This window comes from Salmo salar, chromosome ssa04 (assembly GCF_905237065.1).
Source record: "Salmo salar chromosome ssa04, Ssal_v3.1, whole genome shotgun sequence".
Classification (NCBI taxonomy): Eukaryota; Metazoa; Chordata; class Actinopteri; order Salmoniformes; family Salmonidae; genus Salmo; species Salmo salar.
The window spans coordinates 80,725,525-80,869,703 of NC_059445.1; the positions used below are offsets into that span (position 1 = coordinate 80,725,525).

The window sequence follows — 144,179 nt, forward strand, 5'->3', positions numbered from 1 at the left end:
AGAAGAATCCCTCAGGATATTTCCTGTGTTTGGTATTTATTGTGATCAATGGGGAAGAAGAATCCCTCAGGATATTTCCTGTGTTTGGTATTTATTGTGATCAATGGGGAAGAAGAATCCCTCAGGATATTTCCTGTGTTTGGTATTTATTGTGATCAATGGGGAAGAATGTTGTAAGTTCAGCATCCACAAGAATGTGGTAAGTCAAGGGAAATCTAGTATTCTTTCTAACAAAGATAATTAAATACATTTCAGGGTGTTGTGTATCCCGGGAAATATCAGAATTCATGTAAACATAGGATTTTTGAAAACATAGCTTGTCTAAAGAAAAAGTAGTCTCTTGGAAGCCTCCTTAGAGGGATGCAACTCAATATTAGGAAGGTGTCCTTAATGTTTTGTACACTCAGTGTAGATTTCTCTGTTAAATATCACTTACCCTTCCATTTCTTTACCAGTTTTCTGGGACAGGGTTGTTGTTTCGATGCACCAATTCCTAGGCAAGTTCTCTGCATTAAAGGCTACTAATCCCATGAAACTGATCATTTTTTAATTTGTATTTATTTCACCTTTATTTAACCAGGTAGGCTAGTTGAGAACAAGTTCTCATTTACAACTGCGACCTGGCCAAGATAAAGCAAAGCAGTGTGACACAGACAACAACACAGAGTTACACATGGAATAAACAATAAACAAGCCAATAACACATTAAACAAGTCAATGACACAGTAGAAAAAAGAAAGTCTATATACAGTGTGTGCAAAAGGCATGAGGAGGTAGGCAATAAATAGGCCATAGTAGCGAAGTAATTACAATTTAGCAGATTAACACTGGAGTGATAAATGAGCAGATGATGTGCAAGTAGAGATACTGGTTGTGCAAAAGAGCAGAAAAGTAGATAAAAACAATATGGGGATGAGGTAGGTAGATTGGGTGGGCTATTTACAGATGGACTATGTACAGCTGCAGCGATCGGTTAGCTGCTCAGATAGATGATGTTTAAAGTTGGTGAGGGAAATAAGAGTCTCCAACTTCAGCGATTTTTGCAATTCGTTCCAGTCACTGGCAGCAGAGAACTGGAAGGAAAGGCAGCCAAATGAGGTGTTGGCTTTGGGGATGATCAGTGAGATATACCTGCTGGAACGTGTGCTACGAGTGGGTGTTGTTATCATGACCAGTGAACTGAGATAAGGCGGAGCTTTACCTAGCATAGACTTATAGATGACCTGGAGCCAGTGGGTCTGGCGATGAATATGTAGCGAGGGCCAGCCGACTGGAGCATACAGGTCGCAGTGGTGGGTGGTATAAGGTGATTTGGTAACAAAACGGATGGCACTGTGACAGACTGCATCCAGTTTGCTGAGTAGAGTATTGGAAGCTGTTTTGTAGATGACATCGCCGAAGTCGAGGATCGGCAGGATAGTCAGTTTTACTAGGGTAAATTTGGCGGCGTGAGTGAAGGAGGCTTTGTTGCGAAATAGAAAGCCGATTGTAGATTTGATTTTGGATTGGAGATGTTTAATATGAATCTGGAAGGAGAGTTTACAGTCTAGCCGGACACCTAGGTATTTGTAGTTGTCCACATATTATATGTCAGAACCGTCCAGGGTGGTGATGCTAGTCGGGCGGGCAGGTGCGGACAGCGAACGGTTGAAAAGCATGCATTTGGTTTTACTAGCGTTTAAGAGCAGTTGGAGGCCACGGAAGGAGTGTTGTATGGCATTGAAGCTCGTTTGGAGGTTAGTTAGCACAGTGTACAAGGAAGGGCCAGAAGTATACAGAATGGTGTCGTCTGCATAGAGGTGGATCAGGGAATCGCCCGCAGCAAGAGCGACATCATTGATATATACAGAGAAAAGAGACGGCCCGAGAATTGAACCCTGTGGTACCCCCCATAGAGACTGCCAGAGGTCCGGACAACATGCCCTCCGATTTGACACACTGAACTCTGTCTGCAAAGTAGTTGGTGAACCAGGCAAGGCAGTCATTAGAGAAACCAAGGCTATTGAGTCTGCCGATAAGAATACGGTGATTGACAGAGTCGAAAGCCTTGGCCAGGTCGATGAAGACGGCTGCACAGTACTGTCTTTTATCGATGGCGGTTATGATATCGTTTAGGACCTTGAGCGTGGCTGAGGTGCACCCGTGACCGGCTCGGAAACCGGATTGCACAGCGGAGAAGGTACGGTGGGATTCGAAATGGTCAGTGATCTGTTTATTAACTTTTGAAGACTTTAGAGAGGCAGGGCAGGATAGATATAGGTCTATAGCAGTTTGGGTCTAGACCGCAGCAGCGTTCCAATCTTTAGGGATCTTGGACGATACAAAAGAGAGGTTGAATAGGCTGGTAATAGGGGTTGCAGCAATGGCGGCGGATAGTTTTAGAAAGAGAGGGTCCAGATTGTCTAGCCCAGCTGATTTGTATGGGTCCAGGTTTTGCAGCTCTTTCAGAACATCTGCAATCTGGATTTGGGTGAAGGAGAAGCTGGGGAGGCTCGGGCGAGTAGCTGCGGGGGGAGCTGTTGGCCGGGGTTGGAGTAGCCAGGAGGAAGGCATGGCCAGCCGTAGAGAAATGCTTATTGAAATTTTCGATTATCATGGATTTATCGGTGGTGACTGTGTTACCTAGCCTCAGTGCAGTGGGCAGCTGCAGTGTCCCAAAACTTTTTGGAATTATAGCTACAGGATGCAAATTTCTGCTTAAGAAAGCTAGCCTTTGCTTTCCTGACTGACTGCGTGTATTGGTTCCTGACTTCCCTGAACAGTTGCATATCGCGGGGACTATTTGATGCTATTGCAGTCTGCCCACAGGATGTTTTTGTGCTGGTCAAGGGCAGTCAGGTCTGGAGTGAACCAAGGGCTATATCTGTTCTTAGTTCTGCATTTGTTTTGAAAGGGGCATGCTTATCTAAGATGGTGAGGAAATGACTTTTAAAGAACGACCAGGCATCCTCGACTGACGGGATGAGGTCAATATCTTTCCAGGATTAGAAAGGCCTGCTCACAGAAGTGTTTTATGGAGCGTTTGACAGTGATGAGGGGTGGTCGTTTGACCACGGACCCATAACGGATAAAGGCAATGAGGCAGTGATCGCTGAGATCCTGATTGAAGACAGCAGAGGTGTATTTGGAGGGCAAGTTGGTCAGGATAATGTCTATGAGGGTGCCCATGTTTACGGATTTAGGGTTGTACCTGGTGGGTTCCTTGATGATTTGTGTGAGATTGAGGGCATCTAGCTTAGACTGTAGGACTGCCGGGGTGTTAAGCATATCCCAGTTTAGGTCACCTAACAGAACGAACTCTGAAGCTAGATGGGGAGCGATCAATTCCCATATGGTGTCCAGGGCACAGCTGGGAGCGGAGGGGGGTCGGTAACAGGCGGCAACAGTGAGAGACATTATTTCTGGAGAGATTCATTTTTAAAATTAGAAGTTCGAACTGATTGGGTATAGACCTGAAAAGTATGACAGAACTTTGCAGGCTATCTCTGCAGTAGATTGCAACTCCTCCCCCTTTGGCAGTTCTACTTTGATGGAAAATGTAGTAGTTGGGTATGGAAATCTCAGAATTTTTGGTGGCCTTCCTAAGCCAGGATTCTGCAAAATTCTTGATATGTTTAACAAGTTCAGACTCCATGTCATCAGATAATAGCTGGTGTGCCACTGCTACTCTATCATAGCCTCTCTTTCACATGTCCGTTTTCTTTTTTGTCAATGTACCTCTTAAAATAAATAAAAACATTTGGTGGGTGCTTATATTCAGTCTATTTTTTCATCTCTTGCTGCTGGACTTCTTCCCTTCTCTCACTTCCTTGGCTGCTCTCAAGAACCTCAAGGGGGCTATACCCCTGCTTGTTTTATGTTTGTAAACACAGGGTGATGTCTGCTCGGTAACAATAAAAATGCACTATATTGATTTCATATGTATAACACATTGAAAATATACTATGCATACTATATATAAAACAGAAGAAATGTAATCATCATTTGTATGGGGTATGGTGGCAATTGACTCAACTTACCTCATGGTCATTGGCTCAACTTACCCCAAGGCTAGGTTTAGGACCTGCTAGATTTAGGACCTCATATTGCAGCTTATAAAGACCCCAACTGATGTATAAAACAATCTTAACATGATCTACTTTGGTTTAGATACAAGCATCATGTAACCTCTAACACAATTCATTTGACCTGGTGAAAATCCGTTTTTTGGACCTAACTTGCTTACCACTTTTTCCATGTGGTTTCTTCCTTCACAGACTCCATAAAATTATGACCTCTTGCTAAATATTTGGTCTAATGATTATTTTTGTTTATGGTTTCCTAGAAATGAGGGGTGGTTCAACTAACCCTTTGGCCCCTACCCCACTCTGGTTCAACAGGACGACTCGCAGCACAGCATGTGAAAAGAAGACCAGGAGATACAGTATCTATTGTACCGAAAGAGGGGGCGGGGCAGGGATGAATACCTAGGCAAACACCCTACGCATCACGCCAAAAGGGTTAACCCACCTGGTGGGAATTGTAAAGTGGCTCATTCATGGGGAAATCAAAGGAGGGAAATGAGGAGAAAGAGTCAAGACAAAGTTTTACTCTACGAAGTAATAGATCCACTTGATAACTCCAATTCAAGAGACTCCATCAGGACATGTTTTGTGAACATTCTAAAAGGCAATCTTCAAACAATTACCCTTCTTCAGTTCACGGATTTAATGACACTGTAGAAATAAACACAAGGGGAGCCTCTCTTTCTCTCTGTCTCTCCATCTCCCCAGGACTATTTTCACTCCTTAGCCTCACCATCCTATTCTCTCCAGACCAAGCAGAGTGCTGAATAAAGAAAAAGAGAACCAAGGCATGTGGTTACAAAAGTTTTGAATTTATTGAGAGCACTATTACTCAACAAAGTTCTCTCCCCACCTATTGAAATCCAAATTTTGCATTAGTCTTTTTCTAAAAGCTATCTCTTGAGACAGAGGTGAACACAAAGACATAAGGTAGATTTTCTCTTGCATTTCGAGAAGTAAATTAAACAAAGTAGTGCCAGATCAAAATATTATTTAAAAGGACAATATAAATGTAGTCTCACTATAAATGCACAAAATCTATTGGACTGAGAAAAGCTTTGAACAAAACTGGCTGTACCTGGTCAACAGAATGGAACATCATCTCAACATCACCAGGGTGTCTTACATTACATTTCTTACCATACAAATGTGGATATTAGTTGTATTTATCTTTTTAAACAAATTGATTAAGGTACAGTACAAAACAAAGTTTGAGTTGTGTGACACTTTTAATGTGCTATGCCAAAGAGGATGACAAATGAATAGAAGACGATGACCCTCCGAGTCCTACAGTAACATATTGGGTGATGGGATGGTGACATACAATGGATGGCTGCTCAACGGACCATGAGATGCTGTCCCTCACAGGACAATAGCATGTTACAGTACAAATACGACCGTGCAGTGTCCATTTTAAGAGTGTTCTTGTGCTTGTACTGTCTTTGTACTGTAGATCCAAAAAGTTGTGAAATTGTACAATTGTCTTAAATCATATGCCTTTTTTTGTTTTCAAAAACATGTCCACATGAAGGTAGGTAGCTTAAGTTAGGTGATGTAGGTTAGATGGTTTGGTAGGTTGACAAGCCTGAAACATCAGTGGATTAGTAGAGTAAAATGAAAATGGCACGTCCTAATTTGTGGGCTAATTGTGTCATCCTCTCGTACCATCTCATTTCCAACGCTAAAGCCACTCGATTAGTCATGTCATTCATGTCCTAGATTTTTGTATTATTTTTGTATTATGTATTTTTCAATCCCAGCCCCCGTCCCCCGCAGGAGGCCTTTTGCCTTTTGGTAGGCTGTCATTGTAAATAAGAATTTGTTCTTAACTTGCCTAGTTAAATAAAGGTTAAATAAAAAATACAAAAATAAAAAATGTCATAGATTTTATAACACTAGATATTCTACTGCCATCTACTTACCAGTGCATTAGAACATTTTCATATCTTTATCAATGGCTCATACTTCAACTCTGAACTATTAATGGAAACATGCGGAATGAAACAGCAGGTAGAAATTATATTGTCTGTTCTACCTGTACTCTGGTAAATCATTTAAATCCTCAGTTGGTAGAGCATGGCGCTTGCAACGCCAGGGTTGTGGGTTCGATTCCCACTGCGGACCAGTATGAAAAAAAGTACAAAAATGCACTCACTACTGCAAGGATAAGAGTGTCTGCTAAATTACTCACTACTGTAGTATCTCTGGATAAGAGCGTCTGCTAAATGACTCACTGCTGTAGTATCTCTGGATAAGAGAGTCTGCTAAATGATTCACTACTGTAGTGGCTCTGGATAAGAGAGTCTGTTAAATGACTCACTACTGTAGTGGCTCTGGATAAGAGAGTCTGCTAAATGATTCACTGCTGTAAGTGGCTCTGGATCAGAGAGTCTGCTAAAAGACTTACTACTGTAGTGGCTCTGGATAAGAGAGTCTGATAAATGACTCACTACTGTAGTGGCTCTGGATCAGAGAGTCTGATAAATGACTCACTACTGTAAGTGGCTCTGGATCAGAGAGTCTGCTAAATGACTCACTACTGTAAGTGGCTCTGGATAAGAGCGTCTGATAAACGACTCACTCCTCTAAATGGTAATGACCTACAAACTGGTGGTTTAACATATTTATATGACAAGGGAACACAATAGGGAAAATGGTTGGGAAATATGTCATAGCTGCACAAAAATGTATAGTTTTGTAGTAATTTCAAAATGTAAATATATTCTCCATGTCAGGTGTTGGGCATATAAGAGAGGAAATCTGTAAGTCGGAATTAAATTTCAATGCAGTGACATTGACAAAGTGGCTGATATGAGAAACAATAGAGACATCATCAATTCCTATGTGATGTGTGAAAACATTCAGCAGTAGTTTTATTCGACATACTGTATGCACCTATAGATAGGTTGAAAGTCAAATGTTTGGAATTGGAAATGCTTGAATTTATGTGTCACAAGGAACAAAATCACTGTTCAGTATAAGGCACAATGATTGACACCCTTGATACAGCTAAGCATTAATGACTGTATAATAGAAATAATTAAAATGCTGAGCTATATTGTGTACTCAAAAGGTCATACCCCCCAAAACATGCTATCTTCATGGCTTTGGGGAATGATCTTTGACCCTCTGTAACTTTCTCACTCATCATTATTCACGATTAATTCAGGATTATCCGTAATCATGGTAGCAACCACATTTAATGTTCAGAAAATACTCTACTCCCATTTATAATAAAAAATGACTCCAAAATGACACAACACATTATTTACCATTCATTTCTATTGGGCCCAAAATAATCTGAAACACAACCAAAACAAACTGCGAATGCACCCAACAAGTTTGTAGAGTCACAAGCTTGATGTAGTCATTGCGTGCTAGGAATATGGGGACTAAATACTAAACTTTTGACTACTTTATTTATAAGAATCTTCAGGGGTGTCAATCGGTTTGACCCTTGCCTTTTTGAGAAAAAAAATCAGTAAACTTGTTAAAAAAAATCTCTTTCTCCAAGCTATTGTATTAGTATAAAATAATATAATTTCCACATTTTTTTAAAATGTTGCATACAATATAGCTTAGTATTTGAATTATTTATTTTATACATTATTGCTCATCTTTATCAAGGGGTTCAATTATTTCAGACTCCACTGTAGCTGTTCTTGACTGTTAATGATAGTAGTAGACAGTAAAAACTGAATTGACATAGTGCAAAAAGTGTCACTATTATTGGATTGGGGAAGAGCTTCTCTTTTTTTTTTTTTTTGATACACAAAAGTATGCCATCAATTAAAGTCCAAGACAGCCATCTTTATTGCAGCAGAAAATATCCAAATAAACCGTCTCTTTACAAAAGTGATTTTGTTTGTTGTTTCTATCTTCAGAGTGATCAGTCAGTGAATCCTTTTGGCAGTAGTCAAGCCGCAGTGCAACACTTTCCCCCCTCTTTTCCTTTCCTCTTTTTGGTGTGGTCTGTGCAGAGGAAGGACTGCCCCATCACATGCCCGCGGCCTGGCTCATGCAGGGGAGAGTCTGTGACGCTTTGGGGAAGTCATGGGCGACCACTCGTCCATTCTCGCCCCCGCTCCCTGTCCTGGTCATCCGGCTCAGGGTGGAACTCAGCATGGCTGCATCGATGATTTGCTGCATTGGATAACACAGGGAGTTACACATCAACAACACATGATAGTTACCCATTAACTCTACTGAACTCTACTGAGTTAATCCACTGAACTCTACTGAGTTAATCTACTGAACTCTACTGAGTTAATCCACTGAACTCTACTGAGTTAATCTACTGAACTCTACTGAGTTAATCCACTGAACTCTACTGAATTAATCTACTGAACTCTATCGAGTTAATCTACTGAACTCTACTGAGTTAATTTACTGAACTCTACTGAGTTAATCCACTGAACTCTACTGAGTTAATCTACTGAACTCTACTGAGTTAATCCATTGAACTCTACTGAGTTAATCTACTGAACTCTACTGAGTTAATCTACTGAACTCTACTGAGTTAATCTACTGAACTCTACTGAGTTAATCTACTGAACTCTACTGAGTTAATCTATTGAACTCTACTGAGTTAATCTACTGAACTCTACTGAGTTAATCTACTGAACTCTACTGAGTTAATCTACTGAACTCTACCGAGTTAATCCACTGAACTCTACCGAGTTAATCCACTGAACTCTACTGAGTTAATCTACTGAACTCTACCGAGTTAATCTACTGAACTCTACTGAGTTAATCTACTATACTCTACCGAGTTAATCTACTGAACTCTACAGAGTTAATCTACTATACTCTACTGAGTTAATCTACTGAATTTTACTGAGTTAATCTACTGAACTCTACCGAGTTAATCTACTATACTCTACCGAGTTAATCTACTATACTCTACCAAATTAATCTACTATACTCTACCGAGTTAATCTACTGAACTCTACCAAGTTAATCTACTATACTCTACCGAGTTAATCTACTATACTCTACCGAGTTAATCTACTATACTCTACCAAGTTAATCTACTGAACTCTACTGAGTTAATCTACCAAGTTAATCTACTGAACTCTACCAAGTTAATCTACTGAACTCTACCAAATTAATCTACTGAACTCTACCAAGTTAATCTACTGAACTCTACCAAGTTAATCTACTGAACTCTACAGAGTTAATCTACTATACTCTACAGAGTTAATCTACTGAACTCAACCGAGTTAATCTACTATACTCTACAGAGTTAATCTACTGAACTCTACCAAGTTAATCTATTGAACTCTACTGAGTTAATCTACTGAATTTTACTGAGTTAATCTACTGAACTCTACTGAGTTAATCTACTGAACTCTACTGAGTTAATCTACTGAACTCTACTGAGTTAATCTACTGAACTCTATCGAGTTAATCTACTGAACTCTACTGAGTTAATTTACTGAACTCTACTGAGTTAATCTACTGAACTCTACTGAGTTAATCTACTGAACTCTACTGAGTTAATCTACTGAACTCTACTGAGTTAATCTACTGAACTCTATCGAGTTAATCTACTGAACTCTACTGAGTTAAACTACTGAACTCTACTGAGTTAATCTACTGAACTCTATCGAGTTAATCTACTGAACTCTACTGAGTTAATCTACTGAATTTTACTGAGTTAATCTACTGAACTCTCCTGAGTTAATAAACAAAAATGTACTTGAAACAGCCATTAAGTCATTATTGGTTCAGTTACTTGGTATAAAACAGGAATTTGCAAACAGACAATCCTGACTTCTGTGCTATGAGTCACGCTCTCTCTGCTCATTTCGCTCTGGTTATCTCACACAGTGGAGAGCCAATAACTGTACCATGCAAAATATGAGACGGAACCCGTAACAATAACGCAAGCAGAACCGTGCGGCGCTAGCTCCCAGCCTACTCTCTTTTGCATTAGTTTAACATAATGAAACACCCGTAGGCTTGAAACTGGAGCTAATGATCTGGATGTTGGCTTGTACATCCTCAGTGTATAAATGATTTAAATCAAGTACACTTCAATAGATCCAGAGGATTATGTTCTTCGGGTTGATGCAGACTAATTGGTCTACTCACAGCAGCGATATGTGGCTGAGATACTTTAAAACACAGGAGTTGCGTGACTCTGTTGTCGACATGACATGTAAACATTTTCAACAGAAAAGGCTGTTTATGATCGAGCTAAACGTGTACTGTACAGCCGGGAAGTATACTATCCACATTAAGATATCACCATGACATTACTTCTCTTCTGTTGCTCATATGCAAAGAAAGTCCCTGGTTTCATGTCTTCTGCTGCAGTAAACAACCCATCTAATTACAATCTACTGATATTTGGACATTCATTTTTGAAAATGTATCATAAATAAATAAATACATTGAAAAATAAAAATTAAGTATTTAAGTTCATGAGGTTAATGAGAAGTTGCAAATGAAAGTCATACACAAGTCTTAACGAATTATCTGATAAGATGAAAAGATACCCACGTCTTTGATCTAAATAGGAACTTACTGTATAGTGTAGTATGATCACATGCATCTGGCAGCTATTGTGTGATTGTTTTCAAATCAAACCTACGTCATCAAAGATATAGATGACAAACAAAAGCCAGGTGTCTCTACACCTCACACGATACAGTACACAACAGAAAAATAAATACTGTTTAACTAAGAAGTAGTGTGACATTCTCCTCACACACATAACTCATCTAGTAGCTGTAGAGTCAATAGCTGACTGCATGGACCCTTCACTGAAACAGCTCTGAGCCTGACAAAGTGCTTTAGTCTTCAGTCCGATGGTTCAGGGGGTTTAACAGTATCTCTGTAGTTCAGGGGTTTTAACATTATCTCTGTAGTTCAGGAGTTTTAACAGTATCTCTGTAGTTCAGGAGGTTTAACAGTATCTCTGTAGTTCAGGAGTTTTAACATTATCTCTGTAGTTCAGGGGTTTTAACAGTATCTCTGTAGTTCAGGGGTTTTAACAGTATCTCTGTAGTTCAGGGGTTGTAACAGTATCTCTGTAGTTCAGGGGTTTTAACAGTATCTCTCTAGTTCAGGAGTTTTAACAGTATCTCTGTAGTTCAGGAGGTTTAACAGTATCTCTGTAGTTCAGGAGGTTTAACAGTATCTCTGTAGTTCAGGAGGTTTAACAGTATCTCTGTAGTTCAGGAGTTTTAACAGTATCTCTGTAGTTCAGGAGGTTTAACAGTATCTCTGTAGTTCAGGGGTTTTAACAGTATCTCTGTAGTTCAGGGGTTTTAACAGTATCTCTGTAGTTCAGGGGTTTTAACAGTATCTCTGTAGTTCAGGGGTTTTAACAGTATCTCTGTAGTTCAGGAGTTTTAACAGTATCTCTGTAGTTCAGGAGGTTTAACAGTATCTCTGTAGTTCAGGAGGTTTAACAGTATCTCTGTAGTTCAGGGGTTTTAACAGTATCTCTGTAGTTCAGGGGTTTTAACAGTATCTCTGTAGTTCAGGAGGTTTAACATTATCTCTGTAGTTCAGGGGTTTTAACAGTATCTCTGTAGTTCAGGGGTTTTAACAGTATCTCTCTAGTTCAGGAGTTTTAACAGTATCTCTGTAGTTCAGGAGGTTTAACAGTATCTCTGTAGTTCAGGGGTTTTAACAGTATCTCTGTAGTTCAGGGGTTTTAACAGTATCTCTGTAGTTCAGGGGTTTTAACAGTATCTCTGTAGTTCAGGGGTTTTAACAGTATCTCTGTAGTACAGGGGTTTTAACAGTATCTCTGTAGTTCAGGGGTTTTAACAGTATCTCTGTAGTTCAGGGGTTTTAACAGTATGTCTGTAGTTCAGGAGTTTTAACAGTATCTCTGTAGTTCAGGGGTTTTAACAGTATCTCTGTAGTTCAGGAGTTTTAACAGTATCTCTGTAGTTCAGGGGTTTTAACAGTATCTCTGTAGTTCAGGGGTTTTAACAGTATCTCTCTAGTTCAGGAGGTTTAACAGTATCTCTGTAGTTCAGGGGTTTTAACAGTATCTCTGTAGTTCAGGGGTTTTAACAGTATGTCTGTAGTTCAGGAGTTTTAACAGTATCTCTGTAGTTCAGGGGTTTTAACAGTATCTCTGTAGTTCAGGAGTTTTAACAGTATCTCTGTAGTTCAGGGGTTTTAACAGTATCTCTGTAGTTCAGGGGTTTTAACAGTATCTCTCTAGTTCAGGAGGTTTAACAGTATCTCTGTAGTTCAGGGGTTTTAACAGTATCTCTGTAGTTCAGGGGTTTTAACAGTATCTCTGTAGTTCAGGGGTTTTAACATTATCTCTGTAGTTCAGGGGTTTTAACAGTATCTCTGTAGTTCAGGGGTTTTAACAGTATCTCTGTAGTTCAGGGGTTTTAACAGTATCTCTGTAGTTCAGGGGTTTTAACAGTATCTCTGTAGTTCAGGAGGTTTAACAGTATCTCTGTAGTTCAGGGGTTTTAACAGTATCTCTGTAGTTCAGGAGTTTTAACAGTATCTCTGTAGTTCAGGAGTTTTAACAGTATCTCTGTAGTTCAGGGGTTTTAACAGTATCTCTGTAGTTCAGGGGTTTTAACATTATCTCTGTAGTTCAGGAGGTTTAACAGCATATTTGTGTGAGTCATATAGGCGGCAGAAATGTATAATAATTATTGCCAAGAGTCATAAATATTGTATGTTATTATATTATAGAGCCTTCGTCATTATTTCAAGGTTAAAATAATATAAAAATAATAATTAAGAGGGTGCTTATTTTTGTTCTAGTTCACACATGTACAGATGTAGGATCTTAATTTGAGACAGTTTGCTACAGCAAGAAAATAATCCTCCAGCAACAGGAAATGTGAATTTTTACGTGGATTATAATCAATGGACTTTTCTTGTAAGGGTTGATACATTTTACGTTAGGACAAATCAAGTCAGATTTTTTAATGTGTAAATTACAAACTTTAGAAGCCTTTTCAAATCTTGATTACACTAGCTTGCATTTCCTGCTGTGCAGGAAAATTCTCATCAACAAAAGAGAGATCAAATTAAGAACCTACATCTGTACAACTGTGTATTAATACGCACGTGTGAATTGAAAATATATTTTTTCCACATCCCAACTCCCCCTGAGGCACATTTGGAGAGTCGGGGTCACGTCCTGCCATCCTCCACTTAGCTTACCTTCATCCTCCTCGACTCGATCCTGGACTTGTAACAGAACTCGACCAAGGCCACGAGCATGGCCAGCCCCAGCCCTCCAATCAGGATGTAGAACACCCCAGCCACATTGCTGAGGCTTAGAGCACTGGTCTTGTCCTACAGGCACAGAGACACAGGGTGAGACGCACCGGACCATGCCCAAGAGACACAACACACTAGGATAAAGATAGTGTAATTAACCATTCTACTACTGGTCTCTATAGGATAAAGATAGTGTAATTAACCATTCAACTACTGGTCTCTATAGGATAAAGATAGTGTAATTAACCATTCAACTACTGGTCTCACTACTGTCCTAGTGAACTTACACGGCACATACCGGTAAGTGTACCTTCATGATAAATCAACAGGTTATTGTTTATCTCCTAGAGAGGTGCTGACATATCTTTCTAATTTAACTGACTACTATCAACAACATACTTGATACAGTACATATCAAAGACTGACAGAAACATGCAGAGTCATGCACATGTAACAGGCTTGGGGTGAACATATCTTTAGAAAGTAGCTGACTAATGTGCATTTACAGGTAACACGTGTCTTTTATACCAGACATAATGTCCAGTCATTCAAAAACAAATATGCATTAAAACACTTACATTAATTCCATTCTATATCGCCTCGCTGGTTTTTGATCATTTACTAAACCAATGAAGTCCCTTGAGATGAGAATCTCTTTTTCAAGGGAGAGCGCGTCACACTATCAGAATAATATGTAGTTGGTGGTGTGTATTATAAAACATTCCAAGACAGAATTTTCATAGAGTGGAACCATGCAAGGGGGAAAGGTCAAAGTTTTTTTTTTTGGTTTACGTCATAGGTAGAGGTATCTTTATAAAATATAATTTGCTTTTTAAGTAAATGCACCAGATAAGGGAGGGCAATTGATTCGACAAGCCGTGGTTGCCGTGACATCACAAGAGGGGTTGCGCACATCTGTGACATGCGTAGTCTGGGTTTGGAGGCAGATTGGCCGTGTCTTGGGTCTCAACCAATTGCATGCACACTGTCTAAAGACAGAGACAAGGAAAACAGCACTAAAGGAGAGGAGATCCCAGTTCTGGAGAAGGTCTTGTATAAAGGGCCTTTCTCTCCACGCTGTCATTTACCTGTGTCTCTTCATTTGACTTTGAAAGTTAAAATCACAACTAAATCTAAATTCTATTCATTCATAAAACTGTGAATACTTTGCCTGTAGATGTCTGTAGAATATCCCAGACACTGGAAAAAAAGGGTATTAGCACTGACAGTAACTGTGTTATTCCTACACTATACAGTTTCAATTGTTACCCTTGTAATTGGTTCATCATCATTAGCTACACACATTTTGGAGAATAGAATACAACCCTGGGTCTACTTTTTGGTTTAGACGAAACAAGCATTTACCAAGATCTAATTACGGGCCACTGACTCATCCATAGCATGTGAGGACACAGCAATTATCACTAATCACTAAAGGTGTCTGAGTTCCAGGGCTGACATAAATCACAGTTATAAGGACACCAGTTTGTGTAAATGGCAGATTGGAGAGAAAGAGAAAGAGTGCTAGGGAGGGGGACGAGGGACCTTACAGAAGTGCTAATACTCAATCTTGGTGTTAAGTATAGGACCAACACGTGGACTGACCTTTCTTCCGGAGTCCTTGCTTCCACACTCTCCCTTATCGTACCACCATTTGTTTTTCAGTTTGTCTAAGATGGCTTGCTCATTGAGTTTCAACACCGCTAGGTTTACGGGGATTCTTCAACCAGGAAATGACATAAATAACATCACCCATGTTATCTTATGTTATTCAGTACATAGTAAACATACACCCATTATTATGTCTAGATATGTTCTACGTACATGTCTAGACAGATAAAAAAAAAAAAAAAACACAATCACAACTTGAAACTGTCACTGCCAAAGTGATATGCATTAATACTCCATCTAGCTTTGTGTCCTTTTTCCCTACTTGCAAGATGTGTATTACTATATCACTTTGGGTAACCGGCAAAATGTAAACACTCGGATATGCAAACCTGTCAATTATTGTTGCTTTAACAAGACAGTACTTGAGAAAACATACACGAATCTGTGCTATTATTTTTTGGGGGGGGGGGATTGCTAATGCAACTAATTTGAAAGTAAACGGCACGTTTTTGAAGAATTCATCATACAATATAGTTGTAAGTTTACACAAACTAACGTCAACAAGGACGAAGGGGGATTTGTGGTATTGCAGCCGCTGTGTTTTTTTGAAGGTACGTTGCCGGTTACCCCCCATCGTCGTGGTTACCCGCTAGGTTTCTCATACTGGGGCTGACCTTGGAATCACCTCCCCCGCTGCCGCACTCGCCCTTGTCGTACCACCATTTGTTTTTCAATTTGTCCAACAGGCCCTGCTCGTTCAGTTTTAACACTGCCAAGTTTACTGGGTTTCTTGAAATGATAATAGAATAATACTGGTCAGCATTTATGGAGATGTGATACGGTGTGGCAGAGGTAGTTCAGAAATAAAGTCAAAATAGTCAAAAGGAGGTACTGTTATCAGAACAATGAAAAATGTATAAAAAATAAGGCTACTAATAATGTGCCTGCCACTGTAAGATTAAAAAAACATTTGTTTCTCGTTCTGTATATAAACATTATACTACATGGCTAAACCATGACAGATTTTACCAAGCAAGACAAGGATTCTAGGTAGGAGAACTATATAAATATCAGAAAATGTCTTGGATTGGTTGCGTGGGTATGTATTTCAGTTAAAAACTAAAAGAAGTAGATAAGGAATAGGCATTAACAGCCAACTTGTCGATTCACTTTGTAATATTCAGTTATCATCAGATATCATCATTCATTGTGTTATTTTTGTGGTCAGGGAGCACTATCCAAGGCATTACTGATATTAGGCATTGTACTCCATTCTCTTCACCCTTTGCTGTTGCTGGTCCATTATGGACAACCCTCTCATAACTAACATGGTAGAAGGTGCTGCTGTACAGTAGACTAATGGAAACATTATGTCAGCATGAACCTCAGCAAGCTAGAGTCTTTCTCAGTAAAACCTCGGAATTCTTTCTCTATTCAGAGGGAAAGAAAGAGTTCCGTCTGGCTAATGGATGAGTCAAATAAATCCACATGCTCTATTAGGATTTTAGTAGCATTTGTCTTTGAGAGCGGCAGTTTTCTTGTGATGCGACTGACAAAATAAAGTGATGTGACGATGATGATGTGGGGAAAACATGTCAGGAATAAAACAGGAAGGAAGAAGATTAGTTTTTCTTTTCAACAGGTAAAAGGCAAGACAAGGGTGGGATGTAATGGTATGCCACATCAGATACATAGCAATGAAGGACTCTTAGTCCATTTCTGTTTCATAAATATTATGGAGAACTGATCACAGTTTACAACTTTATGATAGAGGATAAGGGTGTTGTCCGAATATGACGTAGCAACATATTTAGAGCTGATGGTTAAGAGATTTTTCCAAATCATCAAAACCTTAAGCTCATATAGAATAGTATGTATCTGATGTGGCAAAGTTGTTACAGTTCATACAGCAGTCATTTCAACATCATTTTCTACTTTCAACAGACACAAACTATCATTAAAGCGCAAATACAGGCTTGTACACTGTGGCATGGGGATCACTGTTTTGTTTAAAGACGTTTTATATGGTTATTTTTCAAGAGCTCATTGATTACGACTTTAGAGAATGTTCCGTAGAATAGGAAAATATCAATCGTATACACATAAATCCATAAAAACACCAATTCACAGAATTAGCTCCAGATTTTTGAAATGTACATCATTTGAACCCACAGCCACAGTGTGAAAATACAATTAATCTCAGAGCATCTATGAGTCAGTCAAAGCCCAGTCTGAACCAGCCATCACACTTGATATTGAGTGTAACTTTGAAAGCCTTTGTGAAACACCACTCTTTCTGTCACCTTGATAAAGATATTGGTAGACTATAAACTAGGTAAACAACATGAGTGATCGATCAAAAAGGCTGCTAGGTGTGATTGATAAAGCCTATGTGCTTTGTGAATGGGGCCTGCAGCCCATTAAGATGGGCCTGTTAATATGAGGACAATAAAATCGGATTGAACACAGATGCATTAAAAGTGGTGAAACACATTAGTTCCTAAATATGAACAGCAGAATCTTGCAAAAAAAAGTTTTAACTGGGCGCCGTTACCCTGAAATAACTTGTAAAATACTGGTTCATAATTGGTTTTTGGTACTAAAATAAAATGGTAATTAAATCACAGGAGATGTACAGAAAAGGTAATAACTAAAACCTAGGATTCTAATTCAAGTGTTATTTCTTGGGAAAATACCTTTTTGATATTTATGACCAAAGTGCACATCTCTAGAAGTTCTGAGATAAAAAGATGCAGGTACTAACATCAGGGTTCAATTTAAAGTTAGTTTCATTAAATAGCTTTCATTTACTATCTATCAAGACTAAATTTACATTTTCGTAACAGTTATTATCCCCAGTGTTCTTAGTTATTCCAAGGAGAAAGACATTACAAAATGGGATTATAACCAGTGTCTGTCTGAAGAAAGTAAGGGCCTGAACAGTCATGCTTCCAATATGATGTTGATGATACTTTATGGACTGAGTTGAGACAGTGGGGGGGGGCTGTTCTAGACGTCTGGTGAGAGTTGTTACAAAACAGGAAGTAGAGAATAGTTGAATGAGACTTTATCTCACTATATCATTACATTAACTAGCATTATCACTGAAACTGACTAAAATGTGCATCATTTGCCCAAAGATTGTGAATTGATATATAACATCATGCTACATTTATTAAAGAAATAGTCTCTTCACTAATTCTTATTTACTTTACATAAGTGGGATAATTTGCAAGTGTAACCTCACTCACCTCAAGGGTTCATTTGGCATTTACATGTAAAATATAACATGTGTGGTCGATCGTCATGGTGACGTGACCAGCCTACACACTGTAATACCTTAGTGCTGATCCCTTGGGCGTGGCCACTCCGTAACCCTTGGAGTCCAGGTTCCCCCCGACCTTCATGGTGTCACAGGGTTTCCTCTGCTCGATGTACTCGTTCATGGTGGACTCCAGCAGGTAGGCATACCTCCCTTTGGACTTCCTGACCCGCACCACGCCCTCGTCTGTGGTCTTCACGAACACTGACGGGTCAGCGGACTTCATGTAGGACCACATCTTCTCGAATACGGCGATTTTCGATCTCTAATGTGCAAAAAAAACAATAATTGGTAAAATACTGTATATAGATGCTCTATGAGAAATGTAACCGCCTCGTCAAAAACTACTTGGAGCCACTTCATGACAGTTGCTGCTTTTCCAGAGTGATGACATCTAGAGCTTCAGCTTTACCCTGAAGAACTCTTTGGTGGAGCCTCCGTCTAGAGTACCATAGGCGATCTCTGTCTGCTTGGCCAGGTCCTCAGCACTCTCTATGGGCGACACCATCCTCTCCACGGTGAGGAAGGCAGCCAGGTTGGCCGTGTAGGAGGAGATGATGATGAGGGTGAAGAACCACCACACTCCCCCTACAATGCGACCAGAGAGGGACCTAGAGAGAAGAGAGAGAGAGGAGTCTCTAACAATCCAAACATTGCCATCTCAGATAGAAGCAAAGGAAAGTGGACGTGTTGAGTGAGGGAAGTGATAAATCAATGCTTCAAGAGTAACACTATGATATATTGATTTCTGTTGACACTATACAGATAATCACTCAATCACTTGGATAATCACTCAGTTTCTCACATTGCCACAGGTATAGAGACGTGTATTAATTGCTTTTCCTTGTTTGATTGATTGTGAGCGATTAGTAAATAAGCTCTAACTGTTCACACAAATATACACTATATGTGAAAAAATAAGCCCCAAAAAATATTTGCAATCAAATCATTGCGATAATTGTACCTTCAAAAGACCTGACTCCATTCCTGGCCTAAATCTATGCTACAAATGTATTCTGAACTACAGCAGAGACAGCTGCTCCAAAGATCACAGCAGCGCTACAAAACAGAGATCACATTTATGAAAACAGAAACACACATTGTAGGATTGTCCTTTGTAGGTTGCACCCACCCAATTAGTATGCATTGTATGAAACAATCCTCTCAATTTCAGTCAGAGCAGGCGTAAACAAACATGAAAGTTGTGTGGGCTGAAGGGGAAAGACAGATAGATCTGTAGAAAATGGCGTTCAGCGTTGTAGGATCTCTGAGTGCCAAATGCAGATTTCTCAAAGACGACACTCCTCTTTTGAAAGCAGCAAAGCACTAACTAAAGGACAGAAATTTTGTGAAAAAAAATTGCTGTAAAAATAGCAAATTGTTGTTCTGTGTTGTTTTATGCAAAACAGAGGATAAGCTGGCTCCAGTATTTGGATTTGCAAATTCAGGGAGAAGAACATCCTCACCCACAGACCTGTTTCCAAATTCAGAAACCGTTCCTCTTGGAAGATTCGCTGAACAAAACCTCCTTTTATTGCCCTGAATCCATTGTACACAATGCAGCTCACACACTAAAAGAGAATTTAAAAGCAGCGAGAACAGAGTGAGCCTAAGACTAGGGGTGGAGGGTAGCATGTGAGAATGCCACTGGAAACTCCAGCAAAAGGAAAGCAAAAACAATAAGCCCTTCAAACTTCAATTCATGACAGCTTGCAGGCACAGAGATCTTTTGAAGCCTCAGCACTAGCCAGCCAACAAGCTGATCTCCAGAGAAACAGCCTGCCAATAGTTTAAGCCACCAAGAACTGGACAGGGGATTCTCTAGATCCAGCCCACCACAATGAGATGGGATAAAAACTCCCGATGGTCGTACAGTTACACCTCCAGCATGTTAGCAGCAGGGAACGATTCTAAAATGGGCATTCATTTATTTCAATGCAAACTAACTGGTAAACAGGGTTGACATTAATGTGGATAGCTATAACACTACTTTTAATTACAAATAAGAGGTAATGAGGTAACCATGCACATCACCAATTGCATTAATACATTTTAAAATGACAAATCATTTCCCAAGTGTGTGCTAGAGCAAACACATAAAAACACACACACACACACACACACACACACACACACACACACACACACACACACACACACACACACACACACACACACACACACACACACACACACACACACACACATGCAAACACACACACACAAACACACAATACTCATGGTGGTGAATGGTCATGGTGAACTGTCCTCTCCAAATATTTGAGCTCATCAGAGGGAGGCAGTGTTATGTCCGTAGGTCTGTCAGCCAAGTCTGGGGCGGGTAACGAGTCTCCAGAGACGATGCTGAAGTCCAAAACGTGCATTCTGTCAGTCTGTATTGTTTGAACAGAATACTGCAACTGCAGCAACACAGTTCAGATGTGATCTCTATTTTTGACAGAAGCGTTGTTAAACACTGTTAAGCATGTCATAACACTGAGGGTTTCTGGGTCACCTCTGTACAGGGAAAGGGCTGTGAGGCCCGCAGAGTTGGGTTTGTGTGAGTGTCTGTTTGTGTCCGTGTGTGTGTGTACTGTATGTACTGTTAAAGGAGTAGAATGAGTGACGAGTGTGTAAATGTTTTAGCTATGGGATGGCTGGGCGTTGTGTTTGGGGTGTGTGTGTGTGTGTTTAACAATAGAATTGAAGTGACAGGCTGTGCCTGGGGCAGGAAGAGGAGCGTTCGGGGCGTCTGGTCACACTAAGAGAGAGCTCTGACCCGTACACCACCACGTCTCACTGCAGACACACAGGCAAAGGGGACTGGTCCGGGTTATACACTGACCCTTCCCCACTGTGTGCACACATACGTACTGTACATATGAACACACTTATACCTTTCTCTCCTTAAATTGATACAATATATAAGCAAAAGTATATGGACACTCCTTCAAATTAGTGGATTTGGCTATTTCAGCCCCATCCATTGCTGACAGGTGCATAAAATTGAGCACACAGCCATTCAACCTCCATAAACAAACATTGGCAGTAGAATTACTTTCAACGTGGCACTGTCATAGGATGCCACCTTTCCAACAAGTAATTTCATCAAATATCTGCCCTGCTAGAGGTGCCCCGGTCAACTGTAAGTGCTGTTATTGTGAAGACCAGGAGCAACAAAGGCTCAGCCCCGAAGTGGTAGGCCACACAAGATCACAGAACGGGATTGCCGAGCTTTAAATCGCGTAGCGCGTAAAAAAAAACCTGTCTGTCCTCAGTTGCAACACTCACTAACGAGTTCCAAACTGCCTCTGGAAGCAATTTCAGCACAATAACTATTCGTCGGGAGCTTTATGAAATGTATTTCCATGGCCCGAGCAGCCGCACACAAGCCCAAGATCACCATGTGCAATGCCAAGCGTCGGCTGGAGTGGTGTAAAGCTCGTTGCCATTGGACTCTGGAACAGTGGAAACGCATTCTCTGGAGCGATCAATCATGCTTCACCATCTGGCAGTCCGATGGATGAATCGGGGTTTGGGGGATTGCCAGGAGAACACTACCTTCCCCAATGCATAGTGCCAGCTGTAAAGTTTGGTGGAGGAGGAATAATTGTTTGGGGCTGTTTTTCATGGTTCGGGCTAAGCCCCTTAGTTCCAGTGAAATCTTAACGCTACAGCATACAATGACATTCTAGACGATTCTGTGCTTCCAACTTTGTGGCAACAGTTTGGGGAAGGCCCTTTTCTTTTTCTGCAGGACAATCCCCCCATGCACAAAGTGAGGTTCACACAGAAATGGTTTGTCAAGAACTTGACTGGCCTGCGCAGAGCCCTGACCTCAACCCCAAAAAAAACCTTGGGGATGAATTGGAATGCCGACGGAGAGCCAGGCCTAATCGCCCAACATCAGTGCACGACCTCACTAATGCTCTTGTGGCTGAATGGAAGCAAGTCTCCGCATCAATGTTCCAACATCTAGTGGAAAGCCTTTCCAGAGGAGTGGAGGCTGATATAGCAGAAAAGGGGGGACTAACTCCATATTAATGCCTATGATTTTGGAATGAGATGTTCGACAAGCAGGGGTCCACATTCCTATTGGTCGTGTAGTGTATCTCCCTGGCTAATTATTTCAAACTAATCTTAACCCTTTCATAACTCATCTATCTTCAGAAACCTCTGTATGACATACGTAAGTATGAGATATTGTGTCCAATAAATTACTTTAATGAGCTGTGAAAAGTTACAATAGCATTAGAAGTGCAGCATACATTCCTCCAGCGGTGAAAGTGGAGCGTATGAGGCTGAGAGTGAGATCCCCCTCAGGGCAAAAACACAGTAGCAAACACACATCCAAGCAGACAGGAGCGTCTATCTTCGCTGAGCAGAGTCTAGCAGTACCAGGGAGGCATCAGTCTGCTGTACAGCAGGAATTGTATGGAGGGAGGAATGGAGGGGTGGAGGGAGGGAGGTATGGTAGGAGGTATGGAGGGAGGGATGGAAGTATGGAGGAAGGTATGGAGGGAGGTATAGAGGGAGGTACGGAGGGATTGAGGGATGGATGGAGGGAGGGATGGAGGGAGGCGTGGAGGGAGGTATGGAGGGAGGGAGGGAGGGATGGAGGGAGGGAGGGATGGAGGGAGGCGTGGAGGTATGGAGGGAGGTATGGAGGGAGGCATGGAGGGAGGTATGGAGGGAGGGAGGGAGGGAGGGAGGGAGGGATGGATGGAGGGAGGGATGGAGGGAGGCATGGAGGGAGGGAGGGATGGAGAGAGGCATGGAGGGAGGGAGGCATGGAGGGAGGCGTGGAGGGATGGAGGGAGGGATGGAGGGAGGCATGGAGGGAGGGAGGGAGGGATGGATGGAGGGATGGAGGGAGGGAGGGATGGATGGCGTGATGGAGGGAGGCGTGGAGGGAGGGAGGCGGTATTGACACTTTCTCACTGCCTTGATCACGCCAGACGTTAGTGAAACATTATTTCATATTTGATTGTCCCTGTGAATGGGAGGGAATCCCATCGGCTTTGCAAAGTGGAGAACAAAAAGGTTAAAGAGATACTTTGGTATTTTGGCAACAAGTCTCTTTATCTACTTCCCCAGAGTTAGATGATCTCATGGACACCATTTTTATGTATCTGGGTGCAGTTTGAAGAACGTTGCTAACAGCTGCATGTCTGTGAGGCTAATCATATCTAATAACAATAAGATAATGACATATAATCTGTAATAAGTGTGCACTTAAGATGACACACACAGCCATTTACCTCAGAAGTTAAACTGGGCGTCTAGTGGCTTCTGTGAGTTGCTACATGACGACCCCTTCTCTGAGTGGCAGTGGTGACATTTACAGAGATCAGACACATGCTATCATTAATAAATAGCTGGGGTCTGCCCACAAAGCTGCTCCTTCCATCTCCCATTGCTCTTGTTCTTCAAAGTTCTGTTTCGATCTGGTTGTTTGGAGATTATCATCAACATGGCAGGCCTCCCAGTTACTGAATTCTCTGACAAATAGCATCCTGCCAAATGCAGCTGGCCGGCCAGTTCTTTAAACTGTTCTTTCCTCAGAGCTGCTATCAATATATGACATTTGAGCTGTTTTACTGCAGGTCAGCTCACTGAACACACCAGTGTGAGAAGCAAGTTGACCTTTCTATTCATATTGACCTTCAGGTGACCTTTCATAGTGCCACCTATCTGCTCCAAATTAGACTCCCTCAGAGATGCAGTACCCTCGCTGCACACGCTTTCGCAGTGCTGAAGAAGCTACCTGAATATATTGTAGATTTTCGCAATACTAAAGAAGGCACATGACTAAACACTCGGCGGACAGTTTATAGGTACACCAGGTAGACAGGCGTCGACGCATTCAGTTACTGTTCAATTGAATGTTAGAATGGGCAAAACGAGTAGCCTAATTGACTTTGAGGGTGGTATGATCGTCGGTGTCAGGCGCGCCGGTTCCAGTATCTCAGTGGTACAGATTGGTGGAGGTGGTGTAATGGTGTGGGGAATGTTTTCCTGGCACATGTTAGGTCCCTTGATGCCAATTGAGCAACGTTTCCGTGCCCTGAAGAATTCAGGCTGTTCTGGAGGCAAAGGGGAGGTCCGACCCAGTACTAGATGGGTATACTTAATAAAGTGAATGTAGATTCTCACAAGACTCTTCAAAATAGAGTGGAGAGGTGTTCTTATAAAAGCCATCCTGTGTAGGCTACAAGTATTACCTAGTGTGATGCATGACTGATTAAGAGAGTCACTATGTGTTTGAGACATGAATGTAACTCATCTGTGCTCTGGCCTCATGGGTAAAGAGGTCCTTATCCCACTGAGTTTCTCCATTACTGTATAACCCCATGAGGTAGCTGGGAGGTGAATCACCACTTTTTGTCAGGTCTCCCCTCCTCTATTTGTCAGGTCGCCCCTCCTCTGACAGCCTGAGAGACGAAGTCAAATCACCAGCCCGCCAAGAGGCTTAGACCATGAAACCCAAATGATTCACACAGGAGAGAGAGCGTGAAAGAGCGAGAGAGAGAGAGAGAGAGACCGAGAAAGAGAGAAAGAGAGAGAGAGAGAGAGAGAGAGAGAGAAAGAGCGAGCGAGAGAAAGAGAAAGAGAGAGAGAAAGAGAACGAGAGAGAGAGAGAGAGAGAGAGACCGAGAAAGAGAGAGAGAGAGAAAGAAAGAGCGAGCGAGCGAGAGAAAGAGAAAGAGAGAGAGAACAAGAGAGAGAGAGCGAGAGAGAGAGAGAGAGAGAGAGAGAGAGAGAGAGAGAGAGAGAGAGAGATTGCTCCCAAGTCAACTGAGGAGAGGGGAAACCGATGTGTTAAAACAGAAAACTGCAGAGAAGACAAGCGAAGAGAAGATACAAGATCAAAGTCTTTGTAATGATTTCATTTAGAGGAATCAACCATCTGCAGTTCACGACTGTGCCTCGTTGGTCAGTATAGGGGGACAGAGAAAATCTTTTACAGCACAAACTAAGACAAAGTAAGACTTGGATTGTCCTTGGAACAGCCAGCGCTAAAGAGTTCTTCTCCTGAAGCTTAAAAATTCTGGCTGGGTTAAATTGTGACCGAGAAAACAACATCTGTCACAGGCAGCTTTCTGCAAATGTAATCTAATTTGGGCCCATTAGGAAGCTTTCTGCAAATGTAATGTAATTTGAACTCATTAGTTCCCTCAAAGCAGAAGGATACACATGTCCACCTAAATGTCAGGCAGTGACTGAGGAGCCAGCAATTAGAGCAAGCCAAGCGCCCAGGGGCCTTACTTTATAATGAGGAGGAGGAGGCAGTGGGAATGGAGGAATGTCACCAGATTGACCTGAACTAAAGATCTGGTAATGAATCCCCACATGACTTTATGAAGGAATACATTGATAATATAATAATATACAATAATAATAATAATAATAATAATATACACTGTACAGTATGGTTAGATGGAAACAAAGAGCCAGGCGTGGGTCAGGCTAGGCAGGCAGGCAGGCAGGGAGGGGCGCAGGACACTGTACAGTATGGTTAGATGGAAACAAAGAGCCAGGCGCAGGTCAGGCTAGGCAGGCAGGCAGGCAGGGAGGGGCGCAGGACACAGTACAGTATGGTTAGATGGAAACAAAGAGCCAGGCGCAGGTCAGGCTAGGAAGGCAGGCAGGGAGGGGCACAGGACACAGTACAGTATGGTTAGATGGAAACAAAGAGCCAGGCGTGGGTCAGGCTAGGAAGGCAGGCAGGGAGGGGCGCAGGACACAGTACAGTATGGTTAGATGGAAACAAAGAGCCAGGCGCAGGTCAGGCTAGGAAGGCAGGCAGGGAGGGGCGCAGGACACAGTACAGTATGGTTAGATGGAAACAAAGAGCCAGGCGCAGGTCAGGCTAGGCAGGCAGGCAGGCAGGGAGGGGCGCAGGACACAGTACAGTATGGTTAGCTGGAAACAAAGAGCCAGGCGCAGGTCAGGCTAGGCAGGCAGGCAGGCAGGGAGGGGCACAGGACACAGTACAGTATGGTTAGCTGGAAACAAAGAGCCAGGCGCAGGTCAGGCTAGGCAGGCAGGCAGGCAGGGAGGGGCACAGGACACAGTACAGTATGGTTAGCTGGAAACAAAAGGGTTGTGATAATGATAATGGTACTCCTGCCATGTGGCAAGGGAGCAGTGAATAAGGCCACACATAGATCTGCAGTACATACGACCAAAGCAGCTGCAATCCAATATATGTGAAAATATATTTTCTTTCATCGAGATCCAGGAGGCACAATGTAAAGTTATCCATCCGAAAGGGTTCTTTTCACTTTAACTCACTGGAATCCTGTAAGAACCGTAACTGAATCTGAATCCATCTAATTTCTCCAATTCTTCTTTTGAATTTGACATGTCTATTCACCAAGAATCAACATGAAAAATACACCCTCTTTTGTGTGCCATAAATACCCCTATCTTAGGGAATACCTTTGTCTCTCCTCTCTGAGAAGCTTCTGCTGATGTCCACGTCTCCCCTGATAAGAGCACAACTACACGCACCTCCAACAGCAGCCTGGACTGGACCCTGGGGCTTGGGCCTAGGGAACCCCTGACCAGGGTCTCGCCTGGACCCCATGACTGCTGTCTTGGGTTGTAATAAGAAAACAGGCTCCTGAAGGCCAAGTCCAGTCAGTCTGTCACTCTGCTCTTGTTCTGTTCTGATCTGTTCTGATCTGTTCTAATCTGTTCTGATCTGTTCTGATCTGTTCTGATCTGTTCTAATCTGTTCTGATCTGTTCTGTTCTGATCTTTTTGCTGTTCTGTTCTGAATCTGTTCTGATCTGTTCTGATCTGTTCTGATCTGTTCTGATCTGTTCTAATCTGTTCTGATCTGTTCTGATCTGTTCTAATCTGATCTTTTTGCTGTTCTGTTCTGAATCTGTTCTGATCTGTTCTAATCTGTTCTGATCTGTTCTAATCTGTTCTGATCTGTTCTGATCTTTTCTGCTGTTCTGATCTTTTCTGCTGTTCTGATCTGTTCTGTGCTGTTCTGATCTGTTCTGTTCTTTTCTGATCTGTTATGATCTGTTCTGATGTCTTCTAATCTGATCTGTTCTGTTCTGCAGGATGCCTCTGTATCCTTTCTGCTGATGACTCATCTTCCATGTCTTCACTGTGGGGAGACTATTATAGTGTGAAAGGATATTGTTAGTTGAAACACTACACGTAACAGTGGGGGTCGAAAAAACGTTTGCCTACCTTGGCGAGATGTCACAGCCCTGCTGCATGAAGGCACCCAGCGAGAACCACAAGCTGTTGAATATCCCAAACTCATTGGTGTGCCCCTCATTCTGACTCTGGCCCTGTCCTTGGCCCTGGTTTTGGCCCGGTTGGGACTGGGACTGGCCCTGTCCTTGGCCCTGGTTTTGGCCCGGTTGGGACTGGGACTGTCCTGGCTCTCTCCTGGGACTGGACGACTGCTGTCTCTGCTGCTGCTCTTGGCCCTCCTCTCCCTCTGAGTCGTCCCCCTGCCACTCGTACGGGCTAAAGCGGCTGACCAGGAAGAGAACCACGCTCACACCGATGTAGGCAAACACGATGCACATCCAGATCTCGTAGGCCAGTGGGTCGAGGAAGGAGAAGACTCCAGGTTTTGACTTGGTGGGCTTCTTGATCATGATGGAGATGCCCAGGGACATGAAGGGCTTGGAGAAGTCGATCACCTCCTCTCTCACCAAGGTGATGGTCAACGGGGCTACTGCTACGTCTGCTTTCTAGGAGTCAAGGAGAGAATTACGTGTTCATCTATGTAGCTCTCCCTCAATGTATCATTCACCAACATTATCCCTACACTCAGAAATCCATCTCTGTATTTGTCCTTCAAACAGTATCCCTACACTCAGAAATCCATCTCTGTATTTGTCCTTCCAACAGTATCCCTACACTCAGAAATCCATCTCTGTATTCGTCCTTCCATCCATAAAGACTTCAAGTGGATATGACAAAAGCATTTCCTTAAAGGGGCAATCAGCAATTGCAACAATAACAAAGCATTTTCCCAGCCCCTGCTTTGGTAAAAAGCTGAGGGATGTGGCTAAAGAAACCAGGGCTCCTGAGTGGCGTAGCGGTCTAAGGCACTGCATCTCAGTGCTAGAGGTGTCACTACAGACACCCTGGTTCAGTGGTCCAAGGCACTGCATCTCAGTGCTAGAGGTGTCACTACAGACCCTGGTTCAGTGGTCTAAGGCACTGCATCTCAGTGCTAGAGGCGTCACTACAGACCCTGGTTCAGCGGTCTACGGCACTGCATCTCAGTGCTAGAGGTGTCACTAGAGAAACCCTGGTTCAGTGGTCTAAGGCACTGCATCTCAGTGCTAGAGGTGTCACTACAGAAACCCTGGTTCAGTGGTCTAAGGCACTGCATCTCAGTGCTAGAGGTGTCACTACAGACCCTGGTTCAGTGGTCTAAGGCACTGCATCTCAGTGCTAGAGGTGTCACTACAGACCCTGGTTCAGTGGTCTAAGGCACTGCATCTCAGTGCTAGAGGTGTCACTACAGAAACCCTGGTTCAGCGGTCTAAGGCACTGCATCTCAGTGCTAGAGGTGTCACTACAGACCCTGGTTCAGTGGTCTAAGGCACTGCATCTCAGTGCTAGAGGTGTCACTACAGACCCTGGTTCAGTGGTCTAAGGCACTGCATCTCAGTGCTAGAGGTGTCACTACAGGAACCCTGGTTTGAATTCAGGCTGTATCACAACCAGCTGTGATTGGGAGTCCCATAGGGAGGGGCACAATTGGCCCAGCGTCATCCAGGTTTGGCTGGTGAAGGCAGTCACTGTAAATAAGAATTTGTTCTTAACTGACTTGCCTAGTTAAATAAAGAGAAAATAAATGTAACCATTTTCAATTCATAGACAGAGCCGTCGATTCAAGGACTTACCATCGACGACATCAAAATGATAGTTTTAACCATATCTTGAGGCTATATAGTGTCTGTTTACATTTACTTTGTTTATAATAATGGTGTAAAACAAGCTTATATTTTGGGTTCTGATGGGGTAGAAAAGTTGAACTAAGCTCATGAGGCATCAATAAGCAATTTTATTCATGAATCAATGGGTCCATAAGTTTAAAAAAATGGATGTAACAACTGCAGATTGCCCCTTTAAGGTGATGTGAAGGAAAGTAAATCACAAGGATTAGCATACGGCTCAGTAATAGTAAACTCTGTTCCCATAAGACAACTTTCTAAAATCACTCTCCAGCTTACATAAACACTGAGCCTTTTCAAGCTGAATAATAATGAATCGCTTTCAAGAAATATTAGGCTTACAACACTGAGAGAAAAAAAATAAAACCCTCCAAGCGAGACTTGATTTGGTTGAGTCCACCCAGCGCCTCTGTCATTGTAAGGACAGAACAAACATTCTACTGTACACTAGACCAAACTAGGAGCGTATCTTTCATCTCAACTTCCTGAGGGCAGAGAAATAGTGTTTTGACATGATTCACAGGAACAATGGAAGAAGATATGAGAAGTGACAGTTCTGTTAGGGACGTTTCAATAACAGCCTTCCTGGAATACAAATCCAGATACTGTTACTGTTCTCAATCTGTTGCCTGTTGCCCAATTCTTTGGTTACCAGACAACAGCTTTTTGACTATTTGTTACACTATCACTTCAACATTGGCAGCCTATCAAGGCCCATCTGAATTGTGTGGCTATGTGTTTTGACATTGAGGAAGCTGCTGGATATGTAAAGTGAGAGGTATAGACCTTTGTCCGAATATATTTTAGAACTTGTAGGGACACGCTGCGTCCTTTCTGAAGTAAAGCTGTGAAATACTTCTCCAACACAATGTTATTGTTATCGCAAAGAATGTGTGTCAAACCTACATAATATTGGAATGAAATAAACTGCGCTGCAGTATGTCCTTTGGCTACAGTTGCAAAGGAATGTACAATGTAGATCTGTATATGCTCCAGACTTATAAAATAACACAACGGAAACAGTATTTATACTAAAGGCCACATTGAATTTGTTTTTACGTATTTAGTATGTGACACACATCCACTAACGAAATCATTGCACACGTCTTTTTGCATACATTTGTTATGTTAGGATTAATGCTTAAAGTCATGTCTGTATGAATATTGAATCTTGAATATTGACTGGGGGAAAGGCTAGAGTGAAGGTTGAGATAAAAGATGGTGTGTACTTGGAAAACTACATGTTAGTCTAAAATAAATGTGAAATCATGTCAAGATGCTTTTTATAGTGAAGATTAAGTTTATAAATTGCCTGGCTGGGCTGATGAGACAGTGAATTGCACAGTCAGATGGAACAGAGTAAATAGGCATTTTACCGTCATAGATTTAGCCGGGAGTAACTTGTGGAATAGACACCGGCTGAAATGCGGTTTTAACCAATCAGCATTCAGGATTAGACCCACCCGTTGTATAAACGACAGATACTGTACCACATCTGCAACATTTTGGTTACTGCTACTACAGTATATAAACCGAAAGTGGTTGCATTAAAAATTTGTCCTTGCTATTGGACGAATTCCATGGACAGCTGTGTTGACTGAGACTGTACAATTAACACATTTCTCCTGTCTCAGAGCCTAGTGAGTTTCCCAGTGTGTTCATGAGATGGTTACTAACCCCATAAACGAGCTCGCCCACCATCCCATTCCACATCTTGGACTCAGCGTCTCTGGCTCCATACTTGCCATCCCCTACGATCTCCAGTTTATAAGTATAGCCCACATGCTTGGCGATCTCCGCGGCCAGCTCCACACAATAGCCCTCATACTTATCGTTCCCCACCAGCTGCTCATGATTCTTCTTCAGCATCACATATGGAGATTCCTAGAAAACATGAAGGACAACATGTGGAGATTCCTAGGAAACATGAAGGACAACATGTGGAGATTCCTAGAAAACATGAAGGACAACATTTGGAGATTCCTAGAAAACATGAAGGACAACATGTGGAGATTCCTAGAAAACATGAAGCACAACATGTGGAGATTCCTAGGAAACATGAAGGACAACATGTGGAGATTCCTAGGAAACATGAAGGACAACATGTGGAGATTCCTAGAAAACATGAAGGACAACATTGATGTTTGTTTTTCTTGGTTTTCTTCACTCTGCACACATTCACCATTCATTTTTCACACATTTTTAAAAGGGGCATATATATAAATCTTTCCTGTACAGCTTTCTCTGGGATAAAGCACAGGGACTTTCCTTGATTTTGAGGGGTAAAAAAAGTACATACCGTAGATTATAAAAAAAAAGAAATACAATTCGCAATTGTTTATACTAATCTGAAACGACGCATAAATCTGCGATGCATTGGGCTAGAAACAAGTGGTAAAATACCAGAGGAAGAAGTCCCTCGGATGCATATGGGAATAACTTTGGTTAGTCTTTATGACATTCGGAAGCTGAGCTACGCATTTCTAAATTTGAGGAGTCAAAGAAATCTATCTGACTTTGCTTGGAAAGTAATCTGATACTCTGTCGCTATCAATTGATCTAATCACTTTCTGTAAAAGAGAATAATGTAATTAAATTGAGGGTTCATATAAATTACCATAATAAAACATATTTGGTAGCTGAATAACATTTGGGGAAGGCATTTGTGACGTTTTTCAAATGTTAAAAAGGGGGCCCTGGATAAAAAAGTTGTACATGGTACGGTATAATATATGAACTTGTTTACAACCATGGGGCTTCACACCAATTTCTGTCAATTGCTTTGTGTATACAAAGGGGACTTCAAATTACATTATTCATAGCGAGGAAGTGGCCACCCCCGGGGGTCTGGACACAATCTCACACCTTCTCCTCAGTGTGGGGTGACTCAGATCTGATGGGCAAGCAGCACTCCTGCTATTTCTGGCTGGCCAGGCCAGGATGACTGTAAAGAGGCGCTCTGGGTCTGCCCTCCAGGTAAAGCAGAACAGAGCTGCTGTGAAAACAGCCCTCATGGCCAGGCCACAGGTGAACACAACATAGAGTACAATCTGGAAATCATGGGGCTGAGATAGTTTCACAAGGACAGTATTTCAGAGTTCAGATTTAGCCAGAAGCATTTTGAGACACGCAAGGACTCTCGCTCCCCATCCCTTACTCTCTCCCTTCCTCTCTCTCTCTCGCTCTCTCTCTCTCTCTCCCTCCCCATCCCTTACTCTCTCCCTCTCGCTCTCTCTCTCGCTCTCTACCTCTCTCTCTCTCTCTCTCTCTCTCTCTCTGTTTTTCGCTCTCTCCCCTTCCCTCCCTCATGTAGATGACTTGACCCACTGGTAATGATAGCCCATTTTAGGGATTGCTTAGATGGATGAATGTGCTGTACAAAATAGAAACCCTGCCATTTGGATATGAAAGTTAAAATAAATTCACTGTCCAATTTTTCTGGGATAGTTGCCACTAATTTCTATCCCTGTGTGAATCCAACCTAAAAATCCCTATTTTCCAGTATAGCCATATCAAACACAGCCTCAAACAATTGTCCTTTTTTCGTCAGTGAAACCCATTATCAGAATCGAAACATTGAGCCTATCAGTTAAGCTAGAAGAAGAAGTATTACTAAATTATCACAGTGAATTATTGTAATGTTTGTTTATGTATCAATTAATCCCGATTCGACACGAAAATAAAATGTCATTCATTCATTCTAGTGAGACTCACAAGGATACTGGTCACTATGTAGGTCCTGTTTTGCAGTCCGAAGAATTCTTCAACCACCGGTGTGTATACCGCTGTGTTCACATAGTTCTCATTCTCGTTCCAGTAGCCCACCTACAGTCAGAAAGGACACAGCGTATCAACACACACAGCGGAGGAGATCATACATCTCTATTTATAGCGTAAGAAATATTAATATCACTGACGTATGAAGCACAATTAGCCTATACACACATGTAGCGTGGGCATAAGAACACTGTCCATATCAGATTTAGCATATCGTTTATGAGGGTCCCAAATATTTATGAACGGCTTTGCCTGATGCCTTTTGTGGTGGGCTATCTCATCAATTGACGTGATGTATTTAGGCGAGCGGACACCTGGGGTGATTGATTTGTGAGTTGTACTTCGTGCCCTTCTCCCGTACCCTATAATTGTGTATCTTTTTGTGACTAGTTTGTATACAGGCAGACCAGAAAAGCCACATCCCTGATTGGCAGATGAGTGGCAACCCTGATTAGAACCACCTGCTACCCATCTGCTGTTCCCTACAAATGCTGTTTTGAATTAAAGAAAGTTGTACCTACACACTGAAGAAGGCTGTAAAGACGAAACGTCAGTGAAAAAAATGTTGGAATAATGAAGTAAGCTTTATGCAATATATTTATTGAGCGCAAACCCATTACACCTCTTTGTTTGGGCATAAGAACATCCATTAAGTCATATGGCTAATCCCCTAGCTAGTCCTTACGCTATACTCAGTGATAACCAACACCTCCTACTGTACATCAGGGCCAGATTATCTTACTCTCAGGTTGTAAGACTGTCGGTGATAACTTTAAAGAGAGTCATCTTTATGTACAAATATCTTGCATACCAAATGATACGAGGAATTTGCTCCAAATACAGTATGCAAGATCACTGAGTACTATAGCCAATGAGCTGCTGGTTCACTGAGTACTATAGCCAATGAGCTGCTGGTTCACTGAGTACTATAGCCAATGAGCTACTGGTTCACTGAGTATAGCCAATGAGACTCTGGTTCACTGAGTATAGCCAATGAGACTCTGGTTCACTGAGTACTATAGCCAATGAGACTCTGGTTCACTGAGTACTATAGCCAATGAGACTCTGGTTCACTGAGTACTATAGCCAATGAGACTCTGGTTCACTGAGTACTATAGCCAATGAGACTCTGGTTCACTGAGTACTATAGCCAATGAGACTCTGGTTCACTGAGTACTATAGCCAATGAGACTCTGGTTCACTGAGTACTATAGCCAATGAGACTCTGGTTCACTGAGTACTATAGCCAATGAGACTCTGGTTCACTGAGTACTATAGCCAATGAGACTCTGGTTCACTGAGTACTATAGCCAATGAGACTCTGGTTCACTGAGTACTATAGCCAATGAGCCGCTGGTTGCTTTCATGTAAACCCAGCAAAAAAAGAAACGTCCTCGCTGTCAACTGCGTTTATTTTCAGCAAACTTAACATGTGTAAATATTTGTATGAACATAACAAAATTCAACAACTGAGACATAAACTGAACAAGTTCCATAGACATGTGACTAACAGAAATTGAATAATGTGTCCCTGAACAAAGGGGGGGGTGTCAAAATCAAAAGTAACAGTCAGTATCTGGTGTGGCCACCAGCTGCATTAAGTACTGCAGTGCATCTCCTCCTCATGGACTGCATTGCCAGTTCTTGCTGTGAGATGTTACCCCACTCTTCCACCAAGGCACCTGCAAGTTCCCGGATATTTCTGTGGGGGGGGGAATGGCCCTAGCCCTCACCCTCCGATCCAACAGGTCCCAGACGTGCTCAATGGGATTGAGATCCGAGATCTTCGCTGGCCATGGCAAAACACTGACATTCCTGTCTTGCAGAAAATCACGCACAGAACGAGCAATATGGCTGGTGGCATTGTCATGCTGGAGGGTCATGTCAGGATGAGCCTGCAGGAAGGGTACCACATGAGGGAGGAGGATGTCTTCCCTGAAAGGCACAGCATTGAGATTCCCTGCAATGACAGCAAGCTCAGTTCGATGAGGCTGTGACACATCGCCCCAGACCATGACGGACCCTCCACCTCCAAATCGATCCCGCTCCAGAGTACAGGCCTCGGTCTAACGCTCATTCCTTCGACGATAAACGCGAATCCGACCATCACCCCTGGTGAGACAAAACTGCGACTCGTCAGTGAAGAGCACTTTTTTCCGGTCCTGTCTGGTCCAGCGACGATGGGTTGGTGCCTATAGGCAACGTTGTTGCCGGTGATGTCTGGTGAGGACCTGCCTTACAACAGGCCTACAAGCTCTCAGTCCAGCCTCTCTCAGCCTATTGCAGACAGCCTGAGCACTGATGGAGTGATTATGCGTTCCTGGTGTAACTTGGGCAATTGTTGTTGTCATCCTGTACCTGTCCCGCAGGTGTGATGTTCGGATGTACCGATCCTGTGCAGGTGTTGTTACACGTGGTCTGCACTGCAAGGACAATCAGCTGTCCGTCCAGTCTACCTGTAGCACTATCTTAGGCATCTCACAGTACGGACATTGCAATTTATTGCCCTGGCCACATCTGCAGACCTCGTGCCTCCTTGCAGCATGCCTAAGGCACGTTCACGCAGATGAGCAGGGACCATGGGCATCTTTCTTTTGGTGTTTTTCAGAGTCAGTAGAAAGGCCTCTTTAGTGACCTAAGTTTTCATAACTGTGACCTTAATTGTCTACCGTCTGTAAGCTGTTAGTGTCTTAACGAACGTTCCAACAGGTGCATGTTCATTAATTGTTCATGGTTCATTGAACAAGCATGGGAAACAGTGTTTAAACCCTTTACAATGAAGATTTGTGAAGTTATTTGGATTTTTACAATTATCACTTTTTCAGGACCCTGTCTTTCAAAGATAATCTTACAAATTATCTTTGAAAGACAGGGTCCTGAAAAAGTGACATTTCTTTTTTTTGCTGAGTTTATTTACTCTGATATGCTGTGCATTTTCTCATATGAAATATACATGGATATATTAGAAACTTGAAACTTGAAGAGCTAGGGTAATTCATTTTCTGATTGACAATTTGGCTCCAGCGGTTCAATTTGGCTCCAGTGGTTTAATTTTGCTCCAGCGGTTCAATTTGGCTCCAGTGGTTCAATTTGGCTCCAGCGGTTCAATTTGGCTCCAGCGGTTCAATTTGGCTCCAGCGGTTCAATTTGGCTCCAGCGGTTCAATTTGGCTCCAGCGGGTTCAATTTGGCTCCAGTGGTTCAATTTGGCTCCAGCGGGTTCAATTTGGCTCCAGTGGTTCAATTTGGCTCCAGCGCTTCTTGTTGCTGGGCACAATGCTAGTGAATGACTAGTAAAGTTTTTTTTGGAACAAAGTGTCTTAAAAAAGGATTTGTAGTTAAGATGAAAACAATGTGTACAGAAAATTACAGTTGAGATGATGAGTCCATTGAGGGTGATGTTCTCTGATGGAGTACTCCTACTCGTAAGGTCAAGTGTCATACAGTATCCTATCTAACTATCTAAAACAACAGATTTCCCCTGAGGAGGATAAAAAGAGGTTGATTGACAATTATAGAGGTTATGGACAAGTCTCAGTTCACCTTCAGCGGTCCACTCGGGCTCAGCTCCATGACGCTGACCGTGTAGTTGATCCGATGGCCTTTCTCGTTAAACTGGACATGTCCAGTCAAGCCCTCAATTCGAACCTGTAGGACAAACCAGATATTGACCAGGATTGGTATGAAGAACTGTTAACTCTCTGAGACCTGTATCTGTGCAACCTGGAATCTGAAAAACGAATAATGCTCAAGTCGTTTTAAGTAGCTACAGTACGCAAAGAAATCAACACCTAATACAAGGGTAGGCAACTAGATTCAGCTGCGGGACAATTTTTGTCTTAGCGGATGGTCGGGGGGAAAAGAGATTTCTTTGATGACGTTATAACGTCTCCTTTTTATATTGGTGGGAATACTTGGGAACAGATTTCCTAAATTAAACTCAATTTTAGTGATTTCCTGGTGATTTATCAGTCCTTTTTGACCAAAAGCTAAAATCCTATAATTATATATATTTTTTTCATTAAAATTTTTGGTGAGACCCCCAAAAAAATCCCTTGCCGACCACCGATATAATATATATTTTACACAATACTGTATGATTATATTATAGCTAGGAGCAAAAACTGCAGAAATGTCCTTTTCTTATCTCAAGAACACAAGATTGCTATTTCAGGATTCCAATATTACCAGCTGGTTGTGTTGACATCGCATGATGTCTAACATAACATTTGAAATCCTACAAGTCTACAGGTCACAAGATAACTATTTAAGGATTACTGTACTGTACATATAGCTCACAAGTTTGCATTTAACTGAGAGTTTAACACAATAGTACTTAATTAAAGCTAGTATTGTTTTCTATTGTACAGTATTTCTCATAGTCATACATGAAGCCTAGTCCTTCTATTCTCTGTGGCTGTGGAGTGAGTGGTGCTATCTACCTACCTGCTGTAGGGCTCTCTGGATGTCGATACCCTGGCCCCAGGGAGCTGGTGGGTTGGCCAGACACTCGCCAGCGTTGCCTCGCCGGGAGATGTCAATACGCTGCTTCCGGAGGTTCTGAAAGGCGGTTGCCATGACGCTCACTCCGTCGTATGTGAGGGCTCCTGTGTACTAAGAGGGCAAGTCCGACGAGGCAACATTAGAGGCTGATATATGTTTATTGAAACCTTGAGAACATAAATGGAAAGATCTCCGAGACAGTTTGATCATACCTTCAGTCTTCTCTTGGGTAGCTTAAGGTCTTTGCTGTCAAAGTCCACCCACTCCTCTATGGCCTTGTTGACATTTTCGTCTGAGTAGTTCATTAGTTGGAACCCGGTGATGTTGGCACCACTCTTCTGGAACTCAGTGAAATTCATGTCCAAAAATCCCTGAGAAAGAAGGAATCACATTCTTACCATAGAACAGAAGCAAACTTAAGCTAAGTAAACAAAACAGAACCAAACATGGCCGTAAGCATGGAGCAGATCATTGGATGACAGTGTTTTTTCAGAGTGTTGCTATTGAAGCTTGGATTTAGATAGAGCTGCTATTCAGCTGTTCAACCCCACTCGAGAAGTCACCCACTGGGCAAAAACTTGTTGACTCAACGTTGTTTCCACGTCATTTCAACAACAAAAAGTCAATGTGCTGACGTTGAATCAACATGGAAAACTGATTGGATTTGAATAAAGTCATCAACGTAAGGGGAATTTTGAATATTTTCAGCCACATTTTTACCTATATCCATTGACATGGTGACTGTTTTTGTTGATTTCACATTGAATATACATTAGTTGACAACTCAACCAAACGTAAATCAAAACTAGACGTTGAACTGATGTCTGTGCCCAGTTGGCAGGTCCAGGCAATCACTACAAATCTATGAAGCAGGAAATGAAAACCAGTATTCTACAGTTTGACAAGCAGATGTCTTTTCAACTGCATCTGCCCTCTTTTACTATTTTGATTTAGACATTTGACTCCTTGTAGTCATGCAGATATAATCAAGTCAAACACAGGACAGCACTCCCACAGTCTCTGAGCGTTCAAGGAAGTGTGTACAGTCCATTAAAACACACATCAGACACACAGCCTGACGACTTCAAAATGGAACTTCGGTAACACTTCACCTTAAGTGTATACTAATGAAGATGTAACTAAATAGTAATACATGTATTTATAACATAGTAGTTACATGTAATTACTATGTAAATACTATGTAATTATACTGTAATAAGGGTTTAGCGGTCTAGGTTATTACACAAGTGGAACAAGGACATGTAATTACAAATCAGCTTGTCAGAGGTTATTCCGGATCTTCAAATTGAATTGTTCCTCGTGCTATCTTTGATTGACTTAGGGATATGGTGGACAACCAAGTGGGAGAGGCTCCCCTCACCTTGTTTGCATTTAATTACCTGCATCTCCAGAGTAAGAACGTCTAACTACATTAAACTTACCCAGCTGGAGTCACGCTGCAGCTAGCCTCGGAAACAGGCTTCAGCAAACGTTCTTTGAATGCTTTATTTGAATGATAGAAAGTCACAGATCACATTCTTACCCCCCGAGGCTATAAATAACAAGAAGACTGTTGGAAGTTTAGGGAGTCTTCACAGGCTGATAACTAAGATCACATCTCGTTACATAGACTTAATCAATAAACAGAGGGAGTATGAGTGTGTTTGTGTGTGTGTGTGTGTGTGTGTGTGTGTGTGTGTGCGAGCATGTGTGTGTGTGTGCACATGCGTGTGCGTGTGTGTGTGCGCGTGCATGTGAGTGTGTGTGTGTGTGAGCATGTGTGTGTGTGTGTGTGTGTGTGTGTGTGTGTATGTGCGCGTGCGTGTGAGTGTGTGTGTGCGAGCATGGGTGTGTGTGTGTGTGCGTGTGTGCGCGCGTGCGTGTGTGTGAGTGTGTGTGTGTGTGCTGCGCGTGCGTGTGTGTGTGCGTGCGTGTGAGTGTGTGCGAGCATGTGTGTGTGTGCGTGTGTGTGTGTGCGTGTGTGTGTGTGTGTGTGTGTGTGTGTGTGAGTGTGTGTGTGTGTGTGAGTGTGTGTGTGTGTGCTGTGTGTGTGTGTGTGTGTGTGTGTGTGTGTGTGTGTGTGTGTGTGTGTGTGTGTGTGTGTGTGTGTGTGTGTGAGTGTGTGTGTGTGTGTGTGTGTGTGTGCGTGTGTGTGAGTGTGTGCCCCATCTGGCAAATGGTTCAAATGGTAAGGAACCGCGGAGTGTTGCATCTTGCCACCTTTATAATCATGTTTCCTGCGGCACAATTCGGTTATAAATGTAACAATCCTGCCGGTAAAGTCAACGTTTTTTTTTCTGTATTTCACAGTGTACTTTATGTGTTCTACCACAACAAATGTTTCTAGATCTCTGAGTTGAGCCCTCTGGAGTGCATGTTTAGACCACGCTCCTGACATGCAACTCTTAAGCAAAACATACAGCATCCTTTCCTGGTGAAGTACTGTGAGTAACACAAGACGACATACCACTAGAGCAAGCGGCTAGCTTGTTGCTTAATGGGCGACAGTTGACCTCAGATCTCAAATCAAATCACATTTTATTGGTCACATACACGTTGATTAGCAGATGTCATTGTGGGTGAAGCGAAATGCCTGTGCTTTTAGCTCCGACAGTGCAGTAATATCTAACAAGTAATATCTAACAAATTACACAACATATACCCAATACACACAAATCTAAATAGGAATGAATTAAGACTATATACATATGATGTCAGAGCGGAACGGACTAAGATACAGTAGAATAGTATAGAAAACCATATATACATATGAGATGAGTAATGCAACATATGTAAGCATTACTAAGTGAATGAGATACCATAGAATATTATAGAATACAGTATATACACATGAGATGATAGATATGTAAACATTATTAAAGTGACTAGTATTCCATTCCATAAAGTGGCCAGTGATTCCTAGTCTATGCCTACAGGCAACAGCCTCTAATGTCTTAGTGACGGCTGTTTAACAGTCTGATGGCCTTGACATAGAAGCTGTTTTTCAGTCTCTCAGTCCCAGCTTTGATGCACCTGTACTGACCTCGGGGTGAACAGGCAGTGGCTCGGGTGGTTGATCTCTATATGAAGCTATGCTAACGTGAGAGGCAACCCTAGACATAGAATGACTTACGAGGCAACTATACTTCAGTACAACTGGATATGTGTGGAATGCAGAATCATTCTAACAGAGTCCCTTCTACCTACTACTGCTGGTATCTAGGAACTGATTAGGTCTGGTGACCAATGAATATTAACATGAAGCAATGAATTGAGCTCATTAATAATAATGGAAAACTAACTTCTGTTAAGTTACACAAAGAACCACACACACACACACACACACACACACACACACATAAAAAGAAGCTCAGAGCACTACAATTGCCTTAAAGGAGTAGAAATGATAATATACTTGCTCAGCGGGTAATCAGCAATCTGCCTACATTGTGTTCTGCACAGACAAGCAGAAGCTCTATGGTCTGCCAGATACAGAGAAGATGAAGAGGTACCAATACATGGAACAACGCCACCATAGATTAGTAAAAAAAAAATGGTTTCCATCAATTCTGCAAAAGATGAAACTACAGTTGTGCTTACATGTTTTTAATCGTTCAGTGGGGATGAAGGTACAGTGTTATTTTACTTCTCAATAGGGGCGTCAGTAGTGTCGTGATCAGAACAACAACAAAAAAATACTATCAATTTCACAGTAGAGTTGTCTTGACTGGGAGTTCCAGCAATATCTACAACGAAGACATTTCAGATGGAGTGAAAATAGATTACAATGAAATACATTGGAGCCTGCATGTTGCATTAAAGCTTCAATTGTTTCAGAGAGGGCTAGACTTACCAGGTTTGCCAATATGTAGTGGTAATTTTTCAGGTTCTTCTTCTGAGCAGCGATCTGGAAAGCATAACAAAAATGGGAAATTATGTCCATTTCGCAACACGTCAATGAAGATAAAGCTATTTCATTCCAGATGTGGATTGAAGAGTCCCATTAATCCTGAGTGGCGCAGCAGTTTAAGGCACTACATCTCAGTGCAAGAGGCGTCACTACAGTCCCTGGTTTGAATCCAGGCTGTATCACATCCGGCTGTGATTGGGAGTCCCATAGGGAGGTGCACAATTGTCCCAGTGTCGTCCGGGTTAGGGTTTGCCCTGGGTAGGCCGTCATTGTAAATAAGAATTTGTTCTTAACTGACTTGCCTAGTTAAATAAATGTTACATAAAAAAAATGTATTGCGGTCCTCCCAAATAGAAGCTAATTGTTCTTGTCTAATTACTCATCTCCTGTCTCTGCCTGCATGTCTGAGTAAAATATCAGTGCTCAGCAGAAAGGGGGCAGCTGGAACAACTCGCCGTGGAGAGCTGGGAAGGATTTGGCATCTGTCACTGTGGGAAGCCCAATTAGAGCTTTAATGACTACATGTTCACAATCTGTATCAAAATCACTAGTACACCTGTGATGGATAGGCCCGGGATCGCCTCTGGGAGACAGAATGAAGCAGCCGGCAGGGATAATTGAGCCTGACCATATTTCTAAATGCTTATCTGTAAACTACATGTTTTTGAATATACTAATTTCACTAGCTCTCTGCTATTCAGAAACCATGACATTTTTTACATTTTAGTCATTTAGCTCTTATCTAAAGCGACTTACAAGAGCAATTAGGGTTAAGTGCCTTGCTCAAGGGCACATCGACAGATTTTTCACCGAGTCGTCTTGAGGATTTGAACAAGCGACCTCTCGGTTACTGGCCCAACGGGACTAAAGAGATTTTACATATTCAAAATAGCTCAAAGGAACTGTTATCCCTCCCAAACAAGATAGACTACATTTATAAAAAGGTTTGCTATGAATGTTTCTTTAGCTAGGTTTTTGAATAGTTTTAGTCCAGATCTACTCACTGTACTGTGGTGATTCCATTTATAGTACAATATATAAATGGTACCAGGGAACAATATTGTCCCTGGAGAACTGGATGATGATATGATCTTCCAGCAGCAGCATGGAATCCAAGTCATACACATCTATCTTTGTCTTCATTACGAACCTCCTTCCACTGTCCCCCAGAGACGGGCCCAGTATAGAACAGAGACACTATAACAATACCACACAGTGTTCAAACTGAACCCTTGCAACTGAACCTTTGTCAATAGTTTGAGTTGTAAAACTCAGTAAAAGGAGGAAGGGTTATGTTGTTACTCTAGCTACATGATCTTCTTGTTGGAGTGAACCCATCCATTCCAATTTACTGAACTAATCTGTCTAGTTTACGGAGCATCTCTTCATTCATTAAGCTCTCAATAGTCACCACCCTTTTTTCATTCACTGGACTGTCTATCAATCTGATGTTATTTACCAGGTTGAGGATCAAGTTGAGTCTCTCCAGCTCACAGTCCAGGATGATGTTGTACTCCTTCTTCTTCTCTAGGTCCTGAACCACCTTCAGGAAGCCCACCTGATCCATACCACTGTCCAGGTTCACTGATGTCACCTGCCACGTCTTCTCTGCCGCCGTATCCAGAATCTTCTGCAGCACTGTCAGGCCTACAAGACAAACACCGAAGGTACACGCTAATTAGTCTGGGCATATTTGATGGTAAACCACACTTAGGTACTTTACTTAGGTGAAGTAAACCACACTTAGGTACTTTACTTAGGTGAAGTAAACCACACTTAGGTACTTTACTTAGGTGAAGTAAAACACACTTAGGTACTTTACTTAGGTGAAGTAAACCACACTTAGGTACTTTACTTAGGTGAAGTAAACCACACTTAGGTACTTTACTTAGGTGAAGTAAACCACACTTAGGTACTTTACTTAGGTGAAGTAAACCACACTTAGGTACTTTACTTAGGTGAAGTAAACCACACTTAGGTACTTTACTTAGGTGACGGGGTGCAGGTAGCCTAGCGCTTATTTTTATTATTTATTTTACCTTTATTTAACTAGGCAAGTCAGTTAAGAACAAATTCTAATTTACAATGAAGGCCTACCCCGGCCAAACCCTACACCGGACGACGCTGAGCCAATTGTGCGCCGCCCTACATGACTCCCAATCACGGCCGGTTGTGATACAGCCTGGAATCGAACCAGGGTCTGTAGTGACGCCTCTAGCATTGAGATGCAGTGCCGTAGACCGCTGCACCACTCGGGAGAGGCGAGCTCGCAGTCGGAGGGTTGTCAGTTTGAATCCTGGGTCTGACAGGGAAAAAATCTTTCAGGAAGTGAGCGAGCAATCAGAGGGTTGCTGGTATCAAATCCTAGATGCCATTGCCTGCTGTTGTTCCCCTTTAGCAAGTCACTTAACCTCCCACAACAATTGCTCCACGGGCGCCCAATGTGGCAGTCCCCTGATCCAGCCTCTATATGTATGTAACAGTCCTCTGATCCAGCCTCTATATGTATGTAAAAGTCCCCTGATCCAGCCTCTAACAGTCCCCTGATCCAGGCTCTGTATGTATGTAACAGTCCCCTGATCCAGCCTCTATATGTATGTAACAGTCCCCTGATCCATCCTCTATATGTATGTAACAGTCCCCTGATCCAGGCTCTGTATGTATGTAACAGTCGACTCTCTCGATGTCTCCAGCCTCTATATGTATGTAACAGTCCCCTGATCCAGGCTCTGTATGTATGTAACAGTCCCCTGATCCAGCCTCTATATGTATGTAACAGTCCCCTGATCCAGCCTCTATATGTATGTAACAGTCCCCTGATCCAGCCTCTGTATGTATGTAACAGTCCCCTGATCCAGCCTCTGTATGTATGTAACAGTCTGTCACGGTTGTCGTTGGTTAAGGAGGACCAAAATGCCGCAGGTATGTGTAAACTCATCTTCTTTATTATATGGAAAGAAGGAAAACCAAAAATAAACACGTATACAAAAGAAACACACCGACAATAAACAGTCCTGTAAGCCTTGATGCTATACACGGAACAATCTCCCACAAACACACAGACAAACACACCCAACTAATATAGGACTTCCAATCAAAGGCAACACCACACAGCTGCCTTCAATTGGAAGTCCACCCCAATTAACTCAACATAGAAACAGACTACCTAGACTAAACATAGAATACATGAATCTCAAACAGTGCCCAAAAAACCCCGGAATACTAAATCAAATGCCCTTACTACAAAAACACCACCCCGAACCACATCAAACAAATACCCTCTGCCACGTCCTGACCAAACTACAATAACAATTAACCCTTATACTGGCCAGGACGTGACACAGTCCCCTGATCCAGCCTCTATAAGTATGTAACAGTCCCCTGATCCAGCCTCTGTATGTATGTAACAGTCCCCTGATCCAGCCTTTATATGTATGTAACAGTCCCCTGATCCAGCCTCTATATGTATGTAACAGTCCCCTGATCCAGCCTCTATATGTATGTAACAGTCCCCTGATCCAGCCTCTATATGTATGTAACAGTCCTCTGATCCAGCCTCTATATGTATGTAACAGTCCCCTGATCCAGCCTCTATATGTATGTAACAGTCCCCTGATCCAGCCTCTATATGTATGTAACAGTCCCCTGATCCAGCCTCTGTATGTATGTAACAGTCGACTCTCTCGATGTCTCCAGCCTCTATATGTATGTAACGGTCCCCTGATCCAGCCTCTATATGTATGTAACAGTCGACTCTCTCGATGTCTCCAGCCTCTATATGTATGTAACAGTCCCCTGATCCAGCCTCTATAAGTATGTAACAGTCCCCTGATCCAGCCTCTATAAGTATGTAACAGACGACTCTCTCGATGTCTCCAGCCTCTATATCTATATAACAGTCCCCTGATCCAACCTTTTCATCCTCTGTATGTATGTAACAGTCCCCATATCCAATCTCTCCAGCCTGTTTATGTACTGTACGACTGTCTTTCAGAGATTGGGATAAAGCAGTAGTCAGTATTTCAGTTGGACCTTGGGTAATAATTGACGAGTAAAATGATCTTAATATTAACTTTTCTTTTGATCCTTTGTAGTCACTAAAATGTAATGTACACCTCTTTTCTTTACACCTCCTTTCTTTACACCTATTTTCTTTACACCTCCATTTGTATACCTCTTTTCTATACATCTCTTTTCTTTACACCTTCTGTCTTTACACCTATTCTTTACACATTCTTTCTTTACATCACTTTTCTTTACACATTCTTTCTTTACATCTCTTTTCTTTACACCTTCTGTCTTTACACCTATTCTTTACACATTCTTTCTTTACATCACTTTTCTTTACACATTCTTTCTTTACATCTCTTTTCTTTACACATTCTTTCTTTACACCTTCTTCCTTTACATCTCTTTTCTTTAAACATTCTTTCTTTACATCTCTTTTCTTTACACAATCTTTCTTTACATCTCTTTTCTTGGCTTCACCTGCTGTATGGGGCAAGCTCCAATGACGTTGTGACTTACAGAAGCACTTGAGTTGGCTGAACGTATCCAGCGAAGCCTCAGTTGATTTCCTCTACTCTCAGCTTCTATTGAACACACGTGTAGTCTTCTCTTTAAAAGTAGATTCGTAAATAAACGGGTATTATAAAGGCCTAATGCTTTTGTGATCAGGAGTGGTTTGTTTAGCACAGCACCGCTGCATATAGAAAACAGAGGATTTTGAGAGCTACACAGAAGACTGTGTACGAGGCAGAGTTGCTCCGGTCGTTTTCACGGCAGTCACCTGAAATCACTGTCACCGCACCTAAAACTGTGACAGCCAGGCTGAGGTGCTGCTGCCTGAATGCCTGTGTATTCTCCCCAGCCAAAGTGAATGTGCTGCTTCATATCTGCTTTCCCAAGGGCCCTGAGTTTGAAAACGACCAAATGTAGCATTTGGTTCCCCCCTTTCAATACTGGAAATGGAAATGCTGAGTATTTTTGTACTGAGTTAATCTGGAGTCTGGGGTGATCATAGTGAGAAAGATCTATGAAGTGGAGAGAACTTCTCCCCCCCCGCCTTCCTTCCTTCCTCACCTCTCTTCTTCTCTCTTTGAGGAACATGACTTAGAACTTAGACAGATGATGTGTGAATGCAGCTGAACCATCTGAATTAATGCCATTCCTTCCCCGTATCTATAACCCTGCCTCATCAGTATTCCCCCATATACAGTGCCTTCAGAAAGTATTTATACCCCTTGACTTATTCCGCATTTTGTAGTGTTACAGCCTGAATTCAAAATGGATTAAAAAGATGTTTGTCTCACTCATCTACACACAATACCCCATAATGACAAAGTGAAAACATTTTTAGAAATGTTTGCTAATTTATTGAAAATGAAATACAGAACTATCTAATTTACATACGTTATTCCCACCCCTGAGTCAATACTTTGTAGAAGCACCTTTGGGATGGATTACAGCTTTATGTCGTCTTGGTTACGTCTGTATCAGCTTTATGTCGTCTTGGTTACGTCTGTATCAGCTTTATGTCGTCTTGGGTACGTCTGTATCAGCTTTATGTCGTCTTGGGTACGTCTGTATCAGCTTTATGTCGTCTTGGATACGCCTGTATCAGCTTTATGTCGTCTTGGGTACGTCTGTATCAGCTTTATGTCGTCTTGGGTACGTCTGTATCAGCTTTATGTCGTCTTGGGTACGTCTGTATCAGCTTTATGTCGTCTTGGTTACGTCTGTATCAGCTTTATGTCGTCTTGGGTACGTCTGTATCAGCTTTATGTCGTCTTGGGTACGTCTGTATCAGCTTTACTTCGTCTTGGGTACGTCTGTATCAGCTTTATGTCGTCTTGGGTACGTCTGTATCAGCTTTATGTCGTCTTGGGTACGTCTGTATCAGCTTTATGTCGTCTTGGGTACGTCTGTATCAGCTTTATGTCGTCTTGGGTACGTCTGTATCAGCTTTATGTCGTCTTGGGTACGTCTGTATCAGCTTTATGTCGTCTTGGGTACGTCTGTATCAGCTTTATGTCGTCTTGGTTACATCTGTATCAGCTTTATGTCGTCTTGGGTACGTCTGTATCAGCTTTATGTCGTCTTGGGTACGTCTGTATCAGCTTTATGTCGTCTTGGGTACGTCTGTATCAGCTTTACTTCGTCTTGGGTACGTCTGTATCAGCTTTATGTCGTCTTGGGTACGTCTGTATCAGCTTTATGTCGTCTTGGGTACGTCTGTATCAGCTTTATGTCGTCTTGGGTATGTCTGTATCAGCTTTATGTCGTCTTGGGTACGTCTGTATCAGCTTTACTTCGTCTTGGGTACGTCTGTATCAGCTTTATGTCGTCTTGGGTATGTCTGTATCAGCTTTATGTCGTCTTGGGTACGTCTGTATCAGCTTTATGTCGTCTTGGGTACGTCTGTATCAGCTTTATGTCGTCTTGGGTACGTCTGTATCAGCTTTATGTCGTCTTGGGTATGTCTGTATCAGCTTTATGTCGTCTTGGGTACGTCTGTATCAGCTTTATGTCGTCTTGGGTACGTCTGTATCAGCTTTATGTCGTCTTGGGTATGTCTGTATCAGCTTTATGTCGTCTTGGGTATGTCTGTATCAGCTTTATGTCGTCTTGGGTATGTCTGTATCAGCTTTATGTCGTCTTGGGTACGTCTGTATCAGCTTTATGTCGTCTTGGGTACGTCTGTATCAGCTTTATGTCGTCTTGGGTACGTCTGTATCAGCTTTATGTCGTCTTGGGTACGTCTGTATCAGCTTTATGTCGTCTTGGGTACGTCTGTATCAGCTTTATGTCGTCTTGGGTATGTCTGTATCAGCTTTATGTCGTCTTGGGTACGTCTGTATCAGCTTTATGTCGTCTTGGGTATGTCTGTATCAGCTTTATGTCGTCTTGGGTACGTCTGTATCAGCTTTATGTCGTCTTGGGTACGTCTGTATCAGCTTTATGTCGTCTTGGGTACGTCTGTATCAGCTTTATGTCGTCTTGGGTACGTCTGTATCAGCTTTATGTCGTCTTGGGTACGTCTGTATCAGCTTTATGTCGTCTTGGGTACGTCTGTATCAGCTTTATGTCGTCTTGGGTACGTCTGTATCAGCTTTATGTCGTCTTGGGTACGTCTGTATCAGCTTTATGTCGTCTTGGGTACGTCTGTATCAGCTTTATGTCGTCTTGGGTACGTCTGTATCAGCTTTATGTCGTCTTGGGTACGTCTGTATCAGCTTTATGTCGTCTTGGGTACGTCTGTATCAGCTTTATGTCGTCTTGGGTACGTCTGTATCAGCTTTACTACGTCTTGGGTACGTCTGTATCAGCTTTATGTCATCTTGGGTACGTCTGTATCAGCTTTATGTCGTCTTGGGTATGTCTGTATCAGCTTTATGTCGTCTTGGGTACGTCTGTATCAGCTTTATGTCGTCTTGGGTACGTCTGTATCAGCTTTATGTCGTCTTGGGTACGTCTGTATCAGCTTTATGTCGTCTTGGGTATGTCTGTATCAGCTTTATGTCGTCTTGGGTATGTCTGTATCAGCTTTATGTCGTCTTGGGTACGTCTGTATCAGCTTTATGTCGTCTTGGGTACGTCTGTATCAGCTTTATGTCGTCTTGGGTATGTCTGTATCAGCTTTATGTCGTCTTGGGTACGTCTGTATCAGCTTTATGTCGTCTTGGGTACGTCTGTATCAGCTTTATGTCGTCTTGGGTATGTCTGTATCAGCTTTATGTCGTCTTGGGTACGTCTGTATCAGCTTTATGTCGTCTTGGGTACGTCTGTATCAGCTTTATGTCGTCTTGGGTACGTCTGTATCAGCTTTATGTCATCTTGGGTACGTCTGTATCAGCTTTATGTCGTCTTGGATATGTCTGTATCAGCTTTATGTCGTCTTGGGTACGTCTGTATCAGCTTTATTTCGTCTTGGGTACGTCTGTATCAGCTTTATGTCGTCTTGGGTACGTCTGTATCAGCTTTATGTCGTCTTGGGTATGTCTGTATCAGCTTTATGTCGTCTTGGGTACGTCTGTATCAGCTTTATGTCATCTTGGGTACGTCTGTATCAGCTTTATGTCGTCTTGGGTACGTCTGTATCAGCTTTATGTCGTCTTGGGTACGTCTGTATCAGCTTTATGTCGTCTTGGGTACGTCTGTATCAGCTTTATGTCGTCTTGGGTACGTCTGTATCAGCTTTATGTCGTCTTGGGTACGTCTGTATCAGCTTTATGTCGTCTTGGGTATGTCTGTATCAGCTTTATGTCGTCTTGGGTACGTCTGTATCAGCTTTATGTCGTCTTGGGTACGTCTGTATCAGCTTTATGTCGTCTTGGGTACGTCTGTATCAGCTTTATGTCGTCTTGGGTACGTCTGTATCAGCTTTATGTCATCTTGGGTACGTCTGTATCAGCTTTATGTCGTCTTGGGTATGTCTGTATCAGCTTTATGTCGTCTTGGGTACGTCTGTATCAGCTTTATGTCGTCTTGGGTACGTCTGTATCAGCTTTATGTCGTCTTGGGTACGTCTGTATCAGCTTTATGTCGTCTTGGGTATGTCTGTATCAGCTTTATGTCGTCTTGGGTATGTCTGTATCAGCTTTACTACGTCTTGGGTACGTCTGTATCAGCTTTATGTCATCTTGGGTACGTCTGTATCAGCTTTATGTCGTCTTGGGTATGTCTGTATCAGCTTTATGTCGTCTTGGGTACGTCTGTATCAGCTTTATGTCGTCTTGGGTACGTCTGTATCAGCTTTATGTCGTCTTGGGTACGTCTGTATCAGCTTTATGTCGTCTTGGGTACGTCTGTATCAGCTTTATGTCGTCTTGGGTATGTCTGTATCAGCTTTATGTCGTCTTGGGTACGTCTGTATCAGCTTTATGTCGTCTTGGGTACGTCTGTATCAGCTTTATGTCGTCTTGGGTATGTCTGTATCAGCTTTATGTCGTCTTGGGTACGTCTGTATCAGCTTTATGTCGTCTTGGGTACGTCTGTATCAGCTTTATGTCGTCTTGGGTACGTCTGTATCAGCTTTATGTCGTCTTGGGTACGTCTGTATCAGCTTTATGTCGTCTTGGGTATGTCTGTATCAGCTTTATGTCGTCTTGGGTACGTCTGTATCAGCTTTATGTCGTCTTGGGTACGTCTGTATCAGCTTTATGTCGTCTTGGATATGTCTGTATCAGCTTTATGTCATCTTGGGTATGTCTGTATCAGCTTTATGTCGTCTTGGGTACGTCTGTATCAGCTTTATGTCGTCTTGGATATGTCTGTATCAGCTTTATGTCATCTTGGGTATGTCTGTATCAGCTTTATGTCGTCTTGGGTACGTCTGTATCAGCTTTATGTCGTCTTGGGTACGTCTGTATCAGCTTTATGTCGTCTTGGGTACGTCTGTATCAGCTTTATGTCGTCTTGGGTACGTCTGTATCAGCTTTATGTCGTCTTGGGTACGTCTGTATCAGCTTTATGTCGTCTTGGGTACGTCTGTATCAGCTTTATGTCGTCTTGGGTACGTCTGTATCAGCTTTATGTCGTCTTGGGTACGTCTGTATCAGCTTTATGTCGTCTTGGGTACGTCTGTATCAGCTTTATGTCGTCTTGGGTACGTCTGTATCAGCTTTATGTCGTCTTGGGTACGTCTGTATCAGCTTTATGTCGTCTTGGGTACGTCTGTATCAGCTTTATGTCATCTTGGGTATGTCTGTATCAGCTTTATGTCGTCTTGGGTATGTCTGTATCAGCTTTATGTCGTCTTGGGTACGTCTGTATCAGCTTTATGTCGTCTTGGGTATGTCTGTATCAGCTTTATGTCGTCTTGGGTACGTCTGTATCAGCTTTATGTCATCTTGGGTACGTCTGTATCAGCTTTATGTCGTCTTGGGTACGTCTGTATCAGCTTTATGTCGTCTTGGGTACGTCTGTATCAGCTTTATGTCGTCTTGGGTACGTCTGTATCAGCTTTATGTCGTCTTGGGTACGTCTGTATCAGCTTTATGTCGTCTTGGGTACGTCTGTATCAGCTTTACTACGTCTTGGGTACGTCTGTATCAGCTTTATGTCATCTTGGGTACGTCTGTATCAGCTTTATGTCGTCTTGGGTACGTCTGTATCAGCTTTATGTCGTCTTGGGTACGTCTGTATCAGCTTTATGTCGTCTTGGGTACGTCTGTATCAGCTTTATGTCGTCTTGGGTACGTCTGTATCAGCTTTATGTCGTCTTGGGTATGTCTGTATCAGCTTTATGTCGTCTTGGGTATGTCTGTATCAGCTTTATGTCGTCTTGGGTACGTCTGTATCAGCTTTATGTCGTCTTGGGTATGTCTGTATCAGCTTTATGTCGTCTTGGGTACGTCTGTATCAGCTTTATGTCGTCTTGGGTATGTCTGTATCAGCTTTATGTCGTCTTGGGTACGTCTGTATCAGCTTTATGTCGTCTTGGGTACGTCTGTATCAGCTTTATGTCGTCTTGGGTACGTCTGTATCAGCTTTATGTCATCTTGGGTACGTCTGTATCAGCTTTATGTCGTCTTGGGTACGTCTGTATCAGCTTTATGTCGTCTTGGGTACGTCTGTATCAGCTTTATGTCGTCTTGGGTATGTCTGTATCAGCTTTATGTCGTCTTGGGTACGTCTGTATCAGCTTTATGTCGTCTTGGGTACGTCTGTATCAGCTTTATGTCGTCTTGGGTACGTCTGTATCAGCTTTATGTCGTCTTGGGTACGTCTGTATCAGCTTTATGTCGTCTTGGGTACGTCTGTATCAGCTTTATGTCGTCTTGGGTACGTCTGTATCAGCTTTATGTCGTCTTGGGTACGTCTGTATCAGCTTTATGTCGTCTTGGGTACGTCTGTATCAGCTTTATGTCGTCTTGGGTACGTCTGTATCAGCTTTATGTCGTCTTGGGTACGTCTGTATCAGCTTTATGTCGTCTTGGGTACGTCTGTATCAGCTTTATGTCGTCTTGGGTACGTCTGTATCAGCTTTATGTCGTCTTGGGTACGTCTGTATCAGCTTTATGTCGTCTTGGGTACGTCTGTATCAGCTTTATGTCGTCTTGGGTACGTCTGTATCAGCTTTATGTCGTCTTGGGTACGTCTGTATCAGCTTTATGTCGTCTTGGGTACGTCTGTATCAGCTTTATGTCGTCTTGGGTACGTCTGTATCAGCTTTATGTCGTCTTGGGTACGTCTGTATCAGCTTTATGTCGTCTTGGGTACGTCTGTATCAGCTTTATGTCGTCTTGGGTACGTCTGTATCAGCTTTATGTCGTCTTGGGTACGTCTGTATCAGCTTTATGTCGTCTTGGGTACGTCTGTATCAGCTTTATGTCGTCTTGGGTACGTCTGTATCAGCTTTATGTCGTCTTGGGTACGTCTGTATCAGCTTTATGTCGTCTTGGGTACGTCTGTATCAGCTTTATGTCGTCTTGGGTACGTCTGTATCAGCTTTATGTCGTCTTGGGTACGTCTGTATCAGCTTTATGTCGTCTTGGGTACGTCTGTATCAGCTTTATGTCGTCTTGGGTACGTCTGTATCAGCTTTATGTCGTCTTGGGTACGTCTGTATCAGCTTTACTTCGTCTTGGGTACGTCTGTATCAGCTTTACTACGTCTTGGGTACGTCTGTATCAGCTTTATGTCATCTTGGGTACGTCTGTATCAGCTTTATGTCGTCTTGGGTACGTCTGTATCAGCTTTATGTCGTCTTGGGTACGTCTGTATCAGCTTTATGTCGTCTTGGGTACGTCTGTATCAGCTTTACTTCGTCTTGGGTACGTCTGTATCAGCTTTATGTCGTCTTGGGTACGTCTGTATCAGCTTTATGTCGTCTTGGGTAAGTCTGTATCAGCTTTATGTCGTCTTGGGTACGTCTGTATCAGCTTTATGTCGTCTTGGGTACGTCTGTATCAGCTTTATGTCGTCTTGGGTACGTCTGTATCAGCTTTACTACGTCTTGGGTACGTCTGTATCAGCTTTATTTCGTCTTGGGTACGTCTGTATCAGCTTTATGTCGTCTTGGATACGTCTGTATCAGCTTTATGTCGTCTTGGGTACGTCTGTATCAGCTTTATGTCGTCTTGGGTACGTCTGTATCAGCTTTACGTCGTCTTGGGTATGTCTGTATCAGCTTTACGTCGTCTTGGGTACGTCTGTATCAGCTTTATGTCGTCTTGGGTACGTCTGTATCAGCTTTATGTCGTCTTGGGTACGTCTGTATCAGCTTTACGTCGTCTTGGGTACGTCTGTATCAGCTTTATGTCGTCTTGGGTACGTCTGTATCAGCTTTATGTCGTCTTGGGTACGTCTGTATCAGCTTTATGTCGTCTTGGGTACGTCTGTATCAGCTTTATGTCGTCTTGGGTACGTCTGTATCAGCTTTATGTCGTCTTGGGTACGTCTGTATCAGCTTTATGTCGTCTTGGGTACGTCTGTATCAGCTTTATGTCGTCTTGGGTACGTCTGTATCAGCTTTATGTCGTCTTGGGTACGTCTGTATCAGCTTTATGTCGTCTTGGATACGTCTGTATCAGCTTTATGTCGTCTTGGGTACGTCTGTATCAGCTTTATGTCGTCTTGGGTACGTCTGTATCAGCTTTATGTCGTCTTGGGTACGTCTGTATCAGCTTTATGTCGTCTTGGGTACGTCTGTATCAGCTTTATGTCGTCTTGGGTACGTCTGTATCAGCTTTATGTCGTCTTGGGTACGTCTGTATCAGCTTTATGTCGTCTTGGGTACGTCTGTATCAGCTTTATGTCGTCTTGGGTACGTCTGTATCAGCTTTATGTCGTCTTGGGTACGTCTGTATCAGCTTTATGTCGTCTTGGGTACGTCTGTATCAGCTTTATGTCGTCTTGGGTACGTCTGTATCAGCTTTATGTCGTCTTGGGTACGTCTGTATCAGCTTTATGTCGTCTTGGGTACGTCTGTATCAGCTTTATGTCGTCTTGGGTACGTCTGTATCAGCTTTATGTCGTCTTGGGTACGTCTGTATCAGCTTTATGTCGTCTTGGGTACGTCTGTATCAGCTTTATGTCGTCTTGGGTACGTCTGTATCAGCTTTATGTCGTCTTGGGTACGTCTGTATCAGCTTTATGTCGTCTTGGGTACGTCTGTATCAGCTTTATGTCGTCTTGGGTACGTCTGTATCAGCTTTATGTCGTCTTGGGTACGTCTGTATCAGCTTTATGTCGTCTTGGGTACGTCTGTATCAGCTTTATGTCGTCTTGGGTACGTCTGTATCAGCTTTATGTCGTCTTGGGTACGTCTGTATCAGCTTTATGTCGTCTTGGGTACGTCTGTATCAGCTTTATGTCGTCTTGGGTACGTCTGTATCAGCTTTATGTCGTCTTGGGTACGTCTGTATCAGCTTTATGTCGTCTTGGGTACGTCTGTATCAGCTTTATGTCGTCTTGGGTACGTCTGTATCAGCTTTATGTCGTCTTGGGTACGTCTGTATCAGCTTTATGTCGTCTTGGGTACGTCTATCAGCTTTATGTCGTCTTGGGTACGTCTGTATCAGCTTTACTACGTCTTGGGTACGTCTGTATCAGCTTTATGTCGTCTTGGGTACGTCTGTATCAGCTTTATGTCGTCTTGGATATGTCTGTATCAGCTTTACTACGTCTTGGGTACGTCTGTATCAGCTTTACTACGTCTTGGGTATGTCTGTATCAGCTTTACTACGTCTTGGGTACGTCTGTATCAGCTTTATGTCGTCTTGGGTACGTCTGTATCAGCTTTATGTCGTCTTGGGTACGTCTGTATCAGCTTTACTACGTCTTGGGTACGTCTGTATCAGCTTTATGTCGTCTTGGGTACGTCTGTATCAGCTTTATGTCGTCTTGGGTACGTCTGTATCAGCTTTATGTCGTCTTGGGTACGTCTGTATCAGCTTTATGTCGTCTTGGGTACGTCTGTATCAGCTTTATGTCGTCTTGGGTACGTCTGTATCAGCTTTATGTCGTCTTGGGTACGTCTGTATCAGCTTTATGTCGTCTTGGGTACGTCTGTATCAGCTTTATGTCGTCTTGGGTATGTCTGTATCAGCTTTATGTCGTCTTGGGTACGTCTGTATCAGCTTTATGTCGTCTTGGGTACGTCTGTATCAGCTTTATGTCGTCTTGGGTACGTCTGTATCAGCTTTATGTCGTCTTGGGTACGTCTGTATCAGCTTTATGTCGTCTTGGGTACGTCTGTATCAGCTTTATGTCGTCTTGGGTACGTCTGTATCAGCTTTATGTCATCTTGGGTACGTCTGTATCAGCTTTATGTCGTCTTGGGTATGTCTGTATCAGCTTTATGTCGTCTTGGGTACGTCTGTATCAGCTTTATGTCGTCTTGGGTACGTCTGTATCAGCTTTATGTCGTCTTGGGTACGTCTGTATCAGCTTTATGTCGTCTTGGGTACGTCTGTATCAGCTTTATGTCGTCTTGGGGTACGTCTGTATCAGCTTTATGTCGTCTTGGGTACGTCTGTATCAGCTTTATGTCGTCTTGGGTACGTCTGTATCAGCTTTATGTCGTCTTGGGTACGTCTGTATCAGCTTTATGTCGTCTTGGGTACGTCTGTATCAGCTTTATGTCGTCTTGGGTACGTCTGTATCAGCTTTATGTCGTCTTGGGTACGTCTGTATCAGCTTTACCTCGTCTTGGGTACGTCTGTATCAGCTTTACTTCGTCTTGGGTACGTCTGTATCAGCTTTATGTCGTCTTGGGTACGTCTGTATCAGCTTTATTTCGTCTTGGGTACGTCTGTATCAGCTTTATGTCGTCTTGGGTACGTCTGTATCAGCTTTATGTCGTCTTGGGTACGTCTGTATCAGCTTTATGTCGTCTTGGGTACGTCTGTATCAGCTTTATGTCGTCTTGGGTACGTCTGTATCAGCTTTATGTCGTCTTGGGTACGTCTGTATCAGCTTTATGTCGTCTTGGGTACGTCTGTATCAGCTTTATGTCGTCTTGGGTACGTCTGTATCAGCTTTATGTCGTCTTGGGTACGTCTGTATCAGCTTTATGTCGTCTTGGGTACGTCTGTATCAGCTTTATGTCGTCTTGGGTACGTCTGTATCAGCTTTATGTCGTCTTGGGTACGTCTGTATCAGCTTTATGTCATCTTGGGTACGTCTGTATCAGCTTTATGTCGTCTTGGGTACGTCTGTATCAGCTTTATGTCGTCTTGGGTACGTCTGTATCAGCTTTATGTCGTCTTGGGTACGTCTGTATCAGCTTTATGTCGTCTTGGGTATGTCTGTATCAGCTTTATGTCATCTTGGGTACGTCTGTATCAGCTTTATGTCGTCTTGGGTATGTCTGTATCAGCTTTATGTCGTCTTGGGTATGTCTGTATCAGCTTTATGTCATCTTGGGTATGTCTGTATCAGCTTTATGTCGTCTTGGGTACATCTGTATCAGCTTTATGTCATCTTGGGTATGTCTGTATCAGCTTTATGGCGTCTTGGGTACGTCTGTATCAGCATTATGTCGTCTTGGGTACGTCTGTATCAGCTTTATGTCGTCTTGGGTACGTCTGTATCAGCTTTATGTCATCTTGGGTATGTCTGTATCAGCTTTATGTCGTCTTGGGTATGTCTGTATCAGCTTTATGTCATCTTGGGTATGTCTGTATCAGCATTATGTCGTCTTGGGTACGCCTGTATCAGCTTTATGTCGTCTTGGGTACGTCTGTATCAGCTTTATGTCATCTTGGGTATGTCTGTATCAGCTTTATGTCGTCTTGGGTATGTCTGTATCAGCTTTATGTCGTCTTGGGTATGTCTGTATCAGCTTTATGTCGTCTTGGATATGTCTGTATCAGCTTTATGTCATCTTGGGTATGTCTGTATCAGCTTTACTTTGTCTTGGTTATGTCTGTATCAGCTTTATGTCGTCTTGGATATGTCTGTATCAGCTTTATGTCGTCTTGGGTATGTCTGTATCAGCTTTATGTCATCTTGGGTACGTCTGTATCAGCTTTATGTCATCTTGGGTATGTCTGTATCAGCTTTATGTCGTCTTGGGTATGTCTGTATCAGCTTTATGTCGTCTTGGATATGTCTGTATCAGCTTTATGTCATCTTGGGTATGTCTGTATCAGCTTTACTTTGTCTTGGTTATGTCTGTATCAGCTTTATGTCGTCTTGGATATGTCTGTATCAGCTTTATGTCGTCTTGGGTATGTCTGTATCAGCTTTATGTCGTCTTGGGTACGTCTGTATCAGCTTTATGTCGTCTTGGGTATGTCTGTATCAGCTTTATGTCGTCTTGGGTATGTCTGTATCAGCTTGGAGTTGTCTTGGGTATGTCTGTATCAGCTTTATGTCGTCTTGGGTACGTCTGTATCAGCTTTATGTCGTCTTGGGTATGTCTGTATCAGCTTTATGTCGTCTTGGGTATGTCTGTATCAGCTTGGAGTTGTCTTGGGTATGTCTGTATCAGCTTGGAGTTGTCTTGGGTATGTCTGTATCAGCTTGGAGTTGTCTTGGAGTTGTCTGTATCAGCTTTGCACATCTAGATTTGGGGATTTTCTCCCGTTCTTCCTTGCTGCTTTTTTCAAACTCTGTTAAATTAGATGTGGAGCGACCGTGAACATCAATCTTCAAGTCTTCCACAGATTTCCAATGGGATTAAAGTCTGGACTTTGGCTGTGCCACTCAATGACTTTCACATTTTTGTTCTGAAGCATTTCAGCATTGCTTTGGCTGTATGCTTGGGGTTATTGTCCTGTTCAATGTTTGCACTCTGAAGCAGGTTCTCATCAAGGGTTTGCTTTATTTGGCTCCATTTATTGTTCCTTATAACCTCACCAGTCTTTCAGTCCCTGCCTCTGAAAAGCATCCCCATAGCATGATGCTGCCACCACCATGCTTCATGGTAGGGATGGTATTAGACAGGTGATGAGCTGTGCCTGGTTTTCTCCAGACATAGAGCTTTGCATTCAGGCCAAAGATTAAACATTTTGTTTCATTAGACAGGATCTTTTGCCTTACGGTTTCAGAGTCTTTCACAAGCATTTTTGCAAACTCCATGTGTCATGTGCCTTTTTCTCAGGAATGGCTTCCGTCTGGCCACTCTCCCATAAAGCCCAGATTGGTAAAGTGCTGTAGAGACATCTGGCAGGTGGTCCCATCTCAGCCAAGGAACTCTGTAGTTCTGTCAGAGTGGTCATTGGGGTCTTGGTGTCACGCCCTGGCCATAGAGAGGTTTTTGTTCTCTATTTTGTTTAGGCCAGGGTGTGACTAGGGTGGGCATTCTATGTCCTTTTTTCTATGTTTTGTATTTCTTTGTTTTGGCCGGGTATGGTTCTCAATCAGGGACAGCTGTATATCGTTGTCGCTGATTGGGAGCCATACTTAGGCAGGCTGTTTTCCTTTGGGTTTTGTGGGTGGTTAATTTCTGTTTAGTGTTGTTTACCTGACAGAACTGTTTGGCTGTCGTTATTGTTTCTTTGTTTATGTGTTCTCAGTATAATAAATACACAATGAGCACTCAACACGCTGCGCCTTGGTCTACTCCCTTCGACGGCCGTTACACTTGGTCACCTCTCTGACCAAGGTCCTTCTTGCCTGGTTGCTCAGTTTGTCCTCTTGGAAACTTTCAATTGTTTTATACCCTTCCCCAGATAAATGCCTCATCACAATTATATCTCGGAGATAGACTTCATGGTATAGTTTCTGGTCTAACATGCACTGTCAGTTCACCTTGACAGTTGACTGTGGGACCTTATAGACAGGTGTGTTTTTTTCTGTCATGTCCAAACAATTGGATTGGCCCACAGGTGAACTCCAATCAAGTTGTAGTGACATCTCAAGGAAATTGGATACACATACGCTGTCACGAGTGTGTGTAGGAACGAACCAAAGCGCAGCGTGGGTATCGTTCCACATCTTTTATTTTAATGTGAAACTTCGCAAAACAAACAGTAAACTACAAACAAAACACAAACCGTGACGAAAGAGGTGCAACATGCACTAACTCAAAATAATCTCCCACAAACACAGGTGGGAAAAACAACTACTTAAATATGATCCCCAATTAGAGACAACAATGACCAGCTGCCTCTAATTGGGGATCATACAAAAACCCCAACATAGAAACTAGAACCAAACAGCATAGAACTAGATAAACCCCCCAGTCACGCCCTGACCTACTCTACCGTAGAAAATAAGAGCTCTCTATGGTCAGGACGTGACATCTGCTCAATTTGGAGTCTCATAGCAAAGGGGTGTGAATACTTATGTCAATTAGATATTTCTGTATTTCATTTTTTTTAAATGAGCAAAAAAAATCTAAAAACATATTTAAACTTTGTCATTATGGGGCATAATGTACAGTAATGTACAGTGTTTTGGGTAACGTGTTACAAAAGTAACGCGTTATGTAATGACATTACTAACTTCTTCCTGAATTGAGTAATATTACTACAGTTTCTTTGTCAAACAACGCGTGCGTTACTTTCAGAATCATATCTCTACTGGATGTGTGTTTCCATGAATCCGATATCAACTTGTTTCCTCATTTAGTTCTCGAGCAAGCGGAGAAAGGCTGTTTGGAGAAATGTCATGACAGCTGCTGTCCATATAAATATATAGAGGGAGCACTTCTGAACTTTGTCATTGATCGCTTCTGTGATAGCAAAGCCCATAGAGGGCTTTCCCGTCTTGTGGCAAGTATGCCCTCTATACAACTCTATGGGTCTGTGCACGTGCGGTCTATTACCAGAACCGGCGGCTCGTGAGAAAGATTTTGAATAAAAAGAGAATAAATCTGTACAGATGTTTGGCTTACAGTATGCTTCCCAGCTAGCACAGTGGATCTGGGCCGATTCCGGCTGCGGGTCGGGGCACTCGGCTGAGAGTCAGACTCGGTCGACGTCGTGTGGTACGAGTCTGGGCCGCCTTCGGCAGTATTACTTATGGCTAGGATGTGGGGATTGAGCTCGGGCCGATTCCTGTGTAAGTTATCTGGCCCAAATGTATTACTTGGGGTTCGGGTCGATTGGGGCTGCTCTCTGGCAGATGATTACACAGGCTGCTTTATATAATTAACATTTCATTATTTATTTATTTATTTATTCCATATTTTCTCATTGTTTCTGTTATCAAAAAATACAATTCACATTTAAATAAAATTATTTAAGAGTCCTGTTTAAGAAGTATGTACTTGGGCCGAATCTGGGCAGTCATTCATTTTGATTCCGGGCCGAGTCCAACACCCGATTCCAGGCCGATTCAATCAGTTCCGGCCCCCCGGAAGAGGGCTGCTTCTGGGCCGATTCCTCATTGCTAGCTAGGTATATATGGCTAATTAAGCAGCCCATATATGTCAGAGCACTTGTAGACTAGCACAGGACAGCAGCGCCACAGATGAAAGGAGAAACTAGTGATAAAACCTGAGTTAGTAAGTAGACTATCTTTGGTAGAGCGTGCGCGGCTCGCCTCGTGATCCCTGTGGCTCAGTTGGTAGAGCATGGTGTTTGCAACGCCAGCATGGTGTGTGCAACGCCGGGGTTGTGGGTTCGATTCCCACGGGGGGCCAGTACAAAAACAAACAAAAAAATGCATGAAATGAAATGTATGCATTCACTACTGTAAGTCGCTCTGGATAAGAGCGTCTGCTAAATGACTAAAATGTAAAATGTAATGTAAATGCTTCCTCATACAGTCAAACAAACTGTGAGATTGAGATTTTTTTCATGAAAGTAATATAAAGAGTATTATAAACTGGGTGGTTCGAGCCCTGAATTGGCTGAAAGCTGTGGTATATCAGACCGTTTACCATGGGTATGACAACAAAATTACTATTTACTGTTCTAATTCCGTCGGTAACCAGTTTATAATAGCATTAAGGCACCTCGGGAGTTTGTGGTATATGGCCAATATACCACAGCTAAGGGCTGTATCCAGGCATTGCGTCGTGCCTAAGCACAACCCTTAGCTGTGGTATATTGGCCATATACCACAAACTCCCGAGGTGCCTTAAAGAACAAAAATATAAACGCAACATGTAAAGTGTTGGTCCTGTGTTTCATGAGGTGGAATTTTTATTTTTATTTTTAATTTAAAAAAGTTCCATACATACAAAAAGCTTACCTTAAAATTGTGCACAAATTTGTTTATATTGGCCATATAACACACCCACTTTTGACTTATTGCTTAAATATAACGTGTTACTTTCCTCAAAAAGTAATATTGTAAAGTTGCTTTTGTTAACCAATATGTAATATATTACTTTCCCAAGTACCTAATCCCAACACTGGTAGTGTATTACAGCACCTTTAGTTTTTGTTTAGTTTATTAATTTGACCATTTAAAAAAAAAAACAAGCACACATAAAACTTTAAAAAAGCCATACATGCACATGAGTTAAATCATGCACAATACAGTCTGGAACTTATTTCCATTGTTAAATCATGAAGGATAACACACAATACAGTCTGGAACTTATTTCCATTGTTAAATCATGAAGGATAACACACAATACAGTCTGGGACTTATTTCCATTGTTAAATCATGAAGGATAACACACAATACAGTCTGGGACTTATTTCCATTGATAAATCATGAAGGATAACACACAATACAGTCTGGGACTTATTTCCATTGTTAAATCATGAAGGATAACACACAATACAGTCTGGGACTTATTTCCATTGATAAATCATGAAGGATAACACACAATACAGTCTGGGACTTATTTCCATTGTGATCCTCTTGAGACAAGATGTCTAGTCAAGATCCGACAATGGTTGAACACAGTATGACAGTGAGATAATAAAACATAAAAACAAAGAAGAAGAACATCTATTTCATCATTTCAGTTACATCGTAGGGATCATTCATATGGGCACAGAAGACATCAAACAGTTTTCTACTTTATTTTTAAAGCTGCCCAGAGAGGACGTTGTTTTTATGGGCAGAGGCTCATTGCAGCACGATAGAAACACAGAAGGTTAGATGTAATTCATAATACAGAGTAGCAACATATTCATCATTATTTTGAATGTACATTACAGTAATATGTCTGCACTGATAAATGACAGCGCTTCCTCTGAGCATTCTCTAACAATGATCCTAACTAAAGGCCTTAGAAGTGAGAAATCCACTTATCTAACAGATGTTTAAAAAACTAGGTTTTTTTAAACACATGTATCCTGCATACAAGCTTGCATGCAGGGCTCAGCTAGACTCGAATCATAAGTACTGGGGGAAAGATCCTTACTCATGATCAAATTGTAAATTGGACAGTTTTGACATGATAAAAGTGTTCAGCTAAGCGTGTACTATCTATGATCTAAATATATTGCCTCAACGAACTCCTACTGTAGATGCATTGTGCAAGACAGACATTTCTTCACAACAGACAACAATGGTTCAGACAGCAGCACTCTACAGTTGCGATAGTGTACATGCCGGTACTGTAGGTATAATGTACTCTTTGGACATATCTTTAGAACAAGATTAAAGCACTTTAATTTCAAATAAATAAATGAAGACACCATAGTGCTATGATCTTCCATGTCGTAAGCACTTCACGTGTGTGTAAAATGTGCAGTAGCAGCAAAGGTCATTAAAATACTGACTTTAAATAGGCTCCCATTGTGCCTTTACTTCAGGGCCAGAGTGTGGCTATTTTCAAAGCACATTTCTGACCAACACAGAAACCCTCCACATTTCTGACCAACACAGAAACCCTCCACATTTCTGACCAACACAGAAATCCTCCACATTTCTGACCAACACAGAAATCCTCCACATTTCTGACCAACACAGAAAGCCTCCACATTTCTGACCAACACAGAAAGCCTCCACATTTCTGACCAACACAGAAATCCTCCACATTTCTGACCAACACAGAAATCCTCCACATTTCTGACCAACACAGAAATCCTCCACATTTCTGACCAACACAGAAAGCCTCCAACAAAGCGCCACTGCTGAGCAGCAACAACAAAACATCTAAAACAAAAGTATTCAATGTCATTTAAATACACCATCCTGGCACCCTCAGCTCTGACCTGCAAACGATCCACCTGATAAATAATGTAATATTTATCATATTGTAAAATTATTTTCTCAGCGCCACCCAGAAGCTCCTCGACCCGTTTCAGTTTGCCTATCAGCCCAGCACAGGAGTTGATGATGCCATTCTTACTCTCCTCAACATGGTCTGTAGACATCTAGAGGGTGCCAAATCCCATTTCAGGGTTCTGTTTGTTGACTTTTCTTCTGCCTCCAGCCTTACATTCTGGCACAGAGACTCATAAGGGACTTCTCCTTAGATGGGGGGCTGGTTTTGTGGCTGTTGGACTTCCTGAGCCAGCGGTCACAGAGGGTCAAAGTAGGTCCCCATGTGTCGGACATACGCAACAACAACACAAGTTCTCCTCAGGGATGTGTTTTGTCCCCACTCCTGTACATATTGTATACTAATAGTTGTACTAGTTTCCATCCTGACAGACACCTCGTTAAGTTCGCTGATGACACTGCCTCGATCAGCCTTTTGCATGATGACGAAGAACACTATGGCCCGGTCCTAAATGACTTTGTAGAGTGGTGTGACCAATCACACTTCCTCAATACCAACAAGACCAAAGAGATGTGCATAGACTTCAGGAAGCGTACAACACCTACCTCTGCAACATCTATCAGAGGTCAGAACATAGAGATTGTAGAGGAATACAAATATCTGGGTGTCCTCTTGAACAATAAGCTTCAGTGGAGTAAATGTTCAGACCTGATCTACAAAAAGAGTCAACAAAGACTGTACGTTCTCAAAAAGCTGGGATATTTTAATGTTGACTGTCCTATCACAAAATCATTTTTGACCCAAGACACCCCCTGTACCCGGACCTTGAACTACTCCCCCCTGGGTGCAGGTATAGGGGACCCTTCGGCAGGAAAAACACAACTAGACGATCATTTGTGCTGGTGTGATATCCCTCTTAAATAGCTTGGGCTAATGTTCCTATCGACCCAGTAAGGCTAGCAGGCTAGTCTCTTTTTATTGGTATGTAACTGTTATGAAAGTTGTATTGTCCATTTTTTTTCTATTTAAACGCCACTTTAAACGTGTACATGACACTGCAACAACCCTTCCCCACGGGGACAATAAAGTCAGTAAAGTAGAGTAAGTAGGACAGAAAAGTACCGATGCTTGTATCAAAGTAACAATAACACGTGATTGATGATGTTTTGCATCTTCAGACATCACACTACCATCTGACAACTGTAGGAACTGCTGGACAAAGAGCGCCGACCTGCTGCTAAACAGGTGGAAAGTTGGCTCTGGGCGTAGAGCCAAAGTGATATTAATTTAAACAGCTCTAGTTGTTATAGGCAATGATCAAATTATGGATCCAAAGTTATTTGTTAATATGTCAAAGCGAGTTTAAAAAGTTTAATTAAATTCAAAAGGTGACCGACAGTTACACGTGATAAAAGCTTTGTTGGATCCCACTGTGCCTTTCAAAACATCAACCTGCGCTGGACACCACTTCCAAACTTAGTCTAGATATTCTTCACTTACTTTCACTTGACAGGTGGCTAAGCCTGTAAAGCAGTGGTGAGTGAGATTCTCCCCCTGTGGATTACCATCCGCTGTGGTTCCTGAACGGTAGCCCAGGAGATAGGGTCGAGAATTAGGAATCCTCCAGACACCATAGGCACAGGATTAAATCCTGGCTAAATTTGGAAAATTATTTTATTTGAAACCACACGAGCTGGACATTGTTGTTCAAATAATTTGTTTTATTTAGTGAAACCTATGGTAATCTTTTGTCTTCAGCATCCTACATAGTACCACGGATGCACAGTTGTTGAGAAAATAGTGAACTGGGAAGGCAAAAAACAACAGCAGGATGTGAACCCCACATTCAAACAACATTTTGTTTATTAAAGCTCACACCTATCCATTGCGCTAGGTGATTGGCAAGTGATGTAGGTGGTGAGAACATAGTTCGCTTGAGAGGAGTGGCCTTTTTTTTTTTACAACAACAACACAATATGAAGTTGGAATTATCATTATGTATGTTCATGAAGTCTACTATTGCAATAAAATGTTTGTCATTTGAGACTCCTTGGCGAGAACCAAGTGAGAGATAATTGTTTTAGTTCCGATGTGCATTAGATATATTGTTGTTGTTGATTTGTCTGGTTTCTGTTGTTTACAGTAGTATATGTCATCTGAATCAACCAGTAGGTGAACTCAGTACCAAAGCCCTCATTACAATTATCTCTTAAAGAACAAGAGCTTTGTGCTGAAGGAATTGGATAAAATTACATTTTGGTCAATAGAGATGAAATGTATAAATATAGACACGAATCTTTATGCCCTGAATTGGATTTGCATAAACATGAACAAAATGCATATAATTTACAAAACAATACTAAAGTAAAGCCAAATGGAGATGGTAAATTTGGAGCCACAACAAGCTGCTTCCTCATTCCATTTGTTTGGATGATACTTCACTGGAGCCCACAGCTTTGAGTTCGTATGCAAATGTCACATCAATTACATTATGCATTACTTATGCACAAGGCTGACCATCTGACCTGACAAGGAGAGACTCCTAGTGGTGTGTGCTATGTATAATACTTCTGCATTTGCATTCATTAGCAGAGGGAACAAAATATGTTATGTTCTAAGAGAGATTGAATGGTTTACAAAGTCCTTGCAATTTTTTATAGTTGTATATAGAAACAGATAAAGTTACGTTTTTCAAATTTTAGTTGCGACATGGATTACGCAACAGATGACAAAAGTAGTTTTGGAAGAAGTAACAGTGATGCTGCAAAGAGCGTTTCATGTTAATTAAAACAGTGTGTCGGATCCAATTTTTAAACTGCCACTGCTGGCCTTGCAATACACTTCCTGCCATCTCTGTATAGGCACATAGAGCTTGTCTCAGCAGCTGTGGAATCGTCTCACACCAGAGAGCAAACCAGCTTTATCGCCCACTGAGCAGCATCCCAGCTAACAATATTAAGGAGAGGCAACGTTTTTGTAATGTTAACCGTCATTTTCCCCTAATGTTTGAGTGTCCAGTTTTCCATTAGTTGGGGGAACATTATATCTATGTTAACAAAAACCTTCTAAAAACCTTTTTAACATGTTTTGGTGTTAAAGTTAGGAGAACATTCCCTTAATGTCAAGCAGAACTTCTCTAGAATGTGGTTGCAATGTTTTCAGAATATACAAAATGAATGTCCTAGAAGCATTTTATGGGACATTGCAAGAACATTCATGTGTCTAGTTCTCTGAGGGTTAGGAAAATATTCCATCAACGTCACATCAAACATACACAAAATATGGTTGCCATGTTCTCAGAATATAAGATATTAATGTTCTAGACATGTTTCACGGGAACGCTGCAAGAACATTTCTGTGTATCAGTTGTCAGTGCCATTAAACCCCTACAACTCATCCAGAACGCCGCAGCCCGTCTGGTGTTCAACCTTCCCAAGTTCTCTCACGTCACCCCGCTCCTCCGCTCTCTCCACTGGCTTCCAGTTGAAGCTCGCATCCGCTACAAGACCATGGTGCTTGCCTACGGAGCCGTGAGGGGAACGGCACCTCCGTACCTTCAGGCTCTGATCAGGCCCTACACCCAAACAAGGGCACTGCGTTCATCCACCTCTGGCCTGCTCGCCTCCCTACCTCTGAGGAAGCACAGTTCCCGCTCAGCCCAGTCAAAACTGTTCGCTGCTCTGGCACCCCAATGGTGGAACAAGCTCCCTCACGACGCCAGGACAGCGGAGTCAATCACCACCTTCCGGAGACACCTGAAACCCCACCTCTTTAAGGAATACCTAGGATAGGATAAAGTAATCCTTCTAACCCCCCCCTAAAAGATTTAGATGCACTATTGTAAAGTGGTTGTTCCACTGGATATCATAAGGTGAATGCACCAATTTGTAATTCGCTCTGGATAAGAGCGTCTGCTAAATGACTTAAATGTAAATGTGTTGTCAGGAGGTCGCCTGATGGTCCAAAAGAAATGTTCTTCCCCCCAACAACAACAAAAATGAATTACACATCACACCTTGTTGCTGTTGTCAAGCCCATCAAGGCCCTGATTGGTGAACCACAAATCTATTCACAGCTCCTTTTGTATGTTGGTGAGGTTAGGGAAACTCTCACACAAACTATGCTTTTAACATGAAATGCTCTCATTATTTTGAGTTAATCAAGGAGAAAGAGAAAAACATTTTTGTCAAATGCAAACTCTACAAAGGCAGCATTGTTCTCTTTGCCAGAAACATCACATCAAACCCCCAAAAGCATCTGGAGGTTGAGCACAAAGGCACAAAGTTGGAAAATAAAGTCCCAGAAATGCATGAAAGAGGAGAAATCTACACACATGATAATAAGTATTCTAACAACATTCAAAACGGTAATATTAACATATAGTGAGAGTAGGGTGACTCCCCTAGCAGGTCCAAACCCAGGTCACCAGCATCCATGACTAACACCCTAACCACTGTCTCAATAAGGGATATCTCCAGGCCACCAGCATCCATGACTAACACCCTAACCACTGTCCCAATAAGGGATATCTCCAGGCCACCAGCATCCATTACTAACACCCTAACCACTGTCCCAATAAGGGATATCGCCAGGCCACCAGCATCCATGACTAACACCCTAACCACTGTCCCAATAAGGGATATCTCTAGGCCACCAGCATCCATGACTAACACCCTAACCACTGTCTCAATAAGGGATATCTCCAGGCCACCAGCATCCATGACTAACACCCTAACCACTGTCCCAATAAGGGATATCTCCAGGCCACCAGCATCCATTACTAACACCCTAACCACTGTCCCAATAAGGGATATCTCCAGGCCACCAGCATCCATTACTAACACCCTAACCACTGTCCCAATAAGGGATATCTCCAGGCCACCAGCATCCATTACTAACACCCTAACCACTGTCCCAATAAGGGATATCTCCAGGCCACCAGCATCCGTTACTAACACCCTAACCACTGTCCCAATAAGGGATATCTCCAGGCCACTAGCATCCGTTACTAACACCCTAACCACTGTCACAATAAGGGATATCTCCAGGCCACTAGCATCCGTTACTAACACCCTAACCACTGTCACAATAAGGGATATCTCCAGGCCACCAGCATCCATGACTAACACCCTAACCACTGTCCCAATAAGGGATATCTCTAGGCCACCAGCATCCATGACTAACACCCTAACCACTGTCCCAATAAGGGATATCTCCAGGCCACCAGCATCCATTACTAACTCCCTAACCACTGTCCCAATAAGGGATATCTCCAGGCCACCAGCATCCATGACTAACACCCTAACCACTGTCCCAATAAGGGATATCTCTAGGCCACCAGCATCCATGACTAACACCCTAACCACTGTCCCAATAAGGGATATCTCCAGGCCACCAGCATCCATGACTAACACCCTAACCACTGTCCCAATAAGGGATATCTCCAGGCCACCAGCATCCATGACTAACACCCTAACCACTGTCCCAATAAGGGATATTTCCAGGCCACCAGCATCCATTACTAACACCCTAACCTCTGTCCCAATAAGGTATATCTCCAGGCCACCAGCATCCATGACTAACACCCTAACCACTGTCCCAATAAGGGATATCTCCAGGCCAACAGCATCCATGACTAACACCCTAACCACTGTCCCAATAAGGGATATCTCCAGGCCACCAGCATCCATGACTAACACCCTAACCACTGTCCCAATAAGGGATATCTCCAGGCCACCAGCATCCATGACTAACACCCTAACCACTGTCCCAATAAGGGATATCTCCAGGCCACCAGCATCCATGACTAACACCCTAACCACTGTCCCAATAAGGGATATCTCCAGGCCACCAGCATCCATTACTAACACCCTAACCACTGTCCCAATAAGGGATATTTCCAGGCCACCAGCATCCATGACTAACACCCTAACCACTGTCCCAATAAGGGATATCTCCAGGCCACCAGCATCCATTACTAACACCCTAACCACTGTCACAATAAGGGATATCTCCAGGCCACCAGCATCCATGACTAACACCCTAACCACTGTCCCAATAAGGGATATCTCTAGGCCACCAGCATCCATGACTAACACCCTAACCACTGTCCCAATAAGGGATATCTCCAGGCCACCAGCATCCATGACTAACACCCTAACCACTGTCCCAATAAGGGATATCTCCAGGCCACCAGCATCCATGACTAACACCCTAACCACTGTCCCAATAAGGGATATCTCCAGGCCACCAGCATCCATGACTAACACCCTAACCACTGTCCCAATAAGGGATATCTCCAGGCCACCAGCATCCATGACTAACACCCTAACCACTGTCCCAATAAGGGATATCTCCAGGCCACCAGCATCCATGACTAACACCCTAACCACTGTCCCAATAAGGGATATCTCCAGGCCACCAGCATCCATGACTAACACCCTAACCACTGTCCCAATAAGGGATATCTCCAGGCCACCAGCATCCATGACTAACACCCTAACCACTGTCCCAATAAGGGATATCTCTAGGCCACCAGCATCCATGACTAACACCCTAACCACTGTCCCAATAAGGGATATCTCCAGGCCACCAGCATCCATGACTAACACCCTAACCACTGTCCCAATAAGGGATATCTCCAGGCCACCAGCATCCATGACTAACACCCTAACCACTGTCCCAATAAGGGATATTTCCAGGCCACCAGCATCCATTACTAACACCCTAACCACTGTCCCAATAAGGGATATGTCTAGGCCACCAGCATCCATGACTAACACCCTAACCACTGTCCCAATAAGGGATATCTCTAGGGCATGTGCTTATTGGGCCAGTATAGTGAGGTCCAGAAGAAACCCTAACCCCTCCTCCCTAGGCACTAGATCTGGAACATCCTGATAGGTCCAGAAGAAACTCTAACCCCTCCTCCCTAGGCACTAGATCTGAAACAGCCTGATAGGTGTAAGCACCAGGATAATTTCACTTTGAAGTAAATCTCAGTTCTGTTAAAAGTACACTCAAGGAAAACTATTATTGATCAGTGATTCAGGAGTATCATTTAAAAACAGATTAATATACCCCACTAACATTAGACAACTATACAGAAAGCTCAATGATAAAAGACTAGTCAGACGGACTGACATCTGGCACAGACATGGTTGCGTAGCAGATAGATCAGAGTACAGTGAACCAAGAGGTTGTGAATTCAAATTCCAGGTAACGGTCGTCCTATATAGTGGACCAAGGCGCAGCGGGTTGAGTGCTCATTTTAACTTTTATTGAACACTAAATAAACAAATCAAGAAAACGAACGAACGCACAGTATTACAGGCTAAACACAGCAGTGCAAAAACAACTTCCCACAAGGGACATGTGAAAACAGGGCTACCTAAGTATGACTCTCAATCAGCAACAACGATGTACAGCTGTTCCTGATTGAGAGCCATACCAGGCCAACGAAGATATACACAACATAGACAGATCATAGAATTACAAAACATAGAACATAACCAAAAACCCCGGCATACTCTAAACAAACACCCATCTACATAAACACATATCCCAACAAACCCCAAACCACATAAAACAAACACCCCCCTCCCACGTCCTGACCAAACTACAATAACAAATAACCCCTTTACTGGTCAGGACGTGACAGGTGAGGACATCTTGAATAATAATTATAAAGTATAAATGAACATACACAATGTAATCATGTATGTCAAAGTGTGTTAAATATTTAAGTTGAAAACACAACGTTAAAAACACTGTTGGTGCGAGTATCTCTATCCTTGCCAACAGACAAAGACATATGAATGGATCAGCGGGTCACCAATCAGGGCATTGATATGCTCGGCAACAGTAACAAGACATTACGTGTAATGACATATTTGTTTGATACAAATGTTCTTGCAACATTCCCATAAAACGTGTCTAGAACATTAATATCTTATGTTCTGAGAACCATGTTCTGTGTATGTTTGGTGGGACTGTCACGGTTGTCTGAAGAATGGGACCAAGGCGCAGCGTGTGTATCGTTCCACATTTTATTTTAACTGTGAAACTATGCAAGACATACAAATAAACTCATAAACAAAACAACAAACCGTGACGAAGAGGTGCAACATACACTTACACAAAACAATCTCCCACAAAACCTAGTGGGAAAACCAACAACTTAAATATGATCCCCAATTAGAGACAACGATGACCAGCTGCCTCTAATTGGAGATCATCCCAAAAAACAACAACATAGAAATACAGAAACTAGAACCCCACATAGAAATACAGAAACTAGACAAAAAACCCAACATAGAAAAAGGAAACTAGAACCAACATAGAAATAAATAAACTAGACAAAACCCCCTGTCACGCCCTGACCTACTCTACCATAGCAAATAAAAGCTTTCTATGGTCAGAACGTGACAGTAGCCCCCCCCCCCAAGGTGCGGACTCCGAACGCAAAACCCGAAACAGCAAAAAAAAACAGGCAGGGTTAGGGTGGGTGTCTAATGTCGGTGGCGGCTCTGGTGCAGGACGAAGAACCTTCTCATCCCGCAGATCCTCCTGCATCGGAGGCGGTTCTGGTGCGGGACGAAGAACCCGCTCATCCTGCTTATCCCCCAGCATAGGAGGTGGCTCCGGGTTCGGAGCGTAGCCCCGCTCCGCCAGCTGATCCCTCCGCTTTCATGTCACCGGACCGTGGATCATCGCCGGAGGCTCTGGACTGCAGACCACCGCTGGAGACTCCGGACTGCAGACCGCCGCTGGAGACTCCGGACTGCAGACCGCCGCTGGAGACTCCGGACTGGGGGCCGTCTCAGGAGGCTCCGGACAGTGGGCCGTCTCAGGAGGCTCCGGACTGTGGGCCGTCTCGGGAGGTTCCAGACTGTAAAACGTCGCCGGAAGCTTTGGACTGGGAACTGTCGCCGGAAGCTCTGGACTGGGAACTGTCGCCGGAAGCTCTGGACTGGGAACTGTCGCCAGAAGCTCTGGACTGGGAAGGCGCACTGGAGGCCTGATGCGTGGGGCTGGCACAGGTGGCGCCAGACTGGTAACACGCACCTCAGGGCGAGTGCGGAGAGCAGGAACAGGACACACCAGAATGGGCAGGTGCACTGGAGGCCTGATGCTGGCACAGGTTGCGCCAGACTGGTAACACGCACCTCAGGGTGAGTGCGGGGAGCAGGAATAGGACACCCCGGACTGGGCAGGCGCACTGGAGGCCTGATGCGTGGGGCTGGCACAGGTGGCGCCAGACTGGTGACACGCACTTCAGGGCGAGTACGAGGAGCAGGCACAGGGCGTACTGGGCTGTGGAGGCGCACTGGAGGTCTGGAGCGTAGGGCTGGCACAATCCGTCCTGGCTGGATGCTCACTTTAGCCCGGCAAGTGCGGGGCGCTGGCACAGGACACACTGGAGACACCGTCCGTATCACTGCAAAACATGGTGCCTGACAGGTCACACGCTCCCTCAAGCGAGTGCGTGGAGGAGACACAGGACGTACCAGACAGGGGAGGCGCACTGAAGGCCAGATGCGTGAAACTCGTGCATATGACACCGGACTGGTGTCACGCTCCTCAGCACGCCCGCTCTGCAGCACTCTCAATGCCAACACCTCTCTCCGGAATCTTGCGTCGAGTTCTTCACTCGTCTCCCTGACTGGCTCTGGTTCACACCTCAGCTCTCCACCTCAGCTCTCCTCAGCTCTCAATCTCCTCCTTTGGACGGCGATACTCCCCGGCCTTGTCCAGGGTCCTGCCCCATCCAGGACTTCCTCCCAGGTCCAGTCCTCCTGACCACACTGCTTGGTCCGTTTTTGGTGGGAGATTCTGTCACGGTTGTCTGAAGAATGGGACCAAGGCGCAGCGTGTGTATCGTTCCACAATTTATTTTAACTGTGAAACTATGCAAGACATACAAATAAACTCATAAACAAAACAACAAACCGTGACGAAGAGGTGCAACATACACTTACACAAAATAACCTCCCACAAAACCTAGTGGGAAAACCAACAACTTAAATATGATCCCCAATTAGAGACAATGATGACCAGCTGCCTCTAATTGGAGATCATCCCAAAAAACAACAACATAGAAATACAGAAACTAGAACCCCACATAGAAATACAGAAACTACACAAAAACCCCAACATAGAAAAAAGAAACTAGAACCAACATAGAAATAAATAAACTAGACAAAAACCCCTGTCACGCCCTGACCTACTCTACCATAGAAAATAAAAGCTTTCTATGGTCAGAACGTGACAGGGACATTGATGGAATATTCTCCTAACCCACAGATAACCAGACACATGAATGTTCATGCAACATTCCAATGAAACATGTCTAGGTCATTAATATCTTAAGTTCTGAGAACATGTAACCACGTTCTGGATAAGTTATATTTGACATATAAGAGAATGGTCAATTGGAAACATTCCTTGCACATCATGGGAACATTCCTATGAAAACATTAGCTAATGGCCTAATGAGACTCTTAAGGGAACGTTCTTCAAAGTTATGGGAATGCTTGTTGTTAGCTGGGACTAACCTGCAGATAAACTAGAGAGAGAGACAAAAGCTGTGCTCTATCTGTGTAGTGTTAGCGACGCATCACGCCACTGCAGCAGTGCAGATAAGCAAGTGAAACGTTAGGATTGGCAGGGAATGCAGCCTGGGCTTCTATCAGCCCCTTTTTCTGCTGGTCTCAGAGATCTGCCTATCACAGCTTCTCTGAAATGTCGCACAAACGCAAATTACATTCCCACAGTCTCTATTTGTGTACAGTGTACATTTTTGAACACCTGTATGCAGTCATTGTTCAAGTGGATCTTGGTACTTATATAGACCCTGTCTAGCTTAAGATGATGAGCTTTTGTTGTGAAACGATAGATTTGTCTTCTTTTTTACAATAGCAAACATATGTGTGAGATGGCAAGGCAGGAAGACAAGGGTTAATCTAATCACCCCCCCCGGGACTGCACTGTGGGATGGAGTCAGTAGGATGAGGAACTACCCACCACCCACTCTCCCCCTGGGACTGCACTGTGGGATGCAGTCAGTCAGAAGAGGAGCCAAGGAACTCGATTCCAGTTCTAGAGTCACGGGGAAAACAAAGAATAAAACACATCACATAGCTACATACATCAAAAAGTCTAACGTACAAGTAAAACCTTTTACAGTCATCTTGTAGTCTGTGAGAGCAATCACACTGTACTACTTAGCACTTAAGGGGAACCATGTCTTGTCGTATAGTTACCAAACTATGCTCTGGAGTCTAGTCTTGAGGTGTCACAATACTGAGCAGGACTATGTTGCTTCTCTAGCCCAGGGCCCGGTTCCATAAAGCATCTAATTAAGTTAATTTCCCCCTTATCTTTTCACTTAAAGTTTCCTTAACTTTAAAACATTTTATGGTAAATTTCCCCCTTAAATTAAGTGAAAAAGTTAAGGGTTCCCTATGAGGTCTTTTGCTTCATTCAGTATGGATATCAATGTAAACAGCATTTGTGGAGGTGAATGTTGCTTTCTTCTGCCCTGGTTTCAAAAGGAAAACATCAACCAGCAAGGTAGCTAAACATTGGAAGGTGCACAATCCATAGCTACAAAGTAAGTTAGCTTGACGTGCTAGAATGTAATAGAAATAATTTTAGAGAAAAGTAACTAAAATAAATGTTTTATTATCTTCTTAATCAATTTGTTTCTCCTGTCTTGAATGTAGAAGTTTTATTTGGCGATCTCCCAAAATAAATGCGATCTCTTTGACGAGACATACTCATTCAGCGAATCAGGTCGTCTCCATGGTAACCAGAGACTCTTTCTGCATTACATGCCTTCAAACTACTGTAAAACTCGTAAATTATTCCCTTACCTAAGGACATGTTTGACTGGCTCTATGCAACGCCCTTAAACAATTCCAATAGGTAAAGGGAAATTATACCAAACACCCCGAGCTCTGGCTTCAGCGTTAAACAGAAAAGCAGCCGTGATTAATCCCTGGTCATTTCCTGAAAAGTACATATGTAATGTAACCCCACGTACACACATATAACACAGACACAGAGTCACTGACATTAAGATTGGAGTGAAGTTTCCTAAAAGGCTTAAATAACCACTGACTGTGCAGTGCTGTATCCAAGCAACAGGTGGGGCTCTCAGATCTGTCATGAAGAAGTCAGCAACCTTGAGTTCCTCGTCCAAGACTGAAGTGCTAAGACTAGCTAAATAAATCCAAGGAGCATTTGTCCCGCTGCATGAACATCTCACCGGAAATAATTTTGACTCAATGAAACTATCTATGGTCAAAGAAGCCCTTCGGTGCAGATCATATACCGTGTAAAATGAAGATAAGCAAGCAAGTTACACATTATGTAATTATATTTGTTCATCTTCGGGTCATGCCCTTCAGTCTGCAGCCTTTGTCCTGGGCACATACACTGCTCCGACCAGACTCTGCATCATTAAACAGTTAACATATCCTTCTAGCTGCATCTGTTTCTGATGGCACTGAAGATGAGTGAAGGTCACAGTTGAGTGGCTGCAAATTGAAGAGGTACACGCACCAGGGGCTCATTTCCCATAGGAAACCATTGCAGTCATATATGCCCATCCAAGCACAAAATGTGCATTGAGGACATACAGTTTACAGAGTACAGCTTACACATCTAGAGGAGCTTCTGGCAGAATAACAAACAATATATTTAACAGCTAATAATTACAAATAATACTGTAGATTTAACAGCTAAAAATACCAAATAATACTGTAGATTTAACAGCTAAGAATACCAAACTCAAACGCATCCACAGATGTTGTAGGACAATATATCATACCATATACAGTATAGTATATGTTAGAGACAAAATAGTAAAGCAAACTTTAATATGGACTAGTCTGACTATACACCATTTCAATGAATGTCACCCTGAACCGAGATAGGCTACATCTAACAAGTATCCACAACATATCCACAAAGACTAAATAACAGCTAGGCTACTTGAAAAATATGTACAATAACACTTGCAGAGAGCTTGACATCAGTCCAACTGTGCTCTACCAGTGTATTGTGAGACTATGTGACGTCGAGACTACTGTATAGTTTAACCTGCTCAAGAGGTTCCACTTGTAAAGACGCAAAGAAATGTGAGAGAATGATGACCAGTACCTGAATGAGAGCTATACATGTAGACAAACTTGGTCCATTTGTAGTGCTGGATCAGGGCAATGAGGGGCTCCTGAAGCTCCGGTCTGAGCTGGATGACAAACTGGTTGTTGGTTTCAATTGGGAAACTGGGTGTCACAAAGCAGACGTGGAGAGCCCCGCAGAACGACATGAGCATGTTCATGGTCTTCCTGTCATACAATCCAATGATGGCATAGACTCCTTTGGAAAACTGTGAACAAACTGTGGAGAGGAAAAGTAAAGAAGAGGAAAGGTGAACATGTTAGGTTTATGAGAGTTTCTGTTGATGCTGGTATTAAACCTTGGGTTGCACGGGCCTATTGCAACTTTCTGCCCTGTTTCTATAAAAGTACATCAGACCGGTCTGGAGAGGGTGGGAGAACATGGAAGGATGAGAGCTCCGAGGGGTCACAGTTCAACAACAGGGGGAAGACAATTGTTGATAAAGTGCTGGGGGTAAACAAGTTTAATTTTAAAAAACACATTTTGTATAATAAAACATGCAAACTGGATCAATAAATTAATAGATAAATAATTCAATAGTACATAATTGAAAATCACACCAAGGGATGAAGGGATTAAGTGGTACAAAGATAAGTGCTATGTTAAAGTGCTTGATATAATACAATTAAATATAAAAAACGACAAAACCAGATTGAGCAAATAAATACATTGTTTTTTATTGAACTTCCTCCTCATGTCGGTGGCCCCTCCGGCTCTCTTAATTAGGCCCTCACTAACTCCCACTGTCAATGCTTTATCCTCCTCTTTACCATTCATACCAAGTGGAGCCAAGGTCTTACATGTTGCTATCCACCTGGATTAGGGTTAGGGTTAGGGTTGGGGTAGGGTTAGGGTAGGGTTAGGGTAGGGTTGGGTAGGGTAGGGTTAGGGTAAGGGTAGTGTTAGGGTAGGGTTAGGTAGGGTATGGTTAGGGTTAGGGTAAGGGTAGTGTTAGGGTAGGGTTAGGGTAGGGTTAGAGTAAGGGTAACAGTTAGGGTAGGGTTACGGTAGTGTTAGGGTTAAGGTTAGGGTAGGGTGGGGTTAGGGTTGGGGTAGGGTTAGGGTAGGGTAGGGTTTGGGGTAGGGTTAGGGTAGGGTTAGGGTAGGGTTAGGGTTAGGGTAGGGTTGGGTTATGGTAGGGTTAGGTGGAGAGGAAAAGGAAAGAGGAGGAGATGTGATTTGATTTGATTGCCATAATGGGACCCATGTCGTCGTTAAAGTTATACTTTTGACTCATCTCTTCATGGAACATTCTTCCAAGTGTCTTGATTATCATCCAGGTACTTCCAGGTGCTTTTTGACAAACTTGAGTCAACTTTTTGGAGTGTAAGGGGACAATTATTTTTCACACAGGGGAATTGAGTGTTGTATAACTTTGTTAATTAAAAAAATAAAATAAGTATATCTTTTATTTGTAATTTGTAAACGCAGGTTCCCTTGATCTAATATTAGGTTTTGGTTGAAGATCTGATAACATTCAGTATAAAAAATATGCAAAAATCAAGAATATCAGAAAGGGGCAAATACTTTTTTTCACAGCACTGTATAAAACGGGTTATAAAAATAAATGCAGTGCTATTTGAATGAGAACAGTGAGAAGAGATGGGGTAATTGTCACATCAGGAATGCAACGCAGTGCCATGTTGGTGACAGCTATCTTTGCAACCATTCATTGATGCTCTTAATAAGGTGTTCTTTTTATCTCGTTCACGTCTCTATTTGTCTGTGTATATCTTTTCTTCCATTCCATAGTGAGGCTCAATCATTTCTGCACTGTCACTCATTGTGGCTTCTCTCTGCAAGTGGTTTGCTTGTTATCCGATAGAAGTCTCTTGTAGGGATCTGAAAAGACAGGAGCTGCTGCCATAAAAATTATATGATAAAGAACTGCAACAAAGGTGTGGTATACACACTGTCTATATCTTTAGAGAACGCTTTGATGTATATCACCTGCTAGCAAGTCATCTGCCTTTATTCATTTAGACATGGCTGTTTACCTGCTAACGAGTCATCTGCCTTTATTCATCTAGACATGGCTGTTCACCTGCTAGCGAGTCATCTGCCTTTATTCATCTAGACATGGCTGTTTACCTGCTAGCAAGTCAGCTGCCTTTATTCATCTAGACATGGCTGTTCACCTGCTAGCGAGTCATCTGCCTTTATTCATCTAGACATGGCTGTTTACCTGCTAGCGAGTCATCTGCCTTTATTCATCTAGACATGGCTGTTCAGTGAAGAAAGAAAACCAAAACAGTGATTCAAATCTACAAGAGGAAGACTTGATCTGGAGAACTGCTAAAAGTTTCTCTGTTGCACCTGTGTTTGCAGGGAGAACGCTTTGTTATTGTTTGAACTTCAAAAATAAACCTAATTGGAATTACTCATATTAAGCGGATTTGAATTTAGTTTGTTTCTGATTAAACAGATGTAGGATCTTAATTTGAGACAGTTTGTTACAGCGTACATTTTTTCCTGCATTAACAGGAAATGTGAATTATTATGTGGATTATAATTAATGGATATTTTTTGCAGGGATTGTACATTTTTGTTAAGGGGAAATCAAGTCTGAAATTTCAAAGTGGAAATTACAAACTTCAGAAGCCTTTTTAAACCTCAAATGCACTACAAGTTTTACATTTTTTTGGTGATCAAATTAAGATTCTGTATTTTGTGTAGATTTTATTAGTCTTTACTGTGTATGCTATGTTGTTCCTATCTAAATCACAACCACATTTATCCTTGTAACAGCCAGGGCCATTTTTCCTCCAATGCAAAAGATACCAGAAGTCTCTTTTATTATTTTCAAGATACACATCTTTCTCGCTAGGAGATACAAAGGCAATACAAGACTCGACAGTTCTTTTATATCCTTGTCCCCATGTACCTTTAATCTCTTTATCATTACCCTCCAGTGTATTTAAGTAGAGTATACTAGCTATAACAAATTCCTCCCACTGGGCACACCACGTAATTTCAACGTGGAGAATTGGGTAACATTTGGTTTGATACGTTGATCAATGAGATTACAATCTATTTTCACCCACTCAAAAAGACAGTCAAATGTTTGTTGAATTCCCAATCTGTTACCACAATGCTTCAACCATCTAAAAGTACAAGCAAATTCCAATGGAAAATCAATATCTGATTTTCGGTTTAGTTGTCAACTAAATGTGTTATCACTGTGCTTTCAAACATTTAAAAGCACAGCAAAGTTTAAATGGGAATACAATGTCAGATATTTTGTCAATTTATACAACACCTTAAAAGTGTTATGACTGTGCTTCATCTAATAGCAAAACCAAATAACCCTGGATTGAAATTTAGATTTTTTAAATACAGTTGAAGTCGGAAGTTTACTTACACTTAGGTTGGAGTCATTAAAACTTGTTTTTCAACCACTCCGCAAATTTCTTGTGAACAAACTATCGTTTTGGCAAGTTGGTTAGGACATCTACTTTGTGCATGACACAAATAATCTTTCCAACAATTGTTTACAGACAGATTTTTTCACTTATAATTTACTGTATCACAATTCCAGTGGTTCAGAAGTGTACATACACTAAGTTGACTGTGCCTTTAAACAGCTTGGAAAATTCCAGAAAATGATGTCATGGCTTTAGAAGCTTCTGATAGGCTAATTGACATAATTTGAGTCAATTGGAGGTGTACCTGTGGATGTATTTCAAGGCCTACCTTCAAACTCAGTGCCTCTTTGCTTGACATCATGGGAAAATCAAAAGAAATTAGTCAAGACCTCAGAATTTTTTTTAGACCTCCACAAGTCTGGTTCATCCTTGGGAGCAATTTCCAAACACCTGAAGGTACCACGTTCATCTGTACAAACAATAGTACGCAAGAATAAACACCATGGGACCACGCAGCCGTCATACCGCTCAGGAAGGAGACGCGTTCTGTCTCCTAGAGATGAATGTACTTTGGTGCGAAAAGTGCACATCAATCCCAGAACAACAGCAAAGGACCTTGTGAAGATGCTGGAAGAAACAGGTACAAAAGTATCTATATCCACAGTAAAAAAGTGTCCTATATCGACATAACCTGAAAGGCCGCTCAGCAAGGAAGAAGCCACTGCTCCAAAACCGCCATGAAAAAGCCAGACTACGGTTTGCAACTGCACCTGGGGACAAAGATCGTACTTTTTGGAGAAATGTCCTCTGGTCTGACGAAACAAAAATAGAACTGTTTGGCCATAATGACCATCGGTGTTCGGAGGAAAAAGGGGGAGGCTTGCAAGCCGATGAACACCATCCCAACCGTGAAGCACGGGGGTGGCAGCATCATGTTGTGGGGGTGCTTTGCTGCAGGAGGGACTGGTGCACTTCAAAAAATAGATGGCATCATGAGGCAGGAAAATTATGTGGATATATTGAAGCAACATCTCAAGACATCAGTCAGGAAGTTAAAGCTTGGTCGCAAATGGGTCTTCCAAATGGACAATGACCCCAAGCATACCTCCAAAGTTGTGGCAAAATGGCTTAAGGACAACGAAGTCAAGGTATTGTAATGGCCATCACCAAGCCCTGACCTCATCCTATAGAAAATGTGTGGGCAGAACTGAAAAACCGTGTGCGAGCAAGGAGGCCTACAAACCTGACTCAGGTACACCAGCTCTGTCAGGAGGAATGGGCCAAAATTCACCCAACTTATTGTGGGAAGCTTGTGGAAGGCTACCCGAAACGTTTGACCCAAGTTAAACAATTTAAAGGCAATGCTTCCAAATACTAATTGAGTGTATGTAAACTTCTGACCCACTGGGAATGTGATGAAAGAAATAAAAGCTGAAATAAATAATTCTCTCTACAATTATTCTGACATTTCACTTCTTAAAATAAAGTTGTTATCCTAACTTAACTAAAACAGGGAATTATTTCTAGGATTAAATGTCAGGAATTGTGAAAAACTGAGTTTAAATGTATTTGGCTAAGGTGTATGTTAACTTCCGACTTCAACTGTACTTGATGCATGTGGTTGGTCATTGCAATTTGAGATTCTGCACAGATGATTGTAGCATTTGTGAAGATCTCCACAGACTTAGGACATTTGCATGCCATCTTGAACATGCACACTTTCTATGACTTCATAAGAAGACATTTATTGTTACAGTAACCTCAAAATGTGGCCAAGGATGTGTTACTCATTTTAAAGTTTAATAAATACACTGAGTGTTCAAAACATTATGAACACCTCCCTAAAATTACATTTCTCCCCTTTTGCCCTCAGAACAGCCTCAATTCAATGCCTTCCACGGGAATGCTGGTCCATGTTGACTCCAATGCTTCCCACAGGTGTATCAGGTTGGCTGGATGTCCTTTGGATGGTGGACCATTCTTGATACAAACGGGAAACTGTCGAGTGTGAAAAATCCGTCAACGTTGCAGTTCTCTACATAAATTGGTACGCCTGGCACCTACTACCATACCCTGTTCAAATGCACTTAAATATTTTGTCTTGCCTATTCACCCTCTGAATGGCACACACACACACACACACACACACACACAAAATCATGTCTCAATTGTCTCAAGGCTTTAAAAATCCTTCTTTAACCTGTCTCCTCCCCTTCATCTACACTGATTGAAGTGGATTTAACAAGTGACATCAATAAGGGATCATAGCTTTCACCTGGATTCACCTGGTCAGTCTACGTCATGGAAAGAGCAGGTGTTCTTATTGTTTTGTATATTCAGAATATATGTTTTGTCTATTTTTAGTTTAATCCTGGACTGAATTTAAACAATACATGTTGATTACTTCCCAAATGCCAAATTGGCCTAAATAGCCCCATTGATGATATATAATTGATAAAGTATGATTATATTTAATTTGCTCTGTTCAATTTACCCTTTGGAATGACTTTGACATGAATAGTGAATCCAGTAAGTGGAGGTTCTAAACACTCATTCTCATAATAGCACATTGGTAAATCAGTGGCAAATATCAAAGCTGGGCTTGTTTAAAATCCTGGATGGGAGACTAAAAGGATAGCTGTAGATAAATCAACTCTCCAGCAGGAGGTGCTGTTCAGTTTATTGTTATTTGGGGATTTTAGTGGATATTACGTTGATGATTTGATGTTGTTTCAAAGGTACACATTCAAGATATTTTACACAAGGTTTGTCTATGTTGAAAATTGGTTAACATGATGACATAATCATGTGGTTGACATTTCACAAAACAACAGTTCTGATGTATTTTCCACGGGTAGATTCCACGTCACAATGCGTTGACAAACGACATTGAAACAATGTTGATTGGATTGTGCTACATGGAGATTGTTTGCACCACAGCCTGCACTCAGCAGTGAGAAAAACAGCTTTTTCTCCTGGGGGGGGGCTTGGGAGATGCAGAACGCTCCGAAAGTGAATGATCCTCTCTGATTCTCTGGCTCCCCAGTGAAAACCAGCTGAGGGCAGCTGAGGCTCTCTCGTCTGGCAGCCTGCTCTCTAGCTGGTGAGATTTGCTTTGGCTACAGAGAGGATCAAATAAAGACTGTCCGTCCAGTTGGGACAGTCTTACGCAACCTTATCTTTGCGGAAGCACGCCGTGTTGACAACAGTGATAATGCATATTGACTTTTAAGAGCATCGAGACAAGTCACTTTTCCAGGCTAGAACTGGAGCCAGAGCTAATCATGAATCAGAGCCAGAGCTCAATACATTTCACTTCTTTGGCCTAAACTCAGGCTCTTTACGTGAATTGTAATAATGGTAATCCCCTCATGTTCTGCAGCCTTGGTACAAAAAATCTGATTTGTTACTGAGTTTATTGTGGTGAGATGTGGTGCTCTATCATTCTCACAACATATTAACCAAAGACTGTCATTAGAGCCAGATTACACCAGACTATACCTACATTATCATTAGAGTCAGATTACACCAGACTATACCTACATTATCATTAGAGTCAGATTACACCAGACTATACCTACCACTATCATTAGAGCCAGATTACACCAGACTATAGCTACATTATCATTAGAGCCAGATTACACCAGACTATACCTACCACTATCATTAGAGTCAGATTACACCAGACTATACCTACATTATCATTAGAGTCAGATTACACCAGACTATACCTACATTATCATTAGAGTCAGATTACACCAGACTATACCTACATTATCATTAGAGTCAGATTACACCAGACTATACCTACCACTATCATTAGAGCCAGATTACACCAGACTATAGCTACATTATCATTAGAGCCAGATTACACCAGACTATACCTGCATAATCATTAGAGCCAGATTACACCAGACTATACCTACACTATCATTAGAGTCAGATTACACCAGACTATACCTACATTATCATTAGAGCCAGATTACACCAGACTATACCTACACTATCATTAGAGCCAGATTACACCAGACTATACCTACATTATCATTAGAGTCAGATTACACCAGACTATAGCTACATTATCATTAGAGTCAGATTACACCAGACTATAGCTACATTATCATTAGAGCCAGATTACACCAGACTATACCTACACTATCATTAGTCAGATTACACCAGACTATACCTACATTATCATTAGAGCCAGATTACACCAGACATAGCTACACTATCATTAGTCAGATTACACCAGACTATACCTACATTATCATTAGAGCCAGATTACACCAGACTATACCTACATTATCATTAGTGCCAGATTACACCATTTTATAGCTACACTATCATTAGAGTCAGATTACACCAGACTATACCTACATTATCATTAGAGCCAGATTACACAATTGTATAGCTACACTATCATTAGAGTCAGATTACACCAGACTAAAACTTCACTATAATTATAGCTAGATTACACTATTTTATAGCTACACTATCGTTAGAGCCAGATTACACCAGAATATAGCTACACTACCATTAGAGCCAGATTACACCAGACTATAGCTACACTATCATTAGAGCCAGATTACACCAGACTATAGCTACATTATCATTAGAGACAGATTACACCAGGCTATTGTTACATTATCATTAGTGCCAAATAATACCAGACTATAGCTACACTATCATTAGCGCCAGATTACACCATTATTTAGCTACACTGTCATTAGAGTCAGATTACACCAGACTATTCCTACATTATCATTAGTGCCAGATTACACAATTTTATAGCTACACTATCATTAGAGCCAGATTACACCAGATTATAGCTACACTATCATTAGCGCCAGATTACACAATTTTATAGCTACACTATCATTAGAGCCAGATTACACCAGACTATAGCTACACTATCATTAGAGCCAGATTACACCAGACTATAGCTACACTATCATTAGAGCCAGATTACACCAGATTACGCTAGCCCCCCATTCTGCCTAGTAAGTCGTTGCTTCCTAGATGCATCAAGGAGCAAAAATATGTTAGCAGGATGCTAGATACTCTAGTGCAGACAGTATCATCAGTGGGGGAGAGAGTTTCGAGTGACAGACACAGCATTTGATTTGATTTTAGTGATGGACAGGACTTGCAGGAAGTATGTAGCCTATTGATTCCTTGTTGATGAATAAATAAAACAAAAGTGTTACACCAGACTAAAGCTTCACTATCATTATAGCTAGATTACACTATTTTATAGCTAAATTGGTGGTTGAAGATATCCTTCTAGTGGTCTGGTGGCTGTGCTTTGGCAAAGTGGGTGGGGTTATATCCTGCCTGTTTGGCCCTGTCTGGGGGTATCATCGGATGGGGCCAGTGTCACCTGACCCCTGCTGTCTCAGCCTCCAGTATTTATGCTGCAGTAGTTTATGTGTCGGGGGGCTAGGGTCAGTCTGTTATATCTGGAGTATTTCTCCAGTGTCCTGTGTGAATTTAAGTGTGCTCTCTCTAATTCTTTCTTTCTTTCCTTCTCTCTCTTGGGGGACCTGAGCCCTAGGACCATGCCTCAGGACTACCTGGCATGATGACTCCTTGCTGTCCCCAGTCCACCTGACCGTGCTGCTGCTCCAGTTTCAACTGTTCTGCCTGTGGCTATGGAACCCTGACCTGTTCACCGGACGTGCTACCTGTCCCAAACCTTCTGTTTTCAACTCTCTAGAGACAGCAGGAGTGGCAATGATTGGCTATGAAAAGCCAACTGACATTTACTCCTGAGGTGCTGACCTGTTGCACCCTCGACAACTACTGTGATTATTATTATTTGACCATGCTGGTCATTTATGAACATTTGAACATCTTGGCCATGTTCTGTTATAATCTCCACCCGACACAGCAAGAAGAGGACTGGCCACCCCTCATAGCCTGGTCTTTCTAGGGAGTTTTTCCTAGCCACCGTGCTTCAACATGTCACGGCTGTGATAAGGAGCGGACCAAGATGCAGCGTTTGTGTTCCACATATTTATTTTAACCGTGAAACGTGATGCAATACATAAATACTTTAACTAACAAAAACAACAAACCGTGACGCAGAGAGGATTACACACTACTCACAAGATAATCACCCACAAACAACATGAAGAAACACCCCTACTAAATATGACCTCCAATTAGAGGCAACGAGGACCAGCTGCCTCCAATTTGAGGTCAACCCAATAAACCCCAACATAGAAATAGACAAACTAGAACTACAACATAGAAATAGAAAACAGAACACAAAAACACATCAACACCCCCTGTCACGCCCTGACCACTCAACCATAGAAAATAACAACTTATTATGGTCAGGACGTGACAGTACCCCCGACCCCCCCCAAAGGTGCAGACTCCGAATGCAAACACAACAAAATAAATAAATAACCCCCCGCCCCCCCAAAAAAAACACATAGGGAGGGTAGGGTGGCTGAAAAATGTCTATGGCGGCGGCTCAGGTTCCGGCCGTACTACCCCCACCGCCCGCTGATCCCCCCGCTTCTGTTTGTCCGGAGGAACCAGATCATGGATCATCGTCGGAGGCTTCGGACCGCCAACCGCCGCTGAAGACTCTGGGCTAAAAGCCGCCACTGAAGACGCTGGGTTGCAGACCACTGCTGAAGGCTCTGGGTTGCAGACCACCGCTGAAGGCTCTGGGTTGCAGACCGCCGCTGAAGGCTCTGGGTTGCAGACCGCTGCTGAAGGCTCTGGGTTGCAGACCGCTGCTGAAGGCTCTGGGTTGCAGACCGCCGCTGAAGGCTCTGGGTTGCAGACCGCCGCTGAAGGCTCTGGGTTGCAGACCGCCGCTGAAGGCTCTGGGTTGGAGAGCATCGCTGGAGGCTCCTGGCTGAGGAGCGTCGTTGGGGGCCGAGTGCTCACAGCAGGCACTGGCTGTACCGGGTTATGGATGCACACTGGAGGGAGAGTGCGTGGAGCAGGAATCGGTCTCACCGGACTGGGAAGACGCACTAATGGCCGAGTGCTCACAGCAGGCACTGGCTGTACCGGGTTATGGATGCGCACTGGAGGCCTGATGCGTGGGACTGGCATAGGAGGCGCAAGACTAGTAACACGCACCTCAGGGCGAGTGCGGGGAGCAGGAACAGGATGTACTGGACTGGGCAGGCGCACTGGAGGCCTGATGCGTGGGGCTGGCTTAGGAGGCGCCAGACTAGTAACATGCACCTCAGGGCTAGTGCGGGGAGCAGGAACAGGATGCCCCGGACTGGTTAGGCGCACTGGAGGCCTGATGCGTGGGACTGGCATTGGAGGCGCCAGACTAGTAACACGCACCTCAGGGCTAGTGCGAGGAGGAGGCACAGGACGTACTGGGCTCCGGAGGCACACCGGAGGTCTGGAGTTTAGAGCTGGCACACCCCGTCCTGGCTGAATGGTGATTTGCGCCAAGCAAGGGCGGAGCGCCAGCACAGGACGAACTGGGCTGTGCTGGTGAAAGGGGGGTACCGTGCGTAGAGCAGGCGCAGGATAACCTGGACCGAAGAGACGCACTGGAGACCAGATACGCTGAACCGGCACACATCTACCTGGCTGACGGACAACTCTCGCATGGCAACGGTGAGGAGCTTGCACCGAGCGCACCGGGCTGTGAGTGCGCACTGGCGACACAGTGCGCACCACCGCATAACAAGGTGCTTGCTCGGTCACTCGCTCCCCACGGTAAGCACAGGGAGTTGGCTCAGGTCTTAAAACCACCCCAGCAAATCTGCCCGTGTGCCCCCCCCCAAAAAAAATGTTGAGTGCTGCCTCTCGTGCTTCCTTCGTTGGGCTAGCTCCTCGTAATGTCGCCGTTCCTCCCTCGCTGTCTCCACCTGCTTCCATGGCAGGGTCTTGTCCCCTGCCATTACCTCCTCCCATGTCCAGGACGTCCTCCATTCCATCCTTTCCCTGGCCCAGGATCCATTGCTCCTCCTGGGCACGCTGCTTAATCCAATCCTCCTGCTGCTCCCTTCCACGCTGCTTGGTCCTTCGGTGGTGGGTGATTCTGTCACGGCTGTGATAAGGAGCGGACCAAGATGCAGCGTTTGTGTTCCACATATTTATTTTAACCGTGAAACGTGATGCAATACATAAATACTTTAACTAACAAAAACAACAAACCGTGACGCAGAGAGGATTACACACTACTCACAAGATAATCACCCACAAACAACATGAAGAAACACCCCTACTAAATATGACCTCCAATTAGAGGCAACGAGGACCAGCTGCCTCCAATTTGAGGTCAACACAATAAACCCCAACATAGAAATGGACAAACTAGAACTACAACATAGAAATAGAAAACAGAACACAAAAACACATCAACACCCCCTGTCATGCCCTGACCACTCTACCATAGAAAATAACAACTTATTATGGTCAGGATGTGACACAACACCTGCATTGCTTGCTGTTTGGGGTTTTAGGCTGGGTTTCTGAACAGCACTTTGAGATATCAGCTGATGCAAGAAGGGCTATATAAATACATTTGATTTGATTTGATTTGTTGTTTCTCTGTAATACTAGCAACCAATTAGGCTTGGAGTTGGCTTCAGCTAGTCAGCTACATAAATTCCCAATCTCATAACTAACTACCAAGCTATTTCAGGCTTTCAATCAAGTTAAAGTAGCTTGTCTAACTATCTTAGCTGTCATGCCTGCTGGCAAGGTTGCTAAACTTTAGAGAATACTAAAATCTCTTTAATTATTGGTTTATGATGCTATATACCAGTGTGGCAGTTGTACTAAACTCCTAAGGCTTAAAAGTTCATTATTAATTAAATTGATAATTGAACAGGTAATGAGGTATGCTTAGATAACCTACGCAAAATGTTGTAACTTTTTTTTTATATAGAATTAGGCATAATAATTATGTCTCTAGATTGCAGGCAAAAGCTGTTTCAGGTGTTTGAAAAATTCTAAATTCTCTGACTTCCAAAAGGGGCAAAGCCCCCCGTCCGACCACCCCACCCTCTATCGTGCCCCCTCTAATATAATGGGTGCATAATTCATGGGAATTTATAACTAATGGGCAACTTTGTAGGGGTTGATACATTTTTCTTCAGGGAAAATCAAGTCTGAAATTTCAAAATGGAAATTACAGACATCAGAAGCCTTTTCAAACCTCAAATACCAAGGTTATTATAGTAAACTAAAACTGAAACTAATACAAAAACTGAAATAAAATAATTAACAAACCTGTTTGAAAAAGTAAAACTATACTGAAACAATTATATTTGACTCCAAAACGAACTAAAATAAAAACCCTCATGAATTATGTTCAATTTTAGTTTTTTTCCTAAACTTTGGGAAAAAATCTAATGGGGTTTTCAACTGAGTTTTGGGGGTATTTTCAAACTACTGAATCTGGTGTGTAAATGCTGCCAGTAGAGAGTGATGTTTCAAATAGGGCTATCTTGTGCATCACTATCACTAGCTAAACCGGGATAAAACAGCTAGGCAGCTAACTTGATTCTTCTCACAAGTTAAAAGGCATTGGATTGGTGTAAACCCCTATACATCACTGGTGTAAACATGGGCGAGAGAGAGAGTTTCCTTCAACCATATTTTTGCACCAGTCTTTTAAATCCAAGTCACATTGAGATTGACTTTATTATTTAAACCTAACCTAACCTGTGATCTGACCCATCACTGTATGTATTGCTGCCCCCCAGTTGTAAGAAGTGAAATCTCCCCCCAATAAACAAAAACACTATACAGCACAATGTCTCCTATCCTCCCAGGTATGCTTTACTGTATGTCCCTACCGCTATAAATGAAACTAAAAACGCATTAGAAATATTTGTATACAACTATAACTAAATAAAAACTAGCAATTCAGGTCTAAAAAAAAATGATTTAAAAAAATGTTTTTTTACATATTAAAACACATATCTATTATAACCTTGATACAGACCTAGTCAGTTAATGTGCTGCATTCCCCCTCTAGCTCACATCACTACAGAGGTCTGGAATATTGCCACCAGCCATACTATGTATAGCCAAAGACTTAAAGAGGTCATATACTTTAACAGTTTACGCTGAGCAGACTGAAGAAACAGACAGGATATCTGAACAACCTAGCACTCCAGAGACCAGCTGTCCTCGTCATGTCCTCTCTGGCCTTGGTCCTGTTCCTGTCGGCAAATTCTATCAAGCTAATGAGATATCTGTCACATACAATCAACACAGAAACACCCTAAAACCAACCTATTCCACATACAGAGGGATAAATGCCCAAGTGTGACAGCACTTTATTTCTAAATAACCCAGAGCTGCTAATAGTTGCTACAGGGCCTGCAGCTGGTCCTAGATTCAAACACGATGCCTCACAATCTGTAGGTGCTATGTGATTCAGAACCTTTAGTGAGTGTTCTAATAACAACAACAACAATAACAATAATAATAACAATAACAGCAACAATAATAATATTAACAATAATAATAATAATAATAATAATAACAATAATAAAAACAATAGCAATAACAACAATAATAATAACAATAACAACAACAATAATAATAATAACAATAACAACAATAATAGTAGCAATAATAATAATAATAATAATAATAACAATAATAATAATAATAATAATACCTATAACATGTATAATAACAATAACAACAATAATAATAACAATAATAACGATAACAATAATAATAATAACAACAACAATCATAATAACAATAATAATAATAACAATAACAACAATACTACTACTACTACTACTACTAATAATAATAATAATAATACAAATACTACTCCTACTACTAATAATAATACATTGTATATAGCAGATGCCATTCAGGACACTCAAGGACACCTTTCATTAAAAGGCAGTGCGTGGAGAAAGACTGTCAGGAATGACTGTTAGTTATAAAGCCCCTGGGAAGGAGGGAAGGGGAGATGGAGAGAGGCTTCCTGTTCTCCATGTGTATAATATAAACCCTGCTATCATCACGCAGGCTCTTGTGGGGCTGTGGTTGAGTGACATGACTGGGACATCTGGCCTGGCTGCATGTCACCATTGTGAAGGAGGTGACATGAGTTGGGAGGATGACCACAAGCAATCTCTGACCGATGAAACACACTGGACAACCTGGCACAAGAATGACGTGCTACTAGTGTGGGTCAGTGAATAGGGGCCGGACTGAATTTATTTGTGCATGTCTCTTACTGCTGGAATGCATAGTCCTACGCATGTATTGAAAAAAAACACTGTTCCCCCCCCCCAAAAAAATACAAGGCTCCTATATGCTCAAACTGTTACCATATGCTCAAACTGAGAAAGACTGACTGTATACAGGCAAATTGGAATTGCACTTGTGAAGGATTAGACCAGATGTCCTCTTCATGTGAATCCTACACACGCACGCACACACACACACACACAAACACGCGTGCACACACACACACACACACACACACACACACACACACACACACACACACACACACACACACACACACACACACACACACACACATTCATATTCATAATTTGACAACATGCTCACTTTGTTTTATCCAGACATATTGTGCATGAATTCCCTTGGACCTCGTGAGTTACCACAATCAATTGCTTTTATAGGCATAAACAATGAGGTGCCTTTGTTTAGAATCAATGTAAAAATGCTGCTGCTGCACCAGCCACATGTCAGTCATTCATCAATACTCTAGCCACACCTTTAGGCAGGAGGCAATGATTTTTATTTTTATTTCACCTTTATTTAACAAGGTAGGCTAGTTGAGAACAAGTTCTCATTTACAACTGCGACCTGGCCAAGATAAAGCAAAGCAGTGCGACAAAAACAACAACACAGAGTTACACATAAACAAACGTACAGTCAATAACACAATAGAAAAATCTATGTACAGTGTGTTGAAAATGTAGAAGAGTAGTGAGGTAGGTAATAAATAGGCCCTAGAGGTGAAAATAAATAGAATTTAGCATTAATACTGGAGTGATAGATGTGCAGATGATGAAGTGCAAGTAGAGATACTGGGGTGTAAAAGAGCAAGAGGATAAATAACAATATGGGGATGAGGTAGTTGGGTGGGCTATATCCAGACTGGCTGTGTACAGGTACAGTGATCGGTAAGGTGCTCAGACAGCTGATGCTTAAAGTTAGAGAGGGAGATATAAGACTCCAGCTTCAGAGATTTTTGCAATATGTTCCAGTCATTGGCAGCAGAGAACTGGAAGGAAAGGCGGCCAAAGGAAGTGTTGGCTTTGGTGATGACCAGTGCAATATACCTACTGGAGAGCATGCTACGCGAATGTATGGCACACAATAGAGAGACAGTAGTCTGAGACTAACAATAATACAAATCACCCAAACTATAGGAGCAGGCCAGGAGGTTAAGGCCACACAGTATCTATGCCTGGAGTGCAGCACATGTGCACTGTAGAGGGCAACAACATGTATCCTTCGATGCCTTTACCCTTGAGGGATGGGCCGTGCCATGCCCACTGCTCTCCCCAGCTGGACAACACCACAGGCTCCCGCTGGACAACACCACAGGCGCCGGCTGGACAACACCACAGGCTCTAGCTGGACAACACCACAGGCTCCCGCTGGACAACACCACAGGCTCCGCTGGACAACACCACAGGCTCCCGCTGGACAACACCACAGCCTCCCGCTGGACAACACCACAGGCTCCCGCTGGACAACACCACAGGCTCCCGCTGGACAACACCTCAGGCTCCCACTGGAAAACACCACAGGCTCTGGCTGGACAACACCACAGCCTCCCGCTGGACAACACCACAGGCTCCCGCTGGACAAAACCACAGCCTCCCGCTGGACAACACCACAGGCTCCCGCCGGACAACACCACAGCCTCCCGCTGGACAACACTACAGGCTCCCGCTGAACAACAGCACAGGCTCTGACTGGACAACACCACAGGCTCTAGCTGGACAACACCACAGGCTCCCGCTGGACAACACCACAGGCTCCCGCTGGACAACACCTCAGGCTCCCACTGGAAAACACCACAGGCTCTGGCTGGACAACACCACAGCCTCCCGCTGGACAACACCACAGGCTCCCGCTGGACAAAACCACAGGCTCTGGCTGGACAACACCACAGCCTCCCCCTGGACAGCACCACAGCCTCCCGCTGGACAACACCACAGGCTCCCGCTGGACAACACCACAGGCTCTGACTGGACAACACCACAGCCTCCCGCTGGACAACACCACAGGCTCCCGCCGGACAACACCACAGCCTCCCGCTGGACAACACTACAGGCTCCCGCTGAACAACACCACAGGCTCTGACTGGACAACACCACAGCCTCCCGCTGGACAACACCACAGGCTCCCGCCGGACAACACCACAGGCTCCCGCTGGACAACACCACAGGCTCCCGCTGGAGAACACCACAGGCTCTGGGCTGGACAACACAGGCTCTAGCTGGACAACACCACAGGCTCCCCCTGGACAACACTCACAGCCTCCCGCTGGACAACACCACAGCCTCCCGTTGGACAACACCACAGGCTCCCCCTGGACAGCACCACAGCCTCCCGCTGGACAACACCACAGGCTCCCGCCGGACAACACCACAGCCTCCCGCTGGACAACACTACAGGCTCCCGCTGAACAACACCACAGGCTCTGACTGGACAACACCACAGGCTCTAGCTGGACAACACCACAGGCTCCCGCTGGACAACACCACAGGCTCCCGCTGGACAACACCTCAGGCTCCCACTGGAAAACACCACAGGCTCTGGCTGGACAACACCACAGCCTCCCGCTGGACAACACCACAGGCTCCCGCTGGACAAAACCACAGGCTCTGGCTGGACAACACCAGAAGCCTCCCCCTGGACAGCACCACAGCCTCCCGCTGGACACACCACAGGCTCCCGCTGGACAACACCACAGGCTCTGACTGGACAACACCACAGCCTCCCGCTGGACAACACCACATGCTCCCGCCGGACAACACCACAGCCTCCCGCTGGACAACACTACAGGCTCCCGCTGAACAACACCACAGGCTCTGACTGGACAACACCACAGCCTCCCGCTGGACAACACCACAGGCTCCCGCCGGAAAACACCACAGGCTCCCGCTGGACAACACCACAGGCTCCCGCTGGAGAACACCACAGGCTCTGGCTGGACAACACAGGCTCTAGCTGGACAACACCACAGGCTCCCGCTGGACAACGTCACAGCCTCCCGCTGGACAACACCACAGCCTCCCGTTGGACAACACCACAGGCTCCCCCTGGACAGCACCACAGCCTCCCGCTGGACAACACCACAGGCTCCCGCTGGACAACACCACAGTCTCCGGCTGGACAACACCACAGGCTCCCGCTGGACAACACCACAGCCTCCCGCTGGACAACACCACAGGCTCCCGCTGGACAACACCACAGCCTCCCGCTGGACAACACCACAGCCTCCCGCTGGACAACACCACAGGCTCCCGCTGGACAACACCACAGGCCCCCGCTGGACAACACCACAGGCCCCCGCTGGACAACACCACAGGCTCCCGCTGGACAACACCACAGCCTCCCGCTGGACAACACCACAGGCTCCCGCTGGACAACACCACAGCCTCCCGCTGGACAACACCACAGCCTCCCGCTGGACAACACCACAGGCTCCCCCTGGACAGCACCACAGCCTCCCGCTGGACAACACCACAGGCTCCCGCTGGACAACACCACAGGCTCCGGCTGGACAACACCACAGGCTCGCGCTGGACAACACCACAGCCTCCCGCTGGACAACACCACAGGCTCCCGCTGGACAACACCACAGGCTCCCGCTGGACAACACCACAGCCTCCCGCTGGACAACACCACAGGCTCCCGCTGGACAACACCACAGGCCCCCGCTGGACAACACCACAGGCCCCCGCTGGACAACACCACAGGCTCCCGCTGGACAACACCACAGCCTCCCGCTGGACAACACCACAGGCTCCCGCTGGACAACACCACAGGCTCCCGCTGGACAACACCACAGTCTCCCACTGGACAACACCACAGGCTCTGGCTGGACAACACCACAGGCTCCCGCTGGACAACACCACAGGCTCCCGCTGGACAACACCACAGGCTCCCGCTGGACAACACCACAGGCTCTGGCTCCTGATCAAGAATGCTGCTCCCACAGAATCACATTCTTGTCATTTTCTACCAACTGACAACCCACTTGGAACACAGTGGTTGAATTAACATTGTTTCAATGTGATTTGTCAACGTATTGTGACGTGGAATCAACGAGGAAAACAAAAGTTATCAACCAGTACTGTTTTCATCTCATTTCAACCTGTGTTTTAAACATTGAAATTAGGGTAAATCTTCAACTTAAATAGATTGATTTAACCTGACTATCGGGTTGTTACATCAATCTAATGTCAACACAATCATCAGAACTATGTATAAGTTCAAAATTCATTGAACATTTCACATAGAAACGTCAATAATCTTTTTCATCCTATATTCAATATACAGTATTTTGGGTGACTGAAATTATGTTGAATTTCATATTTGATTAAACATATGTTATTTACCTTGTTTCAATTTTGATATTAAAATGGTATGTTTGAATCAACATCATTGTTCCAACATCATGCCATAAATAAAGAGGTATATTGAAATCAAATCTCAAGCCACAGTCCAACAATTACTTCCTGAACACTGACTCCTACTGGTATAAAGAGGGGTAATGCACTGCAGTGAGAATACCTCTACCATACAGATATAATAGTACCTCTACATACACTGCTTAGCTTTGGGAACAAGGGAAAGGGGGATACCTAGTCAGTTGTACAACGGAATGCCTTCAACTGAAATGTGTCTTCTGCATTTTATATATATATATTTTTTTTTTTATTTAACCTTTATTTAACTAGGCAAATCAGTTAAGAACAAATTATTATTTACAATGAAGGCCTACCAAAAGACAAAGGCCTCCTGCGGGGACGGGGGCTGGGATAAAAAAAAAAACAATAAATACAATAAATACAATATAAATATAGGACAAAACACACATCACAACAAGAGAGACAACACAACACTACATAAAGATAGACCTAAGATAACACCATAGCAAGGCAGCAACACATGACAACAACATGGTAGCAACACAGCATGGTAGCAACACAACATAACAACAACATGGTAGCAACACAACATGGTAGCAGCACAACATGACAACAACATGGCAGCAACACAACATGGTAGCAGCACAAAACATGGTACAAACATTATTGGTTACAGACAACAGCACAAAGGGCAAGAAGGTAGAGACGACAATACATCACACAAACCAGCCACAACTGTCTGTAAGAGTGTCCATGATTGAGTCTTTGAATGAAGAGATTGAGATAAAACTGTCCAGTTTGAGTGTTTGTTGCAGCTCGTTCCAGTCGCTACCTGCAGCGAACTGAAAAGAGGAGCGACACAGGGATGTGTGTGCTTTGGGGACCTTTATCAGAATGTGACTGGCAGAACCCAACCCCTCTGAATCAGAGGTGCGGGGGGTTGCCTTAATCGACATCCGCGTCTTCGGCGCCCGGGGAACAGTCAGCTGTGTTCAACAACGTTAAACACGGGTCAGCTTCCATACTCCTTTGCACAGACTACCTTAATAATATTGAAATTTGAAAGTAACGCCTAACTTTTCTTACACAAGCTGTATGTGAAAGTACATTCGGAGTGAGGTTGGGTTTATGTAAGTTACATTGACATCTGATTTTCCCAGAGGACACCATCATTTCAACGTGAAACTAGGTATACTATCATTGGTCCAGTGTGTGCCCAGTGGGAATGTCTTGCCACAACCTTTTGAGGCTGGCTATCCCCTTGATATGGTAATCTAAAGCATTATAGGCCTAAAAATAGAATTCCTTTGTGTGATTACAACCACAGGAGAACACTTGTACTGCTTCTGCTAAACACTGGCAATCCCCTTCCTACTTAAATTGATTTTTGACAACTGAACTCCCCTTTCACTCTACACCAGAGTTAATTCCACATATTCACTACTCTTAACTGAAGAAAATAATCTGTTTAGTTATGATACAATGAATAATAGATTAAATGGGTTTGTTGAGGCAAGGCCCCGCTAAACGATTCTCATAAAAGGCACAAGCTCCATAGAGACAGCAACATCACTTATATGCAACCGTCTCAAGCTACAGTATATCAGGGCAATCACACAGGCTTTCTTGTGTATTTCACACACACACTTACACGTTGCCCTTTAACATGACAGTCTGTCTACCTGTGTCTTTTCACCCCTGCCATGAGGGAAAACAGGTGTGTACTGTAAACATGCTGTTCCCCACGTCCACCACACACACACACATGCTGTAAGCTACAGGTCAGTTTCTCCTATAGCCTGAAAGACTTGGCTTCAACTTAGTGATAGCACTACACCATGTATATATAATTGGGGATAATCCAACTGGAATGGTTTCTTGCCAAGGTGGAGGCACTCAGTTAGCTGCTCCAATGTCACTCATCAAAGTCAACTTATCTCACAGGAAGCAAACGGATGACACCAAGCTCAATCTTTTTTTGGGGGGTTTGCCCAACATTGTGTGACATGATGTATTTTTATGCAAACACAAAACAAATGACTAGAAAGTACCCCCCGGCAAATATTTCCATTCTTCGCTCAACCAATCTGTAAATTGCTGATAAGGAGAATATTGGCGCTAACATAGAAAGTTGGAATCAAAATGAAACATGCCTCGCAACCAACAGCACATTGGACATGTATGAGTTTGTTGCCTTCATTTTAATTATCCTCAATGGCAGATTAAGGTAATGTTTTTTCTTCACTGGAGGGCATTGTGACTAATACCTCAATTTGCATAAAGAATCCAGTGACGTGTCTGTTTAGCAGTTCATCCAGTGATAGAACACCAACAGTGACATGTCTGTTTAGCAGTTCATCCAGTGATAGAACATCAACAGTGACATGTCTGTTTAGCAGTTCATCCAGTGATAGAACACCAACAGTGACATGTCTGTTTAGCAGTTCATCCAGTGATAGAACACCAACAGTGACATGTCTGTTTAGCAGTTCATCCAGTGATAGAACACCAACAGTGACATGTCTGTTTAGCAGTTCATCCAGTGATAGAACACCAACAGTGACATGTCTGTTTAGCAGTTCATCCAGTGATAGAACACTAACAGTGACATGTCTGTTTAGCAGTTCATCCAGTGATAGAACACCAACAGTGACATGTCTGTTTAGTAGTTCATCCAGTGATAGAACACCAACAGTGACATGTCTGTTTAGCAGTTCATCCAGTGATAGAACACCAACAGTGACATGTCTGTTTAGTAGTTCATCCAGTGATAAAACACCAGCTGATGCACACATTAAGAGTGCATGCCCAGATTCTCATTAAAACCACAGTCAGTTGTTTCTTAGGAAACTTCTTCATTCAATGAGAATTATCTACCAGTACAATGTGTAATTCCACAAACAAATACTCCAGCACTGATAAACCATATTCCATTCAACATTATCCATCTTTATCTGTTTGTGCCTCCAAAACGATTGATAATTCTAGACACCATTGATTACTGAACTACAGTAGTACATTCAATCATTGAACCAGGTTTCTCAACCTTCTCTGGCAAAGGGAAACCAGTCTTTTGAATAAACAGTCAAATGTGACACCCTTAAAAACAGAAATGAGGGAGCAGACTGGGTGATTGCAGAAGAGTAAGATGGCATTACATTAACATTAAGTTGGCTTGGGGGAATGTCGGGTTTGTCTAGAAAGAGAATCATGTCCCTGTTGAACTGCAGTGCCTCTCTCTCCCTAACCTCCCTCCATTTCTCTCTCTCTCTTCCTCCCTCCCGCAATTTCTCTCTCTCCCTCCATTTTCTCTCTCTCTCGCCCTCCATTTCTCTCTCTCTCCCTCCCTCCATTTCTCTCTCTCCCTCCCTCTTTTTCTCTCTCTCTTCCTCCCTCCATTTCTGTCTCTCTCCCTCCCTCCATCCCTCCATCCCTCTATTTCTCTCTCTATCCCTCCATCCCTCTCTCCCTCTCCCCCTCCCTCAATTTCTCCCTTCCTCCCTGCCTCCATTTCTCTCTCTCCCTCCATTTCTCTCTCTCTCTCTCTCTCTCTCCTTCTCTCCCTCCATTTCTCTCTCTCTCTCCCTCTCTCCATTTCTCTCTCTATCTTCCTCCTTCCCTCCCTTTCTCTCTCTCCCTCCCTCCCTCCATTTCTCTCTCTCGCCCTCCCTCCACTTCTCCCCCCTCCCTCCATTTCTCTCCCTCCCTCCCTCCCTCCCTCCCTCCCTCCCTCCCTCCCTCCATTTCTCTCTCTCTCTCTCTCTCCCTCCCTCCCTCTATTTCTCTCTCTCTCTCCCTCCCTCCATTTCTCTCTCTCTCCCTCCCTCCATTTCTCTCTCTCTCCCTCCCTCCATTTCTCCCCCTCCCTCCATTTCTCCCCCCTCCCTCCCTCCATTTCTCTCTCTCCCTCCCTCCATTTCTCTCTATCTCTCCCTCCCTCCATTTCTCTCTCTCTCTCTCTCTCTCTCTCTCTGTATGAGAGTGAGACATGCAGCACTTGGTTTTACTGGACTAGAAGACACTGTAACTATCAGCACTTATTTAGTCTTAGCCCCAACACTGCCCTCTATAGGCGTGATGTCAGGATACACATTATGGCTTCAACCAAAGCGCCAAAGTGCCAAGTCTAGGTCCAAGAGGCTTCTAAACAGCTTCTACCCGCAAGCCATAAGACTCCAGAACGCCTAATCAAATGGCTACCCAGACTATTTGCATTTCCCCCCTCTTTACACCACTGTTACTCTCTGTTGTTACTACTCTCTACATGTAAATCTTACCTCAACTGGTGCCCCCGCATATTGACTCTGTACTGGTACCCCCTGTACATAGACTTGCTATTGTTATTTTACTGCTGCTCAGGTGGGACCATTCTAGCCAATGAGAGGGCAGATAGGCATGTGAACAACAGTTCCATTATAGCATCTGTGACAGCATGGCCAGCGCCATTGAGGCTATCTCCATTTTAAAGTAGTAAATGTTCTTCTTCTTCATTGGCTGATTGCTCCCAACTTATAAGAATCCCCACACAGTTGACTACTATTAAATGGTGGAAGCCCTCAATGGCAATGTCCATGCTAAAACGGATCATATCCATGATGAGTCTTCTATCTATCTCTATGACAACAGCCACAACTCCAATATAAAGTTTTCATTTCAGAGTTGCTGAAATGCTGCGTGTGTCCACTTAAATCAGTGCATTTGTAACAACCAAACCATTACGAAACTTATTTTCGATCAAATAAGCCTCACGTAGAAAATGAGCAGTTACATTTTTGTTGGCCAAATTCGACACTCTCTCATTGACCTCCATACAAATATTACTCACTTTGTGGGGTTCTTTTTTTTTCCGTGAACAGATTTTGGGTGGAGTAAAACCTCTTGCTTCGTCTCTCGCGTCACCTCTTCCTCTCTGCTTCAACCTATACATCTCCTTATTGGTGGCATTTAGGTGGCTAGAAAGGCCGCACTGGAGCCATCAAGTGTTGATGGAAATGTTTAAGTCTTTAAGGATTATTGGTACCGACTTGTAGCTATGTGGGACACCTCAGGTCATTTGTGGCACAAGAAACTGTCCATTGTTCACTAACTGCATTTGCCATGTGTCTCAGAGCTCTCTACCAGGTGAGTGATGCTGTGCTGCCTGGGAGAAGCAGGAAGCTGTGTCTGCATTTTCTGAGACCCTGGCTGTAGACGGCTGTGACTGTGTGTGTGTGTGACGCATGCAGACACATTAGCCTGAATAACCACATACATTCCACATGAATCCTTCAACTTGGTAGGCAGCCAATGGTGTCTCTGAGTCCTTGGTAGCCTAGTTAATGGTCCCAATATATTCATTGGATGTTATTATTGTTCTACTATATACAGTTATTATTGTAACTGTTAATATGACTCTCCGTACCTTGTCATTCCTCCCACTCACCCTGGGCAACTCAATTAGTTTTTTAATGATGATGGTTGCTATATTACGGTAACATAACCATCTGTCTAAAGTAAATACGACAATATCTTACTGATGACAAAAAAAGGTTTCTTGTGAATTATTTGCTTACTTTAGAAATATAATTGTATTGCCAAGCCACTTTAGTGTTCTAAAGACAAAATCATCATTGGCCCCCATTGAGAATGCCTGGGGCAGCACAGTCAGAATGCCTGGGAAGCACAGTCAGAATGCCTGGGGCAGCACAGTCACAATGCCTGGTGCAGCACAGTCACAATATCTGGGGCAGCACAGTCAGAATGCCTGGGGCAGCACAGTCAGAATGCCTGGGGCAGCACAGTCACAATGCCTGGGGCAGCACAGTCAGAATGCCTGGGGCAGCACAGTCACAATGCCTGGGGCAGCACAGTCAGAATGCTTGGGGCAGCACAGTCAGAATGCCTGGGGCAGCACAGTCAGAATGCCTGGGGCAGCACAGTCAGAATGCCTGGGAAGCACAGTCAGAATGCCTGGGGCAGCACAGTCAGAATGCCTGGGAAGCACAGTCAGAATGCCTGGGGCAGCACAGTCACAATGCCTGGTGCAGCACAGTCACAATATCTGGGGCAGCACAGTCAGAATGCCTGGGGCAGCACAGTCAGAATGCCTGGGGCAGCACAGTCACAATGCCTGGGGCAGCACAGTCAGAATGCCTGGGGCAGCACAGTCACAATGCCTGGGGCAGCACAGTCAGAATGCTTGGGGCAGCACAGTCAGAATGCCTGGGGCAGCACAGTCAGAATGCCTGGGGCAGCACAGTCAGAATGGGAGTCAGTCGTGCTGATAACGTCCATAACAATGGAGTGAGGAGTCTGTGAAACCCATGAATAGGTTGCCCCCCTGTCTGATACAGCCAAGGAAGTATGATGTTGCTCATGACTATGATCCATTGTGTTGTCTGAAGAAGAAAATAAATCAAAAACACTGAATTGCTAAGGTCATTTACAGATTGTCTGCGTCTTTTTAAATCAACTGATGAAACACTGCTATTCCTTCCTAATGCAAATCCTGATGTCATAAGCGGCTCACACTAATGTCTAGAATGAGGAGGCATTGACAGGAACAACACTGAATCACTGAGCTCCTTTAATAAGGGCCCAGGGCCCGGTTGCATAAAATACCTTAAGTTCATTTCCCCCTTATCTTTTCCCTTAAAGTTTCCTTAACTCTTAAGTAGGTTGCACAAAAGTGAATTTCTTAAGAGAGAGAACAGCCAATCAGGATACATTCAAAAACCAAATCAACACTGACTGGTCACTGTGTCTAAAGCAAGTCATAAAACTCATCCAATCATAATATAATATCTCCAGGAGATGAGAGGTGAGGACCCAGGATCAGAATACCAAGTCTTCAATTGCAAGCCGCCTCTTTCACCTGTCAATTGAAATTACGAATCCACAGAAAAATGTCCGTACCGTTGGGTTTGCTGTCTGTGTGCAATTTTCATGTTTCCTCCCACATTCCATCTTCCACTTTCTCATTGCAAGGTTACAATTATTGGAAGCTTGCGGGAAGTCATTGAGTGCCTGGAATGCGTTTATTCTATGTTACTCAATTGAGACACATAGGAAATGTAGTCAATTTGATACGTCAAGTTTTTCAGATAATCTTCACATTGGCATAATTATGGTTCCCTAAACGTGCTATTTAACATAATTTCCACAAAATGACGCTGATACAGCTCAACTCCCCCTGTTGATTCACATGTTTCATGACTGCTACGATCAATAAAATAAAATCTCTCCGTGGTTTTTTGGTGCCTAAAATACCCATTATTGCCCAACTGGGATGCGTTTTGATCAGCGCTATCTTATAGACGACATGAAAGTCAAAAAGTAACTGCATGACGCCAACAGATGGTGCCTTAAAATGTTCTAATCTTTTAGAAAACTGCATATTCCTGGAAATGAGTGCCTAGACAGGATCATTTCCTACTGTACCTCCAAAATCATTATGACAGAATGTTAGAGAAGAGGTTACTGACACTATCGTTGACATTTAGTAAAGCAACAGATGTTAATGCAATGGAGACGGCATTTGAACACCTCGAACACTGTCATCAAAGTGAAAACACTATTCAGTGCAATTACAAATAACTGCAGTCAGTTAGTCAATTACAAAGAACAAACCATTCACTAAACCCTAAATCTCAACTAAATCTTGTAATGAATAATGTGTAAATTGAGGAAGTTGAGGAGACTCAGCTGCTTGTAGTAACCCTGGATTGGGGCGGCAGGTAGCCTAGTGGTTAGAGTGTTGGGCGAGTAACCAAAAGGTTGCTAGATCGAATCCCAGAGCTGACAAGGTAAACGTCTGTTGTTCTGCCCCTGAACAAGGCAGTTTAACCCACTGTTCCCGGGTAGGCCGTCATTGTTAATAAGAATTTGTTCTTAACTGACTTGACTAGTTAAATCAATTCTAAACTGACATGGTCTAAACATATTGAGTGACGTTCTGCTTTCTTGACATCTCTATCAACAAAACAAGTCCTACAGGTCCTAGTTCTGTTGCACGTGGACTACTGACCAGTTATATGGTCAAGTGCCACAAAGAGGGACAGTTGTCCCAGAAAAGAGCAGCATGGAGAGATGACATGCATGTCAATATCTCATGGCTCAAAGTAGAGGAGAGATTGACTGCATCACTACTTGTCTTTGTGAGAGGCACTGACATGTTGAAAAACATAGAGCTGTCTAGCACACAGCTCACACACCCACAAGACATGCCACAAGGGGTCTCTTCACAATCCCCAAGTCCAGAACAGACTCTGGAAAACGCACAGTACTACACAGAGCCATGACTACAAACTCTATTTCACATCAATTAACTCATGAAAGCAGTAAAATCAGATTTTTTTTTTAAACGGTTAAAACTACACCTTATGGAACAACGAGGACTAGGAAGAGACACACACGCATACGCACGCTAGCACACACACATTAGCACACACACTCTACACACGTACATTGTAATATTGTTGTACGGTGGTATTATACATGTTGTATTGTAGATATGTTGTGGTATAGTAATGTTATATGTACTGTACTGTTTTATTTTTTGTTTAGTGTGTGATGTAAGTGCCTTAATGTGTTTGGACCCTAGGAAGAGTAGCTGATTGGGATCCCTAATAAATACAAATTTAAAAAATGCCAGATGCCTTAATTTGAGCCAGTTTCACACAACAGGAAAATAAACGTGCAGCAACAGTTAATGTGAATTGTTATGTAGATTATAATGAATGGACATTTTTTGTAGAGGTTTGGGCAAATGAGGTCTGAAATTTGAAAGTGGAAATGATTATGCAAAAGGATTCTAACCTCGTTTAACCTCGAATACACTACACGTTTGCGTTTCCTGCTATGCAGGAAAATTCCTGCAAAAACAGGATGATCAAATTAAGATATGGCATCTGTACATGTGCTGTTCATTAAGGGAGATAAAGGCTAAACTCACATGCATATGTCATAGCAAAGCTGCTTGCTGTGTCGACCATGTCCACTTGTGGTACCAGTTTGGGGATATCCTGGTGATGAGAGAGTGCAAACCGAAAAACCTCATATTCGTGGGAGGCGTTTGGGAACAATCCCCCTGTGTGCAAGACAAAGGCCATCATTGAAAAGGGTTCACATCAACTGTCATCAAACAACGAATATTTTAACGTAGCCTATTACAAAATAAAACGAATGGGGACTGTCTTGCAACTTTGGAATTACGCAGCAGTTTAGATGTCAAACTGACAGGACGCAGTAGTGATATAATAAGCATTCCGTGTTGATAATACTCACCTATATTTATATTACTTGGGAAACTTGAACCAGAGCAAAACCCAACACAAAAACTAACAAAGGCCAAGGTAAGTCTTCGCTGCATATTTCCTTTTGCATTGGCGACGAAAAAATAAACAAATTCCAAATAAAGGTCTGCTTCTGTTGCCCACAAAGCCACTCACAATGCATTCATAGTTGTAGTAGACTAACTGAATTCGCAGAGCTTGAGTCACAACCGCTCTCTCCCTACCCTGGCGCTCTCTCTCTCGCTGTCTGCGGTGCGCGCAGAGCTAAAGATAATGACGGTGTCAATACACAAGCAGACGGAGCCCTACCTACTTTAGATACAAACTGCGGAGCTACGATTATGTCAGCATTAAATCGGAGCTCATGATGGTTTTCTGAACATTCTGTCACCGTATTCACACAGTATCGTATGAGAATTACGCTTAGATAAATCGTTACAGATCTGGGAATGCCCAAATCCCCTTGCCCAGACTGTGTTAATAAACCAGTAGTGGAGTTGCCAAGACGTTCACGGCATAATGATTGTGCAAGCAGCTCATTACCGGTTTATGATTGGTCGCAAATGGCAACCTAAATCGATTAGTTAATTACATTTTATGTTGACAAATATAGTGAAAATAATGACACATATAGTTAACTAGTTAATTACATCGTATGTACACAAGTATAGTGAAAACAATGACACATATAGGTAACTATTTTATGACACATACATATGTTATTATTAGGTTACAGAACACAAATGTATAGCCTAATGAGGCTGTTTTGCGACTGACATCAAGGTGTAGACCGACAGTAAGATAATAAATACGGAGAATTTTAACATGCGTTATTTTACAGTCATACATCTCTTGAAAGATACGGTATATTGGCCTGACCCTCACAACTGCTCTGTCACAATAATAACATATATACGGCACAGTGTTTAAATTCTGCCTATACATCAGAAATCAGACAACAAGACTGCGGTTTTGTCTTAATATGCAGTCGACCCGAGATCAACTCTTTGCGCGCGCTCTAATCCAGGACATCGGAAATGAATGAACGCCATAACAGGCGGCGTGTGGCCTGATAATAGCCTCATTACTACCTCGTTTGGCCCCACCACTGTTCTCGTGTCTGGAGTCTTATGACTTTGGATCAGGAGAGAGACACGGACACAGAAGTGATTTTTAGAGATTGCTCTTTTTGGACAGCAGAATATTTATTGACGCTATAGGTTTTTTTTTTTGCAAATGGGAGAAACATTTCATGGGCTACTGGCTTTGTGATAGGCCTATTTGGATAACAGTTACTAATACTAAATCTCTTCCATATGTTTACCACAGTGCTGAGTGTATACTGTCACCATGCTAGCAATAAAACAACATCTTAAAACAACGTTGTCACGTGCATCTGCTGCACAATTCTATAGCAACCTCACAGCAGGAGCTCATATATTGACTAAAGTTAAATCCCGATTTTCCCGATGTTCAACAGTTGAAAACTAGACAATGAATAAAGGATGAATGCATTGTGCATTCACAGCATCTATTAAATGCAAAATGACATAATGCATTACAAACCTGAGGAATTAAACACTGTTGGAATCAATCTTTCTAGCTGTGGGACCATTATTTTCTCTAGATCTCAGACATGACTGTAAAAGCCCATTTGTTGTGTTTACATCCATGGCATGTTGTTTTGTGGTATTCCTAACACATTATGCAAGATGCAATGTCATTCAAACACATTTCCTCACCTTGAATTCTAGATTCAGATTTGATGCATATTGTGAATCATGAGTCATCAGTAAATAGATGACAGTAATAGAGAGTGAAGATGGCATTTTCATCACAACAATGAATCACAGAATTTCACAACCAGAGAGTCAGCCATTGTTAAATTCAAAATGCGTAGAAGAAGATACATATTTCTGCAAGATGAACATTTCAGTTTATTTGTTAGAACACAAACAGTATAGTATTTGGTAAGATGGAATATGTTTTCACTTGTGGATGTGTTTAGAGAGAATATGTAGGGTGGGTGTGTAGATGTCACCTCCACAGGAATGTTACCATGGTACTGGACAGTATAGAATGAGTGATGAGATGAGTAGGAGGAGGAATGCAAGGTATCACTGTCACTTCATATGTAGCAAAGATGGTTCGGTGAACAACTCCTGCATGAAGAGTATAACCTTAATTAAGTCATACTTGTAGACTTGCGTTAGCTCCCAGAGCCAATGCCTTGACTCTACCTCACCGGGCTGTACTGTCATCTTGAGTTATGCACATGATAACAGTATGATGTCTGTAATCGGGAAAACACACACGCACAAGTGACTATCACTTTGTATTTTCTTAGTTGATAATGGATGTTTTAAATCCCCAAATAAATGTTGTTTTAATTCATTAATTAATTAATTTATTTATTTTAACATTTTTTTTTAAAGACACTTGATTTGTTTCATGGAAACTACAACTAATGATATTACAAACACTCCCTTTAAACCAATAGTATAATGTTCAAGATCTGTAATATTCACTTGGATAAGATGTGTTCCTGGATAGAGGAAAACCCTCTTTCATATCCGTGCAACAGATAGAACACTGAGCTTTTACACTATGTTGTTAAGTAATTAAGAGCAGGGTGCATGAGCACTATCCACTTTGAGATCATTAGATTACATACAGTAGGGAAAGAAAAAAAAATGCTTTGGAATGCCATTTTACTAAACAGTGTCTTGTTAGTTTACAATTACAGGCTTTTTTTACTGATTAAATATTCACTTTACACACAGTAGTAACACCAGGGTGGAATTGGACAGTTCTACGTCGTGGCTGTTTTAGAGGGAATTCACGGTGCTCTCTCATGGTAATTGGGCTTCTGAAGCAAGTGCCAGGAATATGCCTTATGTGAGTTAGCTATTGTAGTTGTTGAGAGTCTGTTGAAAAACAAAACAAAATATATAATTGATATTCATAAATAATACATTAATACTCTAAATTGAATAATTGAGTTTTGGCTTACTTTTTGTATAATTTAGTTAGCACTGAAAAGCCTCCTATAGCAAGCAAAATCAACAATAAAATAGTCCAATAGGAACCTAGGATATAGGACTGGTGTGTGAGATTTCAACACCATGTGTTTAGACCCTCAAAACTGGCAACAACATACAGTATGCATCACCATTCTTTTTAACCTTTATTTAACTAGGCAAGTCAGTTAACAAGAAATTCTTATTTACAATGACGGCCTAAGAACAGTGGGTTAACTGCTTTGTTCAGCGGCGAACGACAGATTTTTACCTTGTCAGCTCGGGGATTCAATCTTGAAACCTTTCGGCTACTAGTCCAATGCTCTAACCACTAGGCTACCTGCTGCTTCACCCTCTATGCTAAATATCATGGGATGGTAATGCATTATATGATAATGTGTTTGCTGCTGAATGAATTATCCAGGATTTGAACTGTCTCCTGGGTAAATCCCACTGACCTCTTAGTCTGAATTTATTAACACTTACCAGGTAAGTTGACTAAAAACGTATTCTCATTTACAGCAACAACCTTGGGAATAGTTACAGAGGAGAGGAGATGAATGAGCCAATTGGAAGCTGGGGATAATTAGGTGACCATGATGGTATGAGGGCCATATTGGGAATTTAGCCAGGACACCGGGGTTAACACCCCTACTCTTACGATAAGTGCCAAGGGATCTTCACTGACCACAGAGAGTCAGGACACTCGTTTATCGTAACCATCCAAAAGACTGAAAGTAAGTCATAAGTAAGTAAGCACAAGTTTCTTTGGGGATTTACATTACCGCATGAATCACTGAGGAGTTGCAGGTTCAATTGTACATGCATTAATCGCACCAGCTGACCACTGCAATCACTCATGGGAAGACTGGTTGAATCTATGGCTGGCGATGGGCCACGACAAATAGTCACAGATAGGCAGGCCCATTTTGTACATCATGTGCAGTAATTTGTCAAGTCCCGGGGCGCGACGTATTTCCATGTGGTGCCCATTTATGAAAAGAGGCCAATGGATGAAATATTAAACAGATGAATAATGGAACAAACCATCCGAACAGCTGACATCCATTATTCTTCAACCATTTGTCATATTGATTGTGCCTTCTTTTGTTTTTGGTTCACAGCACATTAAAAGCATTTTTATCTCCCGTCCATCCTCAGACCCCCTGGCTGTTTTCCCTGGCCTGTGAGAAAGGTGAAAGAGCAAGACTCATCTGCTACTCAGAGGTCTTTCACTTTCAGCTCCATTATACTTTTAAAAGCTTTAAACCTTTGGAAAGCAGACAGTGAGGCAGGAACCTACTGGGCAAAACCTGGTTGAATCAACGTTATTTCAATCCCAAAAAATTCTATGCGATGATGTTGAATCAACGTGGAAAACTGATTGGATTTGAGAGAAAAAAAAATCATCAATGTAAGGGATGGGGCTGTAAAAGAATATATATTTTTTTTCACCCAACTTTTAACCTAAATCCAATGACATAGTTTGTTTTGTTGATTTCACGTTAAATTCACGTTTGTTGATAACTCAACCAAAGTAGGCGGTGAACTGGCGTCCGCGCCCAGTGGAAGGTCTCAGTGCATTCGCCCCGTACAGAAATCACAACGGTCATTCCCGTCATTATTACACAAAGTAGTGTGTGGTGAAAAAAAATAAGCCTCCCTCCTTTCATATCCATTTTGTTTCGGTATCTAAACTGTCACATCTTTTTCTTGCTGGAGGCAAGAGGAAGTGTTTGTCTCAAAATGAGGTGCACAGAATTGTTTCCCGAAGGTGGCATGATGGGATGATGATGTGTAAGAATCAAACTGTCAGATATGTCTGTGAAGGACTAGCTACATCAGCTTTTCTTGTTCTTGATGTGAGAAGGAGAGAACCTTTGATTGTGCATCTTAGAGTTTTACGTTCAGGCCATTTATACACAAACTACAGTATAATGAATAACTGAGGATAGGTCTGACTATGGCTTTTGTACTGAGTGTACTGCTACAATGAGAGTGGATTGATTTAGTCAGAAAAATACTGTGTGAAACAGAAGAAACACAACTAACAAATCAGCACTCCTCCCAGTGCTTGAAGAATGTTTATTTACCTCGTCCCAGAGAACTCTGCATACTCTGGAGAGCTGTATACCTGTACACCAGAGGAGGCTGGTGGGAGGAGCTACAGGAGGAAAGACTCATTTTAAGGGCTTGCATGGAATCGTACCAAACACATGGAAACAACATGCTTGACTCCTTTCCGTTGATTCCATTCTAGCCATTCCAATGAGCTGTCCCTCTATAGCACCTCCCACCAGCCTCCTCTGATGTACACGTGTGTTACCCAACAATGAAAGTATGGTGAATTTCAATGTATCATGTCTTGTGTTCCCTAAGAATACTAACTCACAAGCAGTGGATAGATAGATAGGTCTGTCTGTTGACGTCCTCCAAGACCTGGCATAAAGAGGCATACGTTACACAGGGTTACAGCTCTGTGTAGCGACAGGCAGTCTACTGGTTAGAGTGTAGGGGGGGCAGGTAGCCTAGTGGTTAGAGTGTAGGGGGGTAGTCTAGTGGTTAGAGTGTAGGGGGGGGGGTAGCCTAGTGGTTAGAGTGTAGGGGGGTAGTCTAGTGGTTAGAGTGTAGGGGGGTAGGTAGCCTAGTGGTTAGAGTGTAGGGGGGGTAGTCTAGTGGTTAGGGTGTAGGGGGGGTAGTCTAGTGGTTAGGGTGTAGGGGGGGGTAGTCTAGTGGTTAGAGTGTAGGGGGGGGTTGTCTAGTGGTTAGAGTGTAGGGGGGGTAGTCTAGTGGTTAGAGTGTAGGGGGGTAGGTAGCCTAGTGGTTAGAGTGTAGGGGGTAGTCTAGTGGTTAGGGTGTAGGGGGGGTAGTCTAGTGGTTAGGGTGTAGGGGGGGTAGTCTAGTGGTTAGAGTGTAGGGGTGGTAGTCTAGTGGTTAGAGTGTAGGGGGGTAGGTAGCCTAGTGGTTAGAGTGTAGGTAGTCTAGTGGTTAGAGTGTAAGGGGGGTAGTCTAGTGGTTAGAGTGTAGGGGTGGTAGTCTAGTGGTTAGAGTGTAGGGGGTAGGTAGCCTAGTGGTTAGAGTGTAGGTAGTCTAGTGGTTAGAGTGTAAGGGGGTAGTCTAGTGGTTAGAGTGTAGGGGGGGTAGCCTAGTGGTTAGAGTGTAGGGGGGTAGTCTAGTGGTTAGAGTGTAGGGGGGGTAGGTAGCCTAGTGGTTAGAGTGTAGGGGGGTAGTCTAGTGGTTAGAGTGTAGGGGGGTAGTCTAGTGGTTAGAGTGTAGGGGGGTAGGTAGCCTAGTGGTTAGAGTGTAGGGGGGGTAGTCTAGTGGTTAGGGTGTAGGGGGGGGTAGTCTAGTGGTTAGGGTGTAGGGGGGTAGTCTAGTGGTTAGAGTGTAGGGGGGGTAGTCTAGTGGTTAGAGTGTAGGGGGGTAGTCTAGTGGTTAGAGTGTAGGGGGTAGGTAGCCTAGTGGTTAGAGTGTAGGTAGTCTAGTGGTTAGAGTGTAAGGGGGGTAGTCTAGTGGTTAGAGTGTAGGGGGGGGGGTAGTCTAGTGGTTAGAGTGTAGGGGTGGTAGTCTAGTGGTTAGAGTGTAGGGGGGGTAGGTAGCCTAGTGGTTAGAGTGTAGGCAGTCTAGTGGTTAGAGTGTAAGGGGGGTAGTCTAGTGGTTAGAGTGTAGGGGGGGTAGTCTAGTGGTTAGAGTGTAGGGGTGGTAGTCTAGTGGTTAGAGTGTAGGGGGGTAGGTAGCCTAGTGGTTAGAGTGTAGGTAATCTAGTGGTTAGAGTGTAAGGGGGGTAGTCTAGTGGTTAGAGTGTAAGGGGGTAGTCTAGTGGTTAGAGTGTAGGGGGGTAGGTAGCCTAGTGGTTAGAGTGTAGGTAGTCTAGTGGTTAGAGTGTAAGGGGGGTAGTCTAGTGGTTAGAGTGTAGGGGGGTAGTCTAGTGGTTAGAGTGTAGGGGGGTGGTAGTCTAGTGGTTAGAGTGTAGGGGGGTAGGTAGCCTAGTGGTTAGAGTGTAGGTAGTCTAGTGGTTAGAGTGTAAGGGGGGTAGTCTAGTGGTTAGAGTGTAGGGGGGGTAGTCTAGTGGTTAGAGTGTAGGGGTGGTAGTCTAGTGGTTAGAGTGTAGGGGGTAGGTAGCCTAGTGGTTAGAGTGTAGGGGGTAGTCTAGTGGTTAGAGTGTAAGGGGGGTAGTCTAGTGGTTAGAGTGTAGGGGGGGTAGTCTAGTGGTTAGAGTGTAGGGGGGGGTAGTCTAGTGGTTAGAGTGTAGGGGGGCAGGTAGTCTAGTGGTTAGAGTGTAGGGGGGTAGTCTAGTGGTTAGAGTGTAGGGGGGTAGGTAGTCTAGTGGTTAGAGTGTAGGGGGGGTAGTCTAGTGGTTAGAGTGTAAGGGGGGTAGTCTAGTGGTTAGAGTGTAAGGGGGGTAGTCTAGTGGTTAGAGTGTAGGGGGGTAGTCTAGTGGTTAGAGTGTAGGGGGGTAGGTAGCCTAGTGGTTAGAGTGTAGGGGGGTAGTCTAGTGGTTAGAGTGTAGGGGGTAGGTAGCCTAGTGGTTAGAGTGTAGGGGGTAGTCTAGTGGTTAGAGTGTAGGGGGGGGGTAGTCTAGTGGTTAGAGTGCAAGCGGGGGTAGTCTAGTGGTTAGAGTGTAGGGGGGGGGGTAGTCTAGTGGTTAGAGTGTAGGGGGGGGGGTAGTCTAGTGGTTAGAGTGTAGGGGGGTAGGTAGCCTAGTGGTTAGAGTGTAGGGGGTAGGTCTAGTGGTTAGAGTGTAGGGGGGTAGGTAGCCTAGTGGTTAGAGTGTAGGGGGGTAGTCTAGTGGTTAGAGTGTAAGGGGGTAGTCTAGTGGTTAGAGTGCAAGGGGGGTAGTCTAGTGGTTAGAGTGTAGGGGGGGTAGTCTAGTGGTTAGAGTGTAGGGGGGGGGTAGTCTAGTGGTTAGAGTGTAGGGGGGGTAGGTAGCCTAGTGGTTAGAGTGTAGGGGGGTAGTCTAGTGGTTAGAGTGTAGGGGGGTAGGTAGTCTAGTGGTTAGAGTGTAGGGGGGGTAGTCTAGTGGTTAGAGTGTAGGGGTGGTGGGTAGTCTAGTGGTTAGAGTGTAGGGGGGGTAGGTAGCCTAGTGGTTAGAGTGTAGGGGGGGGCAGGTAGTCTAGTGGTTAGAGTGTAGGGGGGGGTAGGTAGCCTAGTGGTTAGAGTGTAGGGGGGTAGGTAGTCTAGTGGTTAGAGTGTAGGGGGGGTAGGTAGTCTAGTGGTTAGAGTGTAGGGGGGGTAGGGGGGTATTTCGTCTAGTGGTTAGAGTGTAAAGGGGGTAGGTAGCCTAGTGGTTAGAGTGTAGGGGGGTAGGTAGCCTAGTGGTTAGAGTGTAGGGTGGTAGGTAGTCTAGTGGTTAGAGTGTAGGGGGGGCAGGTAGTCTAGTGGTTAGAGTGTAGGGGGGGTAGGTAGTCTAGTGGTTAGAGTGTAGGGGGGTAGTCTAGTGGTTAGAGTGTAGGGGTGGTGGGTAGTCTAGTGGTTAGAGTTAAGGGGGGGTAGGTAGTCTAGTGGTTAGAGTGTAAGGGGGTAGGTAGTCTAGTGGTTAGAGTGTAGGGGGGTAGGTAGTCTAGTGGTTAGAGTGTAGGGGGGCTAGGTAGCCTAGTGGTTAGAGTGTAGGGGGGGTAGGTAGTCTAGTGGTTAGAGTGTAGGGGGGTAGGTAGTCTAGTGGTTAGAGTGTAGGGGGGGTAGGTAGTCTAGTGGTTAGAGTGTAGGGGGGCAGGTAGCCTAGTGGTTAGAGTGTAGGGGGTAGGTAGCCTAGTGGTTAGAGTGTAGGGGGGCAGGTAGTCTAGTGGTTAGAGTGTAGGGGGTAGGTAGCCTAGTGGTTAGAGTGTAGGGTGGTCGGTAGTCTAGCGGTTAGAGTGTAGGCGGGGGGCAGGTAGTCTAGTGGTTAGAGTGTAGGGGGTAGGTAGTCTAGTGGTTAGAGTGTGGGGCGAAGGTAGTCTAGTGGTTAGAGTGTAGGGGCGCAGGTAGTCTAGTGGTTAGAGTGTAGGGGGCGGCCAGGTAGCCTAGTGGTTAGAGTGTTGGGGGGCAGGTAGTCTAGTGGTTAGAGTGTAGGGGCGGCAGGTAGCCCTAGTGGTTAGAGTGTTGGGGGGGCAGGTAGCCTAGTGGTTAGAGTGTAGGGGCGGCATGTAGCCTAGTGGTTAGAGTGTTGTGGCGGCATGTAGCCTAGTGGTTAGAGTGTTGGGGCGGCATGTAGCCTAGTGGTTAGAGTGTTGGGGCGGCAGGGAGCCTAGTGGTTAGAGTGTTGGGGCGGCATGTAGCTAGTGGTTAGAGTGTTGGGGCGGCATGTAGCCTAGTGGTTAGAGTGTAGGGGCGGCAGGTAGCCAATTGGTTAGAGTGTTGGGGCGAGATGTAGCCTAGAGGTTAGAGTGTTGGGGCGGCAGGTAGTCTAGTGGTTAGAGTGTTGGGGCAGCAGGTAGCCTAGTGGTTAGAGTGTTGGGGCAGCAGGTAGTCTAGTGGTTAGAGTTTTGGGGCGGCATGTAGCCTAGTGGTTAGAGTGTTGGGGGTGCAGGTAGCCTAGTGGTTAGAGTGTAGGGGCGGCAGGTAGCCTAGTGGTTAGAGTGTAGGGGGGCAGGTAGTCAAGTGGTTAGAGTGTAGGGGCGGCAGGTAGCCTAGTGGTTAGAGTGTTGGGGGGGCAGGTAGTCTAGTGGTTAGAGTGTAGGGGCGGCATGTAGTCTAGTGGTTAGAGTGTTGTGGCGGCATGTAGCCTAGTGGTTAGAGTGTTGGGGCGGCATGTAGCCTAGTGGTTAGAGTGTTGGGGCGGCAGGTAGCCTAGTGGTTAGAGTGTTGGGGCGGCATGTAGCCTAGTGGTTAGAGTGTTGGGGCGGCATGTAGCCTAGTGGTTAGAGTGTAGGGGCGGCAGGTAGCCAATTGGTTAGAGTGTTGGGGCGAGATGTAGCCTAGAGGTTAGAGTGTTGGGGCGGCAGGTAGTCTAGTGGTTAGAGTGTTGGGGCAGCAGGTAGCCTAGTGGTTAGAGTGTTGGGGCAGCAGGTAGTCTAGTGGTTAGAGTTTTGGGGCGGCATGTAGCCTAGTGGTTAGAGTGTTGGGGCTGCAGGTAGCCTAGTGGTTAGAGTGTAGGGGCGGCAGGTAGCCTAGTGGTTAGAGTGTTGGGGGGGGCAGGTAGTCTAGTGGTTAGAGTGTAGGGGCGGCAGGTAGCCTAGTGGTTAGAGTGTAGGGGGGCAGGTAGTCTAGTGGTTAGAGTGTAGTGGCGGCAGGTAGTCTAGTGGTTAGAGTGTTGGGGCGGCATGTAGCCTAGTGGTTAGAGTGTTGGGGCGGCAGGTGGACTAGTGGTTAGAGTGTTGGGGCGGCAGGTAGTCTAGTAGTTAGAGTGTTGGGGTTGCATATAGCCTAGTGGTTAGAGTGTTGGGGCGGCATGTAGCCTAGTGGTTAGAGTGTTGGGGCAGCAGGTAGCCTAGTGGTTAGAGTGTTGGGGCGGCAGGTAGCCTAGTGGTTAGAGTGTTGGGGGGGCGGGTAGCCTAGTGGTTAGAGTGTAGGGGCGGCAGGTAGCCTAGTGGTTAGAGTGTAGGGGGGGCAGGTAGTCTAGTGGTTAGAGTGTAGTGGCGGCAGGTAGCCTAGTGGTTAGAGTGTTGGGGCGGCATGTAGCCTAGTGGTTAGAGTGTTGGGGCGGCAGGTAGCCTAGTGGTTAGAGTGTTGGGGCGGCATGTAGCCTAGTGGTTAGAGTGTTGGGGCGGCAGGTAGCCTAGTGGTTAGAGTGTTGTGGGCGGCAGGTAGCCTAGTGGTTAGTGTGTTTGGGCGGCATGTAGCCTAGTGGTTAGAGTGTTGGGGCGGCAGGTAGCCTAGTGGTTAGAGTGTTGGGGCGGCATGTAGCCTAGTGGTTAGAGTGTTGGGGCGGCAGGTAGCCTAGTGGTTAGAGTGTAGGGGCGGCAGGTAGCCTAGTGGTTAGAGTGTTGGGGCGGCAGGTAGCCTAGAGGTTAGAGTGTTGGGGCGGCAGGTAGTCTAGTGGTTAGAGTGTTGGGGCGGCAGGTAGCCTAGTGGTTAGAGTGTTGGGGCAGCAGGTAGTCTAGTGGTTAGAGTTTTGGGGCGGCATGTAGCCTAGTGGTTAGAGTGTTGGGGCTACAGGTAGCCTAGTGGTTAGAGTGTAGGGGCGGCAGGTAGCCTAGTGGTTAGAGTGTTGGGGGGGGGCAGGTAGTCTAGTGGTTAGAGTGTAGGGGCGGCAGGTAGCCTAGTGGTTAGAGTGTTGGGGCGGCAGGTAGCCTAGTGGTTAGAGCGTTGGGGCGGCAGGTAGTCTAGTGGTTAGAGTGTAGGGGCGGCAGGTAGCCTAGTGGTTAGAGTGTTGGGGCGGCAGGTAGTCTAGTGGTTAGAGTGTTGGGGCGGCAGGTAGCCTAGTGGTTAGAGTGTAGGGGCGGCAGGTAGCCTAGTGGTTAGAGTGTTGGGGCGGCAGGTAGCCTAGTGGTTAGAGTGTTGGGGCGGCATGTAGCCTAGTGGTTAGAGCGTTGGGGCGGCAGGTAGCCTAGTGGTTAGAGCGTTGGGGCGGCAGGTAGCCTAGTGGTTAGAGCGTAGGGGCGGCAGGTAGCCTAGCTGTTAGAGCGTAGGGGCGGCAGGTAGCCTAGTGGTTAGAGTGTTGGGGCAGCAGGTAGTCTAGTGGTTAGAGTTTTGGGGCGGCATGTAGCCTAGTGGTTAGAGTGTTGGGGCTGCAGGTAGCCTAGTGGTTAGAGTGTAGGGGCGGCAGGTAGCCTAGTGGTTAGAGTGTAGGGGGGGCAGGTAGTCTAGTGGTTAGAGTGTAGGGCGGCAGGTAGCCTAGTGGTTAGAGTGTAGGGGGGCAGGTAGTCTAGTGGTTAGAGTGTTTGGGCGGCATGTAGCCTAGTGGTTAGAGTGTTGGGGCGGCAGGTGGCCTAGTGGTTAGAGTGTTGGGGCGGCATGTAGCCTAGTGGTTAGAGTGTTGGGGCGGCATGTAGCCTAGTGGTTTGAGTGTTGGGGCGGCAGGTAGTCTAGTAGTTAGAGTGTTGGGGTTGCATGTAGCCTAGTGGTTAGAGTGTTGGGGCGGCATGTAGCCTAGTGGTTAGAGCGTTGGGGCGGCAGGTAGCCTAGTGGTTCGAGTGTAGGGGCGGCATGTAGCCTAGTGGTTAGAGTGTAGGGGGGCAGGTAGTCTAGTGGTTAGAGTGTAGGGGCGGCAGGTAGCCTAGTGGTTAGAGTGTAGGGGGGCAGGTAGCCTAGTGGTTAGAGTGTAGGGTGGTAGGTAGTCTAGTGGTTAGAGTGTTGGGGCGGCAGGTAGCCTAGTGGTTAGAGTGTTGTGGCGGCATGTAGCCTAGTGGTTAGAGTGTTGGGGCGGCATGTAGCCTAGTGGTTAGAGTGTTGGGGCGGCAGGGAGCCTAGTGGTTAGAGTGTTGGGGCGGCATGTAGCTAGTGGTTAGAGTGTTGGGGCGGCATGTAGCCTAGTGGTTAGAGTGTAGGGGCGGCAGGTAGCCAATTGGTTAGAGTGTTGGGGCGAGATGTAGCCTAGAGGTTAGAGTGTTGGGGCGGCAGGTAGTCTAGTGGTTAGAGTGTTGGGGCAGCAGGTAGCCTAGTGGTTAGAGTGTTGGGGCAGCAGGTAGTCTAGTGGTTAGAGTTTTGGGGCGGCATGTAGCCTAGTGGTTAGAGTGTTGGGGCTGCAGGTAGCCTAGTGGTTAGAGTGTAGGGGCGGCAGGTAGCCTAGTGGTTAGAGTGTTGGGGGGGGGGCAGGTAGTCTAGTGGTTAGAGTGTAGGGGCGGCAGGTAGCCTAGTGGTTAAATTGTAGGGGGGGCAGGTAGTCTAGTGGTTAGAGTGTAGTGGCGGCAGGTAGTCTAGTGGTTAGAGTGTTGGGGCGGCATGTAGCCTAGTGGTTAGAGTGTTGGGGCGGCAGGTGGACTAGTGGTTAGAGTGTTGGGGCGGCATGTAGCCTAGTGGTTAGAGTGTTGGGGCGGCATGTAGCCTAGTGGTTAGAGTGTTGGGGCGGCAGGTAGTCTAGTAGTTAGAGTGTTGGGGTTGCATATAGCCCAGTGGTTAGAGTGTTGGGGCGGCATGTAGCCTAGTGGTTAGAGTGTTGGGGCAGCAGGTAGCCTAGTGGTTAGAGTGTAGGGGCGGCAGGTAGCCTAGTGGTTAGAGTGTTGGGGGGGGGGGGGGCGGGTTGTCTAGTGGTTAGAGTGTAGGGGCCGCAGGTAGCCTAGTGGTTAGAGTGTAGGGGGGGCAGGTAGTCTAGTGGTTAGAGTGTAGTGGCGGCAGGTAGTCTAGTGGTTAGAGTGTTGGGGCGGCATGTAGCCTAGTGGTTAGAGTGTTGGGGCAGCAGGTAGCCTAGTGGTTAGAGTGTAGGGGCGGCATGTAGCCTAGTGGTTAGAGTGTTGGGGCGGCAGGTAGCCTAGTGGTTAGAGTGTTGGGGCGGCAGGTAGCCTAGTGGTTAGAGTGTTGTGGCGGCATGTAGCCTAGTGGTTAGAGTGTTGGGGCGGCATGTAGCCTAGTGGTTAGAGTGTTGGGGCGGCAGGGAGCCTAGTGGTTAGAGTGTTGGGGCGGCATGTAGCTAGTGGTTAGAGTGTTGGGGCGGCATGTAGCCTAGTGGTTAGAGTGTAGGGGCGGCAGGTAGCCAATTGGTTAGAGTGTTGGGGCGAGATGTAGCCTAGAGGTTAGAGTGTTGGGGCGGCAGGTAGTCTAGTGGTTAGAGTGTTGGGGCAGCAGGTAGCCTAGTGGTTAGAGTGTTGGGGCAGCAGGTAGTCTAGTGGTTAGAGTTTTGGGGCGGCATGTAGCCTAGTGGTTAGAGTGTTGGGGCTGCAGGTAGCCTAGTGGTTAGAGTGTAGGGGCGGCAGGTAGCCTAGTGGTTAGAGTGTTGGGGGGGGCAGGTAGTCTAGTGGTTAGAGTGTAGGGGCGGCAGGTAGCCTAGTGGTTAGAGTGTAGGGGGGGCAGGTAGTCTAGTGGTTAGAGTGTAGTGGCGGCAGGTAGTCTAGTGGTTAGAGTGTTGGGGCGGCATGTAGCCTAGTGGTTAGAGTGTTGGGGCGGCAGGTGGCCTAGTGGTTAGAGTGTTGGGGCGGCATGTAGCCTAGTGGTTAGAGTGTTGGGGCGGCATGTAGCCTAGTGGTTTGAGTGTTGGGGCGGCAGGTAGTCTAGTAGTTAGAGTGTTGGGGTTGCATATAGCCTAGTGGTTAGAGTGTTGGGCAGAGTAGCCTAGTAGTTAGAGTTTTGGGGCAGCAGGTAGCCTAGTGGTTAGAGTGTAGGGGGGGCAGGTAGCCTAGTGGTTAGAGTGTTGGGGCGGCATGTAGCCTAGTGGTTTGAGTGTTGGGGCAGCAGGTAGTCTAGTGGTTAGAGTGTAGGGGGGGCAGGTAGCCTAGTGGTTAGAGTGTTGGGGCAGCAGGTAGTCTAGTGGTTAGAGTTTTGGGGCGGCATGTAGCCTAGTGGTTAGAGTGTTGGGGCTACAGGTAGCCTAGTGGTTAGAGTGTAGGGGCGGCAGGTAGCCTAGTGGTTAGAGTGTTGGGGGGGGGCAGGTAGTCTAGTGGTTAGAGTGTAGGGGCAGCAGGTAGCCTAGTGGTTAGAGTGTTGGGGCGGCAGGTAGCCTAGTGGTTAGAGCGTTGGGGCGGCAGGTAGCCTAGTGGTTCGAGCGTAGGGGCGGCATGTAGCCTAGTGGTTAGAGTGTAGGGGGGGCAGGTAGTCTAGTGGTTAGAGTGTAGGGGCGGCAGGTAGCCTAGTGGTTAGAGTGTAGGGGCGGCAGGTAGCCTAGTGGTTAGAGTGTTGGGGCGGCAGGTAGTCTAGTGGTTAGAGTGTTGGGGCGGCATGTAGCCTAGTGGTTAGAGTGTTGGGGCGGCAGGTAGCCTAGTGGTTAGAGCGTTGGGGCGGCAGGTAGCCTAGTGGTTAGAGCGTAGGGGCGGCAGGTAGCCTAGCTGTTAGAGCGTAGGGGCGGCAGGTAGCCTAGTGGTTAGAGTGTTGGGGCAGCAGGTAGCCTAGTGGTTAGAGTGTTGGGGCAGCAGGTAGTCTAGTGGTTAGAGTTTTGGGGCGGCATGTAGCCTAGTGGTTAGAGTGTTGGGGCTGCAGGTAGCCTAGTGGTTAGAGTGTTGGGGCGGCAGGTAGTCTAGTAGTTAGAGTGTTGGGGTTGCATATAGCCTAGTGGTTAGAGTGTTGGGGCGGCATGTAGCCTAGTAGTTAGAGTTTTGGGGCAGCAGGTAGCCTAGTGGTTAGAGTGTAGGGGGGGCAGGTAGTCTAGTGGTTAGAGTGTAGTGGCGGCAGGTAGTCTAGTGGTTAGAGTGTTGGGGCGGCATGTAGCCTAGTGGTTAGAGTGTTGGGGCGGCAGGTGGCCTAGTGGTTAGAGTGTTGGGGCGGCATGTAGCCTAGTGGTTAGAGTGTTGGGGCGGCATGTAGCCTAGTGGTTTGAGTGTTGGGGCGGCAGGTAGTCTAGTAGTTAGAGTGTTGGGGTTGCATATAGCCTAGTGGTTAGAGTGTTGGGGCGGCATGTAGCCTAGTAGTTAGAGTTTTGGGGCAGCAGGTAGCCTAGTGGTTAGAGTGTAGGGGGGGCAGGTAGCCTAGTGGTTAGATTGTTGGGGCGGCATGTAGCCTAGTGGTTAGAGTGTTGGGGCAGCAGGTAGTCTAGTGGTTAGAGTGTAGGGGGGGGCAGGTAGCCTAGTGGTTAGAGTGTTGGGGCGGCAGGTAGTCTAGTGGTTAGAGTGTTGGGGCGGCATGTAGCCTAGTGGTTAGAGCGTTGGGGCGGCAGGTAGCCTAGTGGTTCGAGCGTAGGGGCGGCATGTAGCCTAGTGGTTAGAGTGTAGGGGGGGCAGGTAGTCTAGTGGTTAGAGTGTAGGGGCGGCAGGTAGCCTAGTGGTTAGAGTGTAGGGGCGGCAGGTAGCCTAGTGGTTAGAGTGTTGGGGCGGCAGGTAGTCTAGTGGTTAGAGTGTTGGGGCGGCATGTAGCCTAGTGGTTAGAGTGTTGGGGCGGCAGGTAGCCTAGTGGTTAGAGCGTTGGGGCGGCAGGTAGCCTAGTGGTTAGAGCGTAGGGGCGGCAGGTAGCCTAGCTGTTAGAGCGTAGGGGCGGCAGGTAGCCTAGTGGTTAGAGTGTAGAGGGGGTAGGTAGTCTAGTGGTTAGAGTGTAGGGGCGGCAGGTAGTCTAGTGGTTAGAGTGTAGGGGGGGGCAGGTAGCCTAGTGGTTAGAGTGTAGGGGGGCAGGTAGTCTGGTGGTTAGAGTGTAGGGGGGGGGCAGGTAGCCTAGTGGTTAGAGTGTAGTGGGGCAGGTAGCCTAGTGGTTAGAGTGTAGGGGCGGCAGGTAGCTTAGTGGTTAGAGTGTAGGGGCGGCAGGTAGCCTAGTGGTTAGAGTGTTGGGGCAGTAACCGAAAGGTTGCTTGATTGAATCCCAGAGCTGACGAGGTAAAAATCTGTCGTTCTTCCCCTGAGCAAGGCAGTTAACCCACTGTTCCCCGGGTGCTGAAGATGTGGATGTTGATTATGGCAGCCCCCTGCAGTTGAAGTCACAGATGTTTCCCCAAGCTTACATTATCAGGCCTCCCGAGTCGTGCAGCGGTCTAAGGCACTGCATTGCAGTGCTAGAGGCGTCACTACTGACCCTGGTTTGTTCCCAGGCTGTGTCACAACCGGTTGTGATTGGAAGTCCCACATGGCGGCGCAAAATTGGCCCAGCATCGTCTGGATTTGGCCGATGTAGGCCGTCATTGTAAATAAGAATTTGTTCTTAATCGACTTGGCTAGTTAAATAAAGGTTACATAAATAAAACATCAGCAAAACCATTAACCTTTAGGTTGGTTTCACTTTTACAACCGTGATAATGTGAGTTTTGTTATAGCAGTGTTTGTGATGCTTCACTTCACAACTGACTCTCTACACTCTTAGAAGTTACATAGTTCTCAGTGGCAATAGGGTTGTTCCATATGAATATGAAAGATGGCGGTCCGACGAGTCGGGATGCTTTCATTTGTAAGGTTTGCATATAAATTGTATAAAAACATTTTCAAATAGTTTTACAAACCTGTTCATAAACTTTAAAATTATATCAAACTCATTGACGTCTCATGGTAGGGTGAGGTATGCAAAATGGGTCAACTGTGGATCAAAATGGAGCACCTCCATCTCCTGAATGTTTTTGCATTCACGTCCAAAAAGTCACTTTCTGACCACTTTTACCATGGGCAAACATGTATGGAAGGTTTCGTTCAAATGAAAAGGGGTGCAGTCAGAAAGTGATTGAAATCATATGCAACAACCCAATAGTAACCAACATTCACTGAGTGCTTGAGCATGGTAAGCCTCCTCTGTGGGCATTGCTTATCCACATTGTGTCAGATCAGTCAGACTATAAAGCGGGTCAACACTAAAGGTCAGAGAAACACCATGAAAGAATCTGCAAATGCTACTCCTCATTGGAGACCTTTAGGAGCCCAACGTGAGAGAGGATCTGAGATCTGAGAGCGTTCAGCACCATAGTGCCCTCCAAACTTGTCACCATGCTCGGGACCCTGGCAGTGGCATAGCGCAGATTCGGCGGGCCCCCGCAATGTCCGACCAAGCCCCCCAAATGTATATATATGTTTTTTTATTCTATGGGGCAGAGCGATAAATGTGCAGTATATCGCTAATCTCATGCTATTTTACACATTTTGCCATGAGGCTGAGAGAAAATGCTGATGTTTTAGAGCTCAGGGATTCTTGAAAGATGGGAGACTTCTTTCCACACATATTTGTCTTAATACATATCTTTTATGATATATATAATTTTTATAGACCAAAGTATCAACTATCACACGTAAAGGAACCACCTCCTAATAAAAAAAATGAATTCTTCATAAAATGCAACTAACTGGATTCATGTCAACTCCGTCCACCATAAAATACATTTAATTTTTACAATTATTGTCCAAGTTTTTAAAGGCCTTGATTGTTTATTTATAACTTTAAATTATTCAAATATGTAACATAAATCTCCAAACTTCTTTTTGTTTTGTTTTACATCACTAGTAAATGTCTACAGGGCTAATTTGTGTTTTTCCTCAGTTGTTTTAAGACTCTAAAACATAATTAAATGTAACAGTATATGAATTTTGGTTAAATTATATCTGAATCTATCAGGCAGAGGGAGTTGACAGTCTACGGTTGTGATTATGGTGGTTATTATGGTCAAAAGTAGAAAACTTGACAGACCATGAGTGGTCTTGTACTACATGTAGAGGATATGAATTAGGCCCTGCTCATTCCTGATTAATTGAGGATTTTAGACATATTCGACGGAGTTGACCAATTCTTCAGCGACATCTTTTAGGAATCACAGTTTTGAGGGAAATATTCTTTATAGTCACAGAGGGCTATTGCAAGAAACTACATAAAATACTTTCTCAGTTAAAATCCTCTATTGCCTGTTTAAAAAAAAATGTAAACACTTTTTGGAGAGTTTGAAATTGGGATAATTTGCTCTGGACAAGGCCATTTCCAGGCATAGAGCCTACATAAAAATGTATAATATTGAAAGTATTTTGAAAAATCCCAAAACAAATCTTTTTCGTTATAAAATTCCCCTAAATGCAACAAACAAAAAATGTAACTATGAAAATAAAGATACCCTGCCGGACAAGTATTGTCCCGACTTTCAAGAATCTCTGAGCTAATTTCCTGTTATTCTAGACATTTTACCATGAGGCTGAGAAAAAATATTTCAGTTCTAGAGCTAATTTCCTGTAACTCTAAAAATGTCTTTCATGGTTTACGATGTGTCCATATGTAATCTGGGGGGCCTGAATCCAGAGAGACCCCAACCAAAGCTTGTGGGCACCCCTTGCCTTGCGGGGGCTGCAGGAGTGTGTGCTACGCTAGTGGATCCTGGGACTGAACACCTCCCTCTGCAACTGGATCCTGTTCAGGACCCTGGGACTGAACACCTCCCTCTGCAACTGGATCCTGCTCAGTACCCTGGGACTGAACACCCCCCTCTGCAACTGGATCCTGTTCAGTATCCTGGGACTGAACACCTCCCTCTGCAACTGGATCCTGCTCAGTACCCTGGGACTGAACACCTCCCTCTGCAACTGGGTCCTGCTCAGGACCCTGGGACTGAACACCTCCCTCTGCAACTGGGTCCTGCTCAGGACCCTGGGACTGAACACCTCCCTCTGCAACTGGGTCCTGCTCAGTACCCTGGGACTGAACACCTCCCTCTTATCAACTCCCATGTGTTGTACCTCAGGGAAGCTCTCTTCAACACCACAGGGAAGCTCTCTTGGCTCTCTACTCTTTTCTATTTTTACTAATGACCTACCACTAGAATTAAACAAAGCCTGTGTGTCTATGTATGCTGATGACTCAACACTATACACGTCAGCAACCACAGCTAGTGAAATCACTGCAACCCTAAACAAAGAGTTGCAGTCAGTTTTAGAATTGGTGACCAGTATTAAACTGGTCCTGACTCCTGAACATCTCTAAAACTAAAACCATTGTATTTGCTACAAATCATCCCCTAAATTCTAGACCTCAGCTGAATCTGATAATAAATAATGTGGCTGTTGAGCAAGTGGAGGAGACTAAATTACTTGGTGTTACCTTGAATTGAGAGCTGTCATGGTCAAAATATATTGATTCAATGAATGTAAAGAGGGGGAGAGGTATGTCTGTGATAAAGAGATGCTCTGCTGTGTTTGACACTCCACAAAGCGAGTCCTGCAGGTTCTAGTTTTATCTTATCTTGATTATTGCCCAGTCATATGGTCAGGTGCTACAAAGAAGGACCTAGAAAAACCACAGCTGGCCCAGAACCAGAATCGAGCTGGCCCAGAACCAGAACCGAGCTGGCCCAGAACCACAGCTGGCCCAGAACCAGAATCGAGCTGGCCCAGAACCACAGCTGGCCCAGAACCAGAATCGAGCTGGCCCAGAACCAGAATCGAGCTGGCCCAGAACCAGAACCGAGCTGGCCCAGAACCACAGCTGGCCCAGAACCAGAACCGAGCTGGCCCAGAACCAGAACCACAGCTGGCCCAGAACCGAGTGGCACGTCTTGCTCTCCACTGTAACCAGAGGGCTAACATCAATACCATGCATGCCAGTCTTTCCTTGGCTAAAAGTAGAGGAGAGATTGACTGCATTGCTTCTTGTTTTATAAGAAACATTCATGTGTTGAAAGTTCAAAATGTTTTGCACAGTCAATTTACGCACAGCATTGACACACACACACACACACACACACACACACACACACACACACACACACACACACACACACACACACACACACACACACACACACACACACACACACACACACACACACACACACACACACACACGCCACCAGGGGTCTTTTCACAGTCCCCAACTCCAGAACAAATTCAAGGAAACATACAGTAGTATATAGAGCCATGACTACATGGAACTCCCTTCCATCTCATATTGCTCAAGTGAACAACAAACCTGACTTTATAAAACAGATACAGCAACACTTCTCGGCACAACGCCTCAACCCCTATTTGACATATTGTAAGTGTATGTACTGATAGATGCTACTGAATGTAAGTTTAGTATATGGAAATGTAAATATTCTGGCCTCTGTGTTGCATCTCAGTATTGAGTCAGTACAGAACCTTTTAGTTATATTTGTCTTGTTTTAAATGATTGTAGTTCTGTCCTTAAACTGTTCTTGTCTATTAATATTCTATATTATGTCATGTTCCATGTTTTGTGTGGACCCCAGGGAGAGTAGCTGCTGCTATCGCAAAAACTAATGGGGATCCTAATAAAATACCAAATACCAAATGCTGGACTTCCTGACGGGCCGACACCAGGTGGTGAGGGTAGGCAACTACCCCTCCGCCACACTGACCCTGAACACGTGGGACCCCCAGAGATTTGTGATTAGCCACCTCCTGTACTCCCTGTTTACCCACGACTGCGTGGCCACGCACAACTCCAACACCATCATCAAGTTTGCTGACGGGAACGACGGTGGTAGGGCTGATCACCGACGGCGATGAGACGGCCTACAGGGAGGAGGTCAGAGACCTGGCAGTGTGGTGCCAGGACAACAGTTTCATCCTCTCAACTTCAGTAAGACCAAGGAGCTGATCATGGACTAAAGGAAACATGGGGTTGCACACACCCATCCACATCGACGGGGCCGTGGGGCAGAGAGTCAAAAGCTTCAAGTTCCTTAGTGTCCACATGACTGAGGACATAACATGGTCCTCTCACACTAGCATAGTTGTGAAGAAGGCACGGCAAAGCCTCTTCTCCCTTTGATTTGTCACGGCCTCTCAGATCCTCAAGAAACTGTACAGGTGGGGAAAGCATTTCGACTGGTTGTATCACTTCCTGGTATGGCACTGCCCTCGACCGCAAGGCCCTACATAGGGTGGTGGGGACAGCCCAACGCATCAATGGTGGCGAGCTCCCAGCCATCCAGGACATTGATGCCTGAAAAATGTTCAGACTCCAGTCAACCAAGCCATGGACTGTTTTCTCTACTCCCGTCCGGCATTACTGGAGCATTGGGTCTTGGACCAACAGGCCCCGAGATAGCTTACTTCCCCAAGCCATAAGACTGTTGAATAGCAAACTACCACTGCCCTCGCTCTTTCCCACTACCTGAACTGACTACCTGAACTGGCTCTTCCTCAGGTCTCTACCCACTAAGGCACACACACACACACCACACACACACACACACACACACACACACACACACACACACACACACACACACACACACACACACACACACACACACACACACACACACACACACACCTCCGTGGACACACACACTCACAACATACACTGCTTCTATAGAGATTATAGTGATTATTAGTACCGTTAGTGTTTATCCTGCTACCAGCCACTTTCTGTTTACATGAGTACATACCTACCTCAATCACTCCAGTCCATACCTATCTCTATCACTACAGTACATACCTACCTCTATCACTCCAGTACATACCTATCTCTATCACTCCAGTACATACCTACCTCTATCACTCCAGTACATACCTATCTCTATCACTCCAGTACATACCTATCTCTATCACTACAGTACATACCTACCTCTATCACTCCAGTACATACCTATCTCTATCACTCCAGTACATACCTATCTCTATCACTACAGTACATACCTACCTCTATCACTCCAGTACATACCTATCTCTATCACTCCAGTACATACCTACCTCTATCACTACAGTACATACAGTGCATTCTGACAGTATTCAGAACCCTTCACTTTTTCCACATATGGTTACGTTACAGCCTTATTCTAAAATGTATTAAATTAAATGTTTTCCTCATTAATCTATACACAATATCCTATAATGACAAAGCGAAAACATGTTTTTAGAATTGTTTGCAAATTTATAAAAAGGAAAAGTATCACAAATATTCAGACCCTTTGCTATGAGGCTCGAAATTGAGCTCAGGTGCATCCTGTTTCCATTGATCCTCCTTGAGATGTTTCTACAACTTGATTGGAGTCCGCCTGTGGTAAATTCAATTGATTGGATGTGATTTGGAAAGGCACACACCTGTCTATATAAGGTCCCACAGTTGACAGTGCATGTCAGAGCAAAAATCAAGCCATGAGATCAAAATAACTGTCCGTAGAGCTCCAAGACAGGATTGTGTCGAGGCACAAAACTAGGGAAGGGTATCAAAACATTTATGCAGAATTGAAGGTCTCCAAGAACACAGTGGCCTCCATCATTCTTAAATGGAAGAAGTTTAGAACCACCAAGACTCTTCCTAGAGCTGGCCGCCCGGCCAAACTGAGCAATCGGGGGAGAAGAGCCTTGGTCAGTGAGGTGACCAAAAACCCCATTGTAACTCTGACAGATATCCAGAGTTCCTCTGTGAAGATGGGAGAACCTTCCAGAAGGACAACCACCTCTGCAGCACTCCACCAATCAGGCCTTTATTGTAGAGTGGCCAGACAGAAGCCATTCCTCAGTAAAAGGCGCATGACATCCTGCTTGGAGTTTGCCAAAAGGACTCTCAGACCATGATTCTCTGGTCTGATGAAACCAAGATTGAAATCGTTGGCCTGAATGCCAAGCATCATGTCTGGAGGAAACCTGGCACCATCCCTACTGTGAAGTATGGTGGTGGCAGCATCATGCTGTGGGGATGTTTTTCAGCGGCAGGGACTGGGAGACTAGTCAGGATCGAGGGAAAGATGAACGGAGCAAAGTACAGAGAGATCCTTGATGAAAACCTACTCCAGAGCACTCAGGCTCTCAGACTGGGGCGAAGGTTCACCTTCCAACAGGACACGACCCTAAGCACACAGCCAAGACAACGCAGGAGTGGCTTCGGGACAAGTTTCTGAATGTCCTTGAGTGGCCCAGCCAGAACCTGGACTTGAACCCGATCGAACATCTCTGGAGAGACCTGAAAATAGCTGTGCAGCGATGCTCCCCATCCAACCTGACAGAGCTTGAGAGGATCTGCAGAGGAGAAACTCCCCAAATACAGGTGTGCCAAGCTCGTAGCGTCATACCCAAGAAGACTCGAGGCTGTAATTGCTGCCAAAGGTGCTTCAACAAAGTACTGAGTAAAGGGTCTGAATACTTACAGTGGGGAGAACACGTATTTGATACACTGCCAATTTTGCAGGTTTTCCTACTTACAAAGCATGTAGAGGTCTGTAATTTTTTTTATCATAGGTGCACTTCAACTGTGAGAGACGGAATCTAAAACAAAAATCCAGAAAATCACATTGTATGATTTTTAAGTAAATATTTTGCACTTTATTGCATGACATAAGTATTTGATCACCTACCAACCAGTAAGAATTCCGGCTCTCACAGACCTGTTAGTTTTTCTTTAAGAAGCCCTCCTGTTCTCCACTCATTACCTGTATTAACTGCACCTGTTTGAACTCGTTACCTGTATAAAAGACACCTGTCCACACACTCAATCAAACAGACTCCAACCTCTCCACAATGGCCAAGACCAGAGAGCTGTGTAAGGACATCAGGGATAAAATTGTAGACCTGCACAAGGCTGGGATGGGCTACAGGACAATAGGCATGCAGCTTGGTGAGAAGGCAACAACTGTTGGCGCAATTATTAGAAAATGGAAGAAGTTCAAGATGACGGTCAATCACCCTCGGTCTGGGGCTCCATGCAAGATCTCACCTCGTGGGGCATCAATGATCATGAGGAAGGTGAGGGATCAGCCCAGAATGACATGGCAGGACCTGGTCAATGACCTGAAGAGAGCTGGGACCACAGTCTCAAAGAAAACCATTAGTAACACACTACGCCGTCATGGATTAAAATCCTGCAGCGCACGCAAGGTCCCCCTGCTCAAGCCAGCGCATGTCCAGGCCCGTCTGACGTTTGCCAATGACCATCTGGATGATCCAGAGGAGGAATGGGAGAAGGTCATGTGGTCTGATGAGACAAAAATAGAGTTTTTTGGTCTAAACTCCACTCGCGTGTTTGGAGGAAGAAGAAGGATGAGTACAACCCCAAGAACACCATCCCAACCGTGAAGCATGGAGGTGGAAACATCATTCTTTGGGGATGCTTTTCTGCAAAGAGGACAGGACGACTGCACCACATTGAGGGGAGGATGGATAGGGCCATGTATCGCGAGATCTTGGCCAACAACCTCCTTCCCTCAGTAAGAGCATTGAAGATGGATCGTGGCTGGGTCTTCCAGCATGACAACGACCCGAAACACACAGCCAGGGCAACTAAGGAGTGGCTCCGTAAGAAGCATCTCAAGGTCCTGGAGTGGCCTAGCTAGTCTCCAGACCTGAACCCAATAGAAAATCTTTGGAGGGAGCTGAAAGTCCGTATTGCCCAGCGACAGCCCCGAAACCTGAAGGATCTGGAGAAGGTCTGTATGGAGGAGTGGGCCAAAATCCCTGATGCAGTGTGTGCAAACCTGGTCAAGAACTACAGGAAACGTATGATCTCTGTAATTGCAAACAAAGGTTTCTGTACCCAATATTAAGTTCTGCTTTTCTGATGTATCAAATACTTATATCATGCAATAAAATGCAAATTATTTACTTAAAAATCATACAATGTGATTTTCTGGATTTTTGTTTTAGATTCCGTCTCTCACAGTTGAAGTGTACCTATGATAAAAATTACAGACCTCTACATGCTTTGTAAGTAGGAAAACCTGCAAAATCGGCAGTGTATCAAATACTTGTTCTCCCCACTGTATGTAAATGTGATATTTCAGTGTTTTTATTTTACACATTTGTTAACATTTTTAAAAACCTGTTTTTGCCTTGTCATTATGGGGTATTGTGTTTAGATTGATGAGGGGAAAAAAACGATTTCATCCATTTTAAATGAAGGCTGTAACGTATCAAAATGTGGAAAAAGACTATCGGTCTGAAGACAATAAAACGTTATCCTGTGCATGTTCATCCAGGCTGTATCACAACCCGCCGTGATTGGGAGTCCCATAGGGCGGCACACAATTGGCTCAGCGTCGTCCGGGTTTGGCCGATGTAGGCCGTCATTGTAAATAAGAATTTGTTCTTTAACTGACTTGCCTAGTTAAATAAAAGGTTAAATTAAGAAGATTTTTTAAAAAAGTGACATTTTCCTTGAACTACTTAATGTACACCCCCAGAATATTTTGAACTGCATCCTCCTTGATACTGCCTGAGGGGAAGACAGTGTCCTTACCGGTGAAGTGTAGAGATGTCAAATTACTCTGCTGATTGAAGAAGACTGGGATGGCTTTGTCACCGTCATGGCAGAGAGGAAGTAGAGGAGCACAGCAAGTCACCTCATGAGACAATATCACTGAGTCAGCCAATGAGTGGCAGACCTTGGGTTCTCTTGGGTGCAACATGTTTTCTGATATTTCTTCTAATCTTTTTTTTTGCCTGTAGGAAATACACAACTTTCAACCTGCTATTTAGAGTTATTCCTTGATACAATGAAAGTGATTGTGATGGCAGTATGAGTCAGTCATTATATTGCAGTAATGTGAACACTTTCAGTAATGAAAGTTCCCCAACAGATGTCCCAGCTGTTGTGCTGCCATGCACAGACAAAATTTAAGCTCAAGACGAAATGCCAGGAAAACCACTCTCGGTCTCTTTGTTAATCTATATTTTGATTCTATGTCCATGAGAAGGAAGGCTATGATTCATGGCCTCCCCCATAATAAGAGGGAACCTGATTAAGTAAAAGCATGCTGATTTGCGGGAAGAAAAAAAAAAAACACTTGTGTGGAATTCTAAACCAAGATTACATTAACTCCTGGCATAGATAGGACTCCATGGGTTACTTTGAAATTACAGCTCATCTGCTTTTTTTGTCCTTAAATCATATATAATTCCTTTTATTTAGGTTGTCATGGCAACTGTGGAACTCTTTGAAGCTATTTTATAGTTTCTCTGGGGGGGTGGGGGTAATGACTCTCAGCTTTATAGCACTACAAACAGACTGTGCAGCGCTGGAGCATAAACATGGTGCACCCTGGGCTATGTGACACACAGAAAAACCGCCGTGTGTAGAGGTAGAGGAGGAGGAGGAGGATCAAAATTAGATAAATACATCATGACAGACAGCTGCTGCTGTGATGACTTGCTAATGAAGACCATACAATCAGATCAGAACCTGTAGTTTTGCAAACACAACAGGCTGTAGGTAGGGAAACTTTTTTGAGAGGGTTATGTTCTTTCAGCTTTGTATTTTCTCTGAGATGCTTGGTAAGCAACCAGGGCTAGAGGATAGACGTAGCATAGTAAAGTAAATCTGTCTCCCTCCATTTCATATGATATGTTACACATTTGCAATATGTATGATATGTTAAGAATTCCAATTTGTTGCTGCTAATGTTAGCTAGGATGCTAATGCTAACGTTAGCTAGGTGGCTAACGTTAGCTAGGCTAGGGGTTAAGGTTAGGGTCAGGGGAAGGGTTAGCTAACATGCTAAGTAGTTGCAAAATAGCTAAAAAGTAATAAGTAGTTGCAAAGTTGATAAAATGCTAAAGTTGTCCCCGTGATGAGATTCAAACACAAAACCTTACGGTTGCTAGACGTTCATGTTATACTGTACACCCACCCATTCACCCTGCTTTAGCTTTTGATAAAATAACATTCTGTCTTATGTAACCATACCAAACGTAACATCCTACTAATTTGAGTGCCCCGGATTTAATTTTAATATGTTACAGTATATCTATTCTATGAGACCAGTCTGTGACAAGAGGAAACATACTGCCCTAAGTGAATCTGGCAGCCAGAACTGAAGCACCCCAGACACAGAGTTTTTCTAAACCCAGAGGCGCAATATTGTAAAACTTTACGGGAACGTTTGCGAAACAGAGTAAGCAGACCAGGCTTGGGTTTGGGATTTGAGAAGTCAATGAGAGAAGTGAAAATAAATATTTCTTTGTTGTTAATTTTCTCGAAATCTAAATGCACAACCTAGATTTGAGCCAATGTCTTCAGTAGTTGAACATGTTATTACTTCAACCTCGTGAAAGTGACAAACTTGACACATTTCCATTTTCGTCAAAAACAACTTTATATCAAAGTTTGTACCTTTTGATTTGACGGCCTGCACATGGGCAGTTTGACACGGGACGACCGTTAGACCCGATGACGTGTTTCTGCGTATGAGCTCAGCTAGCCAACGCCTCCATGACATCACCTACAAGTGTGATGGGGTATTTCTATTGAAGAAGTCGTTTCTGTCTATTTACATAGTGTACTGTTTTTGCCCCAGAGCTCATCGCACCATTATGGACCTACTGGGCACACACTGATTGAATCAACATTGTTTCCATGTCATTTCAATGAAATGATGTTGAACCAACATGGAATGGACGTGAATTGACTATCTGTGTCCAGTGGGAACGCCTAATTAATACGCTAATGGAGTCAGCAGTTCTATGCTGGAGTTAAGATATTAGTCATATAAAAACTAAATGACTGTAATTCAATGGAAGCTAGTTTCAGTGATGGATCACAGAAGAAAACAAGAGCAGATGGAAAACATTTTTAGTGTGTATGCGTGTACACGCATAAGCGTGTGTTTTTGTGTATGTGTTTACACGAATATGCATGCGTTGTTGTGTACGGGTGTACACGCATGTGTGTGTGTGTGTGTGTGTGTGTGTATGTGTGTGTGTGTGTTACTAGAGAAACAACAGGAATATTTAGGACAGCCTCTGTAGTGGTAGCTTTTGAACTGCTTCCTTTGCCTATTATAACCAAAAGCTGTAGTGCTGACTCTGAAGTTCCTCCCCATGTCAGCCATTTTGCAGAGAATAAAGCGAGGCTGAAATATGTAGCTTAGGGGATGGTTAGCTGCAGCACAAGAGGGGGACCTTGAAAGTAGAGAGGAGAGTGATTCAGATAGGGGTGGACTGGGACAAGAATTCGGCCCTGGCATTTTATCCACAGTAGCCCACTTCACTGTACTGGTGAGACATGGTCCTCATCCTCTTTTTTAACCAGCTTCATGTTTAAAACAAATACAATATGTAAAAACACCACTGTTTAGGGTGATGGGTAGCCTAGTGGTTAAAAGCATTGTGCCAGAAACCAAAAGGTTGCTGGTTTAAATCGCCAACTATGTGAAAAGTCTGTCGATGTGCCCGTGAGCAAGGCACTAAACCCGAATTACCCCGGAATGTCTACTAAATGAGTAAAACGCCTCTGTCTGGAGATACAACTCACCACTATAACTGTGCCTCTGCTCTAAACATTTAGTTAGCCTCCCTGTTGTGCTGTCACTCTGTGCTTCTTCATGTTCTCTGTCTGTCTGTCTGTCTGTCTGTCTGTCTGTCTGTCTGTCTGTCTGTCTGTCTGTCTGTCTGTCTGTCTGTCTGTCTGTCTGTCTGTCTGTCTGTCTGTCTGTCTGTCTGTCTGTCTGTCTGTCTGTCTGTCTGTCTGTCTGTCTGCTTAAGCCTTATACGTTATAAACACCAAGCTAAAGACTTAGGATATACAGTGCCATCGGAAAGTATTCAGACCCCTTGACTTTTTCTACATTTTGTTACGTTACAGCTCGAAAATTCATGAAATAAAAAAAAGTCCTCAGCAATCTACATACAATACCCCATAATGACAAAACGAAAATAGGTTTTAGAAACCTTTGCAAGGTATTAAATATTAAAACAGAAATACCTTATTTACATAGGTATTCAGACCCTTTGCTAGGAGACTCTAAATTGAGCTCAGGTGCATCCTGTTTCCATTGATCATCCTTGAGATGTTTCTACAACTTGGTTGGAGTCCACCTGTGGTAAATTCAATTGATTGGATGTGATTTGGAAAGGCACATACCTGTCAATATAAGGTCCCACAGTTGACAGTGCATGTCAAAGCTAAAACCAAGCCATGAGGTCGAAGGAATTGCCCGTAGAGCTCCAAGACAAGATTGTGTCGAGGCACAGATCTGGGGAAGGGTACCAACAAATTTCTGCAGCATTGAAGGTCCCCAAGAACACAGTGGCCTCCATCATTCTTAAATGGAAGAAGTTTAGAACCACCAAGACTCTTCCTAGAGCTGGCCGCCCGGCCAAACTGAGCATTCGGGGGAGAAGGGCTTTGGTCAGGGAGGTGACCAAGAACCTGATGGTCACTCTGACAGAGCTCTAGAGTTCCTCTGTGGAGATGGGAGAACCTTCCAGAAGTACAACCATCTCTGCAGCACTCCACCAATCAGGCCTTTATGGTAAAGTGGCCAGGTGGAAGCCACTCCTCAGTAAAAGGAACGAAAACCTGCTTGGAGTTTTCTAAAAGGCACCTAAAGACTGTCAGATCATGAGAAACAAGATTCTCTGGTCTGATGAAACCAAGACTGAACTCTTTGGCCTGAATGCTAAGCGTCACATCTGGAGGAAACCTGGCACCATCCCTATGGTGAAGCATGGTGATGGCAGCATCATGCTGTGGGGATTTGTTTCAGCGGCAGCGACTGGGAGACTAGTCAGAAACTTTCATTACAGGAATCATAAGGATAATGCACTCTACTGTTTGACCAAATTATAGTTTTAGCCGCCCAAAAAATAGGATGTTTTGAGTGAGGTGACAAGATAGAATGCACTTTTTCTGCATTTACAGGCACCCTTTCCGAGTGGGAGCAGGTCTCTTTGCTGATGTCGCGTTGCACTTTGACCTCAACTAAGCCTAACAGAAAACAGGACCTGCCTATCTTGCTAGGGGGGCCGACCAATGCCCATTGACCAGCCAGTCTCATTATTGATTAATATAAGAGAGAAGTTGCGCAAAAATAATAAAAAAAAACTTTACATGCCCGTGAGCCATGTCACCTGTTTCTCTTTATATATATATATATACTGCTAAAAAAAATAAAGGGAACACTTAAACAACACATCCTAGATCTGAATGAAAGAAATAATCTTATTAAATACTTTTTTCTTTACATAGTTGAATGTGCTGACAACAAAATCACACAAAAATAATCAATGGAAATCCAATTTATCAACCCATGGAGGTCTGGATTTGGAGTCACACTCAAAATTAAAGTGGAAAACCACACTACAGGCTGATCCAACTTTGATGTAATGTCCTTAAAACAAGTCAAAATGAGGCTCAGTAGTGTGTGTGGCCTCCACATGCATTTATGACCTCCCTACAACGCCTGGGCATGCTCCTGATGAGGTGGCGGATGGTCTCCTGAGGGATCTCCTCCCAGACCTGGACTAAAGCATCCGCCAACTCCTGGACAGTCTGTGGTGCAACGTGGCGTTGGTGGATGGAGCGAGACATGATGTCCCAGATGTGCTCAATTGGATTCAGGTCTGGGGAACGGGCGGGCCAGTCCATAGCATCAATGCCTTCCTCTTGCAGGAACTGCTGACACACTCCAGCCACATGAGGTCTAGCATTGTCTTGCATTAGGAGTAACCCAGGGCCAACCGCACCAGCATATGGTCTCACAAGGGGTCTGAGGATCTCATCTCGGTACCTAATGGCAGTCAGGCTACCTCTGGCGAGCACATGGAGGGCTGTGCAGCCCCCTAAATATATGCCACCCCACACCATGACTGACCCACCGCCAAACCGGTCATGCTGGAGGATGTTGCAGGCAGCAGAACGTTCTCCACGGCGTCTCCAGACTCTGTCACGTCTGTCACGTGCTCAGTGTGAACCTGATTTCATCTGTGAAGAGCACAGGGCGCCAGTAGCGAATTTGCCAATCTTGGTGTTCTCTGGCAAATTTCAAACGTCCTGCACGGTGTTGGGCTGTAAGCACAACCCCCACCTGTGGACGTCGGGCCCTCATACCACCCTCATGGAGTCTGTTTCTGACCGTTTGAGCAGACACATGCACATTTGTGGCCTGCTGGAGGTCATTTTGCAGGGCTCTGGCAGTGCTCCTCCTGCTCCTCCTTGCACAAAGGCGGAGGTAGCGGTCCTGCTGCTGGGTTGTTGCCCTCCTACGGCCTCCTCCACGTCTCCTGATGTACTGGCCTGTCTCCTGGTAGCGCCTCCATGCTCTGGACACAACGCTGACAGACACAGCAAACCTTCTTGCCACAGCTCGCATTGATGTGCCATCCTGGATGAGCTGCACTACCTGAGCCACTTGTGTGGGTTGTAGACTCCGTCTCATGCTACCACTAGAGTGAAAGCACCGCCAGCATTCAAAAGTGACCAAAACGTCAGCCAGGAAGCATAGGAACTGAGAAGTGGTCTGTGGTCTCCAACTGCAGAATCACTCCTTTATTGGGGGTGTCTTGCTTATTGCCTATAATTTCCACCTGTTGTCTATTCCATTTGCACAACAGCATGTGAAATGTATTGTCAATCAGTGTTGCTTCCTAAGTGGACAGTTTGATTTCACAGAAGTGTGATTGACTTGGAGTTACATTGTGTTGTTTAAGTGTTCCCTTTATTTTTTTGAGCAGTGTATATAAAAAAAGAGCAGTATATATATATATATATAAATGTGTCTCTGTCTCTGTCTTTATTTTTTATTTATTTATTTAATCTTTATTTAACTAGGCAAGTAGGTTAAGAACAAATTCTAATTTACAATGACAGCCTATCAAAAGGCAAAAGGCCTCCTGCGGGGACGGGGGCTGGGATTAAAAATGAAAAAATAAATAAAATATAAATATAGGACAAAACACACACCACGACAAGAGAGACAACACTACATAAAGAGAGAACTAAGACAACATCATAGCAAGACAGCAACACATGACAACACAGCATGGTAGCAACACAACATGACAACATGGTAGCAACACAACATGGTAGCAGCACAAAACATGGTACAAACATTATTGGTTACAGACAACAGCACAAAGGGCAAGAAGGTAGAGACGACAATACATCACACAAAGCAGCCACAACTCTCGGTAAGAGTGTCCATGATTGAGTCTTTGAATGAAGAGATGGAGATAAAACTGTCCAGTTTGAGTGTTTGTTGCAGCTCGTTCCAGTCGCTAGCTGCAGCGAACTGAAAAGAGGAGCGACACAGGGATGTGTGTGCTTTGGGGTCCTTTAACAGAATGTGACTGATAGAACGGGTGTTGTATGTTGAGGATGAGGGCTGCAGTAGATATCTCAGATAGGGGGGAGTGAGGCCTAAGAGGGTTTTATAAATAAGTATCAACCAGTGGGTCTTTCGACGGCGTACAGAGATGACCAGTTTACAGAGTATAGAGTGCAGTGATGTGTCCTATAAGGAGCATTGGTGGTGAATCTGATGGCTGAATGGTAAAGAACATCTAGCCACTCGAGAGCACCCTTACCTGCTAATCTATAAAGTATGTCTCCGTAATCTAGCATGGGTAGGATGGTCATCTGAATCAGGGTTAGTTTGGCAACTGGGGTGAAAGAGGAGCGATTACGATAGAGAAAACCAAGTCTAGATTTAACTTTAGCCTGCAGCTTTGATATGTGCTGAGAGAAGGACAGTGTACCGTCTAGCCATACTCCCAAGTACTTGTATGAGGTGACTACCTCAAGCTCTAAACCACTCAACAACAAAAATGGTCCAGACTGTTTGGCGTTTGTCAGAATTGCCAGATGGCCAATCCTCCCCTGGGTTCCTCAGACAATCCTTGTTTTCTTCTGCTCCATCAGTAAATCACTCATCTAACCACACAGCCTTCTCTTCTTCAGGATGCTTCACTCTGAGCAACAGCACAGAGACGTAACAGAGTTCCTTATACACACCAGCAAAAATAACCAATTTCCAGATATATTCAACCGATGGCCTCGATACAAAAATGCATGCTGAGCTCTTTAGCAAAGGGAGTGTACAAAAACAAAACAAAAGATTCAAAATATTTAACAAATTTGCCATGACCCGTACAAATGTTACAGGAAGCGGATATGTAAACACACCTAGAGTCAACCTCACATCTCTCCATTCCAGGCTTATGCTGTGGTTGCAAATTGATTAATAATTCATAAAATAATGTGATGAATAATTTGTAATATGACAATTAATAATGTGTTGGAGGTTTCCCGCTGAGAGTTTAAGATGGTCATGCAAAGGATCATTTAGTTATTTGATTTAGAATTTTAGGAACCATTTAGGTATAAAAATGTTTTAATAAATTGATGAAACATTGAATTTGGCCTTACTGCTATTAGCTCATAGAAATACATTTAATAACATATTCATATATTGGAAAAACAGATAGTCAAAAAATAAATCAAAAGAACGTTTGTTTTAAAGTATCTGTCTGATATCTGAGAGATAAGAAAGATCAGGATTTTTGTGAAAAACAACAACATATTTAATCTCTTTTTTTGGGCACTAAACTACTTCCATATATACAGTACCAGTCAAAAGTTTAGACACACCTACTCATTCAAGGGCTTTTCTTTATTTTTTATATTTTCTACATTGTAGAATAACAGTGAAGACAACAAAACTATGAAATATCACATATGGAATCATGAGTGTGATTGAAATGCTTATTGTTAGATTTAACTTATAACTGTAATGATGTTTTACAGTGTGTCATAGTGTCAACTCATATGGACAATGAGAAGTAAACATCTGTGACTGAAAACGCTTTGATCTGCTTTGAAAATGTGCAATATGACTCCCAGTCACGTGTTCAATGGAGTGGAACTCAAAAGGTAACTAATTGCAATGTTTACACAATTCTGTAGCTCACAATTCATTTCCCTGCCAAAAATAATTTGCAGTTTTCCAGTCTGTTGAGCTCGCTTTCCTCTACATACGGCAGACGGAGTTCAGTTCTGGCGTGCAGTCTGTTCAAAGAGGCGGCCAGCCAGGGAAGACCTCAGAGAGAGAGAGAGGAGAGGGGACGGCCAGCCAGGGAAGACCTCAGAGAGAGAGGGAGGGGACGGCCAGCCAGGGAAGACCTCAGAGAGAGAGGGGGGAGGGTAGGGGACGGCCAGCCAGGGAAGACCTCAGAGAGAGAGAGAGAGGAGAGGGGACGGCCAGCCAGGGAAGACCTCAGAGAGAGAGGGGGAGGTAGGGGACGGCCAGCCAGGGAAGACCTCAGAGAGAGAGGGGGGAGGGTAGGGGACGGCCAGCCAGGGAAGACCTCAGAGAGAGAGAGAGAGGAGAGGGGACGGCCAACCAGGGAAGACCTCAGAGAGAGAGAGAGGAGAGGGGACGGCCAGCCAGGGACGACCTCAGAGAAAGAGGGGGGGTAGGGGACGGCCAGCCAGGGAAGACCTCAGAGAGAGAGAGAGAGGAGAGGGGACGGCCAACCAGGGAAGACCTCAGAGAGAGAGAGAGGAGAGGGGACGGCCAGCCAGGGACGACCTCAGAGAAAGAGGGGGGGTAGGGGACGGCCAGCCAGGGAAGACCTCAGAGAAAGAGAAGAGAGGGAACGGCCAGCCAGGGAAGACCTCAGAGAAAGAGAAGAGAGGGAACGGCCAGCCAGGGAAGACCTCAGAGAGAGAGAGAGGAGAGGGGATGGCCAGCCAGGAAAGACCTCAAAGAGAGAGGGAGGGGACAGCCAGCCAGGGAAGACCTCGGAGAGAGAGAGAGAGAGAGAGAGAGAGAGAGAGAGAGAGAGAGAGAGAGAGAGAGAGAGAGAGAGAGAGAGAGAGAGAGGAGATGGGACGGCAAGCCAGGGAAGACCTCAGAGAGAGCGAGAGAGGAGAGGGGACGGCCAGCCAGGGAAGACCTCAGAGAGAGAGGGGGGAGGAGAAGGGACGGCCAGCCAGGGAAGACCTCAGAGAGAGAGAGGAGATGGGACGGCCAGCCAGGGAAGACCTCAGAGAGAGCGAGAGAGGAGAGGGGACGGCCAGCCAGGGAAGACCTCAGAGAGAGAGAGAGGAGAGGGGACGGCCAGCCAGGGAAGACCTCAGAGAGAGAGGGAGGGGACGGCCAGCCAGGGAAGAGCACAGAGAGAGAGAGAGGGGACGGACAGACAGGAAAGACCTCAGAGAGAGAGAGAGAGAGAGAGAGAGAGAGAGTGAGAGAGAGAGGAGAGGGGATGGCAAGCCAGGGAAGACCTTAGAGAGAGACAGAGGAGAGGGGACGGCTAGCCGGGGAAGACCCCAGAAAAAGTGAGAGGAGGACGGCCAGCCAGGGAAGACGTCAGAGAGAGAGGGGGAGAGGACGGCCAGACAGGGAAGACCTCAGAGAGAAAGAGAGGAGGGAGAGAGTTTGGAGGGGACAGCCAGCCAGGGAAGAGCACAGAGAGAGAGAGAGGAGACGGACAGACACGAAAGACCTCAGAGAAAGAGAGAGAGGGGACGGCCAGCCAGGGAAGACCTCAGAGAGAAAGAGAGGCAGAGAGAGAGAGGGGGAGGAGACGGCCAGCCAGGGACGACCTCAGAGAGAAAGAGATTGGAGGGGACGGCCAGACACGAAGACCTCAGAGAAAGAGAGAGGAGAGGGGACGGCCAGCCAGGGAAGACCTCAGAGAGAAAGAGAGGCAGAGAGAGAGAGGGGGGAGGAGACGGCCAGCCAGGGACGACCTCAGAGAGAAAGAGATTGGAGGGGACGGCCAGACATGAAAGACCTCAGAGAGAAAGAGATTGGAGGGGACGGCCAGTATGACAGACAAAAGCCCTGGAGCTGGACCTCTTCTGCTGTTCTCCGTAGGCTCCTTTAATCAACCTGTCAGTATTAGTTTGGGTACACACCTATGATCACCCTGCCCAGTCTCCTAGCTATTACCTCGGGTTCAAATCAATTTGGATCATATCACAACCTAAAGCTAGGTTGATGATGACCCCCAGTCCTAACCCACTGGGTACACACTGGTTGAATCAATGTTGTTTCCACGTAATTTCAACGAAATGACTTGAACCAACTTGGAATAGAAGTTGAATTGATGTCTTTGCCCAGTGGTAAGGGACCCTGGGGTGGTTTCTTCTTGCTCAGCACTCAAATATCTGACTAAACAGTTTTCTGAATACTGGAATTTGCCAGGTAAGTAGTTTCTTATTGAGGTCTTATTACACCCACATTTGGGTCGCTGCCCCTGAGACCTGAACAGGTCATTACTTTCCTTTGAACCTACATCCATATGAATACCCAGGGTTAATGTACATCATGCTCATACTCTAACATGCCTAAAAAGCAGACGTACATCTAGTCATAGACTGTTCTCTCTGCTGCCGCACGGCAAGCGGTACCGGAGCGCCAAGTCTAGTCATAGACTGTTCTCTCTGCTGCCGCACGGCAAGTGGTACCGGAGCGCCAAGTCTAGTCATAGACTGTTCTCTCTGCTGCCGCACGGCAAGCGGTACCGGAGCGCCAAGTCTAGTCATAGACTGTTCTCTCTGCTGAAGCACGGCAAGCGGTACCGGAGAGCCAAGTCTAGTCATAGACCGTTCTCTCTGCTGCCGCACGGCAAGCGGTACCGGAGCGCCAAGTCTAGTCATAGACCGTTCTCTCTGCTGCCGCACGGCAAGCGGTACCGGAGCGCCAAGTCTAGTCATAGACCGTTCTCTCTGCTGCCGCACGGCAAGCGGTACCGGAGCGCCAAGTCTACTCATAGACCGTTCTCTCTGCTGCCGCACGGCAGGCGGTACCGGAGCGCCAAGTCTAGTCATAGACCGTTCTCTCTGCTGCCGCACGGCAAGCGGTACCGGAGCGCCAAGTCTAGTCATAGACCGTTCTCTCAGCTGCCGCACGGCAAGCGGTACCGGAGCGCCAAGTCTAGTCATAGACCGTTCTCTCTGCTGCCGCACGGCAAGTGGTACCGGAGCGCCAAGTCTAGTCATAGACTGTTCTCTCTGCTGCCGCACGGCAAGCGGTTTCACCATAAGACTACTGAACATCTAATCAGATGGCTACCCAGACTATTTGCATTGCCCCCCCCCCCCCCTCTTTTATGCTGCTGCTACTCTCTGTTGTTATCATCTATGCATAGTCACTTTATTAACTCTACCTACATGTACATACTACCTCGACTAACCGGTGCCCCCGCACATTGACTCTGTACTGGAACCCCTCTATTTAGCCTCGCTATTGTTATTTTACTGCTGCTTTTTAATAATTTTTTACTTTTATTTATAATTTTGGGGTATTTTTCTTAAAACTGCATTGTTGGTTAAGGGCTTGTAAGTATGCATTTCACTGTAAGGTCTACACCTGATGTATTCAGCGCATGTGACAAATAACATTTGATTTGATTTGATTTGACAATCAAAAGTATGTGGACACCTGCCAGTCGAACATCTCATTCCAAAATCAGAGGCATTAATATGGAGTTAGTCCCCCCTTTTCTGCTATATCAGCCTCCACTCTGGAAAGGCTTTCCACTAGTTGATGGAACATTGCTGTGGGGACTTGCTTCCATTCAGCCACAAGAGCATTAGTGAGGTCGGGCACTGATGTTGGGCGATTAGGCCTGGCTCTCAGTCGGCGTTCCAATTCCTCCCAAAGGTGTACGATGGGATTGAGGTCAGGGCTCTGTGCAGGCCAGTCAAGTTCTTCCACACCAATCTCGACAAACCATTTCTCTATGGACCTCACTTTGTGCACAGGGGCATTGTCAAGAAACAGGAAAAGGCCTTCCCCAAACTGTAGCCACAAAGTTGGAAGCACAGAATGTTCTAGAATGTTATTGTATGCTTTAGTGTTAAGATTTCCCTTCACTGGAACTAAGGGACCCGAATCACGGAAAACAGCCCCAGGAACAGGTGTGGCTGAAATAGCAGAATCCACTAATTTGAAGGGGTGTCCACACACTTTTGTATATGTAGTGTATGTATCCAAAGTTGGCTCTGTGTATACACCAGCTAATGAGTTTCCCTCCTGCCTTCATAATACACGGGTTACACGGGTACGATGCTCATTGGAACACTGTGGTCATCACTTTAGAGCATTGCAGATAGCTACATTGTGTGATATTCTCTAATACTGCTTACTCCACTAGCTACAGTAAATACACATGGAACCCAGGGTGCTCACAGTGGTGCTCCAGCCCATTAGAGGAGACCAAGGCCAGTCGGTGTGCTCACGATGTTCCCCTAACGCTCCTGTCTGTCTCTGACCTGTTTTCATCACATCACATTCAAGTGGTTATGCAATCTGTAAAACGGACTTTCAAGGTGTTTATGGGCTTAGGTTTCCACATTTTTAATTTGATCAAATTTAATCAAATTTAATTAGATTTTATTTGACACTAAAATCTCTCCATGACAGGAATCTTTTGCGAGGATACTAAAGTACTTACTGAATACAAACTCATTACTTTCCCTTACTGTATAAACGAGGATGTTTTTTTTACTACTCTTTTTTTTCAGAGGAGTCGTCGTCGCGTGAATAGTCCCTCTAGAATTGAATGTCTTAGGGTAATTTCACACAAGCGTGATTTCTCCCTCCCAAAGCCATAATCTTGTTGCAGCCATGCAGGATGCCTGTGCCTCTGTATGACTTAGCAGGCAGAGTGGAAAGGTATGTTGCTATTCTGCTGACAGAACCAAATTGCGGATCAAAGCTGGATTCATCCTCAAAATTTCACCAGGAGTGTTCTGCTTGTGTGTTTATGTGTGTGTGTGTGTGTGTGTGTGAGATGTTTTTATGTGTGTCATTTGTGTCTGAATAAGTAGCATTTGCACTTGTGTTACAGACATACAGTATACTGAAAGCTGACATTGAGACAAATACCAAATCTTGTTGATAGAGCTGCTCCTACAGTTTTTTACTCAAAGTGAAATAGAATGTGATCAACGTTAGGTAGAAAAAACCCCCAATATTCCTTGTTCCTCCTCTTGCCAGTAGTGGCTATTGGATACTTCCCCCAAATACTTGTTTTTCTCTCTGAAGAACCTCATGTCATGTGTTGCTATCTATCTGTCTGTCTGTCTGTCTCCTTGTTGCTTATTCAGATGCGTCTATCCTTGCTGCTGAACACGAGATGCTGTTCAGCAGAGATGCTGTTCAGGAGAAATGCTGTTCAGGAGAGAAGCTGTTCAGGAGAGATTGTCTTCAGGAGCGATTCTGTGCAGGACAGTTGCTGTTCAGGAGCGATGCTGTGCAGG

At 44.2% G+C, this 144,179-nt stretch overlaps 1 protein-coding gene across 3 annotated transcripts; it reads right to left on the bottom strand.

Moving 5' to 3' along the window:
- Positions 1-4,855: 4,855 nt before the first annotated feature.
- Positions 4,856-105,304, bottom strand: gria1b (glutamate receptor, ionotropic, AMPA 1b). 3 transcript variants are annotated; one of them, XM_014198174.2, is made up of 16 exons: positions 104,822-105,296; positions 104,490-104,624; positions 76,555-76,794; positions 42,817-43,004; positions 41,301-41,354; positions 37,660-37,818; positions 37,391-37,558; positions 36,488-36,592; positions 32,883-32,993; positions 30,846-31,052; positions 27,436-27,950; positions 18,632-18,830; positions 18,237-18,484; positions 14,892-15,006; positions 13,227-13,361; positions 4,856-8,207 (listed from the first exon to the last, which is right to left on the bottom strand). In XM_014198174.2, exons 1-16 carry the CDS (start codon positions 104,904-104,906, stop codon positions 8,061-8,063), a joined length of 2,811 nt encoding a protein of 936 aa, XP_014053649.1. In that variant the 5' UTR covers positions 104,907-105,296; the 3' UTR covers positions 4,856-8,060. The 3 variants fall into 3 exon arrangements, with proteins under 3 accessions (XP_014053649.1, XP_014053648.1, XP_014053650.1); XM_014198173.2 differs by lacking the exon at positions 14,892-15,006 and adding an exon at positions 15,572-15,686; XM_014198175.2 differs by lacking the exons at positions 4,856-8,207; positions 14,892-15,006 and adding an exon at positions 15,572-15,686 and having other exon boundaries at positions 13,218-13,361; positions 104,822-105,304.
- Positions 105,305-144,179: the final 38,875 nt, after the last annotated feature.

Coding starts and splice junctions, on each gene's coding strand:
- gria1b (XM_014198174.2), bottom strand. CDS start 104,906: ATGCAGCGAAGACTTACCTTGGCCTTTGTTAGTTTTTGTGTTGGGTTT. Junction 41,355..42,816: donor TCAACTTGATCCTCAACCTG/GTAAATAACATC, acceptor TATGCTTTCCAG/ATCGCTGCTCAGAAGAAGAA. Junction 13,362..14,891: donor GCAAGGACTCCGGAAGAAAG/GTCAGTCCACGT, acceptor CTGTGCCTGTAG/GACAAGACCAGTGCTCTAAG.